The sequence below is a fragment of the Hippocampus bargibanti genome, linkage group LG02 (genome assembly GCF_051943395.1).
Source record: "Hippocampus bargibanti isolate YZ-2025 linkage group LG02, ASM5194339v1, whole genome shotgun sequence".
NCBI lineage: Eukaryota > Metazoa > Chordata > Actinopteri > Syngnathiformes > Syngnathidae > Hippocampus > Hippocampus bargibanti.
Window position 1 is genome coordinate 12,377,111 of NC_142735.1, and position 121,736 is coordinate 12,498,846.

At 41.3% G+C, this 121,736-nt stretch overlaps 6 protein-coding genes and 1 long non-coding RNA gene across 13 annotated transcripts in view; 4 read left to right on the forward strand and 3 right to left on the reverse strand.

Annotated features, from left to right (window-relative positions):
• rnf212 (ring finger protein 212) overlaps positions 1–4,791 on the forward strand; it is a 9,462-nt gene extending 4,671 nt beyond the window's left edge. The window contains exons 7-12 of the mRNA XM_088989358.1: positions 436–488; positions 894–954; positions 2,340–2,367; positions 2,535–2,589; positions 3,245–3,302; positions 4,535–4,791. Of these exons, the coding sequence (XP_088845484.1) occupies positions 436–488; positions 894–954; positions 2,340–2,367; positions 2,535–2,589; positions 3,245–3,302; positions 4,535–4,634 (355 nt within the window). The 3' untranslated portion in view covers positions 4,635–4,791. The remainder of the gene's footprint in view (positions 1–435; positions 489–893; positions 955–2,339; positions 2,368–2,534; positions 2,590–3,244; positions 3,303–4,534) is intronic.
• A 6,497-nt stretch (positions 4,792–11,288) lies between these two features.
• fgfrl1a (fibroblast growth factor receptor like 1a) lies at positions 11,289–52,910 on the reverse strand. Its single transcript, XM_088989351.1, has 8 exons — positions 52,605–52,910; positions 50,770–50,858; positions 35,789–36,061; positions 16,548–16,607; positions 14,835–15,134; positions 14,194–14,366; positions 13,392–13,572; positions 11,289–13,161 (listed from the first exon to the last, which is right to left on the reverse strand). The coding sequence occupies exons 2-8, from the start codon at positions 50,831–50,833 to the stop codon at positions 12,743–12,745; spliced, it is 1,470 nt and encodes a 489-aa protein (XP_088845477.1). The 5' UTR covers positions 50,834–50,858; positions 52,605–52,910; the 3' UTR covers positions 11,289–12,742.
• LOC148901564 (uncharacterized) lies at positions 41,261–50,752 on the forward strand. The gene is made up of 3 exons (XR_016113832.1): positions 41,261–43,169; positions 50,349–50,412; positions 50,585–50,752. It is a non-coding gene; the product is annotated as an uncharacterized LOC148901564 (long non-coding RNA).
• A 613-nt stretch (positions 52,911–53,523) lies between the features above and the next one.
• tstd2 (thiosulfate sulfurtransferase like domain containing 2) lies at positions 53,524–60,433 on the reverse strand. Its single transcript, XM_088989369.1, has 9 exons — positions 60,174–60,433; positions 58,806–59,095; positions 58,625–58,733; positions 58,068–58,187; positions 57,449–57,554; positions 56,972–57,087; positions 56,737–56,895; positions 55,513–55,651; positions 53,524–55,453 (listed from the first exon to the last, which is right to left on the reverse strand). The coding sequence occupies exons 1-9, from the start codon at positions 60,297–60,299 to the stop codon at positions 55,230–55,232; spliced, it is 1,389 nt and encodes a 462-aa protein (XP_088845495.1). The 5' UTR covers positions 60,300–60,433; the 3' UTR covers positions 53,524–55,229.
• A 25-nt stretch (positions 60,434–60,458) lies between these two features.
• Positions 60,459–74,364, forward strand: ncbp1 (nuclear cap binding protein subunit 1). 3 transcript variants are annotated; one of them, XM_088989363.1, is made up of 24 exons: positions 60,651–61,133; positions 61,227–61,273; positions 64,763–64,851; positions 65,972–66,072; positions 66,289–66,445; positions 66,510–66,617; positions 66,699–66,820; positions 67,868–67,937; positions 68,016–68,231; positions 68,584–68,681; positions 68,998–69,061; positions 69,141–69,251; positions 69,614–69,678; positions 69,742–69,804; positions 69,889–69,963; positions 70,731–70,834; positions 70,933–71,055; positions 71,145–71,247; positions 72,273–72,366; positions 72,444–72,547; positions 72,629–72,746; positions 73,001–73,144; positions 73,832–73,945; positions 74,035–74,364. In XM_088989363.1, the coding sequence occupies exons 2-24, from the start codon at positions 61,240–61,242 to the stop codon at positions 74,146–74,148; spliced, it is 2,391 nt and encodes a 796-aa protein (XP_088845489.1). In that variant the 5' UTR covers positions 60,651–61,133; positions 61,227–61,239; the 3' UTR covers positions 74,149–74,364. The 3 variants fall into 3 exon arrangements, with proteins under 3 accessions (XP_088845491.1, XP_088845490.1, XP_088845489.1); XM_088989365.1 differs by lacking the exons at positions 60,651–61,133; positions 61,227–61,273 and adding an exon at positions 60,459–60,581; XM_088989364.1 differs by lacking the exons at positions 60,651–61,133; positions 61,227–61,273 and adding an exon at positions 60,467–60,573.
• Positions 74,365–74,508: 144 nt separating this feature from the next.
• Positions 74,509–83,007, reverse strand: slc49a3 (solute carrier family 49 member 3). Of its 2 annotated transcripts, none has more exons than XM_088989366.1 (10): positions 82,567–83,007; positions 80,577–80,735; positions 79,559–79,775; positions 79,410–79,486; positions 79,193–79,330; positions 79,007–79,123; positions 78,236–78,388; positions 78,007–78,164; positions 76,361–76,464; positions 74,509–75,512 (listed from the first exon to the last, which is right to left on the reverse strand). In XM_088989366.1, exons 1-10 carry the CDS (start codon positions 82,726–82,728, stop codon positions 75,349–75,351), a joined length of 1,449 nt encoding a protein of 482 aa, XP_088845492.1. In that variant the 5' UTR covers positions 82,729–83,007; the 3' UTR covers positions 74,509–75,348. The 2 variants fall into 2 exon arrangements, with proteins under 2 accessions (XP_088845492.1, XP_088845494.1); XM_088989368.1 differs by having other exon boundaries at positions 79,193–79,314; positions 82,567–82,733.
• Positions 83,008–83,982: 975 nt separating this feature from the next.
• pcgf3 (polycomb group ring finger 3) lies at positions 83,983–102,817 on the forward strand. 4 transcript variants are annotated; one of them, XM_088989370.1, is made up of 10 exons: positions 83,983–84,131; positions 92,722–92,832; positions 94,759–94,876; positions 95,609–95,705; positions 96,411–96,466; positions 96,562–96,669; positions 99,371–99,459; positions 99,620–99,757; positions 100,539–100,619; positions 100,821–102,817. In XM_088989370.1, the coding sequence occupies exons 2-10, from the start codon at positions 92,818–92,820 to the stop codon at positions 100,866–100,868; spliced, it is 750 nt and encodes a 249-aa protein (XP_088845496.1). In that variant the 5' UTR covers positions 83,983–84,131; positions 92,722–92,817; the 3' UTR covers positions 100,869–102,817. The 4 variants fall into 4 exon arrangements, with proteins under 4 accessions (XP_088845496.1, XP_088845497.1, XP_088845498.1 ...); XM_088989371.1 differs by lacking the exon at positions 83,983–84,131 and adding an exon at positions 84,279–84,414; XM_088989372.1 differs by lacking the exon at positions 83,983–84,131 and adding an exon at positions 84,500–84,576.
• Positions 102,818–121,736: the final 18,919 nt, after the last annotated feature.

Below are 121,736 nucleotides of genomic sequence, written 5' to 3' on the forward strand. Positions count from 1 at the left end.
TCTCAGAAAAGTGGATTGAAATGCCCCATGACTGTTTTGACGAATGCCGTCACCCGGTTTTGATGAATAGCATTATATTGAATGAGTACGTGCTTTTATGGAATTGTTTTGTCTTGCGCCACGGCATCCAGTGACCTTGCACATAGAGCAACCACCGCAGTGTGGTCTTTGTGCGCCACCATCGCAATCTCGACAATTATGTATCTTCCCTCTCTTTCTCTCCCTCTGGAACGGCATGAGGAACTCGGCAGTCCAATTTGTCTTGTGACTTTTATTGCGAAAGCTAGCATCCAATCCCAATGTCACAGGGAGTTTGTTATCACAGTACTGTTAATTGTCTGATCCGAGAGCAATTTTGATTGTTGGTATCCTTTTTTTTTCCTTTGAACAAGTATTTGAACTAATATTTTTGTTTATTCTGTCCAATCCCTCCAGTTTAAAGTCAAAAATGTCCCAGATGAGCTCCCAAAGTTTGCATGGAAAACAAGGTACAAATTCTTTGTGATGTCCACTCAAAAAATGCATGAATGGTCAACCTACTTCCAGATGTTTATCATCCTGCATATTGCAGTCCATTCCAGATTGGTCACCAATGAATGGCAACCCACAAAAAGCCATTCACAGTGACGGACAATTTACAGAATTTGAATTCAGACCTCCTGTCTGTGAGGCAGACGTGCTCACCACTAAATCATAGCCATGTCCAAAACTCCCTAAAGCAATCAGGCAAAGATTACATGACAGTGACCACCCACATGGAGTTTTTCTCAACAAGATGGCAGGTCTTAATGATAATTGTTGTCATTATCCAAATAATACAAATGTCTTTTAAGCTGTCAGGAGGCATTTTTCTCTTGTGGGTGTGTGTGTCTCACTATGATTTTTTGCTTCAGTCCTGGAGTTTCCGTTCAGCTCTCCCGTGTCACTCTCCAGACATTCCTTAGCCAGCAACAAGTGAGTACCATAAACCCAATTTTTGACAGCGTACTCACACACGCATAGACATACACACAACAATCCTTGCTTTGCCTGACTTAGGTTAGCTTTAGCCACTGTAGATCTTTGCTCTGCCCTGAATATCAACACACACACGCACACACCTGAACAAGCGGAGCTTTGCTTGGCTTCAGTCACCAATCCCTATTGGGTTTTTTGGACCTCATCAGCTCAGCCCTCCATTGGATGCCTGAGTTTTAACAGTGACAATGTGATGTTATCCTACGTGACTTTTAAGATTCTCGTGCTCGACCAAAAATTCCCCCCACAACCCATTGGCAGATATTATGTCAGTCAGCACTTTTTTTCTGGAGTCCTCACCCCTAGACCAACACCAAAAAAAAATGTTTACCGTTTGTTTTTGTGTCAGCTTTTGGTTGTCCATAAGTTTAAACTTTTTTAAACGTTTTTCACTAGCACATGAACCAGTTAAGAAATAAACAGAATCATCTTTAGGATGAAAGCCTTTTTTGTGCCTGAAAGGTATTAATAAGCCTCATTCACAAGCACGCACATCCTTGCGAAATTTAAAATGAAGTTTTTCCTTGTTAAAGAGTTTAATTTGCTCCATAAAAATGTGTGTATTTTAAACTGCACATTTCTGAAATCGAGTTCCCTTATTGAAAGTAATAGAAGTGCTAAAATGGACATTTTGTTGACATTTTTTAACAAAGAAATACTGTATTGCATTGCTTTGTAAAATAGAAACATGAAACAAGATTTTAATAAAATGAATGAGTTTTAGAGATTCTTTTACATTTCAATCAAAGATCACACCCACTAGTTTCATCTGTCATTAACTCATTCACTGCCAGACGTGCAAAATTGTGTCTACTCCATGCCATTGTTTTTGTCATTGTCACTCGAATTCCAGGACCCACAGAATATTGAGTTATAGGACTACAATATCATTCGGTACAGCGTTAAAAACCTCTCAAAGTCTCTTCTTTCATCATAATAAATAGTTCATTCCTAAATTATATGGGTCTGGAGTTATATGGGCTTGAAATGAGGGTGGCTGTCCACAATACAAGGCAATGCATACATATTGGTTTATATAGTGCTTTCACAACAGCTAGAACAAAGTGCTGACATGGAAAAAGGGAAATGCCGCCCCCTATTGGAAAAGAAGAAACATCGCCAGAGGCCATCGCCAGAGGCCATCGCCAGCGCTTTAACGGCGCTCAGGCACGAAAAAACAAATCCCGAACAAATTTGGGAATGGCGCTCTGTCATTTTCAATTCCCGAATAAATTTGGGAATGGCAGTGAATGAGTTAAATGTATGGTTGGTTGGGAGGTGCATTTATTCTTGTTCTTGACATTGTGTCTCATGTTCACCAGTGTTGACAACATGAGTTTCTTCCAAAAAGTAAGTGCTTATTATTAACATTTAAACTGTGTGGACTTGAAGAGACATGCTAACGTTTCTGTCACCGCATGTGCTCCTGCGTGTGCATATGTCTATGTGTGCGTGTGTGTGTGTGTGTGTGTGTGTGTGTGTGTGTGTGTGTGTGTGTGTGTGTGTGTGTGTGTCAGCATTCAAATGTCCCCAGGTTGTCACTGAGTATTCCTCCACTTGACCGACACATGGGTAAGTACTGTTCCTGTTCTACCTTGCTTCAAGTCACAATTATGACTTCCCAGGTATGCCTTTTAAAGGTTTAGCCTGGGGCCTCGATGGAAAGTCCAATCTCGAAACCTGAATGTAACCTTTCCTTCATCTTTGTTGGATTACGTGATTGGATTAAGAAGGGATGAAAAGGTGCTTTCTTTCCAACATTGGAATGGAAGCACTGTTTGAAATGAATTAAACTCCACTTTCCCTAACTGACATTATCGCACAATGCGAGTATTGCTGACATGAGTCTCGAGTTTGTGGATTTCACCTGCAAAATATTACCTTGATAATAAAATAAAAGAGATTGTGATTGGTTGACAACCGAAGAGTGCTGAAATAGGCTCCTTCTCTTTAGGTTTTCGCCTGCAATTGATAGCAAAAACTCTGCTGAATAATGGCTTGTTCCTCAAAAAACATCTCAGGGCCACATTCTACATTCAAACAGCAGGATATGTGAGATTCTTGACAGGGTAGACCTATTTACAAAATGTTCGCCTTTAACGAGCGGATTGTCACTTAACGACCTGATTGGTTTCACGGGTTAACTGCGCTGTTTCACAAACATATTTTGAATATCTGCTATAAATTCTGTACCTATACACGCTATCTGCTTTGTGTTGTGTTGCAGACGCAATTCCTCAAAGGAAGTCCAGCAAAATGGCCAAACACTTGAGATATTTGGACAGGTAAGTTTTCCGTCTCACTTTTTTTTTGTTACCCAGAATTGGGGATTTCGTCAGTACCAAATGAAGGGCCGTCAGTATGTCACTGACGGAGAGTGAAGGCTGTCGCGTGGCTGCCACTGCTCACCCACAGAAAAACTTATCCTATGACTGTAAAGTGCCCTTGAGAGTTTTGAAAGGTCCTTAGAAATGAAATGGATTATTATTCTTATTATCAACGGATGGAGGTTTTCATCCATCGCCGGAATCGTCTCTAACAATGTCAGCCCTGACGGTCCTTCTCAGTTTGGCACTGACGGGCTCTTGTTTTATTGATGATGGATGGAAATGTGCTCCGGGGTTGCCTCGAGTGGACGGACGGCATTGACTATTGGCTCATGTCATTCCTCTAATTGCACATTCCTGGGTTCTCACTTCTCATGAGAAATGCCATCAAGGAGGGAGGAGGTGGACACTTTTACAAGTAATGGGACAGTGCCTCCTCAATGTCATCACACATGTCATCACAAATGCACCATCTGTGTCTCAGCAATATTTCTATTGTCATTGATCTCCACTTCATGATTCATGTTTCAAGTGGGAATAAATTAACTCATTCACTGCCAGACATGTGCAAAAATGTGTCCACTCCAGTGCCAGGGTTTTTGTCATTTTCACTCAAACTCCAGGACCCACAGAATATTAAGTTTGAGAGGACTACATAGACGTTCAATGCAGCATAAGAAAGCTTACGCTCTCTTCTTTATCAGAAAAAAAACGTTAATTCCTAATTGATATGGGTCTGTAGTTATGTGAGCTTGAAATCAGGGCAGCTGTACAAAAGGCAAATGCTATCCCCTAGTGAAAGGGAAAAAAAACATAGCCAGTGGTCTGACCAGCACTTTAGCGGCACCCTCCCTGTAAGAAAAACCAAAACCAGAACAAATTCGGTCTGGCGCTCCATGTCATATTTTCAATTCCCAAGTACATTCGGGAATGGCAGTGAATGAGTTACAATCAAATATCACCCCGGTTAATCTTCATAGCGTAGCAGATGCGATGGCGCTTCTCTTGGTTGTCAAAGTCAAAGTCAGCTTTATTGTCAAATATGCTAATATGCATGACATACAGCACAGATGAAATTACTGTCCTCTCGGACCCAGCATGACATTTTTTTTGTGTTTTATTTATTTGCCGAAAAAACATTACGGTCCATGTTTTCTGTCAAATTTCACCTTAACTCTTTGGCCTCTTAGACACTGCCCGAGAACGCCGATGATGCCCAGCGTGTCGTTTGGACATTCGTCCACTTGGAATTCGCCCATTTTCCAGTCTTCCCAACCCTTCGGCGTGTAGCCTCCCACCAAAATCCAGGTGCATGCATATCCAACTGGATGCTTATGATGACTTTTTTCCACATTCACAAAGAAAGGAGAAAGATCCTGCACCTGTTCTTTTCATGCATATAAACTGGGATTACATGAACAATAAATGCAGTTTACGGCTCAGACACATCAAAGGAGGGCCCGCAACTCTGTCTTTGTGCGTGTGTGTGCGTGTAAGACCTCAGTTGTACAAGTGGCGGCAAAGAGTAAAAGTGTTGAAATAGAAAGTTGATATCAGCCAAAGTCAGGGCAGGAAGGAAAAGATGATGGCAGCAGTAGATTCATGTGCTCAGACACGTCCCCCCGTTTCTTCCATTGTCCTCGCTTGTCAGCCAACTGAATGGCATCTATTGGAGGAGGCTCAGGTGTGACTGCATCAGCGCATGTGTGTTCCAGGTCTGTGCATGCATGCCATTTTGCTTCCGTGCGGGTGCGCGAAAAGCTAAATTAAGACTATTGTGGAGAGTCAGTAGGCCTGATCCTCCTTCTGCACCTTCCGTTTCCTGTTTTTTATGGTCCACTTAGCGAGGAGAGACTCCCCCAAGGCACAACAAAGCTCATTTATTTACAATACACTCCGGTATGAGAACCTAGAAAGCGAGAGATCATGACATTCGATATGAGGTCGAGAAAGTGAAAAGGGAAGCAATTTTGGAGTTTGCTTAAGCAGTAAAGATGAAAACAGGTTTGCCCCGTCTAACAACAATGAAGCTAAACAGCATACCTTGAGGAACATTGGGAACGTTTGTTAGAATGTGTTGGACCCCACACATTGTCATGAACACACAATCAGTGAACACGCGTGGGGAAATGGGAAATGCGAGCAAGCCAACTGCCGTCGACCACCTGTCACTTTCTTTGAACTGGCAAACAGATAGACAAAAGTGTCATGATACGCTTCGTCGGGTGATGTGAAGTCTGAGAAAAATGTGAGAAGAAAAAATAACACCACACCACCACACATTTACAGCGAGTCTCCAATGTAGGTCATTCCTTTGCTTTGTTTTTCTACACAAAAACAACTCAATTGTGCTGTCAATTGTCACGATTTGCATGATGGTGGTGGATCCCAAAAATGCAGGTAGGAGGAAGGAGCAGGGTGTATTATAAAATCAGCAGGAACACAATCTCAAACAACAAAGTCATCAGAACTAAAAAGGTCCAAAGTAGCAAACAAAAACATGAGTAAACCATGTAAACCAACAAACCTGACCGGGTGGAACAAACAATGACCTGACACTGAATGGCCGTGCAGGGAGTTCTTTTAACTGCCACTGATTTAAAACAACCAACACCTGCACAGCTGCAAGCGGGGCCCTACAGTGCCACCCGTTGGTCACAAACTAAAACGTGACATCAACAACGGAAGACCCACTTTCATTGTGTGATTGATTGATGAATCTGTTCACAACTGTCCCAATATTTTGTCAAATAACGTCAGTGATTTTTCTCGTTTTCCTTTTCTTCCAAACTAAACCTACGAGAGATCCTCTTACACAAAAGCTTTGTCACCCTCGCACCCTGCCACACAGACGTGTGTGTGTCACCCTCGCACCCTGCCACACAGACGTGCACACATGCACACACACATACACTCCACTTCTGCATGCATGGCTCCAGGCTGTACAAATGAGCCGGCTCCACTTTAGAGAACTAAAGAAAACTATTCTCTTGTCAGTCGGAATTATTGAGTGCCGTGTTCCCACAGCATGCACGCACGCACGCACACACACACACACACACACACACACACACACACACACACACACACACACACACACACACACACACACACACACACACACACACACACACACACACACACACACACACACACACACACACAGACATCCCTCCTTCCAGTCAAGTGTGACAGAGAGAAACTTGTCTCTCCTTAATGTGAACCAGATTTCACACTTGGTCACACTATGAGTTGGGAGTATGTTAGCGTAATCCCCCAGTGTGGGCAAGACGTGACACGGACCAAATGATTTCACAGCACAGATATTTGTCTTTGGATGAAGCCATTTATACTCTGACACTGAAAGCATGTCGAGTGTTTACTGTCCACTTTGTGGTTGCTATGCTAAAGGTGCAAAAAGAAAACTTTTTAATGAGCCTACTAGTTCAGATGGGAAGTTTGTTTTGGAAATAAGTGTGCTATATTTGCTGATGAAAATCACTTAGCACAATATACATACACATAATTCTTTTTTAAAGTACAGCCTTCAGAGTTCTTCAAAAGCTGACCATGCGCCACATAATGCGGTGCGCCGTATGTATGGAAAACCTTTTAAAATACAGTGATACCTCAGCTTACGAACGCTTTAGTTCACAAACGTTTCGCATCACGAACATTAAATTTGCGAGCATAGAGTCTTGGCTGATGAACTAGTTTTTGGCGGACGAACCAAACCACACATCGCCACGGTGGCTGCCGGACTAGTTTTCGGCGGATGAACACCAAACCACACGGTCGAACAGCGCCACGGTGACTGCCGGACTAGTTTTCCACACCCACTTTGAATGCAGATGTGGTTTGCTATCGAGTGGAGTACTTTTGCTTTTTTGGGACCAAAAAAGACCCAACCACAGGCTAGTGTTAAGCCGAAGAGGACACAAAAGAAAATTAAATATAATCATAAAAAGAAATTTACCTTGGCATACAAACTTTTTTTCGTACACGGAGCTGCCTCAATGAGTGATGTGTCGTTCGTGAACGAGCCTGTTCTAACAACAGAATGGCAGCCGACTGTTTTTGTCCTTTATTTCCCGCCCCCAGTCTTCGGTTAAAGCCACATAATTGGTCAAGAACGCAGCAGTGGGGGGAGGGGGGGGGGTAAACATTAAATAGACAGGCAGACGACAATGAGAGAGTTTCAACTTTGATAGTTCAAAGGCAGAGTGTAGACTGTAAGGTTAAAATATCCCATCAATCAGGCTCCACAAAAAAAACGCACAAGCCATCTGTACACTTCATGCAAAAAGCTATCAACTAAGCTAAACAAAACACAATTGATGAGGAAAAAGGTACAATTATCGCAGAGAAAGCACCTCCTAGGGATCATTCCTCAAGATGGTGAAATAAGAAGGCTACATTCCTCATCAAGTGTTTAATGCTGATGAAACCGACCACTCCATTCCATCAAGCCATCAACGACCATCACAAAGGTAAATAAAATGACTTTATTATATAGTACAGTTTATTTCTTTAATTATAATACCATAGCACATTTATTATACATAAAATAATGTATATTTTGTGTAGTTTTAAAGCTTACAAAATTAGAAAGTAGAAAATTATGTTTTATGGGGACCTGGGAACGGATTACTCTTATTTTAATGGTTTCCTATGGAAAATTCATTTTTGGGATACACACGTTTCGCCTTACACACTCTGTCTGGGAATCAATTAAGTTTGGTATCACTGTATTCTGAAGTTGCCTTCTATGAGCCTCGATCTAAATTCTGTTGAACATCTGTGAAAGGAGCTGAAACGCATAAAAGTTACAAAAAGGCCTTTGATTTCAGTGAGGCCTCAAAAGGTTGTGCAACCAACTATTATTCAGGGTAGCATCAATTTATCCAGGCCTGTTTCATGAATTTCTTTTGCAAGCTCATTTGTTTGAACTACAATTCAAAAGCAAGTCCTGATTTTCATTACATTCGTATTGATTACTATTGTCAGATTTAAGTTATTTCTGTGACCGCTGTAGGGTCTTGTTTCTTTTAGAGATGTGTACCAACAATTTTCTCCATGTGTTTGAATACCTTGTGTGTGTTTGGGTGGCTGTGTGTGTGCGTGAGTGTGCGTGTGTTTTAAGGTTCAAGACTAGACTGTGAGCTTTTGTCACATCTCTGTGTCAGACTAAGTTCTTTCCTCTGCAAAGCTTTACCTTTCCCATAGGGGGCGGGTTGTAGCGTGCAGGGCAGACACAAGAGGAGGGAAACAGTCGATGGCGGTGCAACCCTCTGCTTTTTTGTTGTTTTTGTTTGGTATCTTCTATTTTATTGGCAGCTTTTTAGCCCAGTGAAAGATTGATTCCGACCACTGCCAGATGTGTGTGTGTGCGTGTTTGTGTTTGAGAGAGAGTGAGAGAGAGAGAGAGAGAGAGAGAGAGAGAGAGAGAGAGAGAGAGAGAGAGAGAGAGAGAGAGAGAGAGAGACAGACAGACAGACAGACAGACAGACAGACAGACAGACAGACAGACAGACAGACAGACAGACAGAGCGCGTTTGCGTGCGTGCGTGCGTGCGTGCGAGCGAGTCTGTCATGGTGGCTGCCTCCATTCAGCACCTGAGCGACGTTCCTGTTCTTTAGTGTGAAAAGCTCGTTGGACAGCTCCTCTTCTTCAGAGGGCACAGCTGCTGTTGACTCAAACTCACAAGAATCTTCTCCATGACAGCACACATTCACAGATACTCTAACACACACATTCACCCGCGCACACAAACACACGCGCATACACACGCGCACTCACACTCACGCATGCTTGTTTTCACAAGCACACACAACTGATTTCACAGTGGGATTTCAATGCAGGGTGAGGCTTTCAAAGAGGGATCTTTAACATAAGTTTTATTTTTCCATTAAGGGTTTCAAATTAGTGTTTTAATGAAGTTTGGAGTTAGTGCTTCCAAGTATGTGACATATTTTGAGTCTTGACTCATTCACTGCCAGGCGATGTGCAAAAATGTGTCCACTCCAGTGCCAGGGTTTATGTCATTGTCACTCAAATTGCAGGACCCACAGATTATTGAGTTTTAGGACTACATAAAAATTCAATGCAGCGTTAGGAACCTTAGAGTCTCTTCTTTCATCACAAAGAAAAGTTAATTCATAAGTTAAATAAGTCTGGAGGTATCTGAGCTTGAAACGCTGGACAAAATACAATACATACATATTGATTTATATAGGTGTAACAAAGCGCACACAGACAAAAGGCAAATGCTGCTCCCTCGCGGAAGCGAAAATAACATTGCCAGAGGTCTGACTAGTGCTTTATTGGCAACCCCTGCAAGAAAAAACCCAAAACCTGAACACATTCGGGAATGGCGCTCCACATCACACTGTTCAATTCCTGAATGAATTTGGGAATGGCAGCAAATGAGTTAAAAGCGATGTGGGACTTTTAGGCGGGCACTGGTGATTCGGGAAGCGAATGAGTTCAACTAGGATAGAGTCTTCAAAATAGGGTTGTCAAATGAAGGGTCCTGATCAAGTTTTGGGGTTTCGGATTGGGTGTTCCTTTCTCGGTTTGGGTTGAAAATTGGGCTTTCAAGTCTGCATTAGGTTTTGCAACCAGGATAGGCTATCAGGTTAGGGTTTGGAGCTTTGTCTCCAACAAACAGTTGAACAAAGACATCAAGACTGCTGCTTCCCAAACATTGCGCTTATTTTTGCTGACTGCAGACAACCACACATTTGGCAGCCTGTCAAGAAGTTGCTTGTTTTTTTTTCTCACGGATGTTAAAAGACAAGATTGTCATTCTTTGAATGGAGGCACTCGAACACTGTGTCTGGATGGTGTCACGCTCTCCAAAAAGACGCCACAGCCAACAGCAGTCACAAGATTTTGGGAATGGTCTCGGGCAGGATGAAAAAAAACACCTACGGAAGACATAAAAGTTGCATGGAGTGCTATGATTCAGATGAGGCGTCAACAAACTTTCACGTACTGTACTTCCCTTGCGCGGGATCCTCCACCTCCTCTACCATGCGTTGAATTTAAGTGCGATGACACTGGAGAGTAGATGTGATGGAATATGATTTGCAAAACTGGACAAGAGGAGCAACACTACCCTTTGATTTATGCGTGACGAGCCCTAATGATCAGTGACAGGCTGCAGAGGATGTGCGCCCAATTTCAATTGAATGCACATTATCAGGATAGATCGCTTCAAATCAGTACGAATTTTTTAACTTGAGCGTGACTATATCACACGAAAGATGGAAGTCACGGAAGGAACATGTGAGAGCATATGTGCCAAAAGGGTTGCAAAATAGGCATTTGAGCCGCAATTGCGGGTTCAAATTGGGGTTCAGAGACAGGGTTAACGTTTTGTGGCTGCACTCAGGTTTTGGATTTGGATTCCATGACTGATTTGGTGCTTCAAAAGCACTATTTCAAGATGAGATTCGATTGTCAAATTTGGGTATAGAGTGAGAGTAAGGGTTACAAAATACAGTACTAAGAAACTGTTGTGTCAATGTTTCAAGGTGGGTTAGGGTTTCAATGTGGGCTTTCAGAACTATTCTAAAGCCTCAGAACTATCTTACAGTTTCAAGATTGGTATGAGTGTCAGATTTTAAGAATGGTGTCTGGGTTACAAAAACAGAATTAGTTTGGATTTCAAGTTATTGGCTCAAACCTGGGATGGGGTTTCAAGATATATAGCATTTTCAAATTACGGTTTCACACCTGAACCATGGTTAGGGATTGATGCCTGGGTTATGGTTTGAAGATCAGTGTGCATTTTAAAGTAGTGTTTCAAGACATTGTTAATTTAAAATCAAACTTTGAAATTAAGTTTATGATTTCATGTCCAGGTTTCAAAATAATGTTCGTGTGTCATCATAGGGTTTCAATTTCAGGTTATTTTCCTTTGAAACTCGTCAAAGTCAAAGTCAGCTTTATTGTCAAATATGCGAATATGCATGACCTACAGCACAGATGAAATTACTGTCCTCTCGGACCCAGCATGCAAGGCACTTATGACTTGAACAAACATAATAAACATGAAAACGTCAATTTGGCACTAGGGTTTCACAGCTGGGTTGATTATATCCCACATTTAACGCCCAAATCAAGAATGCAGAAGCTGAAATTTTGTAATGGCAACAATTTATGTCATAAAAGAGCAAATGTACAAGATTGTCCACACAATGAGTTTACATAACATATCTGTAAACAGGTATAAATAACATCTTACAATGACACACACACACACACGCACGCACGCACGCACACACACACACACACACACACACACACACACACACACACACACACACACACACACACACACACACACACACACACACACACACACACACACACACACACACACACACACACACACACACACACACACACTTATGCAGTATAATGCCCAAAGAAAATAAATTAGAAATGCGGTTTTCTCCAATCTTTTTAGTCACTAATTCAACTATTTAAAAAATAAATTTGTATTCATGTACAGTACATGTATACCAGCGCAAAGACATATTTGTCTATAGTGACGGCAGCGTGTCAGATTTCAACACATCATAGGCAAAAAAAAATATTTGTAATTGTAGAAATAGCTTCACAGATTTCAACTTGATATGCAGTGATCTCATTGTGAAAGCATGCATTTGTTGGTACACCCAACATGAGCTTCACATAAATTCATGTCTTTATAATGAATGTGAATTCAAGCCAGCAGTGAGTTTTCAAAACATTTCATTCTAAAGAAAAAGGATGACTGAATTTGGGAACCAATTGAAAAAAATCCTACCTAGCATTCAACAGTGATAGTGAGTCATCAAACTTGTCTACCTGCAGGCTTCCTTCCCGTTGTCTTTTTAGAAATGACTCCTTGCGGGTCTATTCATGATCAAAATGCCAAGCCAATGTCACAATGCCTTCTGAAACTGTCTTTCTGGGCTCGATTTAAAACAATTGCACAAAATGGTGACTATGATGTTCTATTTCATGAAATATTTACATAGTGCTTTGTAATGTTGAGCAGCTTTTTTCGCCATCTCCTATTCCCAGAGACGCGAATCAGGTTAATGTGTATTTTGAACTACACTGAGAGGAAACGAGGAAATTACACTCACATTATGACCGCACATTTTATACAAAGACCCCGTGGGGTGAAGAAGCATGCTAAATGCTATATAATCGTATCTGACTTTATACAGGAGACACATTTTTTTTGAATGGCAGAACACGAGGGTCTGTTTATTCCTCCAGAGTTAGCTTAAAAAATACTCTGAGGGACTTTTAATTGTTTTAAAAAATCTCTCTTTACATTCTTCATTGTGTTCTGAAATGGACTAAAGTGTCTTGGCTGTCATTTGTCCCTCTTTTGCTAACATTGGTAGTGAATATGCTGGTGTTGGTGCACCTTGCTGTCCACGTGCGAGTGCGTGTGTGTGTGGACATCGTGTGTGTAGATTGTGGGGTACAGCTTGGAGGAAGTCGAAGTCAGCGGTACGTTATGGTTCTGGTGGGTCACGTAGTCCTCGTAGGACAGGCCCTCCTTGTCGGCGCCTGGGGACGCACGCTCGCGGCCCGCAACCGGGAGCCGTTGCGAAACGGGTAAGGCAGAGGAAGCTTGCGAGGATGATGAAGAGGAGGAGGAGGATGGGCAGGTGCGTTTGGACTGGCACAACCAGAGGAGGGCAGTACCCAGCACAAAGGCCACGCCCGCCGGTATCCCGATGATAACGGGCCAAGGCAGGCTGGGTGAGGCAGCTGTCAAGACCAAATTGTTTTGGGGCTTCACATCTGCAAGGACACAATGAAGATCAAAACCGTGGTCCCACAAGCGTCAAATTGTGTCTTTTGGGACAGGGATTATAGAGATGATTGAGAAATTGGGGTTTCAAGGAAGGTTGAGGGTTTGGAACGAGGATGAACTGAAAACTCGGCACTCTGTAAATGACGTCACTCCCCCGACATCGCCCAGGCAGATGAAGTGGAGTCGTAGCATTATGGTAGAAGATTTGGATTCTCACCTGGCAGCACAGTCAGGTAGGCGCTCCTGAAGCTGTAGCCCATGGTGTTAGCGCCCAGGCAGATATACATCCCGGCGTCTTCCTTCTTAGCACGAGTAATCATGAGCTTGTTGAGGTACGAGCCATCAGGCCGTGACCAAACATCCCCGGTGGGAAGGACCACATAGCGGTGGTCCCCAACCTGAGTGACAACACACAACATTAGCATCAAGCGGCATGAGCTACAATTAGCCCTTCGGAAACTCATTTGATAACGCTAGGTATTATTTTTTGGGTTTCCTTTCGCTGACACTGTTAGCAAAACAATGATGTAGCAATGCGGTGTACAATGGGTTAAAAACTGTCACATGAATGTCCAATCCGTCCCAGTGGTGGGCAAAGTTACGACTGTCTAATCCTGACGTCAAGGTAAGTAAAGTCAAGAAAAGACGATGGCTGATATTCTGATGGATTCTGAGGACATCTAGCAGAGCCCCCCCGTCAGACTTCCAGCAGGACTACGTTTTGGAGTAGGCGTGGGTCATTGAGTCTAAGTGAAGACGTTCTATGCTTCCATTGTTGTGGCTGTAAAATGGTCACTGCCTGTCCTGGTGGAAAGATTCGAACCCGTGTGTGTATGTGTACGTATAATTGAATTCTTACAGTATTTTCATTCATGTTCAATTGAATCTGATTCAGAATGACCCATTTGGGCTTTGATATACTTCCGAAAAGTCATCACGACAAAAGGTCCAATCAGATGGCTGCAATATCATCCCGTACTGCAATTATCCTTTATACATACAGTGAGGTGGCACCGTACCTCGAGTGTGGAGTTGAACTTGCTCTCATCACCGACCTCCACCCGCTTAAGCCACTGGATGACAGGCTTGACATCGCTGCGCACTTTGCACTGGAAGGACGTGCTGCCACCGTAGTCAACCGTCGTGTTGACCGGGTGAGTGCCTGTCAGGATTGGCTTGGAGTTGGTGCGTTCTGTCCACATGTTAACGCAACATTAAAAAAATAACATTGGTTTTCAGTTTTCACTACCAACTGCATACATATACACCAGAAAGTCAGGGTAGGTAGGTAGATATCGATGGACGGACGGACGATAGATGGACGGACGGACGGATGGTCGAACGGACGGACGGACGATAGATGGACAATGGATGGACGGACGATAGATGGATGAATGGACAGATGGATGGGCGGACGATAGATGGATGGACAGATGGACAATGGATGGACGGACGGACGGACGACGGTAGATATAGATAGATAGATAGATAGATAGGTAGATAGATAGATAGATAGATAGATAGATAGATAGATAGATAGATAGATAGATAGATAGATAGATAGATAGATAGATAGATAGATAGATAGATAGATATGGATTTCTATACACGTCACACTGTGGTATGACAACAACACACGATTCTGTTGTGTAGAACTCACGTATGACTTCCACTTTGTAGGTTGCATTGATGTGTCCTGCTCGGTTGGACACGTGACACGTGTATTTGCCGCTGTGCTCCGGCGTCAGGCTTTTGAGACTCAGAGTCCACTTCTTCTTCCTGTCCTCCTCTGCGCCGCCATTTTCGTCATTGCCGTGGGCCAGTGGCCGACCGTCCTTTAGCCACACGATGTCAGGCCGAGGGTTGCCGCCGGCCGTGCATTTGAGGCGCACGGAACTGCCCACTGGCCTGGCAATGACGCGCTTCCTCATCTTGGCTGGCTGAGTGAAGCGAGGGCGGACTGCGAGGTAAACACAGGTCAAGATGAGCCAATTGCTGGCTGAACCATTCAGATAAATCCACATTGATTGTGTTTTTTAATGCGAGGAGGGAAATCCTTTCGAATAGAAAGTCTTAGGTTGAAATTCTATACCTAACCGACCAACAACACTGCATTTCGCATGGCCTGTCGCTACACATCGGATGCTTTCTCAGTCCCACAGACCAAAAAGGCAAGATAGAGACTCCTTTACATTGATAGCATTCCTCAATGCTAAGTGTCCATCGATGGATTCTGCCACTGAGCACCTTAGAGCCACAGCTTTGGTGGGACAGTGCAACAATGGAGGGTATCTGAACTCCACGTAACTACATACATATCTGAGGTGGTTCCTGCAGTTCAGAAAGGTCATGAATTCCTTTACTTCTGCAGTCCCCAGCAGCCACACATGAAAACTTCTTGTTATTGCAGCGCCGTGTAAACAAGTAGGAGGAAAGAGTTATGTGACACGTTCTTATAAATGGCTCTCGACAGGGCGGGATCGCACAACAAACATTCCCAAAAAGGCTTTCAAGTCTAGTCCCCTTTGTCCCTGTCGGCTTGTGGTGTAACGCTACCGGACGACCCGAAATGATCTTTTCCAGACGGGAGGAGGAAGAAGGAGGAATGGCGTCGTGTTTGGACATAAATCCAAGAGGAAAAACATGCAAAAGGATCTCCAAGGGATTGAAATGCAAATAAAACAAAGCAACGAAAAATGGGTCGACGTTGCAGAAAATGAATTAAATCAAAGGGGAGGTTGAGCAGGGAGAAGATGGAAAGTCAGGTTCACGGCAAGGTCAGAAATTAAACATGTTTCCTCCTTATGACATCATCATCAGAAGGCATATGGCCTAAATGATTCCACATCGAGAAGACATTTGTCACGGCCTTTAATCTGACCTATTGCTCAATGAGAATTGCTTCACATATATTTTGGGCAGTCTCAATCCTGAACTTGAACTTTGGTCCATCACATTAGCGTCACGATCAATCCGCATCCAAAAAAGAATCAGCAAAGCAAGTGAACTCATTACCACCTGTATGTCATGTTTAGACACGACTGGATGATCATGTCTGAAAAATGAAGGGCTTTTATTTGATCTTGGTGAGACGTTGGCCGTGGTTGATCTCAGCCTTTGTATTTTGGCACGTAAAAATCTCCTGTCGAAAACTACACATGGTCAAAGTCACGTGTTTTAGCAGCTTTTTTCTAAGTGTGGAAGAGAGCCAAAAACAAGTGTGTCAAACAACCAAATCCAAATGTTTTGGGACTCGGATCTTTAAACTAATGATTGATGAGATGATAAGATGAAATAATTAACAACATACAGGAGAGTAAAAGTATGTTATGATAAAAAAAAAGTCTTTTTATTTTATTTTTGTGGTCATTACCCAGTTTCCCGGCCAGGTCCGAGACATGGTCCGAGTTGGCTGCTCCGGCTCGAGAATCATCTAGAAGGACAACAAATAAAATATATAAAGGATCATTAAAACAATTAGACAATTCTTAGTAGCAAATACAGTATTATGATTTGAGGAGAGTGGGCATAATTGATGGTCAAAATATTGAATGAGTCTTTCAAACAAACAAAAAAGTGAACATTTGTTTGAAAACACACACAGATATGTATCCACAGAGACAAAATCTGTGTCCAGCAGCTGTTTGCACGCCTGGAAACATGAATACCAACTGTACTGTGTGCATGTGTGTGTCCAGGGGGCCAGTATTTTCCTAAAGGGTCGTGTCCTTCCAGGATTTAATATGGAGACACTGGATATGTGGACTCAACCTCTGTATGCATGCGTTTGTGTGTGTGTGCACGCATGCGTGTGTGTGTGTGCGCGCGCGCGTGAACTTGGCGGGCGGTCACAGCGTAGAAGCCAAAGTCAGCCACCATGATGTGAAGTCACGCCACAAAACCACCAAGCTGCAACCTTTTCACCCATGTATTCATAATAACACCAACAACAAAATCAACAACAACAACAATAATAATAATAATAATAATAATAATAATAATAATAATAATAATAATAATAATAATAATAATAATAATAATAATAATAATATCATTACGGACATTTATCAATTTCAATTGGGTCTTCAAGACTCATGCTCAGGACGTAAAAATCGAAAACAAACTAAGTATTTTAAAGACTGCCTCCCCTTTTTCACCTCATGCTCAGCCCCTTATAAAAACTAAGCAATGTAAGTAGCTCTCGCCTTGTCATTATGAAGAAACAAAGACATTTAAAAAATGGCTCAACTACATTACTTTATTTTGCATTGTTTGGGCTCCTAAGAAACAAAGGGGTTTCAATCTGGTCATTGTACCTTTGTGCATATGACTTGATAACAGGAAGAATGAAAATGCTTGTATAGCTTTTATTTATTAATTGTTCTGAAAGTGTTAAAAAAAAGACAATAATTTTATATGTGAAAAGCCAGCAACAGGCGTGGTGGACCCTTGTCGTCACCATGTTTTCTTGAAAACTCCACTCTGAAAATGCATTTTTAATTATGTCCTTTCCTGGAAATCAATATTTGGATTGCATATATTTCTCATCCAATCAGAGCTGTGTTAAAAGGTGCAAAGTGAGTTTAAAATTGCATTGCTTCAAAAAATGTGACACTCATTTCAAGAGTCTGCATGTGTCAGAAACCAGCAGATGGGATTCTGAAGGCTCTGGGCAGTTTATTGGCTGTTCAGATGGCAACAGAATAGGAGCTGAAATTTGACTGAACCAAAAAGAGCTGGGAACGGGAAACCAATACATTGACACCTTTTAAAATAAAGGCAATGCATCGTTGGGGTTAAATGAAAACAATTTCATCAAAGTTGTAAATGTTGGTCAGAGGTTCTGATAGCGTTTAGGCTCCCAGAGAAAGGTTTGAAGGGAAGCCCTGATTGCACGCCACTACAGAAGCGCCTTGCAGTGCAGTTCTTTGATCCTAATAAACAATTCGAGTTCCACAAGGCCTTTGAACCACTCCGCTCGGGCCCTTTAACAAACAAAGTGATTTCAGTAGGACGATCCCCATAGGCCTATAGATAGATTCATCCCAGGGAAGAAAAAAAAACATAAATGATAAAAAAGCAGCATTTGAAGGGTTTCAAAGGGGGATAAAAAAATCTTCTAAGCTAGAAGAAAAGTCGACCAAAATTTACAGTTTTATCCATTGGCCGTAAAATATAACAGTTGCGAAATTTAGCAAGTTCAAGAGAGCTTTTGCACCTTCTTGCTGAGGCCCTGACGAAAAATAAGCGGGCGTGGAGGAGCAGAGAAAAGTGCAGTGTCATCAAGAAGACGACCAAGTGGTGCTGGCAGTCAGACGTGGTCAACTTTTCTTCTTGCGCAAAAGTTTTGACATAGCAATTTTTTTCTTCGCAAGCATGTGGCTCTGTGAGTTTGTGTGCGCGTGTGTTTCAAGTGAACATAATCCGATAAATCCTCATCTCATCAATCTCCACACCTTTTTTTTCTTATACGTCTGAGTGCGTCTCCTGCAGACTAAACATTATTCTCTTGGAGAATAACTCAAGGTGAGTGTGTGTATTTTCATCTTTTTGCATGTGTGTTTGTGCTTAACTTGAAGCAGCAGTTTTGTGTTTCCTGAAGCCAGTTGAAGCAAAGTTTGATCAGGTGCCATGAATGGAGTCGATGCACAAATTACATCCACCTGTGTGTGTGTGTGTGTGTGTGTGTGTGTGTGTGTGTGTGTGTGTGTGTGTGTGTGTGTGTGTGTGTGTGTGTGTCTATGACATCATTGATATAGCATCAAGTGACGACAAGACTTTGTAAGGCAAACAATCTCAAATTTCCATCCCTGTCCCACAGATTAGAAATGGTTTCTCCTACTAATGGCGAGTTCAACACAATCCCGCGCTTCGAAGTGAGGCGGGTTTAGTGTTGATTCAACTTAACCTTTACTCCTAGGATTGGGACCATACAGGATGAAATGTCCACGGCAAGAGATAGAAACTGGGTTATACAGTAGTAAAATAATTTTACATGACAGCTATTTTTAACTCATTAACTGCCAGACTATGTGCAAATATGTGTCCATTCCAGTGCCAGGTTTTATGTCACTTTCACTCAAATTGCATGACCCACAGAATATTGAGTTTTAGGCCATCATAAACATTCAATGCAGCGTAAAAAACCTTAGACTGTCTTTTTTCATCAGAAAAAAAGAGTTAATTCCTAAATTATATGGGTCTGGACTTATATGAGCTTCAAATAGCAGCTTTCCAAAATACAATGCAATACATACATATTGGTTTATATAGCGCAGTAACAACAGCTGAAGCTCGAACAAAACGCTAACATGGAAAAAATGAGAATGCCAACCCCCTGTGGAAGGGAAAAACTACATTGCCAGAGGTCTGGCCAGCGTTTTATCGGAACCTCAGCAAGAAAAATAAAAACCCGAAAAAATTCGGGAATGGCGCTCTACGTCATATTTTCAATTCCCGAATAAATTCGGATATGGCAGTGAATGAGTGAAGTAGCTAGCTGACCAGCATAATGGGAGTGTTGACGATAGTGGTAGTCATTCGAATGAAGCAGGACGGGAGGTGGAAGTACTTTCACTGGAAGTGGGATTTAAAAACAAACAACTATAATCTGGGATGGGCAGACTTTCCTTCTGTGTTCATGGAATGGGGGTAAAAATCCACCTTGTAATTCACACCACTAAGAACAGTCAGTCACCAACACCTGTTTCACAGATGAACACAAAATTGGGTGTGCATGTCTGTTGAAAGAGGACATTTAGAAAAGTCTCAATACAATCTACCATTTTACACTAAAATGCTCAGTTTAGGGTAAGTTTCTGCACATTAAAAAAATGCCCCATATTGAAAAATTGGATGGATTTGTCTATTCTAACAAGAGCCACGATAAAGCCTAAAGGACCCATGATTAGATATTCAAGACAAAGATGGTTGCTTTGCTTTGAAGGAGGCATTATGGTCAAATTTCAAGGCTTTTTGACAAATTTCTCCTTGGCATGTTCCACCAATGGGCCCCAATGGAAAACTCTTATCTAACACAGACAGAGTTCCAAATTGAAAAGTTCTTGATTGTCTGATGTAGGCAAAAGCAACATAAAAAAGCATGAGATTATTCAAGTAAATCTATACTATAAACGCTAATCTTCTTTCCTGAGACTAAGCTAGGCCGACTAAAAAAAAAAAAGGCTTGAAAGGAAAACGACTTCCACTCAAGGAAGGATAAAATATCCTAGTCTGTGCCTGAGTGCTCATGTTTCAGTGGCCCTTCCTGAAAAAAAAGTGTGAAGAAAGAAAGACTTGCATTGTTTCCATGCAACAAACCTTTTATTCACGCACTAGTGTGAGATTGTGCAAATACACTTGTGTGATGAACTAGCAGCACTTTGACAGCCGACTCCGGATCTGTTTTCCATCACTTATTCATCTCCTTTCATTGGCTGCAGCGAATTTAGCTCGTTTACGCTTGGCCAAGACACATTTGCAAGTGTGTACAGTGCAGGAGCCATGCGTAACCAGCGTACTGTAATGTGCGTGTCATCACATTTGTGGAATGTGTAAAAGAATAAAAGTAAAACAAAAGTCACATAAGTGATCTGTAATTGAAGACTTTTTCCAAACCTCAACCATGTTTGATTTGACATCATTCAAAATCAACAGGGTTCTTGATTAAACATTAATACAAATCAATACAAGTAAAATTGCTTTCCCCCATGTTTTTGAAAATAATTCTTCTAAGTGATCATAAAACTTGAATTCTCTGCCAACATTAGATGATATATATATATATATATATATATATATATATATATATATATATATATATATATATATATATATATATATATATATATATATATATATATAAATAAAATATCCTAGTCCCTTCCCGAAAAAAGTGTGAAGGAAGAAAGACTTGCATTGTTTCCATGCAACAAACCTTATATTCACGCACTAGTGTGACACTATATATATATATAGTAAAGTCTCGTTATATCGATATCGGTTATATTGATAATACTGCTTATTACGATGCTATTTTCATTTCCCGGCAAATTTCTAGTCTTTTTCTGTATAATTAGTTCTGTTTAGTACGATACACGGTTATTACGATATTCCGGTTACTACAGTGCCCTTTTTCATCTCCCGCCGGCCATTTTGCTATGTTTATATCGGTACAAAAGCAGCTTAAGGTGAATCGATATTTGCTTAGGGGTTTCTATACAGTACCACCATTATCGAAATCTGTATCAGTCACGCCGTTGGTCACGTGACCAGCTTGCGCAGTGTAGCAGACGCCATTTTCTACCATTTTCAACCATGGCGAAACGAAAGAATTGTGAGCTCGGAACGAAATACAAGGCAATCGTGGCTGTTGAGGAGAATTCAACAAGGAGCAAAAGAATTCGATGTGCCACAAAACACTTTATCAACGTGGTTGAAGAGTAAGGATAAAATAAAGACTTCAGACCTGGATCAAAGAGGATGAGAACGTCACAATACTGTAGTCTTCTTATACAGTATAAAGTTGTTTGACACCAATTTCAACCATGGCGAAACGTCAGAATTGTGATATCCGAACAACGTACAAGGCAATGGTGGTTGTGGGGGACAATCCAACAAGCAACTCCTTCATCGCGAAATAGTTTGACGTGCCGCAGAATACTTCATCAACGAAAGTAATGTAAACGTTGCAGTTTTCGTTTTAGTTTTCCATACATGTATTAAATTGTGTTGTATTCAGATATCTTTATCGCGTGCAAGAATCACTGTTTTTCATATGATTGTACATGCTGGCGTTTGTGGTTTCTCTCGTGAGTACAATGTCAACAATGTCGAGAGATACTCAGAGTCACGATTGCAAGAGTGCGTTATAAAAATAAGAAATGACGTTTTTATTTAATGCATAAGTTTATTTTTCACTTCACTACAGTACAAAAGCATGCTAGATACGCAATCCATGAACCCAATGAGAAAATTACATGCCATATCAAAGATCCCCCATTTATTGCCCCCGCTTCATGCAGTATGCCGCAGGATCGGATATATCGATAGTACGGTTATATCGACATTTTTTTCTGACTCCCAAGAATATCGATATAACCAGACTTTACTATATATATATATATATATATATATAGTAAAGTCTGGTTATATCGATATCGGATATATCGATAGTCCCGGTTATATTGATACTATTTTTCTGCACGCACGGAGAAAATTACATGCAAACAGGGTCGGATATATCGATAGTCCCGGTTATATCGATATTTTTTCGGACTCCCTTGAATATCGATATAACGAGACTTTACTGTATATATATATATATATATATATATATATATATATATATATATATATAGACAGTGTGATTAAAAAGTGAGTGGGTGCAGATTTTTGGAGAACCAATAAATGAGAGAAAGCTCACAGCGATGCCATTTGCTTTTGTAACAATTTTTGGCATTGTATTTGCATATTCGAGGTACCGAATCAAATAGTCAAATAATGCCCAGTGAAATAGTGAGGATGGTATTCCAAGTACACTGGTGCTATAATTGGAAACAACTTTTGACATGCCATTACCAATACATAATACGTATACCAAATCCAAAGCGAACGTTGCATCTAGCTTTATTCTATCTATGGCCAACAGAGGTCGACCCCACTGTTTGAAGTATAGTTGATTTATTAGATGTGTGTTTAACATCATTTTTATCAAGTATTTGGGGGGCCTTGGTGTGTGAAAATGTATGGAATTTCTCTCCCTGAGGGTCATGTGCCCTTTTTTTGGAATGATGGTGTAAATTGTTGTCCCCCTTTTCTGAAACGGAAAATCACACGCTGATTTTATGGTTTTATATTTAGACTTTGACTGTGACCTCAAACCACCGGGGACTCTCAAAACTGATGTCACCCCCCTAAAATAGATCAAGTAGCTGGGATCAAAGTACCCTGAAAGAGATGCTTCTATTTTTTCACCAATAGGAGAAAAGAAATGTTGGGTAGTAAGCGTAATGATCTCAGATCATCGATGCTATTGTTCACACACCAGCCATTAAAGAGTCACCTGCTGAACCTATTGCACCATCACTTTTTACCAAATTTTAATAGCATCCACGTGAAGGAATTCAACCTCCCTCAAATGTCAGTCTTTGTGATTCTATTGTTGTCTGGGCATGAAAGCGCTAGCCGTTATTATAATTTGAAGTCGTTGCTAACGCAAACATTTTATGCTACAAGTGGAAATTCTGCCTGATTAAAGAAATGAATGTCTCCCTCAAAAATGCACGCACGCACACACACACACACACACACACACACACACACACACACACACACACACACACACACACACACACACACACACACACACACACACACACACACACACGCACACGCGCACACACACACACACACACACACACACACACACACACACACACACACACACACACACACACACACACACACACACACACACACACACACACACACACACACACACACACTTCAATGCACTAATTGTCCACTTGGATAAATTAACACCATCACAAATTGTTACGAGTGTGAGGAGCTGGAGGTGGACCCCCAAAAAAGAAGGCAAGAGGGAGTACTTGAGGAATTGTATTCGAAACAAAGAAAATGACGAAATCTAGAACTGAGGCATGACGAAAGCAAAAAATCCAAAGTAAAAAACAAAAACCACGGCTGACGCTAAAAACTAGCAATGGCCGTAACATAAGCGAGAACATGATCGAGGAAAAAAGTGAAACATAAACGGGAGCAAGAGTAATTGGATTGGATTGGATTTACCTTTATTAGTCTCACAATGGAGACATTTACATTTCACAGCAGCAAAGTTATGAAAGGAAGATGAAAAGAAAGAAAGAAGCTACAGCGAAGACAAACACGGGCGAAAGGTGATAAGAGCAAAAATAGCAAACAATGACCTGACACGGAATGGGTTTGTCTTTTGCCGAGAGTCCTTTTAAACTGAGACTAATGACAACGACAGTGCCACCCATTGGTGACAAACAAAAACGTGACACAAATAGCCAAAATACAGTGCACTTGTTTTGAAGGGAATGATTGCATGTTCTATTTCCACATCTGCAAGAATGCCATCTGTCCAACGTGTGCGTGAGCGCGCGTATGTATGTGTGCCAGCCGCCGCCTCTGTAACTCAAGCGCACATCAAGGCAGCGCCATGTTCGGATGAATTAAACAATCTTTCATGTCGACGCCGCGTGCACGCTGCCTTTGAAGCACCCAGCGCACTGTACTCTCGGCTCGGCACTTTCAACTCCTAATCAACACCCCATTCCTCTCTCCCGCTCTCCTGCAATGTTCCTCTAAGCCTCATGGAAGCTTCCCGAACCACCAGTGCTCGCCAAAAAGTCCAACATCACTTTTAACTCATTCACCACCATTCCCGAATTTGTTCGGGTATTGTTTTTTTAAAGCGCTGGTCAGACCTCTGGCCATGTTTTTTTCCCTTCCGCAAGGGGCAGCACTTGCATTTTGTCCATGTTAGCGCTTTGTTACAGCTTCAGCTGTTGTTAAAGAAGTATTGTATTTTGTACAGCCGCCCTCATTTCAAGCTCAGATGTGTCCAGACTCATATAACTTAGCAATTAACTCTTTTTCCAATGAAAGAAGAGAGTTTAAGGTTTCTAATGCTGTATTGAATGTTTATGACGTCATAAAACTCAATATTCTGTGGGTCCTGCAATTTGAGTGAAAATGACAAAAACCCTGGCACTGGAGTGGACACATTTTTGCAAATTCTCGGGGAGCGAAAGGACAACCAATGTCACTTTTTTGTTTCCTAACAGACATCAGAAAAACGTTTTATAGCGTCTAAAATACCGAAAACACGCAGTATGATATTTTTATTCAAATGCAAAACACCCAAAAAATTACTTAAAGTGTCCAAAATCTGAAAAAAATTGAGCTGCGAATTGGGCATTTTCAGAAAGTCCCGCCCCCACTTCGTGACGTCACGCCAAGATGTCTTACATTGCTGGAGAATCAAAACAATGGCTTCAGATTCGGAGAATATGCTTTCTTGTTACACATCCAGTTATGAATATGATTCAAATAGTTCCGAAGAGGAAAGCATACATGTTTGAAATCGATCAAAGAATTTATTCCGTGCCATTTTGAGGCAACATTGGGGGGGAAATGTATCACCAAAAAAGAGGCAGAAAATGGCGACCAAGCTCCGTGTGAGGAATTAATCAGCCCCTTCCCACAGGCTGATAAATTCCTTACATGGAGCTTGGTCGCACTCTTCTGGCTCTTTTTGGTGCAACATGACGTTTTCAGACCAAACAAGTACAGAAAAATATATTGACGTGATAGAAGGACTGCTACAATGTGTCCTTTTTTTTGTCAGGGGCGTTCCTTCAGTGACATCACGTACGGACTCGTCATCAACTCAAAAACAAGACTTCCGAAATATTCAGCACGAGTCTTAAAATGTAAAATGTAGCTATATGCGGTGGAAACTTTGTAAAATACGCTCAGTAGAAGTCATTTGAAGCCATTTTACAAATTATGGACACAACTTGTCCGGAGACGTCGGTTGTCCTTTAATGTTGACATAAGCCTTGTTTGGCCACTTTTCAATGCTCTAATTAAGAGAAAATATTGGAGATTGTTCTCACGCCTAGAACACTGGTCAATACTGTCCAGAATTCCATGTGCCTTGTTAATTATGTGTTTTATGGAGGATAAGGGAGATTGTTGTTATGTGTAGGACATCAGCTCGTGTTTGCCAGAAATCTCCGTCAATCTTGCCAGAAGCTTCCTTGAGCACTTTTCTCAGATGTTCTGTGGCATGTTCACAAAATATTTTTCTCACATGTACAAGTCGTCAGTGCAACAACAGAAATGTCCAAACTGCCTTCATTTGGCGAGCGAACCCGTGCAGGCTGCACACTCAGCGGACACATCAGCGGATTTGACCTCACCTTATGCGAAGCGCCAAACAATTCAACAAGTCTGGAGTCGTGCGAAGCGGGCATGGCTCCAACACAAACACTGTAGCACATTTGGAAGCTTCTCGAGTGTCAGCATAACACAAGCGTGCGTTTTCACAAGCGTGCGCGTCGGCTTCTATGATTGCGTGTGTACTGCGTGCGCGGTGTGTCTCTCCACGGGAATGTGCGGCCCTCGCTTCTGACTTCAAAGACAAATCGGCACGCTACAGTGCGAAGCGTCACACTGATAACTTTTCTTTGATCCCAGTCTTTACCACAAACACTAATGCTGCTACTATCCTTGGCATCCTCCGAGACTGGCGTTCTTTGCGCTATTCTGTATGAATAATATCTGAGATTGAGTTTGTGTCATGGGTTTGCCAATGCTCCCCAAATAACTCTTTCCGTGATGTTGTAGGCTTTTTGGTTGTCTTCCTGACATGGTTTTCGAGATGCTCTGCCAGCGGTGTCAAACTCATTTTTGTTGCAGGTCACATTGTGGTAATACGTTCCCTCTTAGGACTGTGATGACGGGAAAACCACAGATGTTTTTAACTCATTCACTGCCGTTCCCGAATGTACATTGTCTGGCAGTGATTGTTTGACTTATTTGTTAAAAATGAGAATTTCAAATGTTGGTACATATTTTACCCAGCATCACGGGAGTTGCTGTGTGTGATTCGCTTTGGTGGGCCACGTAAAATGGTTTGGCGGGCCATGTCTGACCCACATGCCTTGATTTTGACACCTGTGGCCAAGACCTACAAACACTAGTGATTTTTTTCTGCTTCACAAGAAAATCCCAATTAAAACTCAAAAGGATTCCTTGATGAGGGGCGAAGTATCAGAAGAAAAAGAAGAGGAGGAGCAGCAGCAGCAAAAATAAAAAAGAAAAAAAGATGTGAGCTCTTTGATGGACGCCGACAAAAGTTTGTAAAACTTCAAACGGCGTCTTTTCTTCTGTCAATTTGCACTCTTCGCCAGCTTCTCCAGTTTCCATCTTTTTCTGTCTTAACGGAGGAGCACGGTGGCCTAAGAACACAATACCAGCAGAACACTCAATCCCTGCACCAACAAGGAAAAAAACGCCTTGAGAGGACGAGAATGTGTGCTTGTGTATGTGTGTGTCTGTGTGTAAAATGAAGTGGACTGCTGTTCAAAGCAAAAACCTAAAAAGAGACAAAACAGTCATTTAAAAAAACTGATGGGCCAGGTTGATCAGAAAATAAGATAGATAAAGTAAGAAAAAAGTGTGGATAAAAATATATATATCATGAGTAAGCACATATTTTTTTTCATTCAAAGTATATTACTATTGCGGATACGTGATTCAGGAAATTGATGGACGCAGTATATGGAATGTAATATTAGAAATGTGACTTGTTTTCACAATACAGTCGACTTATTGGAAGAGATTTTGAGATAATTTAGAACATGTTGGATAAGATGAACAGAAAAGTGAGTTCTCACAATGAAGCCCGAAATCGGACTTTGGGCTCATTTTACTCAAATTGTATGACATCATAGGTGTTTCATTTGAGAGGTTCCGCTGAGGGGTTTTACGAGCCCACACATGTGTGTGAGCGCACGCGTGTGTGTGTGTGTGTGTGTGTGTGTGTGTGTGTGTGTGTGTGTGTGCGCGTGTGTGTGTGCGTGTGTGTCGCTAACAATAGCTTAGCACATCTAATCCTCCAGCCCGCATAATAGCTACTAAGCTGTCTATTCACAAGTACATGCTCTGATCAGACAGCCCCCTTCCACATCTTTTCTTTCCTTTCTTTTACACTTTTTTGTGGTTTCCCTTCGTTGTTTGTCTCTTATTTTGTTTTCTTGTAAAAGAAAGAAAAAAAGTACCACAGAACATCTGCAGAACATTTCTAACCCAACATTTGGACATAAAAAAGTTTCTGCGAGAAAGCAACTGTTGTGCTGCACAAGGGTGTACAAATGTGATCATCAATCTTTGCTGCCATGCTCCGACCACACAATGGCAAAAACTCAAATTCAATTAACAGCTTCACTTCAATCTGTCTAGTAGCCTCTTGAGTGGTAGCCTCAACAGAAGTCTGCAACTTTGATGGCATTTAGACAGAAACTCGAATGAAGACGATGAAGAGTTGTTATTGGGGCACCCCTGGAAGGTGCCAAAATACCGCTAAAATTATCAATCTCCCAATCACATTTTTATTTCTCAATCCGATAAAATGACTAGAAATTGGATAAAATGACTACAAAATGGACCTTTGAAGACCAAGACTCTTCACAAGGAGAAGAAAAGAAAAGCTGTAACACTTGAAGACAGGATAAACGTAATAAAGATAAAAGATGAGGCGAGCAAAGTAAAAGAAATTCTGCATGAAATTGATGTCAGTGAAAGTGAATGCTGCTTGTAAATTTTGCGATTTCTCTCGGCTTCCTGAGCACCTATTTTACATTTTTTAACAACTTGTAATTCATAATTTTGAAACAAATCTAATCATACTGCCACAAAAAAAGCAATGCATCTATATCAGAATCATGCATCCAGATCTGCCTTTTGTCACCTCGTGCCTCTAAGACATGCATCATGTGGCCTCTTCTGTGTTTTTTCCTTCATCTTGGATACTTCCATTTATTTGTAGACCGCTTTCCATACATGACTGTGTAACCCTTCGATCACAAAATACAGCCTACAGTTTCTTCCACCAATTCCAACCTGCAGGGATCCATTTCTTTACCTCCTTGATCCCATGTACAGTGGGGCCTTGGCTTACGAACTTAACTACACACAATATACCTTATTCTATGTATAATAAATGTGCTATTGTATTGTAATGAAAGAAATACACTGCACTGTATAATGAAGTCACTTTATTTACATTTGTGATGGCCGTTGATGGCTCTTAATTGACACCTGTTGCTTTCTGACGTGTAAGGTCTTATGAAACTGAGGCATCATATTATCATTCATCATGTTGATGATTCTCATAGCCACAGTCTTTTCTGGATGTAACTGTTCAATAAAAGCCTGCACATCACAAATTCTTCCATGCTGCTTTCAAGGATCGAAGGATAACATCATGCCAAGCCTTTTCTATCAGCGAAGCAGGCGGCAGAGACGTAGGTGTTGGCAGAGATTTTATTACAACAAAAGGCGCGAGTCAGATGATTCCACGGACCCGACAAAAGAAGGCGGGCGGGGGCGATCCGTCCAACCTATCAAGCTAGGCAAAATAAAATGGCACGCTGGGGTGAACAAAAAAAAAACATGCGATCCCGGAAAGCAACAAACTTATGCGATTGCGGCTAACAATCACATCGGGCAAAGCAAACTCTTGTACTGACAAGTCCAAGACACTGGCGAGGCGTGAGGCGTTGTAATCATGTCACTGGTGAGGTGACAGCGACTCGTTGAAATGTCCCAGTATCGGTGATCAGGTAATTGACATCATCTGGTAGAGGTCAGGAGCGGCGGCCCCGCCCCAGCTGTCAACTCGCACGTGACAATTTCGGTGTCATTAGTCACGTGAAAGCATCGACGAAATAACGCCTTTGTGTAAAGCTTTTAGGCGAAGGATGGTATTTGCAGAATGGTAGTAGAAAGTTACTCTCAGGGAAGTGACACACAGTGTGGGAAATGTGTCAGGCTGAGCGGTGTGCACCTGTGACGCCACAAACGCACACCTCGTTCGTGTTTCTCAATGATCTCCTTCTTCTCCTCGACTGTAATTTTGTTGTGTGTCTTCTTCGGCTGAACACGTGAACACGCATCTGGTGGGGTCTTTTTCGGTCCCATAACGGCAAAAGTATCATTGAAGACGATCGACGTGTGCACTCATAGAAAGGGGGTGTGGAAAGGTAGGCCGGCTGGGGCGCTGTTTGGTCGTGGGCTTTGGTGTTCTTCCGCCGAAGATTACTCCGCTAGCCGTGGTGGGGGGATGTGTATCGCGAAAATAGTGCTTAATCCAAGTTTTAATTTTCATAAATGTAACGTTCGTAAACCGAAAAATTCGTAAGGCAATGTGTTCGTAAATTGAGGCCCCACTGTATTTCAAGTCCGCCAAGCTCAGGGTCTCGACTTCTTGTAAACTCACCCTTTGCCCTTCCCCTTTCTTGTTCAGCTAAGCTTGATTCCTTCTGTTTTCTGTGCACGCCTGCCTCCACATTTCCAAATGTTCCTCCATCTGCTCCCTGCAGATCACAATGTCATCTGCGAGCATCACAGTCCATGAGGATTGCAGTTTAACCTCATCTGTCAGACTATCCTATTGCAAATTTCCCCACTGTGGGACAAATAAAGGTTGTCTTAGCTTATGCTTTCCCATTGCAAACAGGAAGGTGACCCTGGAGGAAGTTCAACCCTGATGCAGTCCCACCTCTACTCCAAACTCCCCAATCACGGTGCTCCACCATTACCATAGAAGCCTTAAAGTCTCACACATGTCATTCAAACACTCCAGGTTCCTCGCACAGTACCATGGTTAATAGCTGGGCCATGTCATAGGCTTTCTCGAAACCGACAGACAATACCCTAAAGGCAAACAATGCATGTACTGTGCAACATAATAATGTTACTCAAAACCCTAATCGACCGTCAGCATTTAAAAGTGTAACCTTCATACATAGTATTTTGTCAGGAACAGCTCTTGCAGTATTATATGCCACGACAGCTACAGAACATTTAGTTGAAGATGCATCCACATAAGTTATTAAGTCATTCACTGCCATTCCCGAATTTATTCGGGAATTGAAAATATGATGTAGAGCGTCATTCTCAAATTTTTGGGGGTTTCGGCTTCAGTGTAAATTAGTGCAGAAAGAAATTTGAACGTTGAGGCGTTACCACAATTTGTTGAATGTTTTCTATTTTACGGTAATTGCAGTGTGATCAAATTGGTGTTTGTAAAGTGACTGTTTCTTGATGTTTCAGACTTGTTCCAGCTTGATCTGTCCATATTTTGTGTTATTTTCCTGATGACATCTCCAGGCAGAAGCTCTGGAGAAAAAAACTCCTCTCTAGATTTCTTTTCTTCTTTTCTCCCTGCCATGTCTGGCATCTCTTTTAGCGGAGGTGAAATGAGGCAGAACAAGAGGATGTGGGACAGACAGGCGTGAAATGGAGGCCTGACCCCGCTCATCCACCCGTAGAAACGTGTTGAGTCAAAGCGTCCCTATGTGTGTACGTGTGTGTGTGTGTGTGTGTGTGTGTGTGTGTGTGTGTGTGTGTGTGTGTGTGTGTGCGCGTGTGTGTGCGTTACTGTGTGATGGGATACATCTTTGCCTCCATTCTACACGCAAAAACATCTTTTGAAATGCGATTCGGCCAGCACAATTTGTTTCATAGCAGCCAGCATGTTTACATCTCACCGTCGTCACTGTGACTCCCGGATTTCCGCCTGCAGGCGCTGTCTCTGACCCAATACAGGGGCCCCGTGCCTCGTTCCAACACAGGACTGCAACCACACTACCTCATACTGTACTAATTTCACACTTAGCTGGTACGAGTGTTGTTTGGAGTCATTGTCAAAATTGGCACCAGCAACTTGAGGCTGGATAAATTACTCAAAAGTAGCAAATCATTGCTGGTCCAGCGGGAAGGAACCTAGTTAAAACCCAAGTTAGGAAAAACTCAAACAGAGTCCAGAAGAGAAACAAATAGCAAGTCAAACATCACCCAAGAAAGTCGAAAACCAAGTCAAGCCAAAAACTCCACCCAAAAAAAAATCACTTCCAAAAATCATGTCATAAATGTGACACAAAAATAGTCAAGATTCAGCAAAATCAAGTCAAAGCAATTTTAAATTCAAATAAAATAATAGTGGCGGCCCTGTAGTGGAGTGGTTAGGACGCCGCTCCTGCACCCCCACAACCCTAGTGAGGATAAAGCGAGTCGGAGAACGAACGAACGAACGAACGAACGAACGAACGAACGAACGAACGAACGAACGAACGAACGAACGAACGAACGAACGAACGAACGAACGAACGAACGAACGAATGAACGAACGAATGAATGAAATTGTTGGGGCAATTTGTATATAATAGTCAAAACACTGGTTGTGTGCAAGTATTAATGTGCCTCGATACAAGCAGAGTCAAGCTCAATTTATGTTTATTTAAATGAGTAACATGATATGAGCTTGAATTATTAATTATATAATATTGGAGGTGGGATTTTTTAAAACCCTCCTGGAAACACGCAATATGGCCATGCCTCCATCCCCTCCCGCCATGTCTTGACGGCGTCTTGCTAATGATGTCGGTCCCAAAATCTATGAGGGTGTCTGTACTTTGGACCACCTCAACTTCTTAAAACATCCTTTTAATGGCTGACTTAAAAGAGGATAAGGAAATGAACATTTGAACTGCGATTGGTCAATATTTCAAATTCCGCTAACAAAACATGACAACCCAAACCAGGACAACATCATTATTTCATGCCAACATTCAGCCCATCCAAGTGTCCCTTTAACTATACAGAATAACTACTGCAACTAACCAAGTTCAATTCATGATTAAAAAGACCGCTTGAAGTCATCTATGCTGAGCGGAGGTAATAACAATCAATATGGTCACACGGAGATTTGAGCAGATATAACATGAAGAGTGTGTGTGTTTGTGTGTGTGTGTGTGTGTGTGTGCATGGGTGTGTGTGTATGTGTGCATGTGTGCGCGCGTGTGTGTGCGTGTGTGTGTGTGTGTGTGTGCGGTTAAACAAACACATTCACTACTGCATTTTTTTGCCATTAGCAAAGCAGCACCACATGAAACCTGAGCAGAAGAATCCTGCGAGACATGGTAAACACACACACGCACACAATCACACACACACGCACACACACGCGCACACACACACACACACACACACACGCACGCACGCACACGCACACACACACACACACACACACATTCACGAGTGGTTCAAATGGGCCACTCGGATTGTTAAAGTTGAGTGTGTGACACACGGTATGTGTGTATGTGAATGTAGTGTCACACACGTGGCATAGAGGGAACGTTGGACTAAAGGAGATGGTAGGAGGTGTAAAAGGACAGGATTTTGAAGGATTTGAAATCTGGACGTACCAATGGATGACTGTTTTGATGAAGGACAGGATTTAGTAATGAGACGGAACTGAAAACCTGAAGAATGAGCGAATATTGTTTTTTTTGGGTGATGGACGATTAATGGTTGGTTGGATTTAATAGACTGTGGCAATACAGAGGAATGGAGTTCAGAAGGAATAAAAACCAACGTGATGGAAAGGTGAAGGACAGAGGGACTTGAGGTCCAGCAACAGCGGTCTTAAAGGACAACCGATGCCTCCGGACAAGTTGTGTCCATAATTTGTAAAATCGCTTCAAATGACTTATACTGAGCGTATTTTACAAAGATTCCACCGCATTTGGCTATATTTTACGTTTTAAGACTCGCGCTGAATATTCAGGAAGTCTTGTTTTTGAGTTGGTGACGAGTCCTGACGTCACGTCACGGAAGGAATGCCCCTGACCGAGAAAGGACACACAATGCATTTTGCGGTACTTTGTTTGGTCTGAAATTAGAAGGAAAAAACATAAATAACGCGATGGTGAATCATTGTATGTTGCACCAAGACTACTTTTTGATATTCGCTGACAGAAATTCCAAGCAGACAAATCAACGGAGCTCTGGCGCCATTTTCTGCATTTGGTGTCGGTTGTCCTTTAAGGGTCGGATGCAATATTGAGAAAGTGAAAAAAATTAGTTGGACCATGGAATGGACGCTGCTTCAACAAAGGTAGGGAGTAAGGAAGCATTACAAACATGTACAGCGGGTCAGGGATGAAGTTATACTGTGAAGGATAGACCATCTGAAAGAATAAACAACCAGCAGATGCCGATCTGAAGGGACAATGGCACAAAATGCAGAAGGATAAAAAAGTAGATTAAGGAGGTATGGAGCTCTCATTTTCATCTGCAACCTGATCGCACATGTTGGTTTTTGTTCAGTGAACAGCTGCAGGCTCACTTGGAACAAAGTCAGCTGGAAAATCCATAAAGGGCCACTTGGATAGTATTCACAGGGTTTTCCTTTTTCATCATTAAAGTGAGTGCAATTGCTGAATCGAGAAAAAAAAGTATTTTTCTTTCTCAAAGATCTGTACACACCATTCCAGCGTTACATCACAAAAAACACTTTAGGCTGTTCGCACCTTAGGCTATTCAAAAACAAAATGCAAGGAAAAGTGAGGTGTTCGGAATATTCGCGACTCTTACTGGACAGTGTCGGTCTGACAGGATGAAAAGTTTTACCGTTGATGTCGCGACGATTAAAAGCACATGTCGCGTGTTGCAGCCCAGCTGCTAAATCATCTCATGCCACAAGGCAAACTGCTTCCTTCCTTTTTTTTCTCCTCCTCCCACCCGCACCGTTTCCCATCGCTGATCTAGACACGCTTCAACATTGTCGGCACATCTGCTCAGGACTACTGTAGTTTGCGTCACTCAATTCAGCTAAGCAAGGCAATGAATAGTTCAGAAAATTAGCATGAACGAATAAATGTTTGGGAATATTGACATACACAACCTGTGGATATACAGTAAAACGTCTTCACCCCAGTTCGAATTCCAGATTTTTGTGATAGTAAAAAAAATCAAACGGCGATAAATCACCACACCCTTCATATTCCTGTGACATGGATGATGCTGTTGTGAACAAAGAAAAAAATCCCATCAAGAGGGGATGGAAAAATAAGCAAATAAGATCATATGTTTGCACAGGTGTCCACACACTCTTTTGGGGATTTGGTCACATTCTAAATTAACCAATCACAATGACGTCTTCGAGGAGAGCTGAACTTGATTTTTGGGTTCATCGCATCACTAAAATGGTTGCCGGCTTGCGCGTGCTGACACCCATTTACCATCGACCACAAGGGTGACCAAGCTGGTGTATTCTTTCTTTTATCCGGCATGCGGTGGTCTTTGTGTGCGTGTTGTCTCAGACAGTGTGATTAAAGGCGCGAGACATGACGTCTGCTCGATGATGTCATCACCACTGGGATGCACCCACAACACAACATGATGCAACCCAAATGTCGCACAAACCACCACACAAGTTGAACCCAAAGTCTTGTCATTATTGTCTACAACACAGGTGTCAAAGTCAAGGCCTGCCGGCCAAATCCGGCCCGCCACATCCTTTTTTTCGGCCCGCAAAAGCAAATCAAACTTGTTAAATTCTATGATGATTGCTAAAATCTGAGCCAAAATGTCATATTTTCGGATGTCAACCACAATAAAAGTCATTATTCTTGACTTCAGATTTGAAAACGAGTTATTCATTAATTTGCTGTGTGCTCTATATGTAATATTTGAAGGGATTTAAACATTCTAATGGGTTCCCCAAATTCATAACGGCCCTCGAGAGGAAACCATAACTACAATGTGGCCCGCGGCAAAAAATGACTTTGACACCCCTGGTCTACAACATGGATTCAGAAGTATCCCTTTTTGGGGGATACATTTTTCCAAGGACAGCCCTGAGCCCCTTATAATTCAAATGCCAATTCATCTTCATGAATTGGCCTGTGTAACCCTAAACGGCACATGAATTAAAAAACAATTTCCATACTATTCTATAAGCACATCCCAATCAAAATGTTCCTTTAGACTCACCGATGATGATGAGCGTGTAGTTAACACTGACGCTGCCGAATCCGTTGGTGGCCTTGCAGACATAGGCGCCGCCGTCGTCCGGCTCCACCTCTTTGATGCGCAAAGCGTTCTGCAGCGCCCGGAACCGCGTCCAGCCGCTGTGAATGTTGCGGCCGCCTTTGGTCCACATGATGAGCGGTGGCGGGTCGCCCTCCACGGGGCATGGCAGCTTGATCGTGCGGCCTAGCCGAACGCTCTGCCGGTGGGACATGCGCTCCGACACTCTGGGGGGACCTATTGATGTTAAACACAAAAATTGTTCAGCACAATTAGTTATGATACATTAGATTAGATAACCTTTATAGACGCCCATAATAAATATTTTAGGTTACGTTTCATTGTGCTCGTGTAGCATAATAGCTGATTTTTATTCATGTATGTATGTATGTATGTACGTATGTACGTATGTACGTATGTACGTACGTACGTACATACGCACGCACGCACGCACGCACACACACACGTACGTTTGTTTGTTTATTGTTAATTATCATTGTGCAAACTTTTGGCTTCAGCACTTCACCGTGGCTGTTTTGGTTCTTCCATTTCTCTTTATAACTTTGCTCCTGTGGATTGTGAATTTCTTCATTGTGAAACCAATAAAGGTTTTCATATCTTATGTTATCGTGTGTTGCTGAATCCACAACAGTATGTGGCAGAGATGCCACATATATCTTTTCTTCTGTCGAGGAAAATTGATGCACTTCAAATTTAAAGTCGGTCTTTGGTGGACTTTTTCATTTCAAAAAAACTGACATTTGCAGAATTTTATGTCCACTAGTTGTGTGCATTTAAGGACCTCAGGCAAACTTGATAATTCTGACCAGGATCCAACCTAAGAAACTGAATACAATTAGCAGTACTTAAGTAACAAGGAAGGGGATAAAACTCTAAGGAATATGACCTAAATCCAAAATCCATATACAGTAAAGTCTCGTTATATCGATATCGGATATATCGATAGTCCCGGTTATATCGATACTATTTCTATGCACGCACGGAGAAAATTACATGCAAACAGGGTCGGATATATCGATAGTCCCGGTTATATCGATATTTTTTCGGACTCCCTTGAATATCGATATAACGAGACTTTACTGTATTTCCAAAAGTGTGAAAATGTGAGTAAAGCCACAATTTTTGTCCAAAGCCTCCAGAAGAAATTATTGCCGTATAAATCACTAAGATTTAATTGCCTGAGGTTTTATTGCAGTCGTAAAATGTTTAACTTACTCTCCTGCAAAATGGGGGAAAATCGGGTTACCCCACTCTAATTGTCGGTCGCTCGTTAGTATCAAACTGTAGAGGGAGCCTGGGGACAATCGCATAACGCTGCTTTAGAAGAAAAAAAAAAACAAAGAGAACTGACCAAATGATGGTGGAATTTTAAGGAGTGAGAGTGTACGTTTGGGAGGAAAAAAGAGAAAAGGGCGGATGAAATACAGCAGAAAGGCAAAGGACAGGCAGAGAAGGAGAAAGAAGCAGGGGAGGCTGGATGGCGTCTTCTCATGACTCCTTCAACAACGGCTGAACACGCTGACAAATATGCCGACTAAAAAAAGCAACCGATTGCTTGAATGCCCCGTCACCAAACTCTCATTGCTTACAGAAATACATCCGTTTGGGAGTATGGGTTTGTGTAACAATATGATGTATTGACGTGGGTTTTCTCTGGGTCCTCTGGTTTTCTCCCATGTTCCAAAAATATTCATGAAATGTTGATGGAAGACTCAAAATGGTCTTTTGTTTTGATTGTAAATGTTTGTCTGTGTGCCCTGGCAGGTTGTACCCAGCCAACCCGGCCGGAGACAGCTAGGATAGGCTCCATCGTACCCCGCCAAGTTTGTGAGGACAACCGGACAAGGAAATGGGCAGCTGATGGAAGGATGGGTGGTGTTTTGCCTAGTATATCAGATTACATTTTTGAACAAATAAAAGAATAAAATGTCGCTGTGCTCTTGTCATACGATCTGGCGGAAGCTAAAATCAACTGATGACTTCAATAGATGCACACTGAGGTCGTAGTGCTAATTGGCTTTACCTAAGACTAATTACCAGTCACCACATAAACTGTTTTCTTCAGTGCGCCACATGTTACTTCCTTTCCCTTTGCCATTTTTTCCCATGCTTCCAACAGATTGAAATCTCATTCACACTGACATCCCCCTCCTTACCCCAATGCCTTCACCGCAACCTTCCGCGACCCCCCCGCCCCCCTCAACGAAATGACCCTCGTGAGACTGTTCCTCTACATTACTCCCCTCGTCCAGCATCCCTCCCTCTCTGGCTGCGTCATATATCAGTGCTTTATCGCTCCAGAGTGATTTATATACATACACATACACACACATCTTCGTGAAAGCTTCACAAGAGCAGGACCTTGCAATGAACTGCTCAGTTTTTGGACAGTTAACATCTCCTGTCACCGAAGAGAAGACAGCGCTGCAACCTCCTCAACGGGAAGTGATGTTGTTGTGGGTGTGGGGGTTGCGCGGTAAACATACATTGTTCTAACCGTGTCATGAACAGGTTGGCGACCAACGGGTGGCGCTGTCGGCCCCGCCTGCACCTGCACAGGTGCTGGTCGTCCCGATCAGTGGCGGACTGCCACGTTCGGATTGGCGACCAATGGGTAGCGACGTCAGCCCTGCCTGCAGCCTCGCAGGTGCTGGTCGTTTTAATCAGTGACACTTAAAAGGACTCCCGGCACGACCATCCGGGGTCGGTTCATTGTTTGTTGCATGCTTTGTCTGCAATCGCATGCATTGTATGCTGTGCATGTGGTTGTTTAACCTTGGCGGACTTTTACACTTGCTTTTCTTTTGATACTTTTTTCTATTCAGATCATTTTGATGTTTTACATTTTGTTCCTGCTGACCTTTATTTTAATACAATTTGTCAAAAAACCTCCTGCTCCCTCCTGCCTGCTTTTTGGGACCGCACCCGCCATCACCACCTTGCAAAACGTGACAAACCTGGTGCAATGACCACCGGATTCCTGTGCTTGATAGGCCAGCAAACTCACCTGACCTCAACCCCATCGAAAATGTATGGGCCTTCATCAAGAGAAAGATGAGAAACATGAGACCGAGCAATGCAAAAGAGCTGAAGGCCGCGAGGGAAGCATTCTGATCTTCCATAACACCTGAGCAGTGCCACAGGCTGATATCATCCATGCCACCCCGCATTGAAGCAATCATTCAGGCAAACGGGGCCCTGACCAAGTACTGAGTACACAAAATGATTATACTTTTCTGATGACTGAGATTTTATTTATTTAAACTCACGTTTCTGTTTAGTTCATGTGATATTCTAATTTTTTAGACTCTCATTTTGCTGTGTTCATAAGCTGTAAGCCATAATAATCAAAATTCTAACAAATAAAAGCTTGAAATATATTGCAATGCATGTTAAGAGTCTAAATAATATGTAAATGTCACCATTTTAAGTTGAGTTACTTAAAGGACAACCGACGTCTCCGGACAAGTTGTGTCCATAATTTGTAAAATGTACATATTTTAGGTATTTTTTTATTTTAATAAAAAGCTGTCATATGGATAAAGATCTAGTCTTTGAAGTTGCATTTGACATATGTTCCAAAAAAGGCACCCACTCAATTGAGTTCTTTCATGACTATTGTACCTAATTAGGCACATTATCAAATTTTCTATATTATTGGAAAAAAAAAAAAAAAAAATATATATATATATATATATATATATATATATATATATATATATATATATATATATATATATATATATATTACTGTATATATATATATACAGTAAAGTCTCGTTATATCGATATCGGATATATCGATAGTCCCGGTTATATCGATACTATTTCTATGCACGCACGGAGAAAATTACATGCAAACAGGGTCGGATATATCGATAGTCCCGGTTATATCGATATTTTTTCGGACTCCCTTGAATATCGATATAACGAGACTTTACTGTATATATATATATATATATAAAATATAAAAAAATGAAGCTACTAGTATGTTATTATATCCATCAATGACGATAAAAACTGAGCAGATTTTTTTCTAAATAGAAAATAATTCAGGCAGTGAAGGGTTAATAATCCCATCTGTGATTTAATTGGAAGATTTGGTATTCGGAACCTGTTTCATGCATCATGATAATAAGTGCCTTGCATGTCTTGCACGCTGGGTCCGAGAGGACATTAATTTCATCTGTGCTGTATGTCATGCATATTAGCATATTTGACAATAAAGCTGACTTTGACTTTGACTTGACTTTGATAATGTGTTGACTCACTGTTACAGCCAAAAATGTGTTTGTGGTGGACACGGCGACCTTCAACTTTCAATCACGAACACAGCACCATACGGCAAGCAGACGTCTGTGAACAAACTTCAACTGTGTCCAATTGGAGATCAACCATGCCTGACGACGACCAATCCCCAGAATGCTTTTGAACTGTGTGTTTGAGTGTATGCGTGTGTGTGTGTGTGTGTGTGTGTGTGTGTGTGTGTGTGTGTGTGTGTGTGTGTGTGTGTGTGTGTGTGTGTGTGTGTGTGTGTGTGTGTGTGTGTGTGTGTGTGTGTGTGTGTGTGTGTGTGTGTGTGTGTGTGTGTGTGTGTGTGTGTGTGTGTGCGTGCGTGTGTGTGTGTTGCTGTCCTCAACCTCGTTTATCAGCTTCCCTTGAGGGAAATGCTATTACTCATTAACACAAGTGATAGCACACACACTCTCACACAAACACTATCCAAACACACATTATTGTTTTTTGCCATGTTACTTCAAATGTTGATGTAATGTGGCCGTACGCGAAACGTCATGTTATACCTCAGTTCAACAAGCATCAAGGAACGAAATACAAATAGATGGATTTTTAAAGCTTTTTTGTCATGCTTGTGGCATAAGTCATCATAGCATTCCCAGAATGGGGAAAAACAAAATCCAAAAGATGTTTTGACTTACTGTCATTTGTTTTTTTCTAAGGCTCAGACTTTGATCAGACGGAATGCGGGGGGGAAAATTATTATTTCTAATAGTTTCCGTGATATTTCTGTCTTTCCAATTTATAAACAAAATCAATGGGTCATTTGTATCATTGTGAGTACGGGTGAGCATTTTTTATTAGTCATTGTATGTATTTATGTTAAAATGTACGAGTAATGACAACTGCTAAATAATGAGCCCTGAAAGGTGGGAATGATGGTATCAGTAGTAAATCGTAGTCTTCCTCCACCTGTGTGTGTGTGTGCGTGTGTGTGTGTGTGTGTGTGTGTGTGTGTGTGTGTGTGTGTGTGTGTGTGTGTGTGTGTGTGTGTGTGTGTGTGTGTGTGTGTGTGTGTGTGTGTGTGTGCGTGCGCGTATGTGCATTCATTTTCATGGCAAGTAAAATATACAGTAGTCAATTATAACTAAGTTGCTCAGGGTCACATTTGTTTTCTGTGTGACAGCTGGTTCTTTTTCTTCCGGTCATTTGCGCAATTCCTTCTCCCATCCTGAGGCTGTGTAATTCTATGTAGTCCATTTTTTTTTGCTTGCAACTTTAGCTTTGCTGTATGTTTTGTAGAGGACGCCTCTCTCACTCTAAAAGAAAATATCTCACCCGGTTTCACTACTTCTTCTATTTGCACATACTCCAACAGCTACTCTACCTTAAAATAACCACAATTCATTCTTATATTGGTCTGGGGAATCAATGTATCACATTCACTGTCCTGTCGTTGAATGACGGGATGAGCATCAAGCAATGTTCCCTCTAAAGTGCGCACATGCGCAATCACGCACTGCTAGCACATACTCGCATCTACATCTATGCAGCGCACAAAATAAAATACAACAGAAACGCATTACTTAATATCTAATTAGAACTGATGTAATCTATTTAATTAGACCAATTATATACTTTATACAGAGGGGCCTCGGTTTACGAGAGAGAGAGAGAGAGAGAGAGAGAGAGAGAGAGAGAGAGAGAGAGAGAGAGAGAGAGAGAGAGAGAGAGAGAGAGAGAGAGAGAGAGAGAGAGAGGGAGACGTCGATCGCCTCCAAGGAGTTTTTTTAAGATACTTTTGCTGTTATGGGACCGAAAAAGACCCCACCACAGGCTCGTGCTCAGCCGAAGAAGACACAAAACAAAATTACAGTCAAAGAGAAGAACGAGATCGTTGAGAAACACGAACGAGGTGCGTTTGTCTGATTTAGCGGCTTAGCGGATATGCTAAATCCACCTTCGCCTAAAAGCTTTACACAAAGGCTTTATTTACTCGATGCTTTCACGTGACTAAAGGCTTGGCATGATGTTACCCTTCGATCCTTGAAAGCAGCATGGAAGAATTTGTGGCCCGCATGCATCCTTGAGAGGGACAGTTCCATCCAGAAAATACTGTGGCTATGAGAATCATCAACATGATGAATGATAATGTGATGCCTCAGTTTCGTAAGACCTTACAAGTCAGAAAGCAACAGGTGTCATGACAGGTTTCAACATTTAGCTTGTAGTCGACCTGCACATTCCACCATGGTGTCCCTGATCCACTGGTGGAAAGACGCTTTGATCCTCTCCTCTTTCATCTAGAACTGCTTCATGTCATCACAAAGAGGGTACAGCAAGTCCTGGAGAATGAATGTCTCTCTGTGTCTTTGTTTTGTCATATTGTCTCTATGCTGTCATATTATTTGTTATTTAGTTATTTTGACTTCAAGACGGCGCCGCGAGAGTGGCTGCCTTTCCAGCAGCTCATGTATTTTGTTTTTCTACTTTCATTCCTTTCATCACTTTGCTGCTGTGAAATGTAAATTTCTCCACTGTGAGACTAATAAAGGCATATCCAATCCAATCCAATCCAATTAAGAGCCATCAACGACCATCACACATGTAAATAAAGTGACTTTATTATACAGTGCAGTGTATTTCTTTCATTACAATACAATAGCACATTTATTATACATAGAATAAGGTATATTGTGTGCAGTTTTAAGGCTTATTTAGTTGAAAATTATACTTTATGGAGACCTGGGAACGGATTATTCTTATTTTAATGGTTTCCTATGGGAAATTATTTGTTGGGATACACACTTTTCGCCTTACACACGCTGTCAGGGAACCAATTAAGTTCGTAAGCCAAGGCCCCACTGTATATATTTTGTACCATTTTGCAATGTAACTCAATGAGTGACAGGTGTCCAGCCAATAATGCCGTACAGTTCATGTACGCTACGCAGCCAATCGGAGCAGAACTGCGTGAATGTGCCACAGCGTACACTTCTGAGGTTGCTCACAGTGATCCTCAGTGTGCTCAGGGAGCTTGTGTGTCTGCTCAGACACATGAAAAATTAGAGGGAACATTGGCATCAAGGTAATTTATCTCTGCCACACTGTTATTGTTAATGGAGTGGAGAACATGCGTAGAGTAATGTCAATGTTGTGATTGGCTGCATAGCATCATATTGTGTGATTGGCTGGACACCTGTCATTCACTAAATTCCACAGGAAATTGATACAAAAAAGTTATTTGTCAAATTATTTTGCAGTGCATTGTTCAGTTTTTTCACCCCAGACAGTGTGGTTCACAATCGGGTGCTCGATACGTCGATCGCGATCGACAAGGTACTATTGCTAGATCGGATTACAAGGTGATTTTCACATTAACATAAACTGTCTAACTATACAAATAGATAAAAATTAGCCATCCCTTCACTTGATTGATACACCGGACAACCAATCAGATGACATCTCATGATTAGGTATGCTGTGTGTGCGCTCAAACAACGCCCCTGAACGTTAACAAGCTAGTCGTTAATTACATCGTAATTTTTCGCTCGTTTTTTCCCTCTCAAACGTGAGATAGACAAATGAATCTGGGAGCTGGACCAAGTAAGAAAAAAGTATCACTTTCATACGGAGTAGGACTTTTTTTCCCAATGACATTTTCAAAGTGTGTTTTTCCCATCTGCCAGTTATCAGAGTGAACTCAGCTAATGGCAAAAAATGTACAGAAATATGTTGTGCAACATGTGGTTATACATCAACATAAATTCCAAGAATCCTCAATATATTTCTCAATAAACATAATGGGTAGATCATTTTGACTTGGTCATTTCAAAAGTAGCTCTCATGCTGAAAAAGTGTGAGCATGACCTGGTCTAAGATGTTGCACACAGCAACAGTGGGAGTTAAAGGTGAAAGGAAGCCATCATTCGACATGACACTTTACAGACGGCAGAGCTCTTTTTTTGGATGCCTTTAGCCCCAGTAAGACACTGACAAGACTGAGAAATTGCAGCTCGGCCACGGATTAGGACCAAACGCATGCAGATTAACAAATGCACTTAGTCACAGCTCAGGATTTTCAAGGAATGTGTGTGTGTGTGTGTGTGTGTGTGTGTGTGTGTGTGTGTGTGTGTGTGTGTGTGTGTGTGTGTGTGTGTGTGTGTGTGTGTGTGTGTGTGTGTGTGTGTGTGTGTGTGTGTGTGTGTGTGTGTGTGTGTGTGTGTGTGCATGCGTGCGTGCGTGCGAGTGCGTGCGTGTGATTATGTGTGCGCATGCTTGCGTGTCTTTGTTGCATGCTTGGAATGTCAAACTTCCCAGGCAACTAGAAAACGCACAAACAATCGCACAAAAGCATACACATAAATATCAGTCATCATGTCTCTTCTATTTAGTGTACGCAAATAGGTATATCTATTTTTATGTATACTTTGTACACTTTTAGTTATACCCCTCATTATGATGCAAACAGCTGACACTATGAAAACTTTTTTTTTTTTTGCAAATGACAAAAACACACTCAACTGAAGTTGGTTTTCATTAAAATGTTGTGATCCACAGCAGAGCACCGGGCGGCTGTAACATTACACACAAAAAAATATGCCATAGTTAAATTGATGATCATCTTAAAATGATAAAGCCATTATTTATTCAACCGGGCTACTGGAAATTCAAACATATACTTGATCTTAAAATGATTCATGATACGGAGTTATGGTATTTTCTGTTATTTGTTAGGGATTCTTTCCAAATGAAATAAAGCATGTTTTTGGAGCCTAATCTGATTGACCAGCTCCACTGATTCCCCCACCTCGCCTCTTGGCCTCTCAAAAAGTCGGCGCAGAGAGCCTGTTAATGCGCGTAAGTGGACGTAGAGATTATGTCCACAGAATAATGGCCAAAGACCGGATAAGGAATGGGACCATTGTGTCCTACAATGACAACAATGAGCCGGGACAACCCAGGGATCACAAGCACATAATGAGCTGAGCCATTTGTGATGTTGGAATCATTAACACAACTCGATTGCCGTGTCCATGGCTAATACATGCATGCCACTTCGACACATCTGCTCAAATAAGAAACCAATCAACCAACTGACAACCAGCCACGTAACAAATGCATCTCATGAAATGAGGAACAATTCAGTCAATGAAGGGACAAATCAACCAGTTGGCTTCAGTTCAAAAATATGTTTCATGGGCCCATTGAAATTTGGACTCCTGTGATGAATTACAATGGTTGACCCATTTATCAAAGCAGTATGACTCTGCACAAGAAAGGAATCCTATCAATTTAATGATGAGGGTAGAAAGAAAAAAAGAGGTTGGTGGCGAGAAATGGCGCGTTGAGAGCTGTGGTGTTTGCGCACCCACCAGCATTGACCCACCCCCACATCTCTCACAGTACTCTCACATTCCCCCCATGGTGTGGATTCCACATCAGCAGCTGGCATTGAGGCGGCCCGGGTGAAGGCAGGGGAAATTGTGTACGTGTGTGAATGTGATGTGTGTGTGTGTGTGTGTGTGTGTCTGTGTGTGCGTGCGTGCGTGTGTGTGTGTGTGCGCGCGTGTGTGCGTGTGTATGTCTGTGTGCGTGCGCGTGTGTGTGTGTGTTAGCACGTCAGCCATGCTGTGCCGCAACAATGACAGACAGCTTCTAATTCTGTCGGCCACATCTTATATTTGACTTGAGGTTTGGTCTTTACGGGAACGCATCTGGACTGCAGAGTGACTGCCAGGGCAACAAACAAATCCCCACAAAAAAACAAGATATAAAAGTAATGGAACAAAGCCCTTAATCAACCAGTGAATAAATCAGGTTGGAATACAGACCTGATGGTGGATGTTTTAGGTTTAAGGGAAACACTTTGTCAAGTAACTTTGATCACACATTTAAGACTTCTCAGGGATTATATTTCATTAACTAACCAAGAAACGTGACCAACAAACTAAATGATTAACTAATAGACCGACATCAACCAACCAACCATTCAACCAACTCATTACCTAAAAATAACAAAGCAGGAAACCAGTAACTAACAACAAACCGCATGAGCAACCAATAACAAAATGACCAAACAAGCATTTAATTAACCAAACAAACAAATAATGGATTTAACCAACTCACAAATTACGTATTTAATTGTCACATCAATCAATTCATCATTTCGTTTAAAAAAATAAACATCTTTGTAAATATTTCATGTTAAAGCGTGGATGCCTGTGGCTTAGAGACGAACGCAACCTGCATTTGCACTTTTGTTTTTCTATTTAAAATTTTGTGAGGGTGTTGCAACCAAACAGTCTCATAACTACTCAATCAATTAACTAACCCATATATTACTGTATAGACATATATAGGAGCATATACTCTAAATGGGGTATTGGTTTTAGCTGTATTCGCAAAAACAATGTATGGCAGTGGTACCACTACCATGTCAAAACCACATGCTAACAACACAGAATTACTGACACTAGGTTTAGACTTGTCAGGCTATTTTTGCTAAAATATGTATTATCCAGCACAGGGAGAAAGAGGCCTACACTGTGATCTCACACACACAGACACACACACGCGCACACACACACACACACACACACACACGCACACGCACGCACGCACGCACACACACACACACACACACACACACACACACACACACACACACACACACTCGCACTCGCACACCAATCAAAATGCACACGGACTAATCAAAATGCATAATCCCTGAAAGCAGTTTATTATGGACAAAAGTATTGAGACAGGCCATGATTTCATCAGCAAGTTTGAGCCAAATATTCTCAAATTGGAGTCCTGAGGAGAGGGTCCACAGACACGTGGCCTGTTATGGTTGATGTCTTAGCTTATGAGGGTGGGCTTGGGGGATAATGGAAATAAGAGAAGCGTTTTAACATTAGAATATGGTATGTGTAAAATATACAACAGCTAAAGGTAATTATAATAGGTGACAAAGCATTGCTCCCAAAAACTGTCAGTAGAGTTCCACTTCAAAGGCTCTGCTGTATGTTTGTATCGAAGTATGTGAAACTAACAAACGGCAGCCAACTTCAAAAGAAGGCAGAGTTACTCTTGTTAAGCGCTAATGTAAAAAGCAAATGTTGGCCCTTTGGACCTCTGCAGCTGCGGTCTAAATGTCTGCGATTTTGACTCCTGCAAACCTAGCCCTTTTGCTATCGCTGACAAATATTCACATTCAAAGCAAGATGTCATTTGACTTAAGGCTTTGCAGTCCCAGTATAAAGTGTGATTACATTTGTAATTTGACTATTTACAAGCACCATTTTAAAGTTTAAATCCCACATCATGAAAAAGTATAGGTAGTAGATGTATATTCAGCCAACTAGTGTCGCGACTGGTTGTCAGCCAATAGCAGGGCACACATCGACCATTCGCGCTCACAATCATACCAAGGAGACAATTGAGAGTATGTCAGTTATGGCCCGGCAGTCACATTTGGCCTGCCACGTCATTTTACAAGGCCGGCAAAAGCAAATCTTGAGTGTCAACTTCCATGAACGGTTTTAAAAATATGTACCAAAATGTCAAATTTTCATGTGTGAAAAAAAAAAAAAATCAGGTTACATTTTTGTTACTCTTTTTACACTCATTTGAAAAATAGATGAACAAAAAACAAACAATTTTAATTTAATTTAAAACAGATTCTTATCTTACAGACAGTGTATTGTCGGTGTTCAAATACCTGACATGTTTCGGCGTCTACTTCCGCCTTCGTCAGAGTGTCCATCAGTGTTGCATATTTTACACATACCATATTCTAATGTTAAAACGCTTCCCTCATTTCCATTATCCCCCAAGCCCACCCTCATAAGCTAAGTGGACACTCTGACGAAGGCGGAAGTAGACGCCGAAACATGTCAGGTATTTGAACACCGACAATACACTGTCGTAAGATAAGAATCTGTTTTAAATTAGATATCAAGTAGACAGGATGAACTTAATACAACTAAAAAACAAACACATCATTGACCTGAACTCGTTCAAAAGTAGAATTTCCATCAATTTATTGTGTTCAAGTAATAATACGATGAGATGGTTCAACATTTATTTGGTTTTTAGCATTTACATGGCAGTCTGACGGAAACGTCCAAAATGGCTCGAGACAAAAATTTGTCACACGCTGAATTTCGAGTGTTTCATTAACCTGCCATGCATTTTTGGGGGGATATGGAAGGAAACCGGAGGTCTCAGATAAAAGCCCACGCAGGCACGGTCCGGACATGCAAACTCCATAGAAGGCCGAGGCATGGAATTGAGCCTTTCACCTTTGCACTGTGAGACAAATGAAGCGGAGGTGAATTTCTATATCGCAGATTTCATTTAATGCGGGGATGTTCTGGTGCGGAACCTCAGTTATAGAAGGGGATTTATTGGATTGTATGCTTTCCGGTTCCCTTTTCTACCCAATACATTCTAATAAATCTTTTTCACCTTGCCCCACGGAAATGGGGTAACGTCATGGATAACACATCTACCCACATTGTTCCTGTATATACCCCTGTATATCCAGCCATCCATTTTGTGATCCGCTTTATCCTCACAAGGGATGCGAGGTATCTACGATATGATTTAAGAAAAGAACATTTGCTAAAGAACAATAAAAGCCTGTAAATAATCTGCAGACACTTTTTTTCTGATGCCACCTTAATTTGAGCCAGGAAAAACCCGGCACTATATCGGAAGCCGCCTCATTCCCTGAAAAAGTGGAGAACAATCCATCTGAGTGAAAAGGGGGCTTTCCGAGCCTTTTGGCCATATCTCTCTCCCGCATCCTTCCTGACTTCGAGCGTCACTTCCTGCTTGTCTTCTGAGAAGGAGGAGAAGATGTTTGGCAAACATCTCGGCCAGCCTAATCTGCTTTACTCATCTATGGCCCCCGTGTTTACTTTTATTCCCCTGGCTGCACGCCGCCTGGCTGAATGTCCCTTTGTTGTGGTGAGAAAAATCACCAGCGGCACAAGCTCTGTGGCTTCCCCCCGATGATTAGTATTTGTTCGTCTGTACTGAGGCGCCCTTGTTTGGTGTTTTCCGAACGCGTTTTCACCTTTTTGGGTCCTGTAAGCCCTTATAGGGGAGGAACTTTTTGATCCTAATGCCACAAAAAAAGTGGATCGCATAGTTAGAATGCTGTCACACACATGAATTGCGCAACATTTGACTCAATAAAAAATACTATCTATCTGTACATCTCTCTCTCTCTCTCATCAAAATTAAATAAAAATCATTGTTTTCTAATCGCTATCACTTGTACTCTGAAGGTACCGGGGGTTCGTAGGTATTTAAGAAGGTAGCATGATAAGTAGTATGAAGGAAAGGCTGTGATGTTTTATTGGGCCAAGTGTGTTGTTTAGGTATGTTTTATTGACTCATTTGGGGTTGTTTTGGAGCCGGATTGAAATCGATCAATTCATGATGGGTTGTTTGATCTACTCCACCACTATGTTATAAAATGTTGAACAATCCATTACGGGTTATTTATATCTGGAATTGATTCTGCAGATGAGTTATTTTGCTTTGAATCACATCGACACACTTTCATCCACCCAGTCAACATAAATCTCCACTCGCGGCCAGTCTGGGCTCCTTGAAAGCAGAAATATTCAGCAGAAGAATTTGTGTTCTTGGTGAGCTAAATTATTGCTTTTGTGCACAGTACAAAGATAATTCGCATTGTCTGTGTTTTATTACTTCTTGAAGAAGCATCTTATACTGTCGTGGCACATTGATTAATTTGACTGACAACATACAGTACTGAGCCATTTACTGGAGCCATTATCATTGAAACACACATTACCAAAATGTCGATGAAAAGGAGTCTTCAGCCGTCATCTGTACTTTTTTTGAAGGTGTCGGACGTTTCGCTTCTTGTCCAAGATGCTTCTTCAGCGAACTAAATTCTTACTGATAGTATCGACCCTATATATATCCCTAATGTCCAGACATAGCGGCGCCGGACACTGCTATGATAGGTCCCTACTCTCAGGTTGGGGGAGCAGAGGACCACTCCCTGCGGCCCCACCGATTGTTCCTACATTCCTGACTAACGACTGGCCTGATTGCCCCACACCCTCCGGTATCCCCTCATCAGCATTACGAAAGTTGCCTAACCTATGTTGCCTAAGCAGGCTATTGTATGAACGATCCAAATTGAACCTCACCCCACCAAACCGGTTTAATGAAGGATTTAGTTGTTTTATGAAAATCGCTTCTTTTACTCCCCTTTCAGATGACGGCTGAAGAAACCTTTTCATCGATGGACCACTCCTGTACGACTGAGAGCTTACACAAATGTGTGTTTCTTCTCTGCCATTTATTGAATTCATGATTAAAACGTATTTACAGTGCTTATTTGTCTTTATTTGGGGATTGCCAGCAAGCTAGTTGGTTCGGTTTATTAGCTTACGAGATAATTTGACAAAATGATACAACATGAGTAAGAATTTATTGTTAATTATTTTGTAGACCCTGTGGTGATGGCGCTCAATGCGGGGGGCCTGCAGCCTCCCCCAGTTTGAGATCCACCACTGTAGCAACATTGCTGCAAACACTCTGCCCACCCACCACTCAGCTATAAAGACCACACACGGAGAGTCACGCATACAGTCGTGATGCAAGAAGAGGCAAATATATTGGAAAACGTCACTGACCTCTGGCCATGCTGCACATTACAATGGACTTTAGAAGTAGCAGGTGGAACAATGCTGACATCATTGCAAAGGTTTTACAGTTCTTCAACCTATGAGAAAAATAATTATTGTCTTTAATAAACCATGAATTGTTGAGAACTATCAGGTACTTGCAAGTACATGTATTTGAAAAACGTCAATTATACAAAATTAATCCTTTATTCCTTTTCAAACATAGTTGTGGTGTCATTAAAAATAATGTGTTTCCTGAAAAGAATGATGGAAATCACTGTTTTTTTTCATTGCATCAATTTGGTTGTTTGTAGAGGTTGTGTGTAGAGGTTTCCTGGTTTTACTTGCTAACTAAATGTTGTCAGTTTTGTCACCAGTTCAGTCGCATTTGGCTGTATTATAAGGTGTGTGGCAGGTTTGATAATATGTCCTCCTTGTGGCGTGAAGTTTTCTGAAAACATTAAAGCTTTTTTCTTATTTTCCAAATTTACGCTGTAATGTTACTAAATGTTTTGCTTCTCATATTATATTTTTTTCTGTGTAAACAACTTTTGTCTTCTCTTTTTGGTATGACTTCATGGCACAATGTTTTGATTTGATTCACTCTCTATTGTAGTTTGTGATGTGTTCTGTGATGTGTTCTGTTGCAAACTGTAATTCTTCCTTGGACTATGGCTGCATTCTTTGGCAACTATTCTCCCTATTCCACCTCACACAGTTTGTCATTTTAGTTCAGTCCCAAAACCTCATGACGGGCATAGAAGGTTGAAAACAGATCTCCAGGCATTTCTCAAGGTTTTAGAACAAATCATATGGATTTGAGAGGATGGCAGGTAAATAAACCTGTCAAAACTCAACTGAGGTGTTCTGTGACTGTATAACACTGATTATTTATAGTGGCGTTTATTACAAACACCTGTCCAGGGAAAGAGTGTCTCTCTTTTTCCTGTACTTTGGCTTTTTATCTGACTACTTTATAAAAATTACATGGATACACTTTAAGGAGAGTGGTTTTATTGCTGCTCATTGAATACTGTATTAATAATTTGACAATCTGCCACATCAGTCAAATAATCACACATAAACATTGAAATGTCCTTATGCAATTTATCGTACTCTTATTTGTATATCTCTGACCTAGAGAGCAACAAGTAATGGAAGATAATAACAAATATCACAGCTTTGAAAAGCATCAAATTTTGATTTTTTTCAATGTTATCACCTCTGCTTTTTTGTCACTGAGTACCACAAAGGCGATTTAGGATAAATCAATTCACACTTCTTTTGTCAATAAAACTTTCTACCTAAAATTGAACTGTAATATCACTTTATTAGTGGGTCCACCGGTTCAAAAAGCACGTGCCAATTTTGACATACAAACATTGAGTATTTATGACGTAATCTCGACTGGTATAATGTATTTATTTATTTTGTAAAGATTATTTCGATATTGGAAGGAAAGTAGTTCTACCAAAATGATGTTAGTGACACAACATTGGTGAAAGTCTACCATATCAGTCAAAATAGGACATAAAGATTGGGTTTTGAGTCTTTTATGTGATTTTTGTCTGATTATATTATATCACTTTGAGACCAACTAATAAGTAGCGTGAAGAAAATACCATTTTCGTAGTTTCAACGTTTCCACTCTATTAATTCCTTCATTAAAAACAAAACAGCTGGTCTTTGGCGTGAATTTATAGATAAACATGCAGGTGTTATGGTTTAATACACATTGTCATAAGATTTCTTAAATTGGCCACCTCTAAAAAATAACGTTTTTACACGCATGCAAAATATTAACACGTGACAGGCGAATTAATAGTAGATATAATGTTACTTACTTTTAAAAATATATGTCCACCAGCCACTGAATGTTTAAATTAGCTAATCCGCTGGTACGAATAAAAATAAAAATAACACAAAATAACAATGACGTTAACGTCTTGCCCCCACGCGTCAATTGCCTGGAAATTTGACGACTACCGGGAAGAGCGACGACTTGTATACTACAATTATTATAAAAAGCTATTTTCAGAAATCAGAATGCCAAACTGAGGGGGTATTACGTTTTAAAAACAAAGCGCCCAGGGTGCCGCGGCGTCCTCAAACTTTGAGCCGCAGGCAGAAGAGTGTGCTTCTCTGGACTAAGCGTTCCCGCCCACTCGCGGAACTTTCAGGCAATCATAGGCAAGGCCAATCAACGCGCTGACCAATGAAAGAGCAGGCGCGTCGAGGACAAATTTGGAGCACGTATGGCAGAAATAAATGCCAAATGCATTGAAGAGCATTTCAAATGTCACGCAAACGTGTTTTATCCCCATATAAGTTTGATTAAGAACTAATGGGACCAGAGGAGCCACAATTGCCACACCTTTGCCGCTTATTTAAAATAACTAATAATAAAATACAGGATGGACTTTCAAGGAGGAAATAATTCAACATTGAAAGTTAGTACACACTGCTTGAAAAAGTTTGTGGACAGGATTGGCGGACAAATACTGCCATCTGTCCGTCGTAAATCATTACGACATACAGAACCGAGTTAATCCCAAAGAAACACCTCATAAAGATATCCGCACAATAAATTATTTTTTCCCACTAGAATCCACTTTCAAAAGATTTTACCCGGTAATATAAAAAGCACATGACAATGACATTCAAAAGCAGTTACTCTTCTGCCCTCTTCACCTATGATTTTTTCTTTCTTTCTCCTCACATCAAACATGCTTCGAGACAGGAGACAAAATTTGAACAGCGAGTCAACATTCATCAGCATTTATTTTAGTTTCACTCTAACACAGTGGACTAACCACTCGGAGATATATTTAACCTGAAAAGAAAGGCCAATTTTTTACCAAAAAGTAATCAGTACTGGTAAAATACAACAAAGGAAACAAACATTTCCAACAAAATGCCCCTTTCCAGCTATGTAAGTCTAAAAGGCCATGTCATTCAGTACACCCGACCACTAAAATAGAAGGTAATGTTGACTTGCAAAGATTTTTAAAATATTCTTGGGGCCGATGGTCGATTTCTTTTGCGATCCATCGAAGGTAAATTTAAAGGTGGGATCAGTGACACAACAATGGATGACTGATATCAACATTGATAAGGAATATTAAATTAATGTAATAAATTATTGTCAATGCTTACATTTTAAAATACAAAACAGTAAAATCAAATTAATAAATTGTAAATAACTGATATACAGTATTTTGTTCCCAAAAAAATCACAAGCCTTTCGAGCGTATATATTCTTCTTTCCTCATGACAGTTTGATCACAATTGCATACTATCCAGTTAAAATGATCAAACCTTAAGAATACATTTGTAGAATAAATCTACAGGAATGCATTTTTCTGCCTCTATGATATTATCTTTGTTACATTGCTAGATGAAGTCATGCAGCAATTGGTTAAAGCATGCATCTATATCATGACATATTTCACAACTGTGTTAATAAATCACTCTAACAGCAGCAGCAAAAGCAACTCAAACCTACCTAAAGTTTCACGTTTTCTCACTCTCGACCTGAATAGTGCCTCGCCTCTTTTGTCTGCGGCTCCACCCCATCCTATATGCCTCATATTGAGTGTTGTGGTTGAACCCGGGGCGTTTCAAAAACACCCCTTTCAATATGGCCACAAATGGGGAATATTTAGCTTCCCTGAATCCATTAGTTCATGTGTTTTGCCTTTAACCCTTTACATTGAAAATCATACTGATTACCGGTATTTGAATATGTTGTGTTACTCCTGGGAAAGCTGAAAAATAAGCAGTGCAACGGCCCACGAGGACCGACTTTGGACACACCTGCTTTGCTTGCATTGTATTTTCTGATTCTAATTAAAAATCATTCAACAATTTTTAAAACAAAGAAGTACAAAATATAGATATCTGTTTTTAAAAGTAGGAAATAAAAGTGAAAGGTTGTCCACAAAAGAAATAGTCAAAGCCATGTACCTATACATTCAATACATTCTTTGAACAGAACAATCTGATGTGAGTAAAGTCTATTAAAAAAAAACAGTTCACTTAACCATCAGCAAGTTATAACACTGACACAATGTTCAACTCTCTTGTTGCTGCTCTATTTCCGTGTTCAACTCCATAACCGATCGACTTAAGTTTGAACTCTCTGTTATGAGCATGTCTCCACAGCAAAAAGCCATTTTGGGCTTCAAATATTACAGTAACAACCATACACAAGGCGCAACTTATTTTAAGGCGAGCAGTGATGTTTTAAGAGAATGGTTTTAGGTGAGCCTTTTAGTATGGAAAATATGGCACAGTTCTGAAGTACAGGACAGTATTTGCACCCTGTATGGACTGAAACAACGCATTTGTTGTTGTGGTTTGCAGTGAATTGCGTCACACGACACTTATTCCAAATATTTTGGTCTTCTCATTTGGCCGCAGAGGAGGGGGGGGGAAATGCCAAAAGTGTTGTCCTCAACCCAGTATACCTAATGAAGTGGCATGCCATCATTATTCACATCCTGAGGGATCCTAGGACGTCCGTCGGTACACTCGCACCCCTCTTTGCGCTGTGCACTGCCAGTGAGGCAGCCGGGGCAGCAGGCAGTGTGGCCCTCAGAGCGGCAAATGGGACAGGACAGCACCAGCTGGCAGCAATAGCGTGTGGTGCACAGCTGGTAGCTGTCCCAGGGCCGTCCACAGTACCTGCAACCTAAAGATCAATTCAGGTTAGAAGGCTTGAGTGCAACAGAGGAGGGGGGAGGGGCTCACCAATGATGACGTCGTCATTGGAGGAGATGGCGTAGCGCTCGTCGAAAACAAACAGCTTCCCGCGGTAAAATCCGTCGGGGAAGCGTTCCAGGTATTTATGGATTCCACCTTTGAGCTGGTAAACTTCTTTGCACACGTTCTGAAAAGAGGATACAAAAATAGTAAAATGACAAAATAACATTTTTTTGTTGCTCCCCTGGAACAAAGTTTAGTTCCGAAGAGCCAATATTATGCTACACATGTACAACCAATACCTGTTTATCATTGACATATTTAAAGTAATACTCATTAAATATCCATTCATCCATCCTGTAAAAACTAATTATATAATAACAAACAATGACAAAAAAATTAACTACACGCTTTTGACTAGATATGCAAAGAAACAGATGAACATAAATTGGAGAAATGCAAAATAAATCTTTTTTTTTTAAGTAAGGAAAAAGATAACAAAAACAGATTTAAATAAATAAATCCAACAGTAAAATTACAAATAACCCTGTCTGATGAGTTTTGAGATTATAATGGTCAGGCCATTATAAAACGATGATATAAAAATCTGCTCAAGTTATAGTGTAGATCATTATCATTAAAAATACTGAATTAGTTGTAGTACAGTAAATCAATTAACAACATCTAAAAATATTAAAATTTACATTTAAATCTGAATCAGATCTAAATGTATTATTTGGAGCTGAATCTAAGATGACGCTGCCCAAGGGTAGAACAACAGTTGAATGACAATTTGGTCAGTTCACTGACAACAAGGTAAGGGGTGAGATTAGATTTTGACAGTTAAATACTGTAACGTTGAGAAAAATACTGTATTATCATGGACCGGGATTAAAATGTCAGCACTAAAATGTCCTGATGAAAAATATTTTGTTTCAAAAAATACTCAAGAACATTAATCTTTTTTTATTTGAATATTTGTTGTGCATATTGAATTGATGAGGAGACAAAAGGTGAAAAGCCTAATGCAATTAATTCAAAAGTGGTGACATGTTTAGTGCTCTTTACAAGCAGCTAATCATAATTGAACATTGTCTGATTTGGAGTTGTGTCCCAAATAAATATATCAATATTTATGTCTGACAATTTCAGTGGTAATTGAAAGATTGATTTTTTAAGACTACAGTCAACTGACAAACTGGCCCAATCAGATGTGTGACACTCTACACTTACAAATAAAAACAGAGCAAAGAAAAAAAAAGAGATGCTCACTTTAGAGCGGAGGTAAGCAGATCCTCGCTCGCAGCGGATGCCTCCAGTGCAGTACATGAGTACCTTCTTGCCTCGGAATAGCTCTAGATTCTGGTCCACATAGTCCGGGAAGTAGCTGAACTTGCGGATGTCGGGGGCCAGACAGTGTAAGAATTTACCCTGATGGCAGATGACCCTTTTTTTTTAATCACAGACGTCCAGGTAACCTGATCGGTAAACGGAAGCAATTACATACAATTTTACTTTCGTAAAAATTGCGGCAGTCCAGCAAGACGGTGTCGCTGTGCGAATCCCCTTGGGCCATTAAAGCAGCCACTTCTTTGTGAAATTCCTCAGGCTCCAGATGGATTCCTGAGGAGCAAGACATGAAATAACCACTTTATGCAAGTTTTGGGGGGAGGGAAAAAAGACAGCTATGTCCCTTTGCATCATCAATTGGTTTTAGATCTGGGTATTCATTAAAATGATAGATTTTTTTTGTCTCCTTAGGATTGGTTGATTATAAACATTATTTAAAATATTAAATCACTTGTTGTTGACAGCATATTCTATTCAATAGGGGTTAAAAAAAGAATATACATTGCATGCCGTTTTTATTTACATTTTACACAACGTCATAAATTGGAATTTGCATGAATAATTGAAAATGTAAATCAGGTTATCTTCACATACAGTTGGTTGCCTTGCCAACCTGGCATCACGTTAGTGTTACCTGCCAGGTGGTAGGAGAGGACGTCAGGGTCTAATCCAATTGGGACGATTTCTTCAAAGACACCCACCTTCAGATCGGTGAAACACTCAGAACCGCCATTGCTTGTCTGATCACACACAGGGAAAGGGACACACAAACACACGTGCACACACACACACACAAACACACAGTAGTGCATTAACAAAAGCATTTTCATAATTCATTTTCGAATCAGGTAAGGATTTCATACAGATTCAATTTGACTTTCATAAAGAAGGCATTCTCAGAATCAATGCTGCAAATAGAAGAAACTTGTTGTAGTAACTTGGTGCATTATTAAAAATATGAATATTTGCAGTCAGAATGGAACTCAATGCAGTTGCGTTAATCATGAGTTTTATTGAACGTGAGTGACAATCAATTATAATTTCATTTCTTTCCAACCATAGAGGAGACTGTGTAATGTGGCAACAATACTCTGCAAACTCATTGCATTCACATTCATGTTCATTTGCTGTTTTTATGTTTTTTTAATATCAAAAAACATCCAGACAGCTAATTTCTATTTAAGCAGCAGACACAATAGCATAACAGACCATGTGTGTATTTTTTATGTTTTTTTTTGTGTGAAATACCATACCTTAAAATCCTCTTTTTCCATTTGGAAAAAAGGATGCGAGCACATTGCGCCCACATAGACCTTGGTAGCAACACGGGTGCCCCCCACTGTTCCGTTGATGCCCTCTGTGGCCACCCTCACCTAAAGAACAAGACTCATTTGGTCCCGGGGAATATTTCGCCAGAAGTGAAAAACAATTAACATGCTGTGCTTCAGTAAAGGTTTGTATACTTGTGGGGAAAAAAAAACAGTTAAAATAAGGAATCATTTAATTCATTTATCTCAGCCATTGCCACTAGAGAGCACTTGTCCCTAAAGTATGCGCTCACAAGTCAAAGCAAGAAAATTGTCAGGGCAGCAGCGGCGCATATCTCAAAATGGTAATACATTGAGTCACTCATATTTCAAGGCACCACTCTATGCGACAATTAATTTTTAATGTCAGTTTTACACAACAATACAAAAAATATAAAGAATAGTAATAACAATAAGAAGAAATATCCTCAAGGAACTGAAAATCCACTAAAGCATCTCACCATTGCATGGAGCTTTTACTTTCAGTCAGGATAGTTGCGTACCTTGCCAGTTAGATGGAGGCGCTGGCATAGAGCTCTCTGCCAAGCGCAGACAACATCCGGCTCCTCCACGTGGCAGTAGCGATAGTAAAGCAGAACTTTGCCAGGGCCTCTAGGCAGAAGAAAAACAATGGAGTTAAATTCATATATAAATTACTAATAAAATGACTGAAAATGTGGCTACTTGTCCAGCTGCTCCTCAGTGATGTGACTCATGTCTGGCATCCACGCATTGACCTCCACGGACAAGCTTTCTTTGTTTGGTTTGGCGTTGTCTTTTTCTTCTTGCCCTTTGTTCAGCGAATGATTGTACTGGGCACGTGCCAGTTGTTGAATTTCATTGCTGTGCATTCTGGCAACATGCTGGTGAATGGCAGCTTGCTCAGCAAACACGCGGCCACAGCAGGACCAGGATAGACTCCCCACCACCTCGGGACTTGCTTCCTCCTTAGATGCGACAAAGGCAGCGAAGGACTGAAAAATAAACATTTTTGTGACTTACAATGTAAGGGCGGCCCGGTAGTCGAGTGGTTAGCACACCGGCTGCACAGTGCAGAGGTCGCCGGTTCGCGTCCCGGTCCGGCCTCCCTGTGTGGAGTTTGCATGTTCTCCCCGGACCCGCGTGGGTTTTCTCCGGGTCCTCCGGTTTCCTCCCACACTCCAAAAACATGCATGGCAGGCAGATTGACCACTCCAAATTGTCCCTAGGTGTGAGTGTGAGAGTGACTGTTGTATGTCTTTGTGTGCCCTGCGATTGGCTGGCAACCAATTCAGGGTGTCCCCCGCCTCGTGCCCGAAGACAGCTGAGATAGGCTCCAGCAACCCCTGCGACCCTAATGAGGAATAAGCGGTACGGAAAATGAGATGAGACAATGTACCCTAGCTATTTCCAGGGCACACTTCAAGACTTTCTTGTGTTGTTAGGGGAAGTTAGACTGTGTTCAGCATGAGAAAATACATGCATACTTCCAGGTGCATTTTTTTCTAAATGATATAATTTATCCCTCCAAATAATGTTGGATGATGAGTGTTAAATTAGCAGTGTACAAATTTGACCGGACCGATAACTATCAGACCAGTAATGCAAAAAAACATTATGTTTCAATCCTGCAAAATTGGTCCGATAGACTGATATTGAAAGCCGCATTAAAACACACTTATGTAGAACCAGCCGAAGTCTGCTCAACTATAAAACAATATTTATTGTAAATATTAAAACTCCGTTATACTTCCTATCGTTATCGTTAGCCGGTTCCTTTATATGTTTCCGTAATACAATGTTTATCAACTTGCGTTAACTTCACAGTTTAGCTCACCCATAGTTGGCCAAACTTCACTAAGACTTTACAGATAACTAATAAAAGGTACAAATAGTGTTGCATTTTCTTCATTTTAGTTTTGATTTCTCTCGACTTGGTTGGCATTTAGTGTTGGCTTCATTTCATTTGCTTGTTTTTCTTTCTTTTTAATCGCACTGTTACTTTCTACAAATACTGTAAATCACTTTACAAATCGTATTTAGAATTTGTGTGATTGGGGTTACCCGACTCACCTTCCTCCGGTGTAAATTGTAGAACTTTCTGAGCGACGCACAGAGCTGCTTCTCCTCTTTTAATATGTTCGACGAACACACATTTTCAAGGTCCCACTCGAGGAACTCTGAGCAAAGCGAAGTCATTTTTTAACAGTATACGCTGTATATAGATTTGTTTTCTCTTGTCAATGAACAAACGAGCTCCCATTGGATTGGCCGGACAGAAGAAATGGTTGCACCTCTTCTTCTTCTGGTTGTTTTGGGGATTACATTTCCTTGTTGTGTGTCGCCACCTGCTGTACCAGAAAATCGCGAAAAATAGCAACTAATTTCCATGTTATCTGATGGTAATTGCGACGATTTTTGGTGTCCTTGATCAAGACGTTGATCCCCCAGTTGATCCTGATGCTGCGATGAGGTAACTATGTAAGGCACCGTTTTTACCCTTATAAAAATCACGCTATGTATGTAAAAGCTCATTTACCATTTCATGTAATGCACTTTATTCGTCCAGAAAAAAAAACGAAAAGCATCCGACCTCTGTCTTTCATGGCATATAAAATTGCAATTACATTTCAAAATTGCCATCGATCTCTGGCGGTGTCCATATTCAGTCTCCATCCTCCGAAACTACATTAACGACCCCTGAAACGCCCCCGACGGCGCATCGTTTACGTTCTTGAAAGACAGTTAGCTAGCTCCATTCTTCGACGTCTTGAAAGACTCCTCCTCGTAGCCTCTTTGGACTGGATAAAATATGGCGACAGGGTTAGACATGGTTGGTTTAAACGTGGACACTGATGCGGTCGAGTCACGACGAAAGTGAGGCCATGTGGCCGAAAATGCAGCTTTCGGAGGACGAATACTGAATTTGGACACAGCTTCTTCCATTTCCTCGTGTTGTTCACAACCGGAAGCGTGTCTCACTTAAATTGGCCGACTAAGCTAGGCTAATTGTTGCCCATCACTCGCTGTATTGTGAGTTCTATAGATACACGAAAAGGCGCCTTTTCCGTTTTTTTGTCTCCGTTTAATTTTGGGTGTTTTTCTTTCAATAAAACTTTCCGGCAGAGCGGATTAAAACATGTCCAGGAGGCGACATAGTGACTCATATGACGGTAAGTTTAACTTGAACGTCCTCGTTTTCCCACGTTGGAGCAAATGAATTGCGGCTAGTAGCAAGTAGCCTCTTCCAGTTGTTGTTATTGTTGGCCCAGTCACATTTGTTTTTAAATCGTATTCGGAAGAAATATAACAAGAGATGTGCTTAAAATATTATTGCTCGTTCATATTCTTTGCTTTTAGTTTGCATGGGTATGTGCAATGCTGACCGATTTTGTTTGCAATGTTTTTAGCGATTGAGTGAGCACCGACTCAAGCACCATGGGCATTTGTGTTTTTATATCAGCACTAAGAAACAGTGACCTGTTCACTGTTTCTTAGTGCTGATATAAAAACACACCAGTTTATTGAATGTGCACATTAAATTACACAAATATAATTATATAGTTTTTGTATGAAGGTAAAGCACTGTCAACCCCCGACTTGACAGAAATAGGGAGTAGTTTAGCCAACGCCGCATCCCAAAATAAATATTTGATTGCTTTTTATTCAACATTTAGATACACATTAAACTACGACCTTATGTCACTGTTCTAGACTCATCTCACATTACCCTATAAATGTCAAATCCATGCAGCTCATCATGTCTAAAATACCACAATAGTTTTCAGACTTTGTAAGATAAAATCGAAATTTGTGACCGCTCTCAATTGATAGTGAACGCTAACGATTAAGACACGGGGTGCTCTGACCAAAGTATCCAACTACGCAAGTACACAAGGAAAGGTGGATGCTTGAACACATCTAATTTCAGCCTAAGTCAACTGTATTTATAGAGCACTTTCAAAAGTGCTGTACATGGAGCAAGTATCATACACACAACAATAAATCAGTCACAAAGACAGTAGAAATCACCTGGGAGTACTATTAAGACCAAGTACTTTCACAATTTTACAAGGTTGCAGGGTTATAAGTCCACTCAGACAAAAGTATACACACATACAAGTCTACTCAGAATAAAGTAGATGAGGATACTAGTCCCCTAGAACATTAGGATAACAAGACACATTTGCAATGGCCCAAGCACATTTGGTCAAACAATGGCAAGACATCACTCCACCGGATCATAAGGTTGTTCGGATATCTTCTTCTTTTCCTTTCGGCTTTTCCCTTCAAGGGGTCGCCACAGCAAATCAGTATCCTCCACCTTTAGAGGTTTGATCCGCATGTTTGTTTTGGCCAAGCTTTTACGTCGGATGCCCTTCCTGACACAACCCTCTGTATTTATCCGGGCTTGGGACCGGCACAAGAAGACTTATGTCCCTTTGTGGCTACAGAACAAGCAACTCGCTCAGTAAAAGGCTCCAAAAACAAAAAATGGTCATTGGCACAGCAACATTCAGAAAAGTAAAAACTATCCTCACCATTTGATGACAATGCTCTGATCTTACCGTGAAATGGATATAAGTTGATAAATACACAAGTCCACTAGAATGCAATGGCACATGTGCACTAGGGCACAAGTAAAGAAGACACAAGGAGATAAATTCTCGTATGACATAAAATACAAGGATGGCGAAGCAGAAATTGGTATGTTTACCTGAATGCTAAGACACACCCAGACAAGGAGATAACTCCATGAGCACACACGGATGCCAATACAAGTACAGTGAGACCTTTGCTTACGAACTTTATTGGTTCCCAGACAAAGTGTGTAAGGCGAAAATTGTGTATCCCCAAAAATTTCCTATAGAAAACCTTTAAAATGAGAATAATCCGTTCCCAGGTCTCCATAAAATATAATTCTCAACTGAATAAGCCTTAAAACTACACACAACATACCTTATTCTATGTATAATAAATGTGCTATTGTATTGTAATGAAAGAAATACACTGCACTGTATAATAAAGTCACTTTATTTACATTTGTGATGGTGGTTGATGGCTCTTCATTGACACCTGTTGCTTTCTGACTTGCAAGGTCTTACGAAACTGAGGCATCACATTATCATTCATCATGTTGATTATTCTCATAGCCTTTTCTGGGTGGAACTGTTCAATCAATGGTTGTATTAAGTTCATTCTGTCTACTTGATATCTAATTTAAAACCGACATGTTTTGGCGTCTACTTCCGCCTTCGTTCGGATGAAGGCGGAAGTAGACGCCGAAACATGTCAAGTATTTGAACACCAACAATACACTGTCTGTAAGATAATAATCTGTTTTAAATTACTGTTCAATCAAGCCTGCACATCAACTCCTGAATGGCCTGCTTCTGCTTGTCCTCTTAAAGGCAAATCAAATCCTCTGGATCTCATTATGGTCAGCAACAAGCTCCTCGATGTCATCTGGATCCACTTCAAGTCCCATAGGTGCTGGCAGAGATTTTATTACAACAAAAAGCGCAAGTCCGATGATTCCACGGACCCGGAATAAAACGCGACAAAAGAAGGCGGGCGGGTGTGATCCGTCCAGCCTGTCAAGCTAGGCAAAATAAAATGGCACACTCGCCATCCCGGAAAGCAACAAACTTGCGCGATCGCGGCTAACAATCACCTCGGGCAAAGCAAACGCTTGGACTTGTCAGCACAAGACACAGTGAGGCGTCGTAATCATGTCACTGGTGAAGTGACAGCGACTCGTTGAAATGTGCCAGTATCGGTGATTAGGGGATCAACACGCACACCTCGTGTTTCTCAATGATCTTCTTCTCCTCGACTGTAATTTTGTTTTGTGTCTTCTTCGGCTGGCGGAGGTCGGGAGCGGCGGCCCTGCCCCAGCTGTCACCTCACACGTGACAATTTCGGTGTCATTAGTCACGTGAAAGCATCGACTAAATAACTCCTTTGTGTAAAGCTTTTAGGCGAAGGATGGTTGCAATGGTGGACTGAGCATACCAGGCTCTTTATTTGTAGAATGGTAGTAGAAAGTTACTCTCAGGGAAGTGACACACAGCGTGGGAGATGTGTCAGGCTGAGATTCACATGACAGCCGCGGTGCGCACATGTGACGCCACAAACACACACCTCGTTCGTGTTTCTCAATGATCTCCTTCTTCTCCTCGACTGTTATTTTGTTTTGTCTTCTTCGGCTGAACACGAGCCTGTGGTGGGATCTTTTTCGGTCCCATAACGGCAAAAGTATCGTTGAAGAGGGTAGACGTGTGCACTCATAGAAAGGGGGTGTGGAAAGGTAGGCCGGCTGGGACGCTGTTCGGTCGTGTGCTTTTGTGTTCTTCCGCCGAAGATTACTCCGCCAGCCGTGGTGGGAGGTGTGTATTGCGAAAATAGTGCGTATGCCAAGGTTAAATTTTCATAAATGTAACGTTCGTAAACCGAAAAGTTCGTAAGGCAAGGTGTTCGTAAACCGAGGCCCCACTGTACATAAGGACATTGTTACACTCGGGCACAAGTCCACTAAGATGGAAGTTGAAAGCAACCGTATCCAATAGAACACAATACACTGGCACACAAGCAACAAGAGTGTCGTGGTGTTTGCTCCCCGTAAAATGTTGGTAATATTTGCTCCAATGTCAAATTAACAGGAGGCCAGGATCACAAGAGGAGGAGAACCTCTGAGCCCACTGAGATTGAAGACAGCCTGGAGTCTTTGATATGCAATGTGGGAGAAAAGGTAACTGTTTTGTACCGAAAGTGGTGACAAAGTTGATGATTTTTAAACCTGCTATGCAAACTGAAGTGAAATGTTTTTGTGTATATGGGTACAAACATGTCTAAAATATTTAAATATACAAATGTGAGACAAATTAACTTTGTGTCTAAAAATCAGTTGTCCATATCACAAACGTTCAACTCAAGGCTCCCAGACCTGGTCATGGCTGCAAACAAGTCCCTCCCCGCTGTTGCAATCTCCTGGGTGTGTGGGATCATGTAAGACCCCTTGTCCCTGTAGATACTGCCATCTCCATGGAGGAACGAGGAGGTTTACATGCGCCCTCACACCCGGGACACATTGTTCCCACAGCGGCAGTGGATTCGAACGTAGTTTAAGTACTCAAAAAATTAATCAATTAAACACAAAAAAAACACCCAAAAATACGTGCCTTGTATGAGTGCCCGTAGCATTGTACGGTGCAGTACAGGACTTCTGTTCATCTCATCTCTTTCGCGACTCAGGGTCTCACATTAGCATAAAACATGTATTTTGTCAATATGGCTGCTGATGTCCAAGAAGTCACTGATTTTGCCCGAGTAGGGAGCCGTCAGCAGGTGCTCTCACGAGTCTTGCTTTTTTTTTTTTTTGTGTTTTCTTTTGTCACTTTTGAGTTGTTGTGCCTTGTGTGGAATGGATATGGATTGTTTTTCAGCATTTTTGGCCATGACATTCATCAAGGAGGAGACTCTGCTGAGCGGTTGCGCCTTTTCGGCAACTTGAATATGCCAGTCCTGTTTTTGAATTGGAGGAATGTCTGTGCCATTTGACTGTCACCGCTGGACAGCTCTGGGGCCATTGTGCTTTTTTTGCAACTGTAATGAGAATAATTTTCACAGCCCCACTTTGTTCAGCGGAAAGGTCGGTGCCGTTGGAAAGTACTAAACACCAAACGTGAAGCGCGGAATGCCTTCAATTTCCTTAATAGAGTTGGATTGGATTCCAAATAACACAATTGTTACATAGAGTGCAGTTGTGTTTGGGGATATTTTTACTTTAAAGGTCTATTCTGGTAGCCATTTTATGCATGAGCGGACACAGCGGTAGACAACAATAATAGTTGTAATGATTGTTCTGCCAGAGCAAGTCATCCTTGGAGAGCAACCTTGAGGGGCTTGCCGGTGTGTTGGAGGCTGACCTTCCCAACTACAAGAATAAAATCCTTCGTATTTTATGCACAGTGTAAGTAAACTTCGCTGTCTCTCTCTCTCTCTCTCTCTCTCTCTCTCTCTCTCTCTCTCTCTCTCTCTCTCTCTCTCTCTCTCTCTCTCTCTCTCTCTCTCTCTCTCTCTCTCTCTCTCTCTCTGTCTCTCTCTCTCTGTCTCTCTCTCTCTCACACACACACACAGACACACTTTGTTGTAGTTGCTTTCATCATCAAACGACTTGCGTCCATAGGGCTCGTCTCCTCCCAGAGAAGCTTAGCGTGTACACCACGCTTGTGGGGCTCCTCAACGCCAGGAACTACAACTTTGGGGGCGAATTTGTGGAGGCCATGATCCGACAGTTGAAAGAGACTCTGAAGAACAACCACTATAATGAGGCTGTTTACTTGGTAAAATAGCACAACACCTGAACATGTCAGCCTAGTTTTCTTCCAACTAGTGGATTTTGTGTAGGTTCGCTTCCTATCTGACTTGGTTAACTGCCATGTGATTGCCGCTCCATCCATGGTGGCCATGTTTGAGAACTTTGTCAGCGTTACGCAAGAGGAAGATGTACCCCAGGTATTTTCATTCACGATGTCATACAGTATCTCGGTCGTCGATAACAGTTCATCAAGTGTTTCTGTTTGCTTGGGTGCAAAGGTTCGGTCGGATTGGTTTGTGTACGTGGTGCTGTCCTGCTTGCCGTGGGTGGGCAAGGAACTCTATGAAAAGAAGGATGTGGAAATGGACAGACTCCTCAGCCAGATTGAAGGCTACCTCAAGTAGGAATTGATGTGAACAAAACATGTTACCTTTTTGCAAAATCACACCTTTTTCTTCATGTGTTATGGCCCATCTTCCAAAATAGAAAAATCAGACTACCCTATTTTCTGCATTACAAAACATCTAAGAATAATAACAATACATTTCATTTAAAAGCACCTTTCAAAACTCTCAAGGTCACTTTCCAGTCTGTAAGGCGCACCATCGATGGTGGGCTATTTTAAACCTGTTTTCATATGTAGGCCGCATTGCATTATAAGGCTTATTGAATAGAGCTAGATCCACTAGATAGAGCTATGCTAAATGCAGTGTAATACAATACAATTCATTTATTTCGAGCATGGGTCTCCAACCTCTGTCCTCAATGGTCCCTGTCCTACTTGTTTCCAGCTCCCATGAGCAAAGCACCCGATTCAAATAATCAGGATTGTTCTAATGCTGCTGGTTGATGAGCTGACCACCTGAATCAGATGTGTTGCAATCATAGAGCTTGGAAACAAACAGGATAGTGGCCCTCCAGGACTGAAGTTGGACATGCCAGATTTAGGGCCTTCACAGGGCTGATTCAGTTGTGATACCCATTAGAACCGGTAACAAACACGGACACAAAACCTATAAATACAAATGACATTAAAAAACCACATTCATTTTGAGCAGAAAAGGGTTAAGCTCACATTATTATTTGCTTTGTTCTTGCAAAGTCCAGGAAACACGTGGTTCCATGCGCACTCTTTATTTGGACATCTGCACTTTGTGGGTGGTGGGATTTTATGATTTTTATTCCAATAAGTTCACTACTTTGTACTTCTTTCCTTAAAAAAACTTTTTCCTGGGTGATAGGAAAATGACCGACTTTATTGTCTAAAATCTTTTCCCGTCCGGTAACTGCTTTTCTCTGAAATAAATGGGACTAACTTTTGTGGTGGTAATGTATTTTCCGTCAGTCCCCAATATGTTTTACGAATCTCTTTATGTGTGTTCAGCTGTTTACGTTCCCTGTTTGTTGTTCGCACAAAACAATGACGAACTGTACTTGTTCTTTTCAGGAGGCGGTCAAAGACACATCTTCCTATGCTTCAGGTGTGGACTGCTGAGAAGCCCCACCCTCAAGAGGAGGTTATAAAATTCAAACTTATTTCGACACACATACACATAAAAAGGTTAGATTGTGACTAACCCCGACTGTCCCGGCAGTACTTGGAGTGCCTTTGGGCACAGATCCAGAAGCTAAAGAAGGATCGCTGGCAGGAGCGTCATATCCTACGTCCATACATCGCTTTTGACAGCGTGCTCTGTGAGGCGCTGCAGCACAATTTACCCCCCTTCACGCCGCCCGGACACATCCCCAATGCCGAGTACCCCATGCCCCGCGTCATCTTCCGCATGTTTGACTACACTGACGCACCTGAAGTAAGCCATTTTAGCACACATTGCTGCTCTCTGAGAGGATCACAACAAATATCAAGGCTTCAAATAAACTTTTTTTCCCTATTTTGTTTTGGGAAGAAATGTTCTGAATTACTTTAATTGAAGAGGGATGTTATTTTGAATTCTGTTTTTTACGGGTTAATCTTAGTTACAATGGTCCATGGTTGATATGGTTGATTGACCCTTTCATATTATACTTTTACACTGTAGCGCCATTATGGGTTTTTCCCACAATTTATAACACTTCCCACCTGTCTTAAATTGTTAAACACTCATGCTTTACTCGTTTGATTTTCATGTATTACCTTGTGTGATTGCTGTATGTTGCAATCAGGGTCCGGTCATGCCCGGCAGTCATTCTGTGGAGAGGTTTGTCATCGAAGAGAACCTGCAATATATCATGAAGACTCATTGGAAAGAGCGTAGAACTTGGTAAACCTCGAAATCGTATTCACACTCCTGCTTGTTGAAATATGTGATTTCTGTGTGGTAACTCATCTTGCAAATCAATCGACTTGAGATGTGAGGCGTTTGTGGTGCTGGTTTGTTTATTCATTGTGTTACGAGTAATTTAAGTTATGTACAGTATGCTGAATACGGACATGCAACTTCACCACTAAAAAGGATGCATAGAATTGGTAGCTGCTTTCCCACTTGAAGTTAAACATAATAATGGTCACGAAACAAATTAGACTCAAGCTAAGGCATCGCGGTACACAGATACAACCATCACTTGTTTACATTGCAGCGCCGCTCAGTTACTCAGCTACCCTGGCAAAAATAAGATCCCACTCAACTACCACATTGTGGAGGTTTGTCTATTTCTTTCATATGCAAAACAAAATCAAACCTAAAACATTTTTGACAACATTTTCCGCCTTGTCCCCCCAGGTGATTTTTGGAGAACTTTTTCAGCTGCCCTCTCCCCCTCACATTGATGTAATGTACACATCACTGCTCATCGAACTTTGCAAACTGCAGCCAGGCTCACTGCCACAAGTTGTATCCTGGTCTACATTAGAGAAATGTAATATCAGTTTTCAACCCTCACTTTCCAACAATTCTCATATGAATGAGATTTTTTCTTTGTAGCAGACTCTTTCTTTCTCCAGAAAATGGAGAAAATTGCTGAAATATTTTATTTCATCTCTCACATTAATATTTTGTTTCTTTTGTTGCCTTGAATGCCCCAAAAAGCTAAAGACTTATGATAAACATTAAGTCTGACAGTTTGGTTAAAATTGGCACTTTTTGTCCAGTTGCTGCAAAATTTGCATTTGATCCAACAACCCCAAGTAAATTGAGCAAAATGAGCTTGAAAATGCCGGATGGATGTTGAATATTTCTTTAACAGCGCACCTCAGTTAGCGCAAGCCACAGAGATGCTCTACATGCGACTGGACACCATGAACACCACCTGCATCGACAGGTAATAAAAGTCTCTTCCACACCCATTTTATCTATCTCACCTTGGTTCACTTCCTGGTTCCAGACTCATCAACTGGTTCTCCCACCACTTGAGCAACTTCCAGTTCCGATGGAGTTGGGATGATTGGCAAGTGTAGCCTATGAACTTAAATTGTGGATATTTTGTGTCAGCAGGCTTGATTGAGCATTTGTTCTTGTTGTCATTGTAAAGGGCTGACTGTTTGACATTGGATCTTGAGAAACCCAAACCCAAATTTGTCAAAGAGGTTCTGGAGAAGTGCATGAGGTATGGAATTATTTTTCATAATTACGTAGGTCTACTCACGTAATAGTCACCGAAGGCAATGACTGTTATTTTACGAGATTCTTACTTTACTTTCCAAAGATCCAATAACGTTTTTTTTTACCTACCAGCAAACATTTCTACGACACGACATGAAATCTCTGATCCCCCAAGTTCAGATAGTCTCAAAAATTGGTGAACATCACATAATACATTAAAATACATCCTGATTTGTATAGTGCTTTCACAGAAGCTGTAACAATGTGCTGAACAAAACACTTAACATAAAGTAAAATAACACTTAACATCAAAACATGGACAGTCGTGCAATCTTGACCACTTTTGTCTCATAGGCTCTGTTGTAGGTTGAATAAATATGCCAAGAATATATCGATGAGATTGGCCTATTACAATCCCACAGGGGTCCTCTGCCCCCCCCCCCCCCCCCCCCCCAACCTGAGAGTAGGGACCTATCATAGCTGTGTGGGATGTCTGGACATTGGGGGTAAACGATTGGACCAGTCCTGTGACGACTCTTGGATGAGAAAGCTTACTTTTGTACAGACGTATCGATGCCACGACTGAAGCTTATAGTATTCAAGAATATAGTTTCTGCTTGAGAATGAAAGTGGCCTGCATTTTATATGTACAAAACAACATCATTCTGTACTTGACAAAGGGAAGAGTGTAATCAATTAATAATAATCGTCCAGATGCAAACACTATTTATAGTATGTGTCCTTGTAACAGAACGGGTATGTGTTATGCAGGTTGTCTTACCACCAAAGGATAGTGGAACTTGTTCCACCCACTTTCGCCGCCCTCATTCCGGCCGAGCCTGTCTTCATTTACAAATATGCAGACGAAAGCGCTTGTAAGCCATCGTGTTGTCACCTATTAACCACTGAAGAGGTTTGAAAAATGTCCCATTCACTTTGATTCAGTCAAATATGGCATTCTCTCTTGCCTTAGCGTTGTTGCCTGGTTACGCCATCTCAGTGACCGTCAGCAATGCCATCAAGAACCGGGCGTCTAATGAGGAGATTCTCACTATCCTCAAAGATGTGCCCAACCCTAACCAAGACGATGACGACGGTTGTTCAACATCTTTGAAAATATTTGTCAGCTGCTTTTATATGAACTTGAATCTTATTTGAAATCTGTGCTTCCTTCCCTTCTGGTAGACGAGGGTGAAAGCTTCAACCCGCTGAAGGTGGACATTTTCTTACAGACGCTTCTTCACCTAGCGGCCAAATCCTTCAGCCACTCATTCAGTGCTCTCGGCAAGTGAGTTTACCTCAGAACCTTAAAACCACAACACTTTAAATAAAGCTCGATCAATCAATCGTCAGGGTGTTAGTTTTACAATGTACATCCTGACAGCCTTTTTCTCATTTTGGTTACCGTAACTTTGACTGAGAAAGTATTTGTCACAGCCCTCATTGTGCAATACAGTATATGTAAAAATAAAATAAACATTCTTGAATGAGTACATCTGACAGTTTCAATTTGAACTCATCAAGGCCCAATTTAGGGCGCATGATAAACACCAGACTTATAATGGGAGAAAATTCATTACTCGGTCCAATATCAACAGAAATGGACAGCTCAAATATATCAGCATCACTTGAGGAGCCTCACTCGTCAAGCCTCTGCTGTCTGATCTAGCAGATAAAGAAGATGCCAGCATCCCCAGTGGGATTTTTTCCATGTGCCTTTTTTCTTAAAAAAAAACTTTGTTTTTCATTTGGGAAAGACGAGTTGTGATAACTCCTATCCCAAAGCCCCTCCATTTAGATACATTTATCACCTACATATTTGGAGTTTTTTTTTTTCTATTCCCGAAACAATTATCATCACAACATTGAGAAGTGGTTGGCAATTATTAAAAACAATATTGTTCAAAGAGAATATGGGAGAACAAAACAGCACAATATAGTGTTTTTGTACATAACAGTGACAAAGTCGTTTGAATGGCATGTTTTTATTAGCTCAGCCTGTTAGCTCAGTGGTGTATCTTAGTGTCTGCCGTGGTACATCTCGACCGACCAGTTTTATAACGGCAAGAGTGAACATCCGCCTGCTTCGTTGGAAGAAGTTAGGAAAGTGTTGGTCACATGTAAAGGTGTATTCGGACCGCATTTGATCAAAATTAAATAAGATGCGAGTTGATTTTATGGATTATGTTGTCAAATAATTGGTAGCTGTTCTGGGATCAAAATTTGTGGGTGATTACAGTAGTTTTGTATGGTTTCAAGAAGGGGGGAAAAAGCTTGCCGTGAATACATATTAACTGATCTTCTTGTGAGCAGGTTTCATGAGATCCTGAAGAACCTGACAGAGAGCGACGAGGGCAAACTGCACATTCTCAAGGTGGTCTACCAGGCCTGGAAGAACCACCCACAGGTAGGACACCCCCTCCTCACATCCACAAATATATCTTTTCGCGGTGGGTGTTAGCTGATGTTACTGAATCCTTTTAGATGATCGCCGTGCTGGTGGACAAAATGATCCGTACGCAGATTGTGGACTGCGCTGCAGTGGCCAATTGGCTTTTCTCTCAGGACATGGCTCACGAGTTCACCAGGTACACCTGGTCTACTTATTCATCCAATTTCGTCATTCATAAGTTCTACAAGTTCTCTTCTCCCACTTTCACCTGACTTAGACTTTACATTTGGGAGATTCTGCACTCGACCATCCGGAAGATGAACAAACACGTCCAAAAAATCCAAATGGAGCTTGAGGAGGCCAAAGACAAGCTGGAGAAGCAACAAAATAAGAGGGTGAGTCTTCTTTTATGCAGGAAATGTGCCATGATTTTGCCTGTTTGTATAAAAGATGAAACTGGCATGATCGATTGCCAGTGGACATTCTCTTCTGACAAGGTAAAGCAAATGTGTACCACAACAATAGATCCCCAATGAAAGGGAATCAATCGGTTTAGCTATTTCAATATAACCTACCATCTCCAGCAGCGCTGCACAGTATATCGAGAAAAAAAATTGTCATGGTATGTTTGTCTGTTTGCGTTGGACAGCCGAGGGACAGCGGCGATGAGGAAGACATGGAGAAGAACAGTGAGGATGAGGAGGGTCAGCTGGAGGAGCAGATCGATCGGCTGCAGGAGAAGGTGGAGTCAGCTCAGAGCGAGCAGAAGAACCTCTTCCTCGTCATCTTCCAGGTGCGAATCTTTCTTTTGACACCTCCTGGTATATTTTGGGGGACGTGATGGGGTACGTCGTGAAAAGCGCCACAGGCAACATTCAGGGGAAAATACTGTATCATAGATTGTTGGCTTTAATCTTTTTCAGAGTTTTTCTTTGCAATGTGACTTTGCCCCAGTTCATCAGAAAGCCTTTAATCGTCCCACAATGGGGAAATTTGCATTGGTCATCATGACATACCAACTTTGTGGTGGCATCAAATTGTCTGTGATATTTTGAGGAAACAATCGTAATTTACTGTAAATTGCGGCAAGTTCACTTCCCTGTTCTTCAGTCAGTTAAATTCAGTTTTTGTTAAATTATCAAAGTTGAAATGACACTTTTTGCAAAATGTTCCAACTGGGTTTTCCCCGAATGTGGTATTTTTTTTTCATCTTAGGCTACATCATGACCACTCTATTTCATGTCTTCGTTATCACATTTTTATCTAATGTGATGTGCCATCCAAAATGTCCTGCAATAATGTCTCACAATTAAGTCAAAATTTCCTTGAATTAATTGCATTTCTTTGGTTCTTTACGCTCACTTCAATTTCTTGTTTCTGTCGTCATCACATTTCTAACCCATTTGTGATGACATCATGAGACGTCTATGCCATCGTCTGGGTAAAAATTGTAATTTAACAACAATATGTGGCTCGGCAGCGCTTCATAATGCTGTTAACTGAGCATCTGGTGCGCTGTGAGACGGGCAGTGTTAACGTCAGCACGCCGTGGTACAAGAACTGCGTAGAGAGACTACAGCAGATCTTTCTAATGGTAAGACACTCGCATGTAATAATGCGCATAAATACATTGGCACTCTGAGTCATCAAATGAAGTATACAATCACTACTGTTTGTCGTCAGCACCACTTCACCATCCAGCAGTACATGGGCACGTTGGAAAACCTGCTGTTCACAGCCGAGCTGGACCACCACATCCTAGCAGTCTATCAGCAATTTTGCGCCCTTCAGCTCTGAAAATCCTCTGCACAACTTAATGGCTCTTGCATCAAGAATCCCCTTCAGCCAATCAAAAACAAAAAAACAACAACAAATCACAATATTTGCAATAGTGTTTTTTTCTTTTAAAAATGTGGTCCTTGATGGACTTCAAGTCCAGAGAGAACCTTCCAACGTTTTGTATTTGTTTTATGTGGAATTGAAAAGGAATTAAAACTTCCAAATTTCTGTAAACTACATTTGTCAGCTTTCTTGATGAAATACAGGAAGTAAACCGGTTATGTATTCAAATCACATCTTTGACCTTGTTAATGTGAGAACTCTTCATGTCCATTGTGGTGAGTGTACTACATATGTATGATTGTGGTCATTATTATTATTTTGCTATATCATTGCAATGTTTTTACACTTCACGTATAGATTATGCTTGACTTCCTTAAAAAAAAAAGTCTAAAAAAAAGTTGGAAATACTGCTGCGATCAACCCGTTACCACACATGCACTCATATGCACACACTTAGACACGCATGCTTTGATGAACAATACTCTCAACTGCCCCTAAATTGAACCAAACAGAAAAAAGTTGCCACAAAGGTTTTTGAGTTTGTTTAAAACAAATCACTGCCTACTTTAGTTGAGCCCTGACGCAGAGATGCACATTTGCAGCATGTTACCAATCGTAACGTGCGTGTACCATCTTAAAACACTACAGATTCCCTTTTTTGGCTGTGAATTGGAGATGAAACAACTCTGAATGAGGACAATAATGAAATATTGGACAACAGCTCCGATTACAAGCCACAATTGCAGACTGCTGACCAGTGTTGCAGGTCACACACCATCACTATGGGTAAAGTGTGCCCGAAAAAAAATAATATATCATTGATTGCATGAGCACAAACACAAATATATATTCCAAAAATTGTATTTGTTTAACATTTAACAAGATTACAAAATTGGTCCTTTTTTACAGTGTTCAATGCCTGATTTCAAACAAGATCAGCTTTCAATACTGTGTTAAAATATAATTTCTGTAGCTAAAACCTTTAAAGTGCAAATTGCTGATTTCACTTTTCTTGGTCGTTACAATACAGTCAGCAATCCTCATTTCCATAAAGCTGGCATTGATCTGTGTATGCCTTACATGTTATCAATAAGTCGACATGAAAAGTAACTGGTTACTACAACCTACTAAAATACTGTATATGTATTTTATGGATCACGTGTCCACACTGGCATGAGTGGGATCGGTGCATCGGTTGTCTCGTTTATGCCCATTAGTCGCGTCCTCTTCAGCCTCCAGGCGCCTGTACCGGGTGCGGAAGGCAATGATGAAGACGCAGGTGAAGAAGGTCGTCAGCACTGCTAGCACCATCATGGACACTGATGAATGAAACAATACAAAAAAGCCTCCGCTTTATTTAGATTTAAATTACTGTAACTTTCCTCCAAAGCATTGAAAACATTTCTTGTGGTCTGCTGGTCTTGCTGTCATTGTGTAGGTTTTTCTGCGGGTAGACCCGTTTCCTCACACATTCCATAACATGCATGGCAGGTTGATGGAACAGTCTAAATTGTCCGTCATGTGGTTGTGAGCTTGAATGTTTGTCTCTGTGTGTCCTACGATTGGCTGCCTAAAGTCATGCTGGGGTTGGCCCAAGCACACCTCCAAGCCTCAGGAGAATAAGCGACGTAGAAAATAAATGAATATAGAAAGGGTCAATTTAGAGAGCATGAAATCAACCTAGCGACCCGGTAGTCGAGTGGTTCGCACACCGGCTTCACAGTGCAGAGGTCACCGGTTTGCGTCCCGGTCCGAACTCCCTGTGTGGAGTTTGCATGTTCTCCCCGGACCCGCGTGGGTTTTCTCCGGGTCCTCCGGTTTCTTCCCACACTCCAAAAACATGCATGGCAGGCAGATTGACCACTCCAAATTGTCCCTAGGTGTGAGTGTGAGAGTGACTGTTGTACGTCTTTGTGTGCCGTGCGATTGGCTGGCAACCAATTCAGGGTGTCCCCCGCCTCGTGCCCAAAGACAGCTGAGATAGGCTCCAGCACCCCCTGCGACCCTAATGAGGAATAAGCGGTACGGAAAATGGATGGATGAATGGAAATCAACCTAAAAGGTTTTTTTTTTATGTAGAAAGAAACCCGAACACTGGAAGAAAACCAATGGCATGTCACCAATGGCGTCCACCACCTTTACACACACACACTCAATGATGCATTACCCTTCCAGCTTTGAGGTGCGAGCCCACAGGTTGAGCGTGGTGACTCTGCAACAGGCGTGGCCAAAGACTGCAGGACAACGATGTAGATGATGGACAGGATTTGTCTACAAAGAAGAAGTCAAGAATTGTCAGGCAGTGAATGAATATGAGAGCACCCAAAAACATTGTATTTCTTTTGAAAGGGTAATCAAAAATCCACAAGTGACTTGCAGGTGATTTATTACATCTACTATTACATCTTCAAGAGCCAATTTTATGAATTGGATATTTATTTACACGTACAGTGATACCTCGACTTATGAACGCTTTAGTTTACGAACTTAACGCCTTACGAACATTAAATTTGGGAGAATATAATCTTGGCATACGAACCAAATCACACGGAGTGCCATGGTGGCTGGCGGACTAGTTTTTCACACCCCCTTTGAGTGCAGATGTGGTTTGTTATCGAGTGGAGTACTTTTGCTATTATGGGACCGAAAAAGACCCCTCCACAGGCTACTGTTAAGCCAAAAAGGACACAAAAGAAAATTATGGTCAAGCAGAAGAAGATCCTCGAATAACACGAACGAGGTTTTGGCTGGCGGACTAGTTTTCGCCCCCCTTCCATTTCAATGAGTGCAGACGGGGTTTGTTACCGAGTGGGGTACTTTTGCTATTATGGGACAGAAAAAGACCCCACCACAGGCTAGTGTTAAGCCACACAAAAGAAAATCATGGTCGAGCAGAAGAAGATCATCGAAAAACACGAATGAGGTGTGTGTTTGTGTGACTTAGCTGTCCCACTACCATTACGCTAAGTCCACGGCCATCACAAAGGTAAATAAAACGATTTTCTTATACAGTACAGTTTATTTCTTTAATTACGATACAATAGCACATTTATTATACATAAAATAAGGTATATTTTGTGTAGTTTTAAGGCTTATTTAGGAGAAAATTATGTTTTATGGGGACCTGGGAACGGCTTATTCTCATTTTTTAATGGTTTCTTATGGCAAAATAAATGTTTGGCAGATGAACTTTTCGCCTTACACACACTTTCTGGGAAGCACTTAAGTTGGTAAACTGAAGTATCACTGTATATGTGGATTTTAAATTCAGATCAGTCTTTTGAGATATTTTCATTTTTAAGTTTGACCCGTATATGATTGTGCAAAAACATTTGCCACACATAATTCATAGTGATTACATGTTAGACCAGAAAAAAAATCTACCCGTTGCTGAACCCAACCAGAAATTTGCGAAAATTTTGAATTACAACCATGGTGATAATGAAAACGGGAGCAGAATCGCAAAAACAATTGTCAGATTAATAACAATTAATAAAAACTTGTTGACTATATATTACTGGCAACAGAATCATCTTTGTGAGGGCTTAATCTTACTCTTCCCCCCCAAATTGACACAATTGTCCCCATTTAGTGTCCCAGACTCCAGACTGAATGCTCACCTATCCCATAAATAAACAGGATGTTTGGTTTTGTAGGGGGACTTAACATACTGAAATTCTCCAAATTTTGGGAACATGCTTATCCGAGAAAGAATGTAAATGTGTTATGCAAGGCCTATCTGTTGGTTTCGACCGTTTTTAGAGGATTTCAAAACGTTTGGAACAGAAACCTCACAAGGACTTGATTTGGTACCCTGATATGAAGATGAGTCCTGCCGAAGTGGCCTCTCCCACCGGATAGGAACACTCCACGGACAGCTCCATGACCGCCGGGTAAATGGAGAACCCGAAGAAGCCAAATAGCGAGCACACCGCCGCCACGGCGATGCTCTGCTGCTGCATCAAACACACCTGAGGACAATTTGGTGTTCAGATGGTTGACATGGCCGCATGAAGTTGGAAGATGGCCGCGGCGTGCTCACCACAGAGAAGGCGATGCCTGCCAAGGCAGAGATGCCCATGTTGATCTTGATAGCCTCTGTGAACCGTTTGGTTTTGTCCACGTAGAGCCCTAACAGGGCAGCGCCCACGATGCCAAACACAATAAAGAGAGCTCCGCACAGGCCCGCAAAGTCCTGCAGAGAGAGTGCCATAACTTGACTCCAGTCAAAATGAAGTTCCCGATATGAAAATATCTACTTTGTTTTCAAATAGTACAGAAGATTGTCTGCAATACGTACAAAATCCCATCCAGAATTTTTGTTAAATAATCGCAAACTTGAACAAAAATGAACTGCTTTTAATCTTCTAACTTTTTCAAACATACCCATTTCATTGTGATTGTGACAAAACCACATACAGCGAGCTAGCCAGATAGCAAGCTAGATAGCTGCTGATGTCACCTGTTAGTTGACTGTTTTATATGGATTTTTTACATATGGGTAAAAAGGACCCACAACATAATCAATGTGATATTTTTTCAACATAAGATGAGGGTTAAAAGTGTGTCAATATGTAATCATGTACTTTTTTCCCCAATGTGTTTAAAAAGCAACAACTTGCTCGTCGGTCACTTGAAAATGGGGGATAAGAGTTGAGATATTTGTGATGAGATTCAAGTCAACTGTGTAAGATTAGATAAGGAAAACTAAACAAAGCACAACGCTCAGGAGACCATTTTCCTTTTCAAAACAGCATGGTCTGCACCTGCCCCTCCCACTTCAACTTCAGCTCACGAATCAACTAAGACTTACATTAGTGTAGCCCTGCACACACAAGACCTGTTCCAGCAACGTTGAGAAGCATGTGAACACGCCCACGCCAGAAGCGAAGCACAGCAGCAGCACCAGATATGCTCTGTTCTTCAGCAACTGCGTGACACAAACCATCGGAAGTTTAGTTTGGCGTAACACACAATGGTGGGTAAATGAAACACCTACCAGTTTAACACCTTGCACAAAGGGTTCAGAGGTGGAAAATTCAGCGCTGGCTGATGGCGGTGTGGGTGGGGTGCTGCTGCGTATGCCCACCGTTGTCAAGAAACAGGCAACGCAGGCGGGAACTGCATAGGTTAACAACTGGAAGTTGCAAGGGAAAGCCATAAATGCTTGTGTGCGTGTCAGTGTGTGTATTTATATGTGTTTGTGAGTAACACACCAATCTGGGGAGTTGATCTGACGTGCGCACCATGGCAGGCGATACTAAATTGGCCACCAGGATACCCAGCGGGTTGGCTGTGGAGACAAATAATGTTGAGTTAGACACGCCGTCAAAAAAACCTGACCTAGAGACATAGCAAAACCTACACATGGAGGCCAGTGTGTTGGCGATGGCCCGCTGGTTGTCCGGGAACCAAAGTGCTGCCATCTTGGTGGGCGTAAAGATGATGAGCGGTTGCGCCACTGCTGCCAGCGTCTGTCCCAGCATCACCACCGCATAGTTGATGTGAAGGGCCAAACCCGGCGGACCGCCCATGGTGCGCATGACGCCGCCAAACATGTTCAACCATGAGCCCAGGATTAGCTGAGTGTCGAAAAATACTGATGACCAACTGGATGCTTACAACAAATGTATATATCTATATAAAATCATGTTAGCCGAAAATAATAATATAATAATACATTTCATTTATAAACGCCTTTCAAAACTCTCAATGTCACTTTACAGTCACAGGATAAGTTTTTCTGTGGGTGAGCAGCGACAGCCACAGTTCCCTCAACCTGGAATAACTCAAATAGATGGAAAGCTAACTAGCTCGCCAATATATAGCTGATAGCTAGCTAGCCAGTTAGATAGCTAGTATCTAGATAGCTAGCGAGCCAGCTAGATAGCTAATAGATGGCTAGCTAGATAGCTAACAGATAGCAAATAAAGTGCTAGGTAGGTAGCCAGCCAGATAGCTAGATAGATAGCTAGATAGCCAGATACACTGTAGATAGATAGCTGAATAGCTAGATAAATAAAACCAGGAAGCAAAGAAATAATTGTCTTTGTTTTACAACACAGGCATATCAAAGACGACATTTATTGAAAAGGGGTTGATTTTATGCCATTTTGAAAACATCGCAGACAATTTTGAATCTTTAGCTAACCGTAGCTTTCCTTTTTGGGAAAACATTCAGGACAATCTCACATCCTGTACTTTTCATTGGATACTGAAAAAAATATGGTATTTGAGCTGACGTTTACAAAAGCACATACATTGCGTATAAACCCAAGTTGACCATGACTATATCAAAATGGGAACGCAACCATCATTCCTATGTTTCATTTGTTAAAATTACAGCCTGTGGCGTTTCATCCAACAAACAATTAATTTCTTACCGTGAGGCGTAGCCCAACCGTGTCCAGCATCCAGGTAGTGGCCAAACTGAGTGGAATTGACACCACCATGTAGACCAATGACAACCAGTTGATGTTCGCCAAGGGGACTTGAAGGTATTGCGCAGACAGATCTGCCACTGGTGCAAAGGTCAGCCATAACTGGAAAATGAATCCATTCCAGAGATGACCAATGAAGTTTATAAAGCGTTTACTGATCATAGAATTGTTTGCTCAAGGAACTTCTGAATTGAAACATTATCTTTCAATTGCTCCCATTTGGTTAGATTGTCTCAGTTCGGTTCAGTATGCGAAGAAGGACAGCTGACTTGCCAACTGGCCAGATGGTCATTACTCATGCCTTCATTGAATACGTCAGCTCCAGAAATTTATAGTTGAGGAGACTGTTCAGAGAGCATGTCCAAGTATATCCATGGAAAGTCCATTGGAAGGGCAAAATTTGTCAAGAGTAAATGAGATGACCCTGGGCTGTAGTGGATTATCAAACAGAGAAAATTCAATAATCTAGCAGAAGTCCAGAGAGATCTGAATGGATTTGGGAGTCACTTCTTCTAAAAACCACAAAACTCAGATGCATCTGGAGATACAACTGTCAAGTCACATTTACAGGACAACCGATGTCACTTTTTTATTTTTTAACTGACATCAGAAAAACGTTTTATAGCATCTAAAATACCCAAAACACGCAGTATGATATTTTCATTCAAATGCTAAACATCAATAAAAATGACTTAAAGTGTCCAAAATCTGCCAAAAATTGAGCTGCGAATTGGGCATTTTCAGAAAGTCCCGCCCCCAGTTCGTAACGTCACGCCAAGACGTCTTGCATTCCTGGAGAATCAAAACATTGGCTTCAGATTCTGAGAATATGCTTTCTTCTTACACATCCAGTTATGAATATGATTCAAATAGTTCTGATTAGGAAAGCATACATGGTTGCAATCGATTAAATAATCTATTTAGTGCCATTTTGAGGCAACATTGGGGGGAACTGTCTCACCCAAAAAAAGAGGCACAAAATGGCGACCTCCTGTGGCCGCCTCCGTTTCCACAGGCTGATAAATTCCTTATATGGAGCTTGGACGCCCTCTTCTGGCGGCTTTTGGGTGCAACACGAGGTTGTCAGACCAAACAAGTACAGCAAAATACATTGACGTAATGGAAGGACTGCTACAATGTGTCTTTTTTTTCGGTGTGGAGCGTTCCTTTAGTGACGTCACGTACGGACTCGTCACCAACTCAAAAACAAGACTTCCTGAATATTCAGCGCGAGTCTTAAAACGTATTAAGCTTGAGCCATTGTGAAGCGTCTCACCTGCTCCCATATGAAATATCCACAGTCATGATTTGGGATCAAATGCCCAGTGCAAGCGTTGGTAAAGTCTGCTTTTCTAAATCAAAGGTCACTGCAATGGTCAACCACAATCTTTGAGAGAACCTCATGATTCTAGGAGGTCAAGATGAGGCAAAGCCATTAATATTTCTAAACTGCATACCTGTAAGCCCTCATTAGGACTGTGTGTAATTTAAATTTACTGGACGTGACTTTTCTTACGTTTTTAAACCGGTCTATCAGACCTCCAGAACAGAACACGTAGGAACTGGTTGTTGGCTGGCTCGTGAGTAAATCACATGACCAAAACATTGGAAGTTAAAATTGACTTACCATACATAATATGTGTAGAACGTTATTGAATGGAAAACAATGATAAATTGTAAATCACTCGGTCAGAATGGTATTCGTATCGTAATAAACCAATAAATCAATCCAATTGTTATTACAAGTTTACAGAAGTGTGCAACTATCCTAGAACTTAATTGTTTACGTCAAAACTTTATCACAAGTGGGGTGTGGAACCGCAACCGTAACAAGTAATCGGTAACATTCCTGATGAAGTGTCCCGTTTTACAAACACATTTCGTGACTTTTGGAGAGTGTAATCTAATCTGTGCGGTAGTTGTTTTGGCTCACCGTTGCATTTGAGCAGTTGAGCAGGCATAGCACAAGGAGGACGAACCACCTCCTCTTGTACACTTTGAAACAAAGCAGCTTCTTCAACTCGTCGTTCGGAAGAGAAGCCGGCGACGAGGACGAGGAAGAGCCAAGCAACTTGTCGTCCTCGCCGCTTTCCATCGTTGACACCCGACCGGCCGCCGAACAAGCTAACACACGCGCCTCATTGTTGATCAACTGTGCTTTCTTTCTTTTAAAGTGGGTAAAAAAATCAAGTCTCGCGTGAAGGACAAAGTGCAACCAAAATTATTGTTTTGTCAACACAGCAAACTATTTCAAATCATGCGAAGAAGACAAGACTACAAGATAAGAGACATGAAATAAACATTGATTGTTGTTGTCAATGGATTGACTGTAACAGAGATCTTCTATTACACAAGAAGTTGCGCAACTGGGCTGGGATCAGCAAGCACGAAAGAACTCGCACCCTTCTGTACAAGCATTGCACGTTAACGAAACAGTCGAAATTGTCCTTGAGTGTCAGTGCAGACAGTTGTTCGTCAAAGTGTGCCTTAAAATTGGCCGCCAACCGATAAAGGGTGTACCTCACCCAGTGCCCAAACGCCGCTGGGATAAGCACCTTTATGAGGATAAAGGGATTCCAAAACAGACCGATGTTTGCTTTTCTCCTCTAATTTCGAAATTTTGACCAATTAAAAATGGTCCAACTTATAACTTTATTGTTGACGTTTTTTATGTGTTTTGTTGTATTGGTGTTATTTTGTTAAGTACTTTGTTAAAATTCCACCTGTTGTGAAAGGTGTATGTGTTGTATTTTTGATTCATGATTTTTGCGATTTGGTTGCGATTTTGCGAACGATTTGATTTGATTCGATGCACCCACATGTGTTAAATCAAAAGATTTTTCTGATACAAATCATTTTTGTTACACCTGTACTGTTATACCTGTACTAAATAAAACATCGGCCACGATTGAGCCTGCTTCTGTATTTTAATGTTGGTTTCAATGGCGATACTTTGAGACAATTGCTGTATTTTTGAAGTGGTACTTGTGAAAATGTTTGAGAACCACTCCCCTGGAACGGATAGACACTTCCGCCGCTCCAGAAAGACAGGAGAATGGGAATTGAATTGATATACAGTATAACCTTTGAACTGTATTAAAAGAGCCAACTCGACGATATTGAGTCTGACAAACCATGTGACAATCCCCCCCTCCCCCGCCACACACATATTCAGGAAATAGTACGTGCAGTGAACTTAAAATCAAACGTTGTAATTCAATATAAAAGGAACAAATACGATGTAGCTCTGAACTCAAACAAACGGGGTAACAATTTGTTCTTAAATTGCATATTATTATTTTGCAATTAATTTTAGGGTGTTTCCCCTCTCCCGCTCCCCACTTCCACCGCTCTGCGCATGCGCGGCGCTTCTCCAGGAGCGCTTTACTTCGGCCTGTTCCGCGGTTGCTCGGTCGTTTTCGCCTCTTTGTTGTACTGCGAGTGGATTTAACTCGGACCCAACCAAGTATCAAGCCGTCTTCGGCGCTCCTCGACCAGGTGAGTCGGCATTGAGGCACCAGTCGTCGCCTTCACCGGTCACCGTGTTTCTCTCGCCCCTCCACCCCGACATCGGTGGACGGTTTCGGGTACCGGTGTGTACCCTCCTCACCCCCTTACTGCTCCACCGCCGCCTCCTCCTCCTCGTTTTTAGCATGGCTTGCCACTGGCTGCTACCAATCATGCTATCCATACGTATGCGTGAATGTGTGTCTGAGGGAAGTCTACGTGGGATGTATGGTAGCGCCGGGCCCTGCAGTTGCACGCGCAGGAGGGGAGAAAGGTAGCCAGACAGACTTGGAGCTCGGCCGGGATGCACGCGGTGGTCTTCCTGGTGGCTCAGGCTCGTCTGACCGGCGTGTCTTGTCTTGTTCTCGCTCCTATGCGGTGATACTCCCTCCTGTAGGCCCGTCACCGAAGTTGTTGTAGTGAGCTTCTACATGAGGTTTGGATTAAATGTGATTGGTGGGTTAGTGGTCTCTATTTGCAGCGCCCCTCTCACCACCTCTGTTTTTGTGCACACAGTATTTTCTGTGCTGTTTTTATGGACGTACTTCTGTTGTGTAGATTGTGACATCGTGCGTGCGTGCGTGCGTGCAGGGGGTTGGGGTGTTAACGCACGCACAAACATACACAGCAACCAATAAGTCTGTAGTTTTTTTGTGGTGACGATTTTGAAGGCTTTGTGATGCTAACTGTGCTAAGGTGACGTGTGCGTGTGTTTGTACAAAATGGTTGCGGGAAAAAACTTCGTTTAGCTGCTTCGTTTTGTTCTAAGTGAGAGCTCGTGCTAAAACACAGTTTAGCAGGGGTAATCAAAGTTTGCTCAGTTTCAAAAGTTCATTTCAAGTGTAAAATCATATAATAACTGCAATGAAGCTTTCAAGAAAAAGCAGAACAAAAACGCTACCCAAAATAAAACGCCAAATCTAATGTTTGTCGTCTTTAAAATGAGCCATGATCGCCAAGTATGGCTTGTAATCATTCTTTGCAGAAAAAAATCACTGCCAATTGTTGACACAATAAGCATTGTGAACCTAACAAAGAAACAGAGTAGTCTGTCTTAACTCAGAAAAAATATAATTTCTGAGGTGTTCTGTAGTAAGCAGCAGGTGAACAAGAGTAAGGGGACGAATCACACTGACCGTGAAAAAAACGCAAGCTGAAAAATGACTTTGAAGCTTCAAAGTTCATTTAGTGACACTCCTATCAATAAAACAAGAAGACACAGATAGATTTTGCACATATACAATTTGGAAATGGGCTGTAAGTGACACTGACACATCACATGGCTTAAGTTGAACGCCAGTGGCTATTTACCTGTGGTTTGACATTTACTCCATGAAGTGGCCCATTTTTTCTCCGCATTTGTCTTACTCTGCAACATGGGGTCTGTGAACAGAATACATATACATACTCTATGTATGTATGCTCCTACTAAGTCTTGGATCCTTAAAGGACAACCGACGTCTCCAGACAAGTTGTGTCCATAATTTGTAAAATGGCTTCAAATGACTTCTACTGGGCGTATTTTAATAAGATTCCACAGCATATAGCTATATTTTACGTTTTAAGACTCGCGCTGAACATTCAGGAAGTCTTGTTTTTGAGTTGGTGACGAGTCCTCACGTGACGTCAGAAAAGGACCGCCTCCTGACCGTAAAAGTAGCGTCTTTCCATCACGTCAATGCATTTTGCTGTACTGTTTTTTTGAAAACCTTGTGTTACATCCAAAAGCCGCCAACAGAGGGAGTCCAAGCTCCATGGAAGGAATTTATCAGCCTGTGGAAACGGGCTGATTCATTCCTCACAGCTCGGTGGCCATTTTCTTGCCTCTTTTTGGGTGAGACATTCCCCCCGCCCGTTTGCCTCAAAATGACACGGAATAAATTATTTAATCGATTGCAAACATGTATGCTTTCCTCTTCACAACTATTTGAATCATATTCATAACTGGATGTGTAACAAGAAAGCATATTCTCCAAATCTGAAGCAATTGTTTTGATTCACAAGCAATGAAAGACGTCTTAGCGTGACGTCACCAACTGGGGGCGGGACTTTCTGAAAATGCCCAATTCGCAGCTCAATTTTTTTGCAGATTTTGGACACTAAGTCATTTTTATTGGTGTTTTGCATTTGAATAAAAATATCATACTGCGTATTTTGGGTATTTTAGAAGCTATAAAACCATTCTCTAAAACTTTTTGTACGAGTAACAAAATGTACAGCGTCGGCTAGGTTTGTTTACACCGGACTGGAACGAAGTGTACGGGTGAGCGGAGTGATTCACCATGGGAAATGGAGCCAATGGTGCAATCACTGAAGTTGTATTTTTAAAATTTCATTACATTTTTTTCCCATTTGTGAGAAACTTCCTTTTTTTCTCACTGCATGTTTACAAACGTATATTACGTGAATGTAAAGTTTGACCACGTGTGTAAACAGTATACACGTTAAGAACACTTGCATGTTTAATATTACTCATTTCTATTCATGTAAATTATATAAAGATAAAACATACATGTTAGAATCACGTCCACTTAACCAACTAAAATATATCAAAACAACATCAATGCCAAATACAGTACGTATTGTTTCGTCTCTTACATTTTTTCGGGAAAGATTGGCATTACGAGTGTACATAAAGGCAACACGATTACAAAGCAGCTCTCGAGACTGAAATATATTTGGGTAGCCACACCCACCCCAAAAAGGTACATTATAAATGCCAATAACCAAAAAAAAGTAAATAACAAATAATATGACAGCACAAAGATCAGAGCATTGTCATCAAATGGTGAGTATAGTTTTGCTTTTTTGATTGTTGCTGTGCCGATGACCATTTTGTGTTTGGGAGCCTTTTACTGAGCGCGTTGCTTGTTCTGTAGCCACAAAGGGACATAAGTCTTCTTGTGCCGGTCCCAAGCCCGGATAAATACAGAGGGTTGTGTCAGGAAGGGCATCCGACGTAAAAGCTTGGCCAAAACAAACATGCGGATCATACCTCTGAAGATGGAGGTCACTGATTCGCTGTGGCGACCCCTTGAAGGGAAAAGCCGAAAGGAAAAGAAGAAGAAGATAAAACGTTTTTCTGATGTCAGTTAAAAAACAAAAAAGTGACGTCGGTTGCTCTTTAATTAAACTTGTCCTACATCCAATGTGTTGGTATTTATCACCCTCATTATCAATGTGTCAGGAGGGCATCCGACGTAAAAGCTTGGCCAAAACTAACATGCAAATCAAACCTCTGGAGATGGAGGGCACTGATTCGCTGTGGCGACCCCTGAAGAGAAAAGTCCAAAGGAAAAGAAGATAATGAATGTGACAAGCTGTGATACCGCTTGAAGTTGCAAATAAAACCTTCGAAGGTACATTTCATCGTCTTCCGCCTTTATTTGGATAACCAACATTCTCACTACCCTAAATTAAACAAACATGCGGAGTAGGAAAGGCTATCCTCCCCAACTAAGTCCGTCCGTCATAGTTATTTTTTTCAAAAGCTGTGCTGAACTAAAATCCAAAGTGATGCATTGTTGATGAAAAGACCGAAGCGTCCGTGCAAGCGAGTGCTGATGTGTATGAGATGAGATTATCTTTATGAATTCCCAATTCACAGCAGCAAAGTTATGAAAGACAGAGGAAAGAAAAAGAATAAGTCCAAAAACAAATATAGATCTTCTGTAAAGGCAGCCACTCTCATGGCACCACCTTAACTCTTTCCTCCCTAGCAGGCATTTTGCTTTTCTTCCCCCACAGCCTACAGAGTCCGCAGCCTAGCTTTGTAGTATGCTCCCTGAGTGGCTTCAGCAGGAAATTCATAACTAACATGTGTGTTCAAATAAACTGTTATAACTTCTTTATTTGTTGTTCAATCTTTATGAAACTTTCAGTACACTTTCATAAAATATAACAGAATAAGATAACAAAGTTTATTTTTTTTAGATAACAATTTTTTTTTGTGTGAAATTGATTGAAGTTTTAGAAAATTATTGCAATGTTAATGAAGATTTTTTTCCCCTAAAACCTGCAAATTACAACAAAATGCATTCACAACAAGTCACATACGCATGAAATAAACCTATAATGCATTTAAATTAATTCAGGATGTTTTTATTTGTGGTATGATTTAAAACATGGAGTGCATAGGTTCGCCTTGCATTGCTCACAACCTGTTCTTGGCTCGTGACGAATTTTCTTCTTTGCACACTCTTTACATGTTCTCTTTTTATCCAATTTTACTGGCCAATGAAGGAGGGCAGCAGTGTCATTGTCCTTCATGCATTCTCTTCTTATTTTCCTTCTGTAATTGCCAAACAACTGATGAGCTAAGTTTGTCCTGAATTCTAACTGAGTCTTTTCAGAGGCGACCTGTTGTGGTTTTCACTTGATGGTTCGGAGAGAGTTTCATCAGTGTAAATCCATTGCAAATACAAATATCCACTAGAAACCAGAACAGGTATTTCCACCATTTGAGTGATTTCCTGGAGATAGCGTATGAAGCATGTAGTTGATCAGCCCGAAAGTATTTGAATGGTGAAAGAAGTTCATCAATGCAACAGTTACGACTGTGTCAGATGCCAAAATGTCTTCATCAACATGGTCATCTATTTCATTCTCATCAGGATCTGGAAAGATATACAGTACATGGGTATTTAAGAAAAAAAACGTGGACCGCCGTTTCAATAATCATATTGAGAATGCAAAGCTATGAGGTACAGCTATTAGTGGAAAACGCACCATTCACTTACAAATATTCGCATCAGGTACTAAGTCAGGATCAACAATATCATCATGAAGTTAGCATTACGTCTGTGTAAGCTCTCAGTCGTACAGGAGTGGTCCATCGATGAGAAGGTTTCTTCAGCCGTCATCTGTACAGATGACGGCTGAAGAAACCTTCTCATCGAAGTTAGCGTTAGAATGTTCTGAATTCGGGACACTCCTTATTTTTAATATTTCTCGGTAAATAAACACATTAGCGTTAGTTTATGCATTTCAGTATTAAGATAAACCTCTTATGAATAGCTCATAAAATAGTTACAACATATACTTACGTGGTATTTCATCCATGATGAAAAATAGAAGGCGCTTTTAAGACGGAGGACAGCACATTGTGTTGCGCATGAAGGAGATGATGTCACTGACGCTCTTAAAGGCAAAGCTGCATATAATCTGTTTTAAAGGGACATGTAACTTGTGCCGCATCAGTTTCAATCGGCACTTGAACTGCTACCTTTCATTTTCTCGATCTCGAAGCACAATCGTCCGTAAAGGGTTAACATCTATTCACGGCCCGCCTGTAGTCGGCATCCGGCATTATTGCTATCGCTTCAGCCTGACTGGAGGCGTGACTCGGGATACACGGAAGTAAAAACACGACGACTGTAGTCGTTTGCCGAGAGGAATGAATTAAAGTCAAAATAATGCAATATGACACAACACAAAACATAAAAAATCTTTAGCATTTTTTCTGCACCCTCTTTGTTGTATGAAGCACTTATAGATGAAAGAAGAGAGGATCAAAGTGTCTCTTTGACAGTGGATCACGGACATCATGTTGAAAATATGCATGTCTGCTACAAGCTAAGTTTAGAAAGCAAACACAAAACTGTAGCATCTATTGATGAAAAATGATCTCACATCTCCTGTCCTACATAACCCGCTTCAATACCAAGCCGCAACTCCCACTTCCACATATGCATCAGCACTTTGTGCTGACATTCCTTAATTGTCATTGTCTGCTCCTCAAGCCTCGCTGAACAAAGCGAGGCTTTTGAAAATGCTGCACTTTACATGCACAATTAAAAAAACAGGCAAAGTTGGAGCACCTGCGCTCACTAATAGTACAGTATATTCTGCCCTTTGATAGTTGAAAAGGCAAGCTTGGTTCAGTTGTGTCAAAGGGGGTAAAGTGTCTGTGTGCGGCAGGTATTTGTCTGTCCTTGGACCATTTCAATTGGATTGGCATTTAGTAAGCCGACGTGACTTCAACGCTGCCATTGGTGTCACGAGGTCACAAGCAGAACAGCCTGTCAGAAAGAGCGATGCTTTGACTCTAGCCGTTTTGTGTCACAACAGGTGGAAATTGACCGCTTGTTACTGTGCATGCAAGAAAGCCATTCTTTTCAATGCAGCACAGATTTTTTTGTGAGTGTTAGAGCCATAAAGATATTTTGGTTAGTTTTTGGTTGGTTTAACTATTTTTTCTTCATTGGTTAATTGAATTTAACATCGGTGTAAGCTGTTTGGCTTGCTGTTTTATTTTCTTGCTGTATTACTTACAGTAAATATATTTAGAATGTTGAGGCACTTGGCTTCCATTAGTTGTCCCGTCTTTAGCCTGTTAAAAGCCAGGTTGGCATAAGCTGTATTAGGAAAACAGTAAGGCATGGAGCAACAACTTTTCTGACTCTATTTACAATGAATTTCAGGTTATGTGGTTGTGCGAAGTGTAATGGAGAGGTTTTTTTTTTTTTTTTTTTTTTTTTTTTTTTTGGGGGGGGGGGGGATAAAGCGAAATTCATTTTATTTTTTGGGGGGGATTAACTGTGATGGCCTCGTATTTTTGTTGTTGTTCGATGCTGAAGTTGGGAACCTTCATGCTCTGCTAATGTAGTGAGAAAAGGGCAGTACGTTGCCGCTCCAGTGAGAAACACAGTAACCCCTGGCACATGCTGGGTAGTTTTGAGAATTGTTTTTTTCGTGTTATTAATTTTGAGTCTCAAATGTGTGCCACAAAAAAAGACCCGTACATGTATATGCCAGTATGAGCCTCGTTATGTAATGTAAACCGCTGATTGGTGGGTGTGTTCTGTCAGTACACAACATGCAGCTCATCTTCTTGATGAATTCTACATTTTCCCTTTCTTGGAAGCCTGTGATCCAGTGGTTAGCATGTTGACCTCACAGTGCAGAGTTCGTGGGTTCAATTCCTGCTATGGCCTCCCTGTGCGAAGTTTGCATATTCTCCCTAAATTTGTGGCTTTCTGCCACATTTCAAAAACATACATGGCAGGCTATTTGAGCATTCCAAATTGACCCTCAATGCGAGTGTGAGTGCGCGTGTGCCCTGTGGTTGGCCGGCATTGGGTGTGTGTGCCCCCCGCTGCTGCCGAAAGAAAGTTGGAATAGGCTCCAGCAACCCCTGGTGACCTTTGTGAGGATAAAGTGGATTGGAAAATGAATGGATGAATGGGCGGAATGTATTGATAGTGGTGTGGTGTCTTGACATTTGCGCTGGAACCAGGTATACAAATGAAGAAATGCAGCAACCGCCCATAGCCATTTTAGCCAAAACAACTTAATAAATTTAACAACAACAACAGAAATAGGAACAGTTTGCAACACCTTTGTTAACCCCTCATCTTCCATAATGTTTTATCAGCCGAGATGTCCTATGCTATCAGCTTGGCAAGAACATTTGTCAGCCTGTCGATTACAGACTTGCTCATACGCGGGCTGTTCTCCAAGTTTCATTTGTCGAAGGCCTTTCCTACCTTCTTTTCCTTTCGTCTTTTCCCTTCCATCTTCAGAGGTTTGATTGGCATGTTTGTTGTGGCCACGCTTTTACGTCGGATGCCCTTCCTGACACAACCCTCTGTATTTATCTGGGCTTGGCACTGGCACAACAAGACACTGGCTTGTGTTCCCTTGTGGCCACAGAACAAGCAACTCTAAGAACTTAATAAAGATGAGGATGCATGGCTTGCTATATTAGAAACACTTTCTGTGCTCGCTGTGGCTACACTCTTGGATGGGTGGTTTTCATTCACGTGGTATGCTGAACTTGATCTGCTTCTATGGTATGCAAACTTTTTACAAATGAGGCACATTACTCTACTTCTATTAATCGTCCCATATGGGTGTTTGTTTGAATGTAAATTTTCTTTTCATCGGTTCATGAACTTGCATTCCCTTCTCCTCACTTTATTGCTGCTTACTTAGGCTCTCTTTGGAGTTGGGTGGTCTATCGGCTTCTGCGAAACAAGACCAAACATGTCACCCAATTAATGTCCACTTTAGGCTTTGACTAACAGTTGTTTCCCTAGCCTCAACAACTTGAATGCCAACGTACAAAAAGCTACATTATAAGAGGGCAACCCACCTACAGAATTAATAGTTAGCGATTAAAATCTAGATTAACACGATAAAAAAATAACACTCTTATGTGTGTAATTAATTAATTGGCATTAACGTGATAATCTGATACCTCTAATTGTATGATGACTGCATGAGCATGAAAGGGTTCAGTGAAAATGTGATGCCTGTAAAAATTGCATTGGGGAGAAAAAAAACATTTAAAACCCCACAGATTCTCAAACAAGTAGAACATCCTGCCAATAAGCATTTTCCATGAAAAATGAGGATTGTTTCCCCGACCCCTCTCCAAAATTGAATTATAAAAACTATGTAGAAAAATTTGGACGAAAGACTGAAGCTGCCGATGCCAAACGGCAAACATGCATGGTGTGACTCTGTCTTGTTTATCTCTATTTATTTTGTGCAAGACTGCGGTCATCCTGAATAAATCTGGTGAAAACATCTTCAACAACAATAGTTTTTTTGTTCTTTTTCCTTCCCCTGTGCTCAGGCTCGAATGAGAGACTTTCCATGATGTGGAGCTAACGCCACCGGTTGCTCAACTTGCAGGAAGAGACGTGGACGGCGCAACAGCCCCAGCTCACGCATGGCGGTATTAGGGGTAAGGAGCATATTCCGTATTTTTATAGATGTGATGTTTAAACTTTGGACAACTGGACAATTCAATGCATTAACAACAAGACAAGGCTTTGAAATCACTTTTTATTTTTGGAACAAAACCATGTACAGCATCACGTTAAGTGTTGCATGACCATATGTGACGGGTGTCACAACAGTGACTGTCTTCATCTCCACAATGCTGCCGTATTAATGAAGACGAGACGCGTGGATGTGTCTTTTTATTTCTGCAACACAGTATGGCAGAAGAGATGGGTGAAGTCGCATGGGTTTCGTCTTGTGATTAACCTGAATCTCCTCGAGATTGTTCTCAAATGCAAAACATTGTAGATAACAAAACAGAATTAACAACGTGTGATCATATAGTGGTTATTTACAGAAAAAGAGAATACAACACAAGTTCACTGTTATTTACAAGATGTCCCTGAACGCATCATGGGCGGAGACTCGGCAGAACACGCGGTGCGCTTGTAATGGCTGGCGCGCAGTTCAACCCGCCACGGACACTCACGGGCATATGAAACACGACACAAGAAACTAAATATTGTTCAATAAAAACGAAATGAAACAATTATTACCTGCAACACAGTATGGCAGAAGGGATGGGTGAAGTCGCATGGGTTTCGTCTTGTGATTAACTGCGCAATAGAAAAGCACATGTGCTCCAAAGTTCCACTCGACAAAACGTGAAGTAAATAATGACACAAAAAGTAATCTGGAATCGAAATGAATAAGGGAACTAATTAGATAACACTAGACAGTACAAAAGGGGAAACAAAATAAGATATTGTCATGAAAATGCGCGTTAATCAAGACCAACAGAAAATTGCGACTCACCCTGAATCTCCTCGAGATTGTTCTGGAAACTATGGGCGGGACATAGTGCCACACTGTGCGCCGTTGCGTCACTTCCTTCATAATTTAATAATCTAAGCGCACAACTCCGTTACACATAGATACCCAAGAAGCATTGTCTGACACACGCCCTTGTCACAGATGGCATCATCATTATTCCTACTACTTTTGCGTTTGAGTCGCAAAAAATAACTGCGTGCCAAAAGGTAAATAGAAGGGTGCATGTCGGGAGCATATGTACGCAGTAGATAAGCAAGGGGAACAATTCTCTCCAGGGCTCAAATTAATACCTGTTAGATAACAAACCACTTTGGGGGAATTGATAACAGAAGTTGTTGTTTTTTTTATTCTTACGGGGGTACAAAATGGTGGTTTTCTTTGTCCAAACCACCACCAGGTGTCCACCTGTGCACCTGCCTGTGTCAATCAATGCCTGTCCGATATCTACCTATATACAGTATTCCTCGCTTCTTTTGTGAGCTATATATTGAAACTGATCGACAGTAACTTTCCACTTCATAAGGATCTACCCAATTTCTGTGCAGGGCAGCGAAGTTAAAGTTCTTAGTTGGTAGAATACATTTTTTTTTAAATAGTGAAATAGATATAGAAGCATTGTCAAGAAATGGTACGTTAATACGACAGTTGAAATTGAATAGAATTTACATCTCAATGTTCAGTCATTTGGAAGACGACTGAACAAAATATTCTAAAACATCAAAACTTTTACTTGACTAAAGCTTTTGTGCATTCTCTACCCACGTCTGTGTTCTGCCACACGTGTCCCTCAATTTTGCTGTTTATCTCCCTATCTGCCTACCAAGCGTTGAACTAAGGTCCCACTTTATATTACCTTGTTTCTTTCTCTGTGTGCTGTTTTGCCAGATTTGGCACAATTTGTCCTTTGCTCCCCTCTTTCACAAGATGGCAGTATGACTACATTGTCAGGCATCTGAATGCAGACACCAGCTGCATTATGTTGCCTGACGACAACAGGGCATCTTTCTGAATTTTTGGCCTCATTTGATGTTATCTCAATTTATGTCTGCCACAGAACCCCGACATGCTGACAAGGAAAATCAAGCTCTGTCATATCAACGCCCACATCACCTGTCGGCTGTGTGACGGCTACCTGATAGACGCCACCACTGTCACAGAGTGCCTGCATACGTGTACGTACACCTTTTATATGCACATTCATGTAAGTCCTTCATGTGTCAACGAGAGAGAGCCGTCTACTTGAAACAGAATCCGCGGGCATCTTTGTGGAGTCTTTTCACATTCAGACATTCAGGTCACGTCAACACACTGCAGCTGTCTGACTTCAATAAAGCTCACATATGGAGTATGTCTGTCGTGGAAGACAGGTCAAGTGTAGAGAGGTTTGGTAGGGGGGGGGGGTGTGAAGTCATCACGGTGCCGTTCAAATCTTTTACCAACGAAGGGAATTGTTTGAGATGTGCGATAAGATATCCTTTATTCATCTCACATTGGAGAAATTCTCAAATCAGTAAAGTGTATGGAAGCAAGAGGAAAGGAAAAAGAATAAGTAGAAAAACAATATACAATACGGGTGCCACAGAGAACAACTGATTGGCATCAACTGATTGGCCTCAAAGTACAGAGGATTTCCAAAGCACTTCTCACGAGGGTCCAAGGCGTGCGGGAGCCTATCCCAGCTCTCTTCGGCCCGTAGGCGCGGGACTCCCTAAACTGATCAAGGGACTGACAACCATGCACACTCAGACTCATACCTTGGGATTTGCGTTCAATCACTCTGCCATGTATGAGAACATGTAAACTCCACACAGGAAGGCCAGATGAATTTTATGGGGATGGACCTCCGCCGCCAAAGAGTTAAAATCTTTTATCTATTAATATTAAGTTTGTGTGTTTGTGCGCAGTTTGTAGAAGCTGCCTGGTGAAGTATCTGGAGGAGAACAACACGTGTCCCACTTGTAGAATTGTTATTCATCAGAGCCATCCACTGCAGTACATTGGGTGAGACGCACACACACACACACACACACACACACACACACACACACACACACACACACACACACACACACACACACACACACACACACACACACACACACACACACTCACAGCCAGTCAAGAAAATTGCTCACGTCCAGCATCATGTATTTTAAATCATTCACAGCCATACCCGAATTTATTCGAGAATTGAAAAGCATGACATGGAGCGCCATTCCCAAATTTGTTTGGGTTTTATTTTTTTCTTGCGGGGGGTCAGGGGTGCAGATAAAGTGCTGGTTAGACCTCTGGCAATGTTTTTCCCTCCCGGAGGGGGCAGCATTTGCCTTTTGTACAGCTAAAATGTACAAAAAACCATTTCAAGCTCAGGTAACTCCCGACCCATATAACCTAGGAATTAACTATTTTTTTCTGATTAAAGTAGACAGTATAAGGTTTCTTATGCTGCATTGAATGTTTATGTAGTCCTAAAACACAATATTCTGTGGGTCCTGCAATTTCAGTGAAAATGACAAAAACCCTGGCACTGGAGTGGACACATTTTTGCACATAGTCTGGTAGTGAATGAGTTAAAATAGTGAAATAAAAAAAAATCCCCATCATTTAATGTCAATAATCTGAAGGCTCTCGGAGAATTCCACTGTTTTGTATATGAATGTGTCTGTGTACTGGTGTGCCGTCAACACTATGTCGTTATCTTCGCAGCCATGACAGAACAATGCAAGACATTGTGTACAAGTTGGTACCCGGACTTCAAGAGGGTATGTTTATTTTTTTCAGAGTGGAAAAAAAATGTTAATTTTTTTTATATAACTAGAGACCATGAACATCATCTTTCCTGCTGTTGGTTGTGTAGCGGAGATAAAGAAGCAGCGGGAGTTCTACCAGAAATTGGGCATGGAGGTTCCTGGTGACATTAAAGGGGAACTCTGCAACATGAAGATGCATCTAGACCAGCGCAATGGTACGGTCCAACATCATCATCTTCTTCATTTCACTGTATTGAACCCCCCCCCCCCCAACCTTGACTCTCAATTTAGACTTGCAAACAACTTCTGGAATGTTTTAGTTTTAATGTTGCCCATTCACATTCGCTGCTATGTTGAAGACCGTCAATGTCCACTTGGTTCATTAAAAACCAAATGTGGACAGTCAGCTCTTATTTTTACTGCATTCCCAGAAGTTGTCCTCATTAGTTTTTATTTGAGGACGGCCTAACAAAGGGAACGGTCACTCAAACAGTGATCACACCATGCTAACTGCAGTGGGCAGCCCGGCAGTTTAGCACTGCACATAATTAAAGACCCACACCACTATACAAACCACCCACCACCAGAAGCCCTCAAAAGAGGAACATGAATGCCCTCTGGGCTTTCACACGAGCTGCTGTTGGAAATGAATCTAATTCAACTCTTGCTCACGCTGTAGCGCTTCACAAGTCCTCTGACAGTCACTCGGTGGAAGCTGGATAAGAGAAGCAGCAGCAGCAGCAGCGGAGTGACGTCTGCTTTGAAGACTGCCGGCTCTTATTTTTGTCGCTTGGCAGCTGAGCAGAGATGATTGACGTTTGGTTAATTGAAATCAAGTAACGCTGGACATTTCTTCTTTTTTTTTTTTTTTTTTTATTGCGAGGCCACATATCACCTCGTTTTTTTTTTGTGATCTCTGACACGGCGTATCAGGGAAATTAACATCTTCCAGATGACCTCCCCGGTCTGGCTTTTTCACGTTTTTTGTCACTCTTAGTTTATCGTCACTTTAGAAAAACCAAGAGCAGTTTTTTTCTTATTTTGACTGCTAAATTAGCCCAGACATCTTGAAGTTTCCCTTTTAGTGGAACAGGACCATTCAATAAACCTCTCACATAATTTTCATGCTATGTAAACATAGGCTCAGTGCAGTACAGACAAGAGCAGGGGTGTCCAAAATCAGTCCTCAAGGGCCACTGTCCAGCCTGTTTTCCAGCTCTCCCACGAGCAACACACCTGATTCAAATGATCAGGACTGTTTTGATGCTGCTTCAGAGCTGGCTGATGAGCTAATCTGAATCAGGTGTGTTGCAGCCAGGGCAGATAGAAAACAGGCAGGACAGTGGCCCTTCAGGACTGGAGCTGGACATGCCTCAACTGGAGGAATCTCATGTCTCTTTCTTAACGGGGACAGAGGAGCTATGAGGTTGTGTGAAGGTGATTTCACCACTGCAATGACAAGAGGGAGCGCCTCTTGATCCGCAATCAAGCGAGTTGACTGTTGACTCTGGAGACGGTCGCCGTGGAGACTGCACGCACCCAAACAAATATATACACGCGCACACACACCGTGAGGCAATTCTCTCTGGGATGTGTGACAGTTTGCCCATATGGAAAATGGCTCCATGATAAGGATGCCAAACTATTCACAAAACACACACACACACACACACACACACACACACACACACACACACACACACACACACACACACACACACACACACACACACACACACACACACACACACACACACACACACACACTGTGTAAGCTCTCAGTCGTACAGGAGTGGTCCATCGATGAGAAGGTTTCTTCAGCCGTCATCTGTACTTTTTTGAAGGTATCGGACGTTTTGCCTCCTATCCAAGAGGCTTCGTCAGCGAACTAAAGTCTTACTGGTCGTATCGGCCCTATTTATATATCGATAATGTCCAGATATGGCGGCGCCGGACACAGCTATGATAGGTCCCTACTCTCAGGTTGGGGTGGAGCAGAGGACCACTCCTTGTAGCCCCACTGATTGTTCCTGAACAACGGTCCTCTGCTCCCCCCAACCTGAGAGTAGGGACCTATCATAGCTGTGTCCGGCGGCGCCATGTCTGAAGAAACCTATCTAGCATATCTTCATAGAAACATTGTAGTGGGACCCCAAACGATAAACAAAATATACAATTTTTTTCAATCACCTTGAATGGCCAAAATATCCTTCAAATGGCTAGAACAAGCTTTGAGACTGTGTGCAAAACAAAGAAGCCATTCTTGCTCAGTCCTGGTAAATTCCATGCTCGCAGCAAATTGCGTGCAGCTCAATGGACCGTCGATTAAATGCACATTTCCAATAATTGTTTGACTGTTATTGTATTTAAAATTAAATGCAAACGTGTCCGCTAATAAGATAGGAGGCGTGTTCATTAGTGCTAAGTATGAGGATCGAAGACCTCGAAGCGTCCTGTGGCTGGCTTCAAAAGTTCGTTGTACGACATCAGCAGAACAATGCTGTCAAGTGTGCTGATGGAGGCGAGGTAAAGGTCATGCAGTACAACGTATACTATACCAGAGTTTTTTCACTGTTCTCATTTATACAAGTATGTTATTACTTTAATGGTTTTGTTCTGTTGATGTTTTTTTATGAGCTTTCAACATACGCAGTTTTTAATATGTATCACATCTTGTGCTGACTTGGCCTGCCTGTCAAATTTCAGAAATCAATGTGGCCTCTGAGCCAAAAGGTTTTGCTCACATTTGACGGGATTTGATTTGATTTTCAATCAATTCTGAAGTGTGTGACTGAACTGATTTTTGGGCTCCTCTAGTCATCCACCTAAATCAAACTTCCCATCTTACCAAGATGAAAACAGCTATAAAAAATAAATAAATCCAATTAAGTTCTCCCATTTTATTTGTGGAAACAGGAGACACAAAGTCAGAAGACACGCCCAATAAGGAAGCAGGAGAGGAGAAAGCAGAAGAGGACAATGACTATCACCGTAGTGATGAGCAGGTACAGATGTAGTCTGGGCGGACAAAGTAGCGCCGCAAAATCACCAACTTTGTGGGATATTTGCATTTGTGGCTTTTTATTTTGCACTGTGGCAATCATAACGAATGACGGTCAAGAGGTGATCGCATGACATAATTTTTTCCCGGGTGTTCGCTGGCAGGTGAGCATCTGCCTGGAGTGCAACAGCAGTAAGCTCAGAGGCCTCAAGCGCAAGTGGATCCGCTGTTCGGCGCAGGCCACCGTCCTACACCTCAAGAAGTTCATCGCCAAAAAGCTCAACCTGACCTCCTTTAACGAGGTGAAATGAAATGACATTACTTTTTTGTTGTTATATGGATTCAAAAGTATTTCAAAATAAGCATCACACTGAAATCTGTTAACACATTCATTGCCAGACGTGTAAAAATGTGTCCACTCCAGTGCCAGGGTTTTTGTCATTGTTACTTGAATTCCAGGATCCACAGAATATTGACTTTTAGGACTACATACGAATTCAATGCAGCGTAAGAAACTTTGTACTCTCTTCTTTCATCAGAAAAAAAACCATTAATTCCTAAATGATATGGGTCTGGAGTTATATGAGCTTGAAATGAGGGTGGCTGTCCAAAATACAATGCAATACATACATACTGGTTTGTATAGCGCTTTAACAACAGCGTAAACTGGAACAAAGCCCTAACATGGAAAAATGGGAAATGCTGCCCCTTGTGGAAGGGAAAACCATTACCGGAGGTCTGGCCAGCACTTTATCGGCACCCCTCTGGAAGAAAAACCAAACCCCGAACAAATTCAGGAATGGCGCTCTACGTCATATTTTCAATGCACGAATAAATTCGGGAATGGCAGTGAATGAGTTAAGAACCTCATGTGAGAATACATTTATTCTCCAAAATTATAAAGGAAAAAATAAACAAATGACGCAATATACTCCAGGAAAGCACTAAAAATCCTCAATGCAATTTAGGTTTGTACATGGCCCTCAGAGGAACCCCGGTTTAAAGAGAGTAACAAATCATCTCGGTCATCAACATCTCTGTTTCTCAGCTCTTGTTCATAACATTTTTTTTCTTCCCACACAGTTGGACATTTTATGCAATGAGGAAATCCTGGGCAAGGACCACACTTTGAAATTTGTTGTCGTAACGAGATGGAGATTTAAGGTACCGTAATCATCTTGTGGCATTCTTGGTTGCACCTGGGTCTTTCACGGGGACTTTCTCGACTTCGTTCATATTTTAATACCACCACGCTCATATTTCACGTACATCAGCTGGATCAAATGGGGGCCAAGGGAGTGAATTAACATTTTTCAATTCCTTTCAACGAGGAACACATGCTAACCTGTTTTTTTTTGCCTCCAGAAATCGCCTCTCCTGCTTCATTACAGACCCAAAATGGATCTGTTGTAGCTCAAACGGACATACAATTACATTTTTGTTATTTTTTTTATTTTGTATTTTCTTGTCGATGTTGTTCCTGTCCGGCGTGCTGTTTTTAAACTACGTATGCAAAGATGATCAACCAGCAGCAGCGTGCAAACAAGCAAACGCCACCACAAAACCACACAACAAAAAAGTCAGCAGCAGGGAGATGCCGCAACACTGGCTTTACCTTTTTTTTTTTCGTTTTTTTTCGTGATATCCAAGATATGTGAAGAAGAAAGAAAAAGTCAAAAAACAAATGGAGAAAAATCATATATTTATACTTTTGTACAGTTTAAGAAGAGACGAACTGAAAAAGACACTACACTGGTGCTCTGTTTACATGCAAAGGTGATGTCGGGGCGGGCGGGGGTTTCACGTGATCGCCTTTTGGGCAATAGCAGTGAAGGATGAAGTTTTTTATCAACTTGTTTTCCTTTTGGGAACAAAGATTTTGTACGCGTGTCCATCTTCAGTTGATAATGGAGTAAAATGTCTCTGAATGTGTCATTTTGGCCCAAGCCCTGCCCTGTTTTCTATCTAATTTGCTCTTGATGATTGTCCATTGTGAATAGCCTTTGTGTAGTAATTTATGTTCTATATAATGTACATATGATGCGTTTATAAGGAGCGAGCGGTGGAGAGTAAGAGACTTTTAGACTGTTAAAAACAGAGCGCGTCCAGAGGTCCTATCTATATCAGAATATATCTTCTTTTAAAACAAAAAAAGTTTGCATTTTGTTGTTCATTGAGAAAACAGATGTGTGTCATAAAAGGTGCCGCCATCCGTTTTTTGTCCCATCCTTTTGGAATGAGAGCAAAAAATCAGATCTTGAAATACCCAACAAAATGTCCAAAAAACTCATGGTTCTCCCCCTTTTTTATGTAAAAGTATAAAATTCTCCTCTTTCACTACGATATCCTGCAAAATCATCCCATCAAAGCTAGATAGAAAGATCCCTGCATTTGTCTGTCTCTCCACTTTCATACAAAGCCCAGCAAAGGGGTTAAATGTTGGTTCTTTGGGTATCGCTCTAATGTGGCTGCTTTGCAGAGATTCTGTGTGATAGGGTAAAATGGGGTGTCAGAGCTGACATTTATCAATCTGTATTGTTTGTTGCAGAGCCTAGTTAAGGCTGTCAATATCAAATGATCAGATTGAGTCTGTTGCAAAATGTACCACATTGATCTGTTTGACTTTTGACATAGAACCAATTACATAGTATAAATGCCTCTGGCATTTAGTTAATTTAATGTCATTTTAGATAGACAAAGAGACTAGAAAAGGAATCAAATGCAGATTTAAGAAACATAAATGTATCTATTCACGCACTCTGAACATAAAATTTGATTTTGAATCACAATGGGAGATCACTTATTCAGTCTTTATCTTTTGCACCAGAACCCAGCAAAGAGGATACATTCCAAATCTGTTAGTCCTCTAATGCAAAGCTTTTCTGGTACATCGTGGGAAAGAGAAAAGGGAGCCTATTAGATCCGTAAAAGAAAATCCAGCATGTATCCAACATCATCTTTTGCTATACTAGCAGGGGTAATTGCTCGATTTTCTTTGAACCCGCAGATCAATTATTGGTTCAATGCTGCTATTTTGCAGGTTCTCTGCGTGAAAGAGCATTTAGTTCTAAAATATGAAGCAGGTATCGGTTTTTCAAAGACCCAGCAAAATTGCCGTGTTAGGAGCCAGAATGATGTCATCTTTTAACAGAGAACCTGATACCACATCTTATGATATGGTTCTGACAGACATTTTGCAGGGTCTCCAAATGAAATAGAACATGCCAACCAAAACCATTGTTACATTTTGCCACTGAAGAATTGATATTCTTTCTAAAAATGGAATCATAGAACATAATGCTCCATTTCAGTTTAAACCAAGGGTGTCCAAAGTCGGTCCTCGAGGGCCGCCGTCCTGCCTGCTTTCCAGCTCTCCCAGGAGCAACGCACCTGATTCAAATCATCAGGACCATTTTGATGCTGCTTCAGAGCTGGCTGATGAGCTGATCATTTGAATCAGGTGTGTTGCTCCTGGGAGAGCTGGAAAACAGGCAGGACAGCGGCCCTCGAGGACCGACTTTGGACACCCCTGGTTTAAAGGATGATGTTTCCCAATATTTTTTCCCACATTTATGTCCCGTGGATCTGTGGGCAGGATGCATCCCAGCTAAGCGGCAGAATTGGACACTGAACTATCAAACAAGGTGCTCCAAATCAGTCTGTCTTACTGTTGCTGGTAATATGGCCCATGCTATATATATTTTTTGTTATCATTTTGTTAACATCTTTGAAACTTTTAGAAAACAACTATGTGTTCTCCTGGTGCTTTCTCTGGTGCTACCCTCAAATGTTGTACTGTATATTTCAGAGCCCTTGAGTTCTACTTTCCTACTTGATTGACAAGCCGTCTCCAGACCCTGGAAAGCAAGCAGATTTCTGGCATTTGTTTTATCTGTTACAGCACCACTGTGACAATTTTGTAGGCTCTGAATGTCAAAGTGACAGTTGGCACCGAGCCCGACCAGGGAAAGAAATGTGGGATCTTTTGTTATGGCACAGATTTTGCAGGCCGTCCTTATGGAAGGAAACGTTTCAGAACCATAAAAGAAGAATTATCCCATCCTTGCCGTTTGCCACAGAGCCAAAGCGAGGGCCTAAATAGTGGATCTTCTGTTCAGACTCCAATGTGTCATTTTTCTATTTCACACAGAAACTCTCCAAAATTGCTGCATCAGGGATATAAGATAAAATTATTCCGATCCGGGCTTTCCGCTTTCACCATTGAATCAAACTAAGAGGAAAAGGTTGAAGCTCTACTTTTATGGTCCTGATGAGGCGGTTTTACATGATCTATGAAGTTTCTGAAGACGTTTTCCCTAACTCATAGTTTCTGCAAGATTTCCTCAATATGCAGGTCCTCTGTGTGAAAGTTGCTCATCACGCAAGATTTAACCATGATATGATCTTTACCTTTTGACACAGAGGGCTGCAAAAGGAATAAGTTGCATTTCTTTTGTTACAGCATTAAAGGTGGTGATTTTACATTGTCCCAGTATGGAAAAGAAAGGTGCTGTTACATAATATCGGGCTTTTATATGGCCTATATCATTTGACTCAAAGTCTCACAGAAGATGTATGCCGGATCTTTCATGACACTGATGTGATGATTTGGTCACGTTGCAGAATCAGAGCCATAACCAAAGATCCTTTTTTCAACACAGTCTTTACAGTTTTACTCTTGACACAAGGTTAGGAGTTAAATTCCAGATCTTTTACGATGGAATTGATTCCACGGTTTTAGGTCTCTGTGTGAAAACAGCTGCAGAAGATGTGTCAATGAACTGGTGCTGCATAATACTAACATTTTTGGGTCATTCTCACTCAGACCTTCGGGAGCATGTTTGATGTTTTTTTTCTTTGTTTTTTTCGTTTTCTTTTGTGCATTCTGGATTCCTGATGTTCACGTTGGCGTGACCAACACAATGACGCATGTGTACTTTTTCAGGGTTTAAGAGTGAAGGACAAATGTGCAATATGGTTTTTCATATGTTTCCAGTCAGGTCCTCAGGTCACAAAATGCCTTCTCAGCGTTCACACTCGTATCCCCCCCAAAAAATACACCACCCCACCCCCACTCTGCCCTCTGCCTACTTTTTGTATTATTTATTGCGGCTGTGTAATGAAAGTGCTTTCAATTGCGACCCAACCTTTTGGAGGAGCATTTGGTCGAGAGTGGGTCCTCTATTTCTTGTTATTAAAAATAAAAACACAGGAGCTTTTGTCCAAACTTAACTGTGTATTTAATCAATAAAGGCCTTTAAAAAGTAATCTCCTGCTCCATGCTGCATTCTCTTTCACACAGAACCCATCTTTGGAGTCTCTAACCATCTATCCGTTTTTTACGCACCCCAGCAAAATGGGTTATTGCAGACTTTTTCACTAAACCCAGACAAACATTGACATCAATTAATGTTTGTCCCTTTGTCTGCACGTGGGTCTTTCGCTCTTTGCATTTGAACAAGAAAAAGACTGTCACAGTCCATTGGTTTGCCCTCTTTCTGGTGGTGACAGTTGTTGTCATTTTCTTAAAGATGAGACACAGATAAGCCAATGTAACTTTTTTTGTGTTAATGACTGACTTCTCTGTAGCTTGTAAATTAAATATTTTATATTCACGAAAGCCAAATATTTCCCAGTCCATAGTGAGTAGTGTAAAAGGGCTGATGTTGATCTTTGTCCAGTGGAAAAGGTGCCATTGATGCTTTCAAGTAACATAATGCTCATGTAAGCACATTTCATCAAATGTCAAGTTTTTTTGTTAAGTCATTGCAATGCGGCAAATCTAAAGAAGACCTCAAGTGCCAATGGGAATGTTTTCTCGGGGAGAATTTGTCAATACCCTGTATAAGCATATCAAAGTCCAATGCCGCCTTATGGTCTCTGTTAAATCCTTATATACTCTAAACCTTGTATCCTGCTTTTATTACTGCATTTTGATGAATTCAATGAATTGAAACTACAGATATCCAGCCATGTTTTTAAGTGGCCTAGTCAAATTATGGATTCGAATGTAATTGAGATGCTGTGGAACCTTAGAAAAATCTTCAAATATGGCAAAATTGAAGTTTCTGTGAAAAAGAATCATCCCAAATTACTAACTAACTAAAAACCCCTCACCAAATATCACAAACACTTGATTGCAGTTATTGGAGGCCAAGGGTGGCACAACCCATTGTTAGGTACATGGTCCAATATCTTTTTTTTTTCACATAGGGACAGGTAAGTCTGTATTTATTTTGTGTCTAAATAAATTAAATTGGCATTTGCAAATTACAATTTGTATTATTAATTTCTTTTGATGAACTGAAATAACAAACATGTGCAAACACAGAAATATGGAAGAGACAAATATGTTTGAACTGCACTGTAAATCGTTTTCTGCACTATAATTGCATGTGAAGTAAACACTTATTTTGCATAGGTTGTGCCTCCTCTACAGGAGATTGTCATGTTTCGCCACCATCTTTCTTCTACGGATACCCGAAGCAGACAAAGATAATGGACCTACTTTGTATGTTCACGTCAGCCTGTACAACAAATTACATTCTATGCACTGATTGAATGCTGGAAGACTTGAAGGAATGCTGGCCGTTCTTGGCGGTGACATTTCCTATCACCTCTGCTCAAACAATAGTAATTGGTGATAGCCTTCGTTTAGTCTCGTTCATCCACTAAATGGAAGTGAGGCATAGCCACTATCTTTAAGTTGACAAATAACCCCTCCCCCCTTCTAATTAAGCACAGCATGTGGGAGCTTTTACCATGTCAGTTTGTAGGTATGAATCAAGGCACCACTATAAATGATTCCCAACCATTTCTTACTTGTACTCCCTCAAGAATTTTCGTGTGGGCGCACAACACACTGTTTTCCAGCCTCAGAGGTGAACCGACCACCCGCGTGATAATTAGCCCTAACGTGAGGCAAGCTAATGAGCTGCGCTCATTTGCCTACAAATTAGGCACAAGACTCACTGCATGCACCACCACGGACAGTCACGGGCAGCCCGCGCGGCCAAGATGGATGTTGTCAGGTGGGGCTTTTTCTCACGATACACCTGCTGATCCCGTTAAACAAGGAGGCTAATTAGTTACCCCCATCCACCACAGAGGGCACCTCAGCCATCGGTCTCCTGTTTTTGTGAGTGCTTCAAAACTAATACTGTTGCCACTGAAGAAGGGACAAAAAGGGGCCGCAATGGAACCATACCATTTCCCAGGTTGAGACGCAACCGTTCCCCACACTCCACCTTCACCACCTTTACCCTGGCAGAGGTAATAAAAAAAGAGGCTTTTTTCCCTTTCATTGCATCACACAGAGAATGTGTTAGCGTCTCTCACTGTGATGCAGTGCAGTACACCCACTCGCTCCTTTCTACTACCCCCCTGGACCTTTTCTCTCTCCCTATCGGTCAAATGGAGGCGGGGAAAAAAGTCTTTAAATAGCATTCAGTGCCCATAAAATGGCGTGATTGAGGATGAGAATTCTGCTTTTTGCACAAAATCATGTAGCAAAGGGAAGGTGGGGTCGGTAGTGACCTCTAATGTTAGAAAACCAAGTTGGCATTTCAATTAAGAATAAATGAAAGGCACGAGGGGGAAGGCAGATGATTGGATTATGGTGATCATGGTCATGGTCAAAGGCGCCTCCGGCTTCAAGAGAGCTGGATTAGACATCGAGAGGGTTTCCAATTTAGAAGTCTGTTACCAAGATTTATAACCACGAGTCATACATACAGGTTTGGTTGAAAAAGACAATTTATATAATTGTGTTTTCCTATTCTCACTACTCACTATTGAACACCCCATGTATCAGAATGGTCTTTTTATTTTTATTCATTTCATTTTGTAGTCGTTTTCATAGTGAGTGTACCATAGTCGTTGCAAAGTAGTAGTCAAAGTGGTAGTAGTCTGTGCTGTACTTCAAGGAGTCATACAAATTGTAATAGTCGTATTCTTGGATTTAGATTTGTTCTTCTATACCAGTACAAAAATCATTCATCAGACATTGTGCTAATTCTATCTCAGTGAATTAGTTGAAGTAATGGTTACCCACAAGCTTCACTTTATAAGAAAAAAAAGCATTTGAAGAAGAAAAAAAGTATGACTGCGATAAGAAAATACAATCTTCAATTGGTAGCGAAAATGACAAACGGAATTATTCAGAACTGATAGCATCTATTAGCATTTGATTAAGAATACTGTATAAAAGTATGTATTACAATTTGAGTAGCAATTTTTCACCTTTGGGCAGTGGCGGGCCATGTATTTCATCACTTGGCCTTCAGTAGTGCTCCGTCTCAATCAATGCTGACTGAAAAAAGTGTGATGTGATTTATTACAAGTCAACCAGAGGGTAGCCTTAGCCAGGAAATAACCGACCGGCCTTTTTGTCAATTTTTTTCTTTAAAAGTCTGTCTTGAAAATGGCTTTAACATGAAGTCTCAACCCAAATCAATTTCTTCTCCTTCAGCCATTGTCTGTTGAAAAAAATGCTATTAAATAAACACAATATAATTGCTTATTCAGCTCCGATACAGTGTGCTTGCGCTGGCCAGTATGCGCTTACTACTCGCGGCTACTGATACCATGATTGGCTCGTGACCTGTCAATCATGTGACTAGCCAATCATAATTTGCGAAAACTCTGGCGTTACCAGCGCTTTCGATCAGGCCTTGGGTTGCCAGAAGTGCACTTTAGAAAATTCACATTTGACCTACTGGACTGAATGTCTTTGTTTTTCCAGAGCACACTCAGATGTTGTCAGATGTCCCTAATAATCCAGAGAGAGATGGATTCCACAAATCCAAACACAGAAACTGTTGATTTACTAAAATGCAAGATCGGCAAAGTACAGTAGAAAATGCCATGGTCGCAATGAACCAAGAAATGGTGGGACAAGCCATAAGGGCTTGAAAAATACGAGGACGAAGACACACAAAAGGACCAGTAAATCTAATGCACGAGAATACTTTAACTGGGGAAATAAAAACAAGGAAACATCAGAAAGTAGTTAAAGACAAAACGTGGTAGCAGAAATGTTACGGAAATTCAGGCACTTGGGAGACTAGTTTCAGGCAGATGCGGCTCCTGAGGGAGACTGGAAAAAGAAAGCAAACAAAACAGGGCCATGACAGGTTTGTTCTGTGTTTTTATTTATCATTTGGGGAAGAAGTGATGGTGGCGGTGGTCACAATAATTTGTGTATATTAGCAATAGTTGTTGTACTCATGGATTGATCCGGCATCAAAGTGATGTTGGTCGATTAGCGCGTCACTATTGTTCTGCATCTGAGGAATTTGGCATGTACACTTATTCATACACGCGTGGACCCCTCTTCAACATGCCTCTACATGTTTAGCTGCAGCTATGTCTGGGGGGGGGGGGGGGCATTCAAAGCACTTCAAAGGCTCTCCTCAAGATATTTGCACCACATCCAAGCTATTTTGCACATTCGTGTACTGGCAACACATCATCAAGAAGAAGCTTCAAGTATTTGGCGCATTCTCTTCGGCACAGGGCCAGCACCCAAATGTGACGCAATCTTTTTTTTCTGTGAAAAGCAAATGTTTAGAGGCATGAAAATAGATTTTGTTTTTGTTTGAGGACAAAGTAGCAACATACTGTACAATACATAATTGATTTGTTTAGCTATTAAGCACATATTTCACAAGATGTCAATATGGAAGTAAACTGAGACAAAGTGACCCAACCTAGGAGTTATTTGAAATATGTGACTTTTCAATTGATTTTGTTTCCTTGAATTACAAGATTAGAAGGTGACAACTTTACAACAAGAAACAGTTTGGTAGTTCGTGACAAATTCTTCCAAAAAAGGTCTTCCTGCTGGTCCCAGCTGATCTTTACAAGGCTGGGGACACCCTGAACCCGTTGCCAACCAATCAAAGGTCACACAGGGATAAAAAAAAGAATAATCCATGATCACGTTCAAACCTTGAGACAATTTGGAGTCTCCACTTAGCCTGCCATGCATGTTTTGGGAAAGTGGGACGAAACCCAGAGAAAACCCACGCAGGCTCGGGGAGAACATGCAAACTCAACACAGGGAAGCCAAAGCGGGACTCGAACTTGCAACCTCTGCAGTGTGGGGTCAACACGCTATGCCAAGGACCATTGTAAAATAATTCTAAACAATATAAATCATGAACATTAAATAAATTGAATCGTGTACTTTGGTGTGTAATGGAGCCAGATAAAAACCAGCCATTCTTTCAGACATTTATCACGGATAAATGGCATTTCCATTTATTTGAATGTGTAAAGATAACAAGAGTTTTGAATTAAAAGCGTCGTCACATAATTATGTAATTAAACTCATTCATCAAGGCATGATTTGATATATATATAGATTACATGATTTGATATATAGACTTTACAGGAAGTCTGGGCTCACTACTCACAAGGACATGTACGCAACTCACCTTACCCATTACAAGGACTCTATCACACGTGCAAAATCGCAATATTACTCTGGACGCATTGACTCTTATCCTGGAAACTCACGGGTCCTCTTTTCCCTCTATCACAAAATCACACAACCTACTACCTCTCTCCCCTCACACTTCTATTCCTCTGAGACATGCAACACTCTGCTTATGTTTTTTAGTGAAAAGATCAACAAAATCCATCAGCACCTCGGGTCCTCTGTCCCCCCCTCTCTCCCAGCCTTTCTACTCCTTCCCAACGACTTTCTGCCTTTGAACTCCTCCATTCCTCTATAATCGCAGACATTATCACCAAATCCAAGAACTCCTCCTGTTAACTCGACCCCCTCCCTACTATCCTTATCAAGTCCTGCCTACCCTCTCTTCTCCCATTTATTCCTACTATTATTCACTCCTCATTATCAACTGGAATTGTTCCTATCCCACTCAAAACCGCAGCTGTCACTCCAATCCTGAAAAAACCTGGCTCAGACCCAAACGATTTCAATAACTTGCGTCCAATTTCCCACCTCCCATTCATCGCCAAAATTCTTGAAAAGACAGTTGTGTCCCAGCTTCACTCACACCTCACTCACAATAACCTCTACGAACAATTCCAGTCTGGTTTCCGCCCCCGCCACAGTACTGAATCGGCTCTCATAAAAATCACGAATGATCTTTTTATGGAGCCGATGCCGGTTCACTCTCCATTCTCATCCTTCTCGACCTGCCCTCAGCTTTTGACACCATTTCCCACCCTATCCTGCTCGACAGACTTTCCACCCTAGGCATCACCCACACCCCACTCCACTGGTTTCATTCCTATCTCTCTGATCGCTCACAATTCATCCAAATCAACTTGTTCACCTCACGGTCCTCTCCTGTGTCCTCTGGTGTGCCTCAAGGGTCTGTCCTGGGGCCACTTCTCTTTATTATCTACCTACTTCCTCTTGGCAATATTTTCCGTAAGTTTGGCATTCACTTTCACTGCTTCGCGGATGACACCCAACTCTACCTCTCCAGCAAACCCGGCACCTTTCTTCCACCTTCATCCCTCTCACTTTGCCTCTCAGAAATTAAATCCTGGCTTTCCCATAACTTTCTCAAGCTTAACAGTGAAAAAACCGAACTTCTCCTTGTCTGTACCAAATCCACCCTCCACAAAACTAACAGTTTCTCTCTCACCATTGACAGTTCAACCGTGTCCCTAAAGAGTTTGATGGTTCTCTTTATTTGTAAGTAGGTTCGTTGTCAGATCTCCCAGGCAGGTGACGCGCAGAGCTTGATCGTGGTGTGGAGTTGAGCAAGTCGTCCTCTGATGTCCGTCCGACGCCCGGCAACAGCCGGGCGCCTGAGCGGGTCTTTGCAAGTCTCTTTGAGTCTGTGAGTCCGAGATGAGTCTGACCCCGTGGTTCGCCCCATCTCTCTGTCCCGCGACAGCTCCTTTTATACAATTTACAAGCGTGTGCTATGCGTCAGGGTGATACGCACATTAAGGAGATCAAGAAATTGAAAGACATGAAAGTGTTGAAAGGCGCACTTCAAAATCATACACTCGTGTGACGCAACATCCCCCTCCCCTCAGGTCAAGAGCCTGGGTGTCATCCTCGATAGCTCACTATGTTTTCAGTCCCATATAAATAACATAACTCGGTCTGCTTATTTCCATCTCCGTAATATTAACCGTCTCCGTCCCTCGCTCACCCCTCACACCACTGCTATCCTTATCCACAGTCTCGTCACCTCCCGCATCGATTATTGCAACGCACTTCTCTTCGGTATCAATCAGAAATTTCTCCATAAACTCCAACTCGTCCAAAATTCTTCAGCCCGGATCATCACTAGAACCCCCTCCTTTCACCACATCACCCCTGTCCTCCAGCAACTCCACTGGCTACCTGTTAAACATCGTATTGAATTCAAAATACTTCTGTTTACATTCAAAGCCATCCATAACCTTGCCCCTCCCTATCTGTCTGACCTGCTTCAAATCTCTGTTCCCTCTCGGTCCCTCAGATCCTCATCCTCCCTTCACCTCTATGTGCCCTCTGCCCGTCTCACCACGATGGGATGCAGAGCTTTCAGCCGCTCTGCTCCCTAACTCTGGAATTCACTTCCACCCAACATCCGTGATATTGACTCCCTCCCTATTTTCAAGGCTCACCTCAAAACCCACTTGTTTAAAATTGCTTTCAATGTCTAGTTCTATCTACTATTTTATTATGTATCATTTTACTTGTGGTTTTATTGTTATGTGCTTTGTTTTATTGTTTTTATTGTAAAGTGTCCTTGGGTGTTTTGAAAGGCGCTTGAAATAAAATGTATTATTATTATTATTATTATTATTATTATTATTATTATTATATATTTTTTGCAAAATGTTTCTTGAATAGTGTACTGTCAGGATGTACGACTGAGAGCTTACACGGACGTACTGTCGGGATGGATTTCACGTCATTCCAAATCAATAAGGATTTTAACCTAATATGCTGAAACCTTCTCCACACTTTCTGAGCTCCCACAGGCTCGCCATGGGAGGCTAATGCATCACTAATATGCTTGCCGATTGTTTTTTTTAAAAGGTCAGCCAACAAGTGCTGAAGGAGGATCATATGTCATCTGCCGCTGAACATCAAAACATCAGTGTGCAGTCTCCCTCATCAGCACACCAGGAAAAAAATGAAACAATTAATCTTTACTGTTACGATAATGTCAGTTAAAGCGCAGCTGTATTTTAATTTTTTTACAAACCCCAACATCATCGCAAACATCTCTGTTCAAAGTGGACTGTAGCATAAAAACGACTCAACAACTTTTTCCTTAATGATGCTCTGATTTAAGGATACCACAACTGCATTCTGCTGAGACCAGATGACTTACCTTCTTTGAAATACTTTTTTTTTTTCAAGCCACATTACAAACACGTGCGCTATGGTTATGTGAACTACATAAAATGTATCAATGAATATTCCATATTGCTCCTTTAATGTGAGCATATCACATCGCAACCATCACATACCAAATACACGTATACAGTATATCCATGAATACAAAGTGGGGAACAATGATCATTTGGTTCACGTTTCAGCCTCACAATGCATAGGCTCAGGGTTCGATCCCGACTCCTGGCTTCGGGGTTTGCATGTTTTCCCTGTGCTTGCGTGGATTTTCTCCGGATCCTCCGGTTTCCTCCCACATTCCCAAAACATGTATGGCAGTCTGATTGAATATGTATGTATGGCAGTCTGATTGAATACTGAGTGAGTATGGGTGTGGATCGTTCTTCGTCTTTTTGTGCCCTGTGATTGGCTGGGGTGTCCCTTGCTGACCGCCCTATGGTGGCTGGGATGGGCTCCAGCACACCAGAGAATTTATACATTATATGATAAATAAATAAATAAATAAATAAATGTTTTTTATCATCATATCCTTTTTTGTTATTTAACAATGTCAAATTAGAAAATCTATTTGCTGGAGAATATCCAAGGCCTCAAATGGTGCAAGAGAAAATAAATTATTTTTGAAAAACATTGTATTTTGACAACAGAATGTATGACATTGTGAGTAGTTACATTAATATTTTTTCATTGTTATGTCTGTGTAAGCTCTCAGTCGTACAGGAGTGGTCCATCGATGAAAAGGTTTCTTCAGCCGTCATCTGTACTTCTTTGAAGGTGTTGGGCGTTTCGCTTCTTATCCAAGAAACTTCGTCAGCAAACTGAAGTCTTACTGGTCGTTTAGGCCCTATATATATTTATATCCTTACTGTCCAGACATGGCGGTGCCGGACAATGCTCTGATAGCTCCCTGCTCTCAGGTTGGGGGGAGCAGAGGACTACTCCCTGCGGCTCCACTGATTGTTCCTATTGTTCTGACTAACGACTGGCCTGATGGCCCCACTTCCTCCGGTATCAGCTCATCAATATTACTGCTGACATTATTTTCATTGTTATGTGAATTTCCGACTTTAATGTAATGAACGACTAAACAGAAGCAATCATTGAAGCATCAGGGGCACAGCCGCATCTTGAAATGTAGTCTTGTAATTTTAAATTGATTTGGTGCAACAAATTCTAATTCAAAGCAGGAAGGAATTTAGCTTGAAAGTTAAACCCTGTTGGTGCAACCTATCCTAAATCTCATTTATGTGAAGAATTTTGTCATACAATACAACATGATACATATTGATTTATATAGTGCTTTAACAACAGCTGAAGCTGTAAGAAAGCGCTTAACATGTAAGTATTTAATACCTGTAGGAAAATGTGGTTGGGTGAGGAGCTTCCTATCATCATCATCTTTAGCATTATCATTTTGTCATCTATCACGCCACCTGCAGATACTGAAAGGCCAGCGATTGTGCTGCCCTTACGTAAACACACTGCAGTTGACGACTGATGTATGTGCGCGTGTGTGTGTGTGTGTGTGTGTGTGTGTGTGTGTGTGTGTGTGTGTGTGTGTGTGTGTGTGTGTGTGTGTGTGTGTGTGTGTGTGTGTGTGTGTGTGTGTGTGTGTGTGTGTGCATGTGTGTGTTTAAGAACTGTATCTGTCATTCTTTGGGTCATTCTTTGTTTCATCCTGTCAGGTTTGTTTCGCCCAGTCAAGTTTTATTTATGGGTTTGTTTGCTACTTTGGACCTTTGTTGTTTGAGATTTTGTTACTGCTAACATTATTGAATACAGTTTGTCAAATACACACTGCTCCTTCCTCCTGCCTGCATTTTTGGGCTCCACCAACACCACTACCTTGTACATTGTGACATTAACTTTTAATTTTGTTCACCAAAATGCAATGAAAAGATTTTTAACCAAAATGAGTGACATTTCTTCAAATGTCCAGCAGACACATTAATCCTGATTGGGAATCGACATTTCCCCTTCTCGATGGATGGATGCTGTTTAATTTTATTTTTTACTTCCCAACTTTATTGGGTGTGGGAGTTTTTGACAAAAAGACACGCTCTGCATTGTTGTTCCTGGTGTCAATTGCCTCTTTATTGCTCAAGTGATTGTTTGCTACACACGGTGTCACTAAGCTAGCATGTCATCCTGTAGCAGTACTGCATGAAGAAGATTTCCACTTCAGCTCAATCGCTTTATACTGTTGTAGTTTTGTACTCATCGGCAAATTCAGCGCAGCAGGAACTCAAGCGTCAAAATATTCCAGTGTCACCTTGAAATAGAAGCACGACACCGACAGTAAAAGCACTTTTCACTCTGTTGTGCTTCATGAAGAAAATGCACCACAGTGTAGTGCGTGTATGTATTGTGACTCACCTTATAACATAAAGTTTTTTTTAATTTTTTTTTTAAAAGCTGACATTCAGCCTGCTGACATTGTGAAATGTCGATGAAGACAGCGAAGGCACCTTCATGCGAGCCACCACCTCTGACTCTTTGATGTCAACACAGCTTAAGTTAATGCGCCGTGTGAACATGACAGGGCATATGGCGACTGCTTGTTAGTGTTCTGAAAAACAAAGACACACCCTTAACGCATAAATGCCTTAAAACATTGAGAAATTACATAACCCCAACGACACTTCATGTATCCATCCTCAAAAACGCACCGAGTAAACACATCATAAAGACACGCTCTGCAGCACAATCCACACTCTCCCCCAAGCATGTGCCATGAGCATATGCTCAGATACACACTATGAACACAAAGACAACCCAGACACACAGCTTGAAAGATACACCGTAACCCTATCTCCAAAACACATCCTGATATATTTTCCATTAAAGACATCACAAACACTTCCTAAAACAAACACATTTACCTACAAGTGGAGCAGCTGGAGCTCTGGTGCTGCCGACACAACAATGAGCTGAACACACTCAATGAGATGATTGTGGACTTCAGGAAACATCCATCACCACAGCTGCCCCTCACACTATCCAACTGCCTGTGTCAACCGTCGAGACCTTTAAGTTCCTGAGAATCACAGTCTCCCAGGACAGGAAGTGGGAGGTCAACACTAACTCCATCCCGAGAAAGGCCCAAGAGAGGATGTACTTCCAGAGGCTGCTGAAGAAGTATGACCTGCCATAGGAGGTGCGACGCCAGTTCTACACAGCAGTCATTGAATTGAATCAATCCTGTGTTCTTCCATCACGGTTTGGTTTGGGGCCGCCACAAAAATGGACAATGGACAGTTAGGACGGAAGAAAAAAAATTATTGGCACCGCCCTTCCCACTCTCGAGGACTTGTACACTGTAAGAACCAAGACAAGGGCACGGAAAATCCGACTGGACCCTTCGCACCCTGCCCACAACCTTTTCTAGCTACTCACCTCAGGCAGGCGCTACCGATCCATGTGCACCAAATGCAGCAGACATTTAAACAGCTTCTTCCCTCTCGCCGTTAGCTCTCTAAACAGTAACCCAAATAAAACTGTTTCATCGCTCTGTGCAATTTTCCAAACCCTTTGGAACAGCATGCCGTTATAACCGTTGAAGTTCCAGCTCTGTACTAACTTGAACCACTGTTCCTGACCTATAATCCCCAGCACCAGACACTTTGAGGCGCTCAAGGACATCTGCATAATTGCACACTTCTTTTACTACAAATACAGCGACTGATCATTTGAAGATGGTTCACTGATTTTCTGCCCCAGCTGTACAACTGTTATCAGATTTTATTTTACCACTGATTACTTTGTGGTGTATGGGGTGTATGGGAGAGGTAGTACCTTTGAGGGAGATACGGTCGCAGCTGTATTGCTGATGCTTTATAGCTGGTTGATCCCTAACTGGTCCTCACCATCACCCAGCTCTTGTCTATGGCTCCAAGTAGCAGAGGTTCTGCGGCCACACCACGGCAAACTGCTTCGACCGGCAGGCTAAACTAGACAAGGGTAACCAGGGGGGGTCCGGAACTCCTGGTGAAGAGCTTGGAGAGGAGATAGGCACCACCAAGTTTAATTGCCTACTGAAATGTCATGATGTACAAACAGTCAGGATCACTCATGCCGGATCGGCCGAGGCCCGGAAAAACAACGACCGCGCTACCCACGAAGACCGAGAGCGCTGGAGATCTCTGACTGCCCAGACGTCCATCATGGCACCCCTACGGCCTTCTAGGCCATGGGATGAAGTGAAGTGATTACTTTAGTTCTGCTTGATACCTTGCACATTGTTTCGGTTTTTCTTGAGAGGCACCTATTACATTAAGGAATTAGATTAGATTAGATTACATTAGGCTTTATGAGTGTCCTCCATACTTATTTGTCACTTCTTTTATATGATAAACCTAGTGTAGCGTGTCCTACCGAAGAAAAATTCCTTGTGTGTTCTTCACACTTGCCCATAAAAAGATGATTCTGATTCTGATTTTGATTACACCCTCAAAGACAAGCCACCAACATACCCGCAAAATATGTCATCGACACATCCTCCAAGACACGCATATTCCCCAGGACATATACTCTACCATGAACATATCCACAAAGACACAGAACACCCCAGGTGTGGTGTGAGGTGGTGTGTACATAATGGGAAAAGAGAGCATGGAGGTTTTAAAATAAATAGCTCTGTACTTAAAGGGTTTGTGTATCCGTGTAATGGAGGCACTCAATGTAACGTGTATCAGTGTGAAGTCCAATTACGATCCCATGAGAGTATTTTGCCACTGAGGCCAATTCACATAACCTGTCACTTGGTAGGCATGTATATCCTGATGAGTAGACCCTCAAACAAAGCTTAAGAAGCCACTCCTGAAAAAAAAAGCAGTTTATAGAACTTGTGACAAAGCGCCCGATTTGAAACCTTTTAAGTAGTGATCACTGTGTGTATGGAAGCAAATTGGACGATTTACAGGTACCATCAAATGTCAATCTTGTTCGTTAAGATGAAGGAGATGTCTCATTTTTTTGTCTGGTTGCTCTTGGGTAGCTGCAAATTTTGAATAATAAATACTAGTTTCTCTTAATAGAATATAATCAGGGAAGTGTGCTGTGGAATCAGATTGATAGATACTTCTCCATCCGGATATGAGTTATAGGCCCCCGAAATCAAATGCATTATTTAATAATTAATATGTGACTAGGTGGAAGGCTCAATTGGGATTTTTAATGGTTAGTCTCACGATTAAAAAACTAACAAAAAAAAAACTAATGTAAAAAAATAAATGCTTACTGGATTTGGATTTGTCAGCGACATCAACTGTTGTGAAATGATTAATTGTAAAACATTTTAAATGGGAAAGTGCAACCACCAGCAAACCACAGATCTGTCTCTTGATTTTGTCTACTTTTCGAACATTTTGGTCATTAATGTGAATTTATTTGGACATAAAACAGGTTAATAAGCACTTAGTGCAACCGTGCCGTGCATTTTTTTTTTAATCGGTTACCATGAGAAGGACAGCCGCCATGCTTTAAATTCCAGAATAAGTGCTTCTTTTCCCCCTTTCTTTTTATTCCACAAAGTTATAACTGCCACAGCCGTAATGCTTCGAATGATTTGTTGTCAAGCAACGCGGTCGTCGTACGCAAACAGCAGTGCAATCAACGGCTGTCATTTACAAGTCGCGCTCTCACTTCTTGTAATAGATTTGCTGGTGTTGCTGTACAGTAATATTTGGGCCAAATCAGCTCTCCTGGAACACAACATGGCACCCCAACACCCACCCACACACACACACACACACACACACACACACACACACACACACACACACACACACACACACACACACACACACACACACACACACACGCACACACATAAAACACAATCCTCTGGATAATCTCTGTCACAATATGCCAACAGTGCCAGTTTTGTATTGCTACATTTTCTTTTTCCTCTGTACTATGGAAGGGTGTCAAAGGATGGTTTGGAGCCCTGCTTGTTTGAAATTTAATGATTTGATCCAAACAAATAATAGCTATGCCCGTTTGTTACTAAAGTAGTAGGGAGGGCACAGTGGGAAACCCATTTTTTAGTAAAGACATTGAGAAAAAAAATTCTAAAATAATGTACCGTGCAGGTTACTGCCTCATGGGTGAAAAGCGTGTTGCTGGTTTTCCAAGAACAATTTAGATTTTAGATGAAGATAATTTACGTTGTCAGCATCTGAATTAGCGTCATCCTGGTGGAGATGAGGCAATTCCACTCCGGTTCATTCATTCATTCCTTCATTTTGATGGAATCATAATGGAATCAGCCGGCTGTCGGAGAGAAGCCGCCTGCCGCCTCCGGATATGGCAGTTCTACTTGATTGTGACCACGCCAAGGCCCAAATGATGCATAATAATAAACAGACTTTTCAGATGCCCATCTGGACCGATGATAAAATGGTTCCAGGGAAGATAATATAGAAGGATACATAGCATTACACACAATATGGACTAAAAAAACAACAACAGTATATTTGGTTGTCTTCAATTAGGTCAGCCATGTATGTGTTAAATGTGTTTAAGATATTACGTTTTCTTTGTTTTACCCCTGAATTTACGTACCCCTGAATTGTGTTTTACCGAGCACCAAGCACAATGTTGTCTTCGTCAAGCCTATGAAACTGATATATTTGGAAACATGAAACACAATTAGATTATTCAAATAAGAAAGCCTTTAATAGTTCCACAATGGGGAAATATATTTCCCAAACAGTTTTTTTTGGTTCAATCACAACATTTTATGTTATGTTATGTTATGTTATGTTATGTTATGTTATGTTATGTTATGTTATGTTATGTTATGTTCAGTGACGTGCGGTGAGGTTCATGGCTGGTGAGGCACTGACGTCATCAATGACGTCACCGCTCGTCTCTACTTTGTATTTGAACGGTAAATTCAGCGATTTTGAAAAAAATCCTAAAACAGTGAAGTTAAATGGACAAGAACTTTAAAGTACAAATCACTAAATACATCTGACTGTTTAATTTATTTTTTCATTTGATATTTCCATGACAGCTTTCCACGATGTGGCTCCACTGACTACATGTCACTGGTTATGTTATGTTATTTATTTATTTATTTATTTATTTATTACATGGGGTTTGAACATGGGGGTGGGGCTCCCACAACAGGTGGGACCATTCACTCTACATATTAAAACAAAAGTCGCAATTTGATTCTGTAGGAAATCACTCACTCGCTCCCGCGCCAGCATTACCCCAATGGTAAACTACGTTTGTTATATTTTCTTTTCTTTTTCAGATCTGTAGAATTATCTTTGAGACTCTATCGTGTTTGCTTGCTTTGGCGATTTTTGCCGATTGCTGTTCGCAAAAATCAGAAATAAGTGAACAACTGCTATCCACCTTTGGTGCTAAAAAAACCTTAAACATTACTGGCAAATTATTAATATTTACTTAAACATGTACTTTTGAATAGTTGAAGATGTGAGCTTTTCTTTGATAACATCGAGTATAGTGTAAAGATGCTTTTTTCTAATGTTATCTTGTCTAGGGGTGGTGCTGATATCCTTATTAGTTATTGCATGCAAACAATGTCACTTTTTTTTCGTCAGACAAGTTGTGAAGCCCTATTTAGTGTCATTTGTATCCAGGTCACAATGAAGTTTCTTTCAATTCTCTTTTGTCCTTTTGACAGCCAGGCTAAAACGCGTTTCGCTGTTCTATCCATTTTTTACATGCCATGACGAATAAAATTAATTGCAACGTTATAGTGCCTCTTTGCAATTTTTAGATGATGATACTAGTGCAGCATGTTCTACCGGAAACAAATTTCCTGTGTGTTCTGTATACTTTGGCAATAAAGATGATTATGATTCTGATTCTGAAGAAGAGAATCTTCTTCTTCTTCTTCTTCTTCTTCTTCTTCTTCTTCTTCTTCTTCTTCTTCTTCTTCTTCTTCTTCTTCTTCTTCTTCTTCTGTCATCAAGAGAATGACTTTGTTTTCTATGTTTTTACTGACTTTCCATTTCCCAAAGAGCGCCCGAGTTTTAATGTTTACTCTTTGGAGGTCCAGGAAGCGCTCCTTCCTTTTTCATGTCAACACTGTTTCTTTTACTGTATAGTGCCACTTAGCAGTTTTTTTGACAACGATACTAGTGCAGCGTGTTCTACCGGAAACAAATTCCTTGTGTGTCCTACATACTTGGCAATAAAGATGATTCTGATTCTGATTCTGATTCTGATTTTAGAGGGAAAGCTACTTCTTGGAAGTCATCATGCCTGATTTTTAAACTTGGGAGACAACAATATCATGAACAAACCAAATGTACACGTTTTTGTCAACATCAAAACATAAAAAAAATTCATTCCAACATATACATCCACTTGTTTTGTTCAATAACTGGTTTACTCAAACTATAAATGTAAAACCATTTGTAAGGACTGGCCATTACACAGTGACAATATCGCTATTAAAGTGTTCAAACCCCCCCCCCCCCCGCCTCCTGCTCTCCAAAAAAACCCACACAGCCTACGATCAAGTGTTCTATTAATACAAAACGAGGGCCCGCTGCTGTGTTCAGATAGATTGTTTTAATTAAACGGGAACAAGGACAAATGAGCCCGCATGAATCACTCATGAGCTGCCTTGTTATTTCGGACTGAGGGGATGTTTGAAACTAAAAAATTAAAGAAAAAAAACTTTCAGACATTATGTCGGCGCCTTACAAACGAAGTACTCACGAGTCGGAGCAGGGTAGAAATGACCTTTGTGTGAATGTAACAGGCTTGAGGAATTGAAATATTTCAATTAAAGCCTCTCGAATTTGCAAAAGATGATCTCTACTTTGGTTTGGAGCCAATATAGATTGTAATGTTATTTAAAAAATATACCACATTATAAAATAGGATCAATGTGAAAATTAATTACAATAAAGAGTTTTAAAGTATACATATTATTACCGGCTCGATCAATC

Bases quoted from the DNA above. Each gene is read 5' to 3' on its own strand.
- pcgf3 (XM_088989370.1), top strand. The intron at 94,877-95,608 runs GTACGTACACCT...GTTTGTGCGCAG, and splicing joins CACAGAGTGCCTGCATACGT to TTTGTAGAAGCTGCCTGGTG. The intron at 96,467-96,561 runs GTATGTTTATTT...TTGGTTGTGTAG, and splicing joins GGTACCCGGACTTCAAGAGG to CGGAGATAAAGAAGCAGCGG.
- tstd2 (XM_088989369.1), bottom strand. From the start codon at position 60,299: ATGACTTCGCTTTGCTCAGAGTTCCTCGAGTGGGACCTTGAAAATGTG. The intron at 57,555-58,067 runs GTATGGTATTTC...GTGTGTGATCAG, and splicing joins TGGAAAAAGAGGATTTTAAG to ACAAGCAATGGCGGTTCTGA. The intron at 56,896-56,971 runs GTATGTAATTGC...ATCTGCCATCAG, and splicing joins ATTTTTACGAAAGTAAAATT to GGTAAATTCTTACACTGTCT.
- slc49a3 (XM_088989366.1), bottom strand. From the start codon at position 82,728: ATGGAAAGCGGCGAGGACGACAAGTTGCTTGGCTCTTCCTCGTCCTCG. The intron at 79,776-80,576 runs GTAAGAAATTAA...TTCGACACTCAG, and splicing joins CGGTTGGGCTACGCCTCACG to CTAATCCTGGGCTCATGGTT. The intron at 75,513-76,360 runs GTAATGCATCAT...TTCATTCATCAG, and splicing joins CGCACCTCAAAGCTGGAAGG to TGTCCATGATGGTGCTAGCA.
- ncbp1 (XM_088989363.1), top strand. From the start codon at position 61,240: ATGTCCAGGAGGCGACATAGTGACTCATATGACG. The intron at 66,073-66,288 runs GTAAGTAAACTT...TTGCGTCCATAG, and splicing joins CTTCGTATTTTATGCACAGT to GGCTCGTCTCCTCCCAGAGA. The intron at 69,964-70,730 runs GTATGGAATTAT...TGTGTTATGCAG, and splicing joins GTTCTGGAGAAGTGCATGAG to GTTGTCTTACCACCAAAGGA.
- fgfrl1a (XM_088989351.1), bottom strand. From the start codon at position 50,833: ATGATGTCAGCATTGTTCCACCTGCTACTTCTAAAGTCCATTGTAATG. The intron at 15,135-16,547 runs GTAATGACCACA...TTTACCTCGCAG, and splicing joins GGACCTGGCCGGGAAACTGG to TCCGCCCTCGCTTCACTCAG. The intron at 14,367-14,834 runs GTGAGTTCTACA...ACATGTGGACAG, and splicing joins CTACAAAGTGGAAGTCATAC to AACGCACCAACTCCAAGCCA.